At 50.3% G+C, this 130,609-nt stretch overlaps 5 protein-coding genes and 2 long non-coding RNA genes across 29 annotated transcripts; 4 read left to right on the plus strand and 3 right to left on the minus strand.

Moving 5' to 3' along the window:
- Nucleotides 1-1,163: 1,163 nt before the first annotated feature.
- Nucleotides 1,164-14,951, minus strand: MRPL14 (mitochondrial ribosomal protein L14). Of its 3 annotated transcripts, none has more exons than XM_002816932.4 (3): nucleotides 14,814-14,951; nucleotides 4,011-4,099; nucleotides 1,164-1,679 (listed from the first exon to the last, which is right to left on the minus strand). In XM_002816932.4, the coding sequence occupies exons 2-3, from the start codon at nucleotides 4,079-4,081 to the stop codon at nucleotides 1,313-1,315; spliced, it is 438 nt and encodes a 145-aa protein (XP_002816978.1). In that variant the 5' UTR covers nucleotides 4,082-4,099; nucleotides 14,814-14,951; the 3' UTR covers nucleotides 1,164-1,312. The 3 variants fall into 3 exon arrangements, with proteins under 3 accessions (XP_002816978.1, XP_009240197.1, XP_054413547.1); XM_009241922.4 differs by having other exon boundaries at nucleotides 14,853-14,923; XM_054557572.2 differs by lacking the exon at nucleotides 4,011-4,099 and having other exon boundaries at nucleotides 14,814-14,898.
- On the plus strand, nucleotides 14,376-42,712 carry TMEM63B (transmembrane protein 63B). 10 transcript variants are annotated; one of them, XM_063724811.1, is made up of 25 exons: nucleotides 14,444-14,580; nucleotides 15,193-15,336; nucleotides 21,594-21,776; nucleotides 22,044-22,123; nucleotides 22,355-22,393; nucleotides 23,377-23,467; nucleotides 25,528-25,565; nucleotides 26,539-26,681; nucleotides 26,780-26,831; nucleotides 27,324-27,432; nucleotides 28,103-28,173; nucleotides 33,949-34,029; nucleotides 34,486-34,609; nucleotides 35,434-35,567; nucleotides 35,700-35,837; nucleotides 35,979-36,132; nucleotides 37,050-37,156; nucleotides 37,414-37,500; nucleotides 37,754-37,819; nucleotides 39,033-39,195; nucleotides 39,780-39,885; nucleotides 40,863-41,030; nucleotides 41,271-41,386; nucleotides 41,563-41,643; nucleotides 41,890-42,712. In XM_063724811.1, exons 3-25 carry the CDS (start codon nucleotides 21,618-21,620, stop codon nucleotides 42,079-42,081), a joined length of 2,499 nt encoding a protein of 832 aa, XP_063580881.1. In that variant the 5' UTR covers nucleotides 14,444-14,580; nucleotides 15,193-15,336; nucleotides 21,594-21,617; the 3' UTR covers nucleotides 42,082-42,712. The 10 variants fall into 10 exon arrangements, with proteins under 10 accessions (XP_024104362.3, XP_063580881.1, XP_054413543.2 ...); XM_024248594.3 differs by lacking the exon at nucleotides 15,193-15,336 and having other exon boundaries at nucleotides 14,376-14,580; XM_054557568.2 differs by lacking the exons at nucleotides 14,444-14,580; nucleotides 15,193-15,336 and adding an exon at nucleotides 14,631-14,649.
- LOC134761516 (uncharacterized) lies at nucleotides 26,675-36,115 on the minus strand. The gene is made up of 3 exons (XR_010140215.1): nucleotides 35,971-36,115; nucleotides 28,262-28,656; nucleotides 26,675-26,961 (listed from the first exon to the last, which is right to left on the minus strand). It is a non-coding gene; the product is annotated as an uncharacterized LOC134761516 (long non-coding RNA).
- On the minus strand, nucleotides 39,880-45,963 carry LOC129059945 (uncharacterized). Of its 2 annotated transcripts, none has more exons than XR_008526190.2 (4): nucleotides 45,779-45,963; nucleotides 43,186-43,305; nucleotides 40,922-41,164; nucleotides 39,880-40,794 (listed from the first exon to the last, which is right to left on the minus strand). It is a non-coding gene; the product is annotated as an uncharacterized LOC129059945 (long non-coding RNA). The 2 variants fall into 2 exon arrangements; XR_008526189.2 differs by having other exon boundaries at nucleotides 43,157-43,305.
- Nucleotides 45,964-45,996: 33 nt separating this feature from the next.
- Nucleotides 45,997-70,620, plus strand: CAPN11 (calpain 11). Its single transcript, XM_024248485.3, has 23 exons — nucleotides 45,997-46,058; nucleotides 53,906-53,977; nucleotides 56,419-56,669; nucleotides 57,022-57,091; nucleotides 59,421-59,539; nucleotides 60,057-60,190; nucleotides 60,335-60,503; nucleotides 63,142-63,225; nucleotides 63,327-63,412; nucleotides 63,650-63,724; nucleotides 63,907-64,067; nucleotides 64,310-64,488; nucleotides 66,677-66,688; nucleotides 67,010-67,221; nucleotides 67,518-67,557; nucleotides 67,655-67,720; nucleotides 67,806-67,863; nucleotides 67,991-68,055; nucleotides 68,311-68,379; nucleotides 69,162-69,240; nucleotides 69,336-69,452; nucleotides 69,922-69,980; nucleotides 70,123-70,620. The coding sequence occupies exons 1-23, from the start codon at nucleotides 46,043-46,045 to the stop codon at nucleotides 70,147-70,149; spliced, it is 2,220 nt and encodes a 739-aa protein (XP_024104253.3). The 5' UTR covers nucleotides 45,997-46,042; the 3' UTR covers nucleotides 70,150-70,620.
- Nucleotides 70,621-80,338: 9,718 nt separating this feature from the next.
- On the plus strand, nucleotides 80,339-105,466 carry MYMX (myomixer, myoblast fusion factor). Of its 3 annotated transcripts, none has more exons than XM_054557574.2 (2): nucleotides 80,339-80,586; nucleotides 103,788-105,466. In XM_054557574.2, the coding sequence occupies exon 2, from the start codon at nucleotides 103,810-103,812 to the stop codon at nucleotides 104,062-104,064; it is 255 nt and encodes an 84-aa protein (XP_054413549.1). In that variant the 5' UTR covers nucleotides 80,339-80,586; nucleotides 103,788-103,809; the 3' UTR covers nucleotides 104,065-105,466. The 3 variants fall into 3 exon arrangements, with proteins under 3 accessions (XP_054413549.1, XP_024104614.1, XP_054413548.1); XM_024248846.3 differs by lacking the exon at nucleotides 80,339-80,586 and adding an exon at nucleotides 103,211-103,307; XM_054557573.2 differs by lacking the exon at nucleotides 80,339-80,586 and adding an exon at nucleotides 103,314-103,672.
- A 233-nt stretch (nucleotides 105,467-105,699) lies between these two features.
- On the plus strand, nucleotides 105,700-120,412 carry SLC29A1 (solute carrier family 29 member 1 (Augustine blood group)). Of its 9 annotated transcripts, none has more exons than XM_024248013.3 (14): nucleotides 105,900-106,127; nucleotides 107,932-108,031; nucleotides 113,535-113,614; nucleotides 115,660-115,741; nucleotides 115,859-116,061; nucleotides 116,177-116,316; nucleotides 116,617-116,751; nucleotides 116,838-116,935; nucleotides 117,081-117,159; nucleotides 117,635-117,732; nucleotides 118,264-118,372; nucleotides 118,609-118,694; nucleotides 119,072-119,271; nucleotides 119,683-120,408. In XM_024248013.3, exons 1-14 carry the CDS (start codon nucleotides 106,042-106,044, stop codon nucleotides 119,792-119,794), a joined length of 1,608 nt encoding a protein of 535 aa, XP_024103781.1. In that variant the 5' UTR covers nucleotides 105,900-106,041; the 3' UTR covers nucleotides 119,795-120,408.
- The last annotated feature ends 10,197 nt before the right edge of the window (nucleotides 120,413-130,609 follow it).

Here is a 130,609-nt window from a genome sequence, read left to right on the forward strand (position 1 = left end):
CCCCTTTTACAGATACGGAAACCGAGCCACAGAAAAGTAAAATAATTTGCCTACAGTCATTAAGTGGTAGAGTCAGGATTCAAACACTTACAGTCTGGCTACAAGAGCCTGTATTCCTAATTATTATCCTACTCTGACTCTCAGAAGCCACTGTGATTAGTTACTCATTTAATGAGTTAACTGCCTAAGGTATTCTAAATGAATAAATAAAAAAGGGCCGGGCACAGTGGGTCACACCTGTAATCCCAGCACTTTGGGAAGCCCAGGCAGGCGGATCACAAGGTCAGGAGTTCAAGAACAGCCTGACCAACATGGTGAAACCCCGTCTCTACTAAAAATACAAAAATTAGCCAGGTGTGGTGGTGCGTGCCTGTAATCCCAGCTACTCAGGAGGCTGAGACAGGAGAATCGCTTGAACCCGGGAGGCGGAGGTTGCAGTGAGCCAAGATCGTGCCACTGCACTCCAGTCTGGGTGACAGAGCGAGACTCCATCTCAAAAACGAAAAAAAAAAAAAAAAAAAGAATTTACAAATAAGTTGATGAGGTTCCACTAAAGAAACTAAGGCAGCCTCTAAATCTTCCCATGCAGACCAACAGAACGAAAGATAACTGTCACTGAATCACCTGCACAGGCCCAAGATTACGTCATCTGCAAAATGTAAGAATGTATCCATTTCTCCAGCAGTCCAGGAAGGAAGCTCTGCTACTGGGCCCAGAGGAGTGTTCTGGCAGACCATCCAGAATAAAGAAAGGATTACTGTCTCGGCTTTACTGCTGCCTAAAAGAAATGTTCACTAGATTAAATCAGCCTCTCTGCTCTTATTCCATGCTAACCCGGTCATCTTTATAACCATTTAAAGCCTCAAGCCTACACTAATACAGGAAGAGGATATTTTGGATGAGAAAAATAAAAACAAATATCTTTTGGTTAGAGCCACGGTACATTTATAAGTTGGCAGTTGGTGTACCTCAGTTTTCCAGGGCCTGACAGTCCTGGATGAACTCATAGGGTCCAAACCAGAAAAGCAAGGGCTCAGACCCTAGCACCAAGGCTGCTCCATGTAAAGAATGCTACCCCGTGTGGCCAGACTTGGGTAAGCCACCTTTCAACTGCTTCAGTGTCATTTATTTTCCCACATCCCAGAAAGCTCCAGAAAAACACATAAATGAATACATTTATTCTCTCACAGGACACTACACTGTTACCCAGTGTGAAGGGAGCAGCCATGTGGCTCCCAAGCTCCCTCAGCAAAAGTGTGGTTCTCAGAACCGCTCCATTCACGAGTCCTGCAACCAGAGGCCTGGGCTCAACTCACACAAAGTTCTGAGCAATGGCCAGCACCTTGGAATACTCGCCTTCCCGCTTGCGCAGGCTGGTGGGGATGGGTGTCTTAATTCGGGTCCCCACAGGGTTCCCGTTGTCCTCAATGAGGACCACGTTGTTGGAGTCGAATCTGGGGGTCATTTGGGGGCCAGGCATGCAATGCCCCACAATGAGCGCCTTTTTCTTCTGTCCCTTGATGGCCAGTAGTATCTGGTCGCCCACCTTGCCCACTCCATTCTTCTTGTAGACATGGATGCAGCGAGGAGCCCGATGGTATGGGCTGTTCCCCAGGGCACTGTTGTCCACCACTCGTACCCGCGTCATCTTCTGAATTGCACTCAGGCTCCCAGTGGTGCTGGTGGGAGGAAAAAAAAAGTCTGCAGTCTGCATCTCTCATGGTCAGGGTGCACAGGCCTCTGAGAGGTCAAGGCTAGGGAGAATATACATGTCAGCAACACACACAGAGCAGAGTGCTGTCCAGGAGCAGCAACAGAAAGTGAGGACTTTGGGAAGACTTATCTGCACCCACAACAGTTTCCTCACAATTGAGAGCTTCTCCTGTTGTGTCAAGATCTCAATTTGGATGGGTTTTAAAGAGAATCCAATTTTTCTGTGACAACGAACGTCACAGCAGCCATAACTTAAAGTCTTTGCTTTCCAAAAGGACTCTGAGGACTTAAAGGAATCCCTTATGGGCTAGGCCTCACCCACTGCCTATCCTGTAAAACCTGCTTCCCCAGAATGCACCATTCCCTAATTTTCTTTTTTTTTGAGACGGAGTCTCGCTCTGTCGCCCAGGCTAGAGTGCGGTGGTGCCATCTCGGCTCACTGCAAGCTCCGCCTCCCGGGTTCACACCATTCTCCTGCCTCAGCCTCCCAAGTAGCTAGGAATACATGCGCCTGCTGCCATGCCCAGCTAATTTTTTGTATTTTTTAGTAGAGACGGGGTTTCACCGTGTTAGCCAGGATGGTCTCGATCTCCTGACCTCGTGATCCGCCCGCCTCGGCCTCCCAAAGTGCTGAGATTACAGGTGTGAGCCACCACGCCCGGTCCCCTAATTTTCTTATTTACATGTTGCTGGGAACTAGAAGATATGGGTAAGTTTGCTAAGGGAATTCTCTGACACAACATACCAGAAACTGGTAATAAGTCAAGGTAACAATCTTTTAATACATTTTTCCTCATCAGAAAAAAAAAATTTTAGAGAGTACTTATTGGAGGCAGACAAGGTATTATTAAGCAAGCCGATTACAGTGGGATTCCTATTTTCCTGATGCTAGCACCTGATGCTGGTGTTTCCGCAGGGTAATCCTAGGACCTCTTCTCTTGTTTTTTATGCCTACTCTGGGCAATCTTACCCATTAGCATTGCTGCCAACTAGTAAATTCCATCTCCAGCCCCGCCGCTCTTCTATATTCTAGTTCTACATATTTCCACTCTCTTCAACTCCCTACAACATGCTCTATACATACTGCAAACTCAGTAGGTCCCAAACTGACCTCACTGCCTCCCCTTGCAAACCTCCTCCTGCTGCTACACTTCTTATCCAGATAATGGCTTCTCCAGCAGCACCAGAACCCAAGCCATAAACCTCTCTCCACCAACATGAACTGGCCACCAAGTCCTGTTAATATCACCCCCTAAGCACCTATGTCCTTTCTCTCCAATCCTGCTAACAACTTCCTTCATTTAGCAGCTCACTCTCCTACACCAAGACTGTGACATTAGTGTCCTAGTTGCTTCCCATTGCACTTCACTTTGCCAACAAAGAGCTCTCTTTAGAATATAAAAGTGATGCTACTCCCCACCATCTACACTGTCAACAACCTTGTCCCAATTTACCTACCTTCTAAGGCTACACATCCTACCACTCTGGGCAGGAGAATCAGGAACCACTTCCCCAAGCACACCCTGCCTCCCAATTCTCCCTGGAGGCCTAGACAGGATCTGCCCCCACCTCCCTTTTGAGAAGACTGCCTCCACTCTTTCTCCTCCTCTTCCTCCACTAGCAGCTCCTATATGAAGCCTTCCAAAGCACTGTACAATCCTCTATTATAATATTCTATCACATTTTCTTAGAGTTACTTATTTTCAAGTTTGCTCCTGTGGCTGACAGTGAGAATTCTTTCAGGACAGAAAGCAACTCTCATTCATCTCTGTATGGCCAACCCCAGGCGCGGTGCTCAGGAAACGCCTGTGGGATGAGGGCATGACGGGGCCAGGAGGCATGTCTGCCAACCAGCGTGCCTCCTGTGCTCTCCTGGCTTAGCATCTACAAGGAGGGGAGGGTGTCACACTTCTATCATGCTCAAGTTCTTGGTAATAAGCATGTATTATTTTTATAATTTAAAAAATTTCATTTTTAAAAGAGAATTTTAATGCTCTAGGGGAATGATAGGGTTGAGAGATGTCAGATTCACTGTAAGAGTCTTGCAAGGACTGAAGAGTAAAAGCTTCCACCATATGCCATTCCCCGTCGCACTTCTAACAGCAACATCACCTCTTTACCTATCCCCCATCCTGTGACCAGACCAACCAAGCCAGCCCAGCCTGATCACTTTAGCTTTCCCCAGCCCCATGCCTACCTCCCTGAGTTTTTACTCCTGTTCTAGTCACCACAATACCCAGCCCTGATAGGAAGCTTACACAAAGACACAGTTTTAAGAACTTAATGGGAAAAGTTACCTGAAACAGCGATGGCTCAGCGCTCTGCTTACACAGGTGAAGGGGCCCCAGAGCCCAGTAAAGAAAGCCATGGGATCCTAAGATAGATCCTGCAGGAAAAACGAGAGGGGGAAAAATTGGTTTCTAAGTCAGAGCCCTTAGAGCCAGTTTTCTTTGGGGACTTCTGTGAGAGATGGCACTTCCAGGATAAAAATCATTAGTCACAAAATATAAATCCTAGCAGTTAAAGGATACACAGATGATTAGACAGAGCTGTAGCTCCGATTTTGCTGATTCACATTCTAACTCTGGGGTTGGAGAGGTAGAATAGCCCACGACAGCTTCTGCTATAAAAAAATACAACAGCACAGAGAATGCCTTCCTTACTATATCACTTCCACAGGCAGGAGGAAAATATGAACGCTTGGTTATAAACCCAGCCAGGGACTTCTTCTCGAGTCCTCCATAGAGGAAAAACTAAACACTATTGCCCTTTTTGATATTCATATGCCTTCTGAAACCAGCACTTTAACTCCCTAAAAGAAAGTAAAGTATCTAAGCAGCCACCCAAGTTGTCTATCACTACATCACCTTTCCCCCAAATGTAAAGGCCAGAACACCTGTACAGCTCAAGGCCAGCAAAGCAAAGCCAAAGGCTGCACTTGCCAAGTCAAAGACCAAAGTATTTATTTGGGTCAGTCTCCCAAACAACACTGTAACATGGAAAACTGACCTACACCATACTACAGCTGAAAGTGGGCTTTGGGAAACCAAGTTGAAGAGTTAGTTAAAAGAGCAAACACCAACCCAAGACTTGTGGCTCCAGTTTTCAGAATCTCAACCCTGTTGCTCCCTAGCACTAACAAATATGGAGGCTGCCAGTGCCCTGAAACACCTGAACATCACTTCAGAGCATGCTTCAGAAAGGCCTGTAGCCAGCTGCAAAACACACCTGTTTTTCCACCCAAACGTTTGGCAGCAGAGGTGCCCATTCAAGAGGTCTGCCGAGAAAAGCCTCTACACTGTAGTATTTACACACAGCTTTGCTATGCACAAGTTCAAACCACCTCAGATAAGGTTTTATTTAATAAGAATGTTAGGGCGGGGCAGGGGAATCCACTCTTCCCCAGGAATACCTAGACACTCCATAAATACTTTTTTTTCTTTCCTTGAGACAAGTCTTGCTCTGTCACCCATGCTGGAATGTAGTGGTGCAACTTCAGCTCACTGCAGTCCTGAACTCCCCAAGCTCAGGTGATCCTCCCACCTCAGCCTCCCAAATAGTCAGGACCACAGACACGCACCAGGATGCCAGGCTAATTTTTTGTTTTTTTTTTTTTTTTTTTTGTAGAGATGATGGTCTCACTATGTTGCCCAGGCTGGCCTTGAACTCCTGAGTTCATGCAATCCTCCCGCCTCAGCCCTGCAAAGTGCTGGGATTATGGGTGTGAGCCACCCACCACACCTGGCCTTTAAATGCTTATTAACTACAATTTAGCCTCAAATCCCAAACTTACTCCCAAATGTTTTCCTTAAGCCAACCCATGAAGCATCAGCCAAAATGTAATTATGATTAGAAAAATCAAATGCAAAAGAAGGCAGCTAATGTATGCAACTACTAACATCTGACACACAGAATCACAGACTACCAAATGAGACTAGCTTTACTTTTACTGGTGAGGTGACCCTGGACAAGTAACCAAACTGCTGAGCTTTGGTTTACCATCTGTAACACAGGGATACTAATAGTATCTGCCCCCAAGGTAGTTATGAGGATTCAATTAGATAAGCCATGCAAAGCACTTAGCACAGTGCCTGGCACTCATTACCTATTAGCTATCATCATCATCATGTCATATATCATTTTAAAGATTAGAAAATTGATATACAGGCAGATTAAGTGACTTGTGTAGAGTCCCACAATTAGTCAAGGGCAGAACCAGAACTGGATCCAGGTTCAGTCCAAGAGTGTTCCAACCGCACTCTGCAGCCTTGCTCTGCTATACCAAAGCTCATTTCACACGAGAGCCCTGGGTGTCAAGCAGCTTTAAGGGTCATTTGGCCTCTTTCTGTGTTGTTTATGAACACTTATCAAATGGTTACAATGTGTCACACAGCAGGCTAAGTGTCTTACATTACTATCTCATTTAAACCTCATGGCCGGGCACGGTGGCTCACGCCTGTAATCCCAGCACTTTGGGAGGCCGAGGTGGGCAGATCACCTGAGGTTGGGAGTTTGAGGTCAGTCTGACTAACATGGAGAAACCCTGTCTCTACTAAAAATACAAAATTAGCCAGGCGTGGTGGCACGTGTCTGTAATCCCAGCTACTCAGGAAGCTGAGGCTGGAGAATCGCTTGAATCCGGGAGGTGGAAGTTGCGGTGAGCCAAGATCGCATCACTGCACTCCAGCCTGGGCAACAAGGGCAAAACTCCATCTCAAAAATAAATAAAATAAACCTCAAAAAACCGTATGAAATGGGTACAATTATTATTAGCCTCATTGTTATACACAAGGAAATAAAGCCCAGAGAGGTTAAATAACTTGCCCAAGGTCACATGGCTAGGAGTGACCAGGCTGAAATATGAACCCCAGTTGTGGGCTTCCTAAACCCATGCTCTTACTCAACAGAGTAAACATGGCAACTTTAATTTAAATATTAATATTTTACAACTACTAAATCATTCTTGTTCCATCAAGAATACTGACGTCAGGTGGGTGCGGTGGCTCATGCCTGTAATCCCAGCACTTTGGGAGGCCAAGGCAGGCAGATCACTTGAGGTCAGGAGTTTGAGACCAGCCTGGCCAACATGGTGAAACCCCTTCTCTACTAAAAATACAAAAATAAGCCGGGCATAGCGGCGGCCACCTGTAGTCCCAGGTACTCAGGAGGCTGAGACAGGAGAATCGCTTGAACCCAGGAGGCAAAGGTTGCAGTGAGCCAAGGTTGGACCACTGTACTCCAGCCTGGGCAATACAGTGAGACTAGGTATCAAAAAAAAAAAAAAAAAAAGAATACTGACGTCACATGCACATTTTACTCACAGCCAATTCAGTGCTTGCTGAATCAACTGAAATGTAGACACATACCAGGTGAAAATTATTCACTTTAATCTAAGTTTTGAAGACAATTTGTAGTGTAGGAGGCAAGAAGAGATTCATACTCAGAGCAATAACTAAAAACTGGCAAAAAACAACAAAACAAAACTTCTGAAAAGCAGAGTCCTTTTGGTCCAGGCTGCAGTTAACTCAAATCCCTATCAAGCTGTTCCCATCTGATGCTGGCAGGCCCTTGGCTCCCTGAGAGAGAAGAGTGTCCTGAATGACTCCACAGAACCCTCAAGATTAACCCAGCACCACCCACATTCCCTCTCCCGAGAAGTGCAACACCGTGCCTCTCAACACCACACTGCTTCCTCAAGAACACTGACATTAGTCCAGGAACTGCAGAAGCACTTAAGGGCTTCCCAGAACTTTCCTGACTCAGGTATCATCACAAAGCACCTCCCTACACTCTGTAAGGCTGTCAGTGCACAAACACAAACTCAAGCCTCCTCTCTGCACCTTGCTCACAAGCCATCTCCACAACCAACACTCATCTCTGCCCAGACAAATGTGACCCAGCTCCACAAGCATCTCCTCCACAAAGTCTTGTGTCAAACGGCAGCATCAATTGCTAACCCTTCTGAACGCTGGGACATCCTTGTGCCAGTGCAACTCTCACTGAACCAATATTCACTATCCAAACACCCACAATGAGTAAATTTGTATACTTTGAGATAAGGCTGATGTCCTTTAACATTCTATTTCTTCCCACTCACTATCCAAAATTCAGAAACCAGATATTCTGACAACATGGCATCTGAACGTGCTACAGGAATTCAGGAGCCACACAGACTCTGATGGTAAGGATTACCTGTACTGCTCTCAAACACAAGAGTGATATATTCATGTCTCTAGGAAGCACTTCTCAATTCAGTGACTTTTCACTAGCTTTTTAGTGGATCTGATATTGACCTCTAGACCTAAACCCAAAGGATTCAGACATCAAATGGCCAGCAGTTAGCATTCCTATGAACTTGAAAGCACAAAAGAATGAAATATTCACTTATTGTATATATGTCCCTTATCCCTCCAAAAAAACAAACTGTTGTACCCTCCTCTTCCACCCTAGCAAAAGACCCCAGCCAGTCCTGATAACAGCAAGAGTGTAATAAATACTTGTTGAATAAAATAAATGAGGTAGCCAGGAGAAAGACAGATCCCCCTTGGCTCTGACAGAGGGAAATCCAGAAACGGCAGAGCTCTTATCTGTATTTTTGGAATCAGGACATGTCAGGCAAACACGCTGTCATGTCAGGCAAACACGCTGTAAGAGAATGATGGTGCTAATCATGGAGGATTAGCCCGTGCTTTGTTTCCAGGCCCCCTGGACTCACCTCCTGGGCCTGATGCCTACACTGCCCACTATGGAAAATGCCTCATCCCACCACTAAAATAACTGTTTCAGATCAGGGAAGAGCAACGGAGGCAGCAATTTACTTCAAAGCAACTTTGATGGACCCTGATATTATTTCCTAGCATAAATCCACCCTATGGACACAGACCCTGAATCACTTCAGACCTAGTCTATATACAATGGTTGTTTCACAAGCAATGTCACTCTGGATCTTGTGCACAGGAGACTGACTTCAATGACAGTTCCTTCTCTACAACACTCTCACTTAGAGGCCAGGTATTTGGAAAACTTTGGCGCCAGAGATGGCATTTCATGCCACTTCCTGGTCAGCACTAAGTATTACCCTCCTGTTTTAGAATGTGAATCACAACTTCTCCTTAAAAAGAGCTGGGGTGGGGGGTGGAAAGAGAGGGTGGGTGGAAGGAAAAGAAAAAAGAAATTCATACAATCTATGCCATGCTAATTTTCCATCTTGCTTTAAGATCTCCCTTCAGTTGTAGAGGCAAGGGAGGACTACGGATTTCAATGGAATACGGGGGAATTGCCATCGTCCTACAGATCCCATTGGAATGTATGCTTTGTGAGAGCAGGGACCAGCCCTTGCTCTGCTCAGTGCCAGACACTCAGTGCCCAGAACTGTGCCTAGCACACCTACAGCTTAGTGACTCTCTGTTAGGTGGACAGAACTGATTTATGGCTGGGCACAGTGGCTCACGCCTATAATCCCAACACTTTGGGAGGCCAAGGCGGGCGGATCACCTGAGGTCAGGAGTTTGAGACCAGCCTGACCAACATAGTGAAACCCCGTCTCTACCAAAAATACAAAAATTAGTGGGGCGTGGTGGCACATGACTGTAGTCCCAGCTACAGCCAGTCCCCGGCTAAGGCAAGAGAATCTCTTGAACCTGGGAGGTGGAGATTGCAGTAAGCCGAGATCACACCACTGCACTCCAGCCTAGGCGACAGAGTAAGACTCCGTCTCAAAAAAATAAAAAAGAACTGATTTATAATTCAACCTCCAGCTCCAGAGAGGCTCCATTTCAGTGGGGTTGGTGGTTTTTCTTGTGCCCTTTACCCAGGCTCCCAGTGACCTGGGAGAGCCTCATAGACACAGAGAGCTCTTTTTCCCCCCTCCACCCCCTTTTTTTCGGAGACGGAGTCTCGCTCTGTCGCCCTGGCTGGAGTGCAGTGGCGCCATCTCAGCTCACTGCAAGCTCCGCCTCCCGGGTTCACACCATTCTCCTGCCTCAGCCTCCCAAGTAGCTGGGACTACAGGCGCCCGCCACCAAGCCCGGCTAATTTTTTGTATTTTTAGTAGAGACGGGGGTTTCACTGTGTTAGCCAGGATGGTCTCGATCTCCTGACCTCGTGATCCGCCTGCCTCGGCCTCCCAAAGTGCTGGGATTACAGGTGTGAGCCACCGCGCCCTGCCAGAGAGCTCATTTTTAGTTACTCTGAGTTGGAAGGGCAGACACAAAGAGCCTCTACCTCTGATGCTTCGTGGAAAGCTGGAAAGTACCATTACTTTAAGTTTTGAGGATCAGCAAAATACAATTAGTATCACAGATCTATATATAATTACACATTGTTTCTACTTAAACAATTTCAATCTTTAGGTGCCTGGCCGGTTACATTTTAAAGACCTTTCAAGGAAAATGGCCTCCAAGTAGTACTTAGATAGATATGACAGAAAAAGGAGAAAACAAAAAGTTCAGCACAATCACAAATGAGCCTTTAAAGGAGGTTCTGCTAGTATGTAACGGATGGGAAAAGAGACACTGAGAAATCAAATGGAAAGCCCAGACACAAAAAGGACAAACTCTGCCAGTGTGAGGATATAAATGTCGTTCTTAATCAAAGTAGGAAAAGCAAAGGCCTGGCAGCTCTGATAAATCAAAAACAAAAAGGAATTCTTGGGACCCTCTGTCCTGTCATGCAAACACAACCCCTCCCATCTCAGGTTTCTCCTCAATCATTCTGGACCAATAAGTACTTTCATTTGTTGCTTACAGACTCATTACTGTTTTTGCTGCCCAACTATTTCCTTTTAGGAAGTTTGGTGTGTGTGTGGTTTTGTAACCTCACAAAATAGCCACAATAGCATGTTATAATTCTCAAAGTACTTTCACACAGATTACTTTCTTTGAAGATTTCAGTCCTAGCACCCAGTGGAAACAAAGACAAACAGTAAAGACCAACAGGTCTGCAAGGGGGCTGAATCTGCTAATGATTTTAAATAGTCCTGCTGGCTCCACAGAGTTGGAGAAATGAAGACAGAAATGCTAAGATTTGTTGGTTGACTCGTCCAAGGCTACAAGGCAACAAGGCCCAGACCAGAGCCCAAGGCTGTTTTTATTAAACACTGCACAATACTTGCACAGTGAAGATACTGCTTTAGCCACTAATAAGCTTCATGGATACAAATAAATGTTCCACATGCAGGGCAAGTACACCTTCTCCTTTGGCAAGGCTGCCACATAATCTTTAAAAAACTCAGGAAACAAAAAGCCATCTCTTCATTAAATATCTGCACTACACTCAGGACAGCCTCGGACCAAAGCTAAAGCTGATTTTGAGTGGTCTGCCAAGGTGTGAGTTTTCACAGCAGCACTATCAATAAGTAAAGTATCCCTCAATAGCATGATCGGCTGTTTCCACCACAGCTACCACTTAGAAAACCCCATTTCTCAACCCCATTTCACAAAGGGAAAACATGTCTAGGGTTCTTGTCCTATATTTGTTTATGTAACTTATGCCCCACCTTGTTGCAAAAGTATTTAAATTAGGGCGTGGTGGTTCACACCTGTAATTATACCACTTTGGGAGGCTAAGGGAGGAGGAACACTGGAGCTCAGGGGTTGGGGGTTGCAGTAAGCCATAATTTCAGCACAACACTCCAGCCTGGGTGACAGAGCGAGACCCTGCCTCAAAAAAAAAGTAAGCAGTAGTACTTAGATAGATCTGACAATTCTCAATTATTCAAGATGGTTTTTCAATATGTAGATCTGTATATTTTATCTACTCCAGTTTTGCTCCCCCTCCCATCCCTACCTCACAAGTGTACAGACATCTATAATCCAAATATAAATTTGTAATATTCTTCATCTGGTCAAACTCAGGAAAAACTGCACAAGTCAAAGTAAAATTCTACTGAATCATATACATAATTCCCTTCCTATTAGTACCTACATTGGGCCAGGTTTAGGTGGGCTCCAGGTTTATTAAAATGTCAGATAGGCAGGAGAGTCGTGTGAAAAAGTTAAAGAATGGGGGTGGGAGGGTGCTGCTGATGGAAAGCATATATCCCTTTCACTCCATCCTCCCCTTCTCTCACACCAAGTCTGTGGCCCTGGAATCACTTGTCCGGGTCTCAACGACTCTCTGTCAAGCACAGATCATATTGGGAAAAGCAAAGAGGTCTGGAAATGGAAGTGCTTTAGCTTCACTCATGTAAGGGATCATTTTAATGTGGACAATCTTTCTCTGAATTATCCAGTACAGACTAGATCTGCAGGATAAATAGTTTGTTTACCAGATCCTGGCCAGGAAGAGCAAGCTCGTTCCCTGATTCTCAGGGTAGCACCATAGGTGCCTCTTTAAGATCACAGCCCTGAAAGTGTTTTCAGTTTAGAGTGGACATGGTAAAGTGCTTCCTCTCTTTTCTAAGACATAAAAGATTTTTTGAGTTTTTAACAGAGGGCTCTCCTACTCTGAGTTGTGCTTCACTGGTGAATGGTAAGCTACTTTACTATGACCTTCTTAAATATTCAGCATATTACCTGACCCAGAACAACATTTCTGAGATCTGAACTGCAGTCTTCTCTTGCATACTAGTTGTCACTGTAAATACACATGTAAAATCATACCAGGGTAAGCTACAACCCAGACAAACCATGAGCCTATAAAATAGAAGGCTAAACCATAACCTGCTTTTCGAGACCCCCCCCCCACAGCCCTAAGAACTATCCAAGTAATCTGACAGTAGGAAAACCCACCTTAGGTGGGCCCAGGTATGATAATCCCAAAGACATGAGTGGAGCAAAATAGGTTTTAAAGGATTCTTGCAACACTGAAGACTAGGAGCTAAAGAGAGTCTAAATAACCATGCTCAGTGCCCAACCACCTGAAAAGTGGACTCCAAGGAAATTTTGTTGTTGTTATCCACCCCGCCCCAAGGGAAACATTTTATCTTTAATATTCAGGAGCAGTAATAAAATATTTTGGCCACCGTTCCTTCAAGGATTCCACAAGGCACTTAATTCTCATGTCAGGCTTCTGAAATGCTTGCCCTGGAAAGTGTCGCTTGATGGCTCACACACTCCTTGAGGATTAGGTGCTGACCCTAATTGGGCACAGGCAGAAATAGCTCAGGAATCCACATGCTCAGATTCATAACTATACTTTTTGTAAAAAATAAAAACATATAAAAAATGCCTTCTGGCTGGGCAAGGTGGCTCACGCCTGTAATCTCAGCACTTTGAGAGGCTGAGTTGCGTAGATCGATTGAGGTCAGGGGTTGGAGATCAGCCTGGGCAACATGGTGAAACCCCATCTCTACTAAAAATACAAAAATTAGCCAGGAGTGGTGGTGTGCGCCTGCAGTCCCAGCTACTCGGGAGGCTGAGACATAAGAATTGCTAGATCCCAGGAGAAGCCGCAGTGAGCTGAGATCGCACTGCTGCACCCAGATCTCCCCAGTCTGGGCAAGAGAGACTGCCTCAAAAAAAAAAAAAAAAAAAAAAAAGCCTTCTAGTGATCCTCAGAAATCCAAAAACTAGACAACTATGGCTTCCACTTCCATTTTTCAGATATCCATTATAATGCTATTTGACCTCAAAGTGAATTTTATTGTTCCACACAAGCAATAGATTACACCAATTTCACAACTCCCAGAATCCAAACCTACAAAGACCCTTCCCACCAGGCACTTTACCAAAAACGGGCTTCATCTCCATCTTCCTTTCGGTCACAGTTGAAAAACTGCCCTTCCTAATTAAGCCAACCAACTTCTTACCTCAATAAAATCCTTGTTTTTCAATGGCACGTACAGTATTTCCAGTGATGAATAGTGAACTGTCTTTCGTCTCACACAGTAACATCCGTGAAGAAGATCCACCTTGTTCTTTACTATACAGTATATTCCTGGCATGCTAACTGCATCCTCACAGACAATTTTAAATAACTGAAAACTCAGGCAAAGAAAGGCAAGAGGGCAAACAGAAGGGCACAGGAGACAATGCTTTTCAAATTTTTCTCACTGCGACCTACAGAAACACACTGTAGAACACCTCCTAATACACTCACACGTGTGTGTACACCTGAAGTGTCAAGAAACAATACCCTAAGTGCAACACCCTCTGATATTTTCTATTTCATTTTTTTAAGTGGCCGTGACCTACTAAACTGATTTCCAACTCACCAATAGGATTGTTTGAAAAACACTGCAATAAATCAAACCTTACAGTTGCATTCCACAAGCTACTAATGAACTCTTGAAAATCCAACATACAAGACCAACTACAAGATCCAAACCCCCCAGGTGGGCAGTGGCCTTCTGTTCAGCAGTGGCAGTTCCCCACCACCACCAGCCCTGGGAGTTAATTATCTCCCAAACTCCCAGAGTTTCCCAAGTAGCCCGAGGTGTCTGTCATATGCCCTTTTAACCTCTTTATAAATTCAGTCCCGTCCATCTCTTACGGTGGCAAAGTTCATTTATCGTCCGCTGTGGAAAGCAATACTTCCTTTTTGTCCCCTCCAGGAACCAGAAATTAAATGACCAGGTTGGTACCCGTTGTGCCTTTATGATCTATTTGTGTGGGTGATATATAGAAAGAGTCTCAGTCTCTCCCTTCATCTTTCCAGTCTTAATCACTGGTAGATGCAGTCTCTGGTGAAATAAGAAACCAGGGAACCCCCTGGCCTGGGGGAGGGCGCACTCATCAGCGTGACAGAGTGAAAGCAAAAACTCAATCCTCACACCACAGATGCGTCTGGCTAACTCATCTCCAGACCCAAGTTGGGAAGGGAAGGAGAGCGCGGAAAGCGGAAAAGCCGGAGACGATCCGGAGTGACCAGCGACGGCTGAACGCAGCCCGCCCTCCCCAAGTCGGCTCCGCAACCCGGGGAAAGCAGGTGAGCGCCGGCCACGGACTTCGGGGTCGCAGAAGCCGCCCACGGAGAGCGGGAGGGAGGAGGATCCGGGTAAGGGGCCTCCCCTCCCCGTCCGGACCCCTCCCACTGACGCTCTGCCTCCCACTCTGGCCTCTCCTCACTCACTCCGGGGAGTAGGCCTCCCTTACTGGAGAGAAAGGAAGAGGAGAAGGAGGGAATGAGGACTTAACGCCCACCCCCGCCCCCCACCATACCGCTCTCGCCGCCCGGGAATATCCCGCCGCGGTCCCCACCAGCCAAGCGCCGCCTTCGCCCCACGCGGCCTCTCCCCAGCGCCTGCGCGCCAGGCCCAGCCGGGCAGACGCGATCTGAGAGTGCGCGCGCGCCTTGCGTGCGCCGGCGTGGGGGGCGGGACCTGCGGGGCTCCGCCCCCTCCCCCTCCCTCCTCCCGCTCCCCCTCCCCCATACACTGCCGCGGCCGCCGCAGGAGCCCGGAGCTCGAGCCGCCCAGCGACTCCCCCTCCCCCTCCCCCAGCCCCGCCCCGCCCCAACCCGGGGCTCCGAGCCGGAGCCGAGTCTGCGCCTGGGGGTGAGTACGCGACCCCTACCCAGCCCTCGCTCTTTTCTTCGAAGATCCCACCATCACCCAAAGAAAAAACCTGGACTCAGCTGCGCGTCCCCTCCCTTCAACCTCCTGCGGGACCCAGAGGTGCCCGGGCCCGCGGGACCCAGCGGTGGCGCGCGCTGCCCCTAACCCCGCACCATCCCGAGCCAAATGTGAGTCCTCCAACCCCTGCCGGAGGTCCAGATACGCGCCGCCGGCTCTCCCCAGCCCCGGGGAGATCCCAAAGGGTGGGACCCCCGCCCCCGGCCCCCGAATGCCACTCTTCTCCCACCTGCCCGGTGCAGGTGCGCGTCCCCTGCGCGCCCCTCGGGTGTGCCAGCTGCGCCCTGCCTGTCCGCCGCCGCTGTGGGGAACTAGCCGCCCCCGCCCCCGAGTTTTGGACCCCGGGGTCGCCAAGTCCGATGCCTTCGGTCCCTTTTATTTTTTGTGCTGCTCCCGGGGGCGAGTACACCCGAAGCCGGCCCGGGGTAAGGGCTCGGGCTCGGGCAAGGGCAGGGTTCGCAGGTGCTGGCACGAGGCTGGCCGCTGCCCCCGGCCCTTCTGGGGACTGACTGGTCGGCGGGCTGGGGAGGCGGCCGGCCCCGGGAGCGTGTCCTCTCCTTGCGCCCCACACAGTGCAGTTCATTCATGAGCCGCCCGGGCCTGCGTCGGAGGGTGCGGTGGGGAAAAGATTCAGACGCGAAACCGAGAGTGGGGCAAAGGCCCTGTTGCGGGGAGGGGGCGCCGCTTTGTCCCTCCTGGCTGTCTTGACCGCCTAAGGCGGACAGTCCCAAAGCTTGGCACCTTGTTCCCCAGAAAAGGAAAGGACGCTTGGGAAGTGGGGAGGAGAGGTCAGAGGGGCTGGCTGCCCTTGGGGCTCTGTGCTGCCACCTGCCTGGGTCCCCTGGGCAGAGGTCTGGCCGCTCGGGGCAAGCCTGAGCACTCCACTGCCCTGGGGGGCTGGGGCTTGCCTACCCAATACCAGTCTGCAGCAGCCCGGGAGCAATGAGGCTGTGCCCAACACCTGCTGAAGTGGGGCCCATCCTGCCTCCCAGGCCAGGGTGAGGTGGGGAGTCGAGTGTCAGCCAGGCTTCAAGTAGGGGTGTGCTGGCAGCATGATTATCCTCCAGGGTACCAGAGGGTCCAGGCCTTGGCATGCCCCAGGTGGCACATGCTGGGGCTTGCTGTTGGCTCACTCAGTGCAGTCTTGGCCTGTGGGTGGGTGGGGACATGGCAAGGCAGAAGGCAGGCAGTGGGTAACTAAGAACCCCCTTGGACATCATTCATGTTCCCTCGAAGTATAGCAGAGTCTTAGAGACCTGGGTTCAAATTCTAGCTCTACCATTCTTCAGCTGTGTGACCTTGAAAAGTTACTTAACCTGTCTGAACCTCAGTTTTCCTTAAAAAGTGTTTATGCCTATAATTCCAGCACTTTGGGAGACTGAGGCGGACAGATCACTTGAGGTCAGGAGTTCGAGACCAGCCTGGCCAACATGGTGAAACCCCCTCGCTACTAAAAATACAAAAATTAGCCGGGCGTGGTGGCACACACCTGTAATCCCAGCCACTCAGGAGGCTGAGGCAGGAGAATGGCTTAAACCTGGGAGGCGGAGGTTGCAGTGAGCCGAGATTGTGGCACTTCATTCCAGCCTGGGTGACAGAGCAAGACTGTCTCATAAGTCATCTTGTTTAATCCCTAGAACAACAACACAACTGGATTATTGTCCCATTTTACAAATGAAGAAACTGAGGCCCAGGGTGACTTGTCCGGTTTTACAAATGAAGAAACTGAGGCCCAGGGTGACTAAGTAATTTTCCCAGGTTAGAAGCCTGGTCTGTCACATCCTAGAGTCTGTGCTTTTAACCACCAGACTGTGGTGCCTGTCCCCTGTGCCTGCCTCAGAACCTGAAATCACAAACCCAAGGCCTGAGTGGAGGGAAGCTACAAGCAAGAGGAAAGGCAAGCAGGTAGAAATAGGGTATGGCATTTCTCCAGAGTGGTAACTGACTGCCTCCGGCTGCCTGGTGGAAGTGGCTCTTGTTTGCAGATATCTCTGCAAAGTGCAGTGGTTAAGAGCATACACTCGAGCCAGGCAGCCTGGGTCCTTATCTGGGTCACACAGACTGGCTGTGTGACCTTGAGCAGCTCATATACTCTCTCTGTACCTCAGTGTCCTCCTAGGTTGTGATGGGGAGCAAATTAGTTATATTTGTAAAGTGGTTAGAACAGTGCTTGAAACAAAAGAAGAGTTAAATAAACATTTAATACATGTATTATTTTACTACTTCTTTTTCAGTTTTTCTTTTTTCTTTCCTTTTTTTTTAGACAGAGTCTCTGTCGCCCAGGATGGAGTGCAGTGGCATGATCTCGGCTCACTGCAGCCTGGAACTCCCTGGGCTCAGGTGATCCTCCCACCTCATCTTCTGGAGTAGCTGGGACTACAGACATGCACCAGCACGCCCAGCTAAATTTTGGTGTGGGGGGGTATCTTTTGTAGAGACAGGGTTTTGCTATGTTGCCCAAGCTGGTCTCGAACTCCTGGGCTCAAGTGATTCTCCCACCACAGCCTCCCAAAGTGCTGGGATTACAGGTGTGAGCCACCATGCCTGGCTTTTTTTTTCCCCCCCTCAAGACAAAGTTTTGCTCTGTTGCCCAGGCTGGAGTGCAGTGGCATGATCATGGCTGACTGCAGCCTCCAACTCCTAGGCTCAAGGTATCTTCCCCACTTGGCCTTCAAAAGTGCTGAGATTACAGGGGTGAGCCATCCCACCCTGCCTACTACTACTTTTTTTTTGGAGATGGAGTCTCACTCTGTCGCCCAGGCTGGAGTGCAGTGGCGTGATCTAGGGTCACTGCAACCTCTGCCTCCTGGGTTCAAGTGATTCTCCTGCCTCAGCCTCCCGAGTAGCTGGGACTACAGACGCATGCCACCACACCCAGCTAATTTTTGTATTTTTTTAGTAGAGACGGGGTTTCACCGTATTGGCCAGGCTGGTCTCGAACTCCTGACCTTGTGATCTGCCCATCTCAGCCTCCCAAAATGCTGGGATTACAGGTGTGAGCCACCGTGCCTGGCACCTACTACTACTTTTATGGTCACTTGTGGATATATTCTTGACTTTCTCTCTGAAGTGTGTAGGGGGTAGAGTAAGGATATTCATATCTCTTTGTTACAGATTGGAAGACTGAGACTCAGGTTTCGTAGTAACAGAGCTAGCTTCCATCTTCCCCTCCTCCCCTCAGACCACATGGCCTTGCTTTGATCCCAAGCCCTAACTTAAATCTTGCCCAGTAACTCCATTGAAAAAGCTTATATCACTCCTGTAATCCCAGCACTTTGGGAGGCCGAGGTGGGCAGATCATGAGGTCAAAAGATCAAGACCATCCTGGCCAACGTGGTGAAACCCTGTCTCTACTGAAAATACAGAAATTAGCTGGGCGTGGTGGCATGTGCCTGTAGTCCCAGCTATTCAGGAGGCTAAGGCAGGAGAATCCCTTGAATCCAGGAGGCGGAGGTTGCAGTGAGCCAAGATCGTGCCACTGCACTCCAGCCTGGTGACAGAGCGAGACTCCGTCTCAAAAAAATACACAACAACCACCAAAAAAAAAAGCTTATAAGTTATAGCTCTCCAACCCTCACCACGCACACACTCCTTAATGGTAAAATTAAAAAGTTAGCTAGAAATAAAATCCTCCATCACTCTCTGGACACACCTCAACCAAAACCTCAATATCAGACTAGAGAAACTGGGATATAGCTGGTACAGGCACCTCGTGGAGTGGAAGAACTGCCACCTCCCGTCCCCGAGGTATTCTGCCTCAGTGTCTTCCCTCTTCTCAGTTGCTCAGCCCAGCACTGGCTTTGAGAGCAGCTGCCCTTGATGAAACTCAGCCCAGCAACCCCGCCCCCACAATAAAAAGCTTGGAGCAGCCCTGTCAACTGGCAGAGCTGCCAGCCCAGGCTCCACCCCTTACCTGTCCTGTCACTGTGCAAGTTGCTTCCCCTACTGGGTTCCTGCTTCCTCCCTGTAAAATGGGGATAGTGATCTGAGTACGCCCTGCCTTCCTCCCACGCAGGTGGGAGGATTAATGCTGTTGTGGAGGGGAGAGTACTTTGTGGCCCTAAGGAGACGGACAGCAGAATAGCATGGTGATTTCAGTTACTAAGCATCTAGCTAGATCCTGTCCACCCTGCTGGGGCCACTTCATGTAGAAGCTTCCAAAATGCTCTACCTTTCTTTGGTGTGGAGAAGACAGGAGGTGATAGGAATGGTACTCTGGGGTTTGTTCTCATTTCATTCTGATCTGATGGAGCCTTGGAATTCAGAGAGAGAAACAGGCAAGGGGTGGTAATAGAGTATTGAGATTGCTGGAGTACGTTGGAGTTGAGAATTGAGAAAGGGGGACTAGTTAGACCCCCCCCCACCCCAAGATACCTATACCTACCTTTAACCTCCCATAGTGCCCCAGGGTTCTGTGCATCTTATGTTTACATACCCAGGCTCCCAGACACACCCATGCTCACACCCCCACTTCGAAGCCAACAACTCCCTTCATTTCCGTGGACTGCCATGCAGTCACCTAGCTCCTCCTGGACACAGGTCCACACATCAACACACATTTACATACCTGGACACACACATTTCCACAGCACCCACAAGTTCTCTGGCCTGAGAACATTTAATGAGCATTTATACTTCCATGGTCTGCTGAGTCCTGTTCTAGGTACATCAGAAAAGCACCGTGGTGCCCTGAAAATCATTCTAGCTTTAGAAAGAAGGTGAGCTAGGTTTGAGTCCTAGGTCTCTCATTTTATTAGCAGTGTGACCTTGAGAAAGTTACTTAACCTCTGAGTCCCTGTGCCCCCACCCTAAAATGTCAGTGACACTCAATTCAGGATTGTCGAGGATTAAATGAAATCATGTAATATATTATTCTTGAAACTGAGGGCACTGGACACATGGTACCTGATACAATTACTAAATTAGTGTGTTTTTAAAGGCAGCTTGGACTGGAAAAGGGGGAGGCATAACACACCAGCACAGGCTCCTTTAGTCTTCCTAATCCAGGCTCTGCAGAGACTCCCTGGGACCAAGTGAAACACACAAACAACTCCATCCTCCTCTCCATCTGAGGGCTTCTGCCTCTTGCCCTGTGGTTGAAGTGTTAGGAAGAGGCAGGAGAAGCCCTCTGAGTCCCCCTGGGGGCTAAGGGATGCCGCTCCCGAAGTTGCAGTCACTGTTTCTAGTTTTGTTGTTCTGTTTGGTTTTCCTTTTTCTTCCCTGAGGACTTCCCCCCACCCCCACCGCGCTCCACAGCCCGCCCCAGAGGCAGAGCTTCAGTGTTGTCAGCAGAAGGGTCCCCCAGGGACCCCCCAGTAAAATGGGTGGGGCAGTGCTGCATCTGCTGAGGCCACACTTCTCCGCCATCCTGGGATCCTCCCCAGGGCCCCACTCTGCTCTGTCCCCAAGCACTTTGAGAACCCAGGCACTCAGGCTGGCTGTCCCTTTTCTCCTCCTGCCCACCCCATCCACTCTGAGCATCAATGCAGCCAGCCAGTTGCAGGGAACCAGGCAACACCCTGGCTGCCCGGGCAGGCTAAGAGGCCCCCACCCACTCTCCCCTCCTTTGCCAGTGGAAAAGCTCGCCGTAGGGCATAGCTTTCCCAGCCTTCCCTGCTTCAGAGGCAGGAGCATGGCACTCTGGGAGTTGTAGTGCTCATAACACTCAGGTGATCCCTGTGCAAATAACTGGAGAGAGGAGAACGGTATAGGGAAGAGAAATGAGAATAAGCAGGAGTGCCTGGGGCCAGGCAGGTAACTCAAACCCAGAAGTCCTACTATTTACTTGACTTTCTACTCTGACCCATCATCGAACCTAAGCCAGTTATATTGAGTTCAAAACTCTCACCAAATGAAATCATGCCATTTTTTCTAATAGGCATAGAAAGAAAAGATCAGGATGAGGCAGCTGGCTCCTGACCCATTCTCCCCTGACGTGGAGACCCCTCATCTTACCCTCGAGTCCTCAGGCCTAAGACCCCTCCCTGTCTTCCCAGGCTCAGCTCCACCCCCTGCCCTAAGACAGAGAGAATGAGAGTGTGGGGGTGGCGGCGGCAGGGGGGGATTTAGATAGATGTTAGAAAGTCACAGATACCTTCCAGCTTAATGAAACCAGCCTCCCCAGTCCAGGCCTGGCATCTAGACTGAGTTCCCCAGACCCAGGGTGGGGTCATAGCCAGAAAGCCAGTGAAGGTAAATCCGTGTGACTCAACTCTCCCCTCCCTAGGCCCTTATCTCCAGAGGCCAGAGCTTCCATCCACCCAGGCAGCCTAGTGATCTGTCCTCACTGCCCCCTCCCCACGCCCACCCTACTGGGCCATGAAGGGGATGGGGGCAAGCCCACCTGACTGCTCCACCCTCTGCCCAGGAGGACCATGCGGCAGTAGCAGCCATGCTGCCCTTTCTGCTGGCCACACTGGGCACCACGGCCCTCAACAACAGCAACCCCAAGGACTACTGCTACAGCGCCCGCATCCGCAGCACTGTCCTGCAGGGCCTGCCCTTTGGGGGCGTCCCCACCGTGCTGGCTCTTGACTTCATGTGCTTCCTTGTGAGTGCCTGCTGCCACCCCCTACCTTGGCATCCATGCCCTGTACACACCTGGCAAACACCTCCAGCTCTAACCACTCTCCCACCTGCCCCTGGTTTCCCAGGCTTAAGCAGGAGTCCCCATCATCCAGCCCAAGCCTCGCCTTGGACCATTCACCCAAGCCAGGGTCATCCCCTTCTAAGACAAGATTTTGGACCCTCTGCTTCTGCCCCCTAGTCCAGCAGGTGGACAGCCTCTGCACTTGCCAACTGCCCCCTCTTCCCTCAGGCACTGCTGTTCTTATTCTCTATCCTCCGGAAGGTGGCCTGGGACTATGGGCGGCTGGCCTTGGTGACAGATGCAGACAGGTAAGGGTCTGGGACCCTCCCTCTAGCTCTCCACACACACATCTTGTTCCACACTCCTCAGGAATAGGAAGGAGCCAGCCCTCTCTCATTCCCCTTTGCTGGGGGGATGAAAAGGGACTAGCCCCAATGTGGGCATGGGGGCATGAGGGCCCTAAGTTGGGCCCCTGTTCCTCACCTGTCCCCAGGGACTCTCCCCCGCCCCTGCTAACCCTGTCTGTTCTCTGTCCCCAGGCTTCGGCGGCAGGAGAGGGACCGAGTGGAACAGGAATAGTATGTGGGGCACCAGCCCCCTCATTCCCACTAAACCAGCTTTCCCTTTTCTTCTCTCACGCTTCTCTTCTCTTCCTGCCAAGTTGCTGGTTTCTTTTTGCAGTTTTCTCCTCTGCAGGCTCATGTTTCGGATTAACGCAGGCGGTGTGCTTTGCAGAGCAAGGGGCTCCCCAGCTTGTCTCTGCCTCACTTCCCCTTCATCTCTCCCTCTGGCTCCCTGCCTGGGAGAAGTCCCTCCCTGTGTGCCCCTGCCTATGCAGCCCTTGTTGGCTGGAGGGGAGGGGCTGTCCTCCAGGAAATCGTCAGCACAATCACGTAGAGACAAGATTGGGTGTCACCAGCAGCTTCTTGTCCGCTAACAGCTAGTTCTTCATATTCCAGGGTTCTCTGCTCACCTCTTCTGGAGACCTGGGAGGAGGGCTGCCCAAGGAGCCCCCCAGTCTGGGCTTTTTTGTCACTTTGTCATCTGTGTCTATAGGATTGGAGTTGGAGTTGTTAACAGCTGTTGGAGTCAGGGAAGAGGGAGGGGAGCGGAGGGTAGGGTCCCACCCAGGAGACCTTCCAGTCTCCCCAGCCCTTCCAGGTTCTCCTGGTCCATCCTTTCCTCCACCTCCTCATTGCTCTTTGCATAATGTTGGCTCCGTTGCCCGCCCCCGGCCCCTGCCAGTCAACTCTGGAACTGCAGGGCCCTCTGGCATTCTCGCTTCAGCCTCCTTAGGGAGATGATGAAGATTACCTCCTCCCTCAAGTCCCCACTGCCCAGCATCAGTGCCCACCTCCGCTCCCACCCTGAGTCCCCCTGAAAGGAAGAGGCATATTTGAGGGAAGCAGGGTAGAGGGCAGTCATTCCTCTCTGCTTCAGCCTCTGCGCTTCCTGTGCCTTCTGTGCCTTCTATAGCCCTGGAGCTCTGGAGCACTCAGCCCAGCTCCCCAGGGGCTCAGACTCACCAGGCTCTCTGATCTCTCATCTCCCTCACCCCCAGTGTGGCTTCAGCTATGCACGGGGACAGCCATGACCGGTATGAGCGTCTCACCTCTGTCTCCAGCTCCGTTGACTTCGACCAAAGGGACAATGTGAGTGCCCTCTCCCAAATTTCTTAGTCCCCCACCCCACCCCCAGGGCACATGGGCTGAGAAGTCCTTCACTTTCAGTGATGTGGAGTCAGGGATGCTGGTTTGGCCTCCTCCTCAGCAAAGAAAGTGATTCATCCAGGGAACCACAGGATGACCCCCCAGGCCCTGAACTCCTGGCTACTGTCCTCTATGTCACAGTCTCCAAACTAGCACAGCCCTAACATTCATGAATTCCCAACTTCGTTTGCCATAAAGAGTTTTGTGCCCACTTCTGCTGATTAATCCTAAGGCCACCTTTTTTTCCATAGTCATGGTTTTAGAAATAATAATAAGCCCTTGGCTCACGCCCGTAATCCCAGCACTTTGGGAGGCCGAGGCGGGAGGATCACGAGGTCAGCAGATGAGACCATCCTGGCTAACACGGTGAAACCCCGTCTCTACTAAAAATACAAAAAATTAGCCAGGCGTGGTGGTGGGCGCCTGTAGTCCCAGCTACTTGGAAGGCTGAGGCAGGAGAATGGCGTGAACCCAGGAGGCGGAGCTTGCAGTGAGCCGAGATGGCGCCACTACACTCTAGCCTGGGCGACAGAGCGAGACTCCATCTCAAAACAAACAAAAAAAAGAAATAATAAGCCCTCCAGCCCTGCCTAGAAAAACAGAATCTGTCATGTTGCTCGGAGGCTGCAGGTGGGTGGCCCCTGGCCATGTGGGGCCGGTTGACCTGCTTGTGGATTGGAGCTGAATGGCAGTGGTCCCTTTCAACAAGGCATATGAATGGCAGTTCATAACAGACTCCAGACCCCTTTCATATCAGACCTAACACACAGGTGTTACCTGCCTGGCTCTCCATCATTAATTCCATGAGGGTGAGGAGCCTAGTCAGAACTCTAATCCTTAGACATGGGGTGGCCCTGGTCAGTCCCTCTTGGGCTGCAAGTCTTAGGGGTGGCAGCTCTTCCAGCATGCCCAGCAGAAGATGGCCTTCAGCTTCCTGAGTTGGACTCACACTGGTAGGTGGCAAAGTTGTCACATCTGCTAGCCAGAGGTGTCCAGATGGTCCCCAGACTCAGGTGATATTGGCAACAGGTAGCATGGTCCTGAATCACGGCTGAAAGGGACCTTTCTACCCCATCCTGTGTTATGTCTGGACCTTCTGCTGGATGGAGTTTGGGGCAGGGTGCCCTCTGCGCAGCCCTCCCCTGAATATCCCCATTCTCTGCCTTTACATGCCTGGAGGGTGGAGGGGAGAGATATCTTTTTTTTTTTTTTTTTTTTTTTTTTTTTAATTTTTCCCTGAGACAGAGTCTTGCTCTGTCGCCCAGGCTAGGGTGCAGTGGTATGATCTCGGCTCGCTGCAACCTCCGCCTCCTGGGTTCAAGCAATTTTCCAGTCTCAGCCTCCCAAGTAACTGGGATTACAGGCGCACACCACCACACCCAGCTAATTTTTGTATTTTTAGTAAGAGATGGGGTGTCACCATGTTGGCCAGGCTGATCTCGAACTCCTGACCTCAAGTGATCCGCCCGCCTTGGCCTCCGAAAGTGCTGGGATTACAGGCGTGAGCCACCGCACCTGGCCGGAGGTGGGGAGATACCTTGCAGCTCACAGTGACCCTGGGCTTTAGTCCTTCTAGGATAGGCTAGAGGATAAATAGCTGGAATTCAGGCAGCAAGGCCCTCTTCTCTACTTTTGGCAGCCATGTTGCAAACTGTTATTAGCCGGAGGTCTGGAGGTGCTGCTAACCTTAGAACCCCAAGCCCCACCCATCCCACCCTGGCCCACACAGCCACAGGGTGTTTGCAGAAATCTGTAGATCTGGACGTGAGGATTCACAGATAACCCTGTTTAGTGTTGGTCTTTTTTCTTTGAGGGCTGAGACCTTCCCTCTCTCTCTCCCTTTTTGGGGATAAGCTAGTTCTGAGGGTATAAGGATTTTTTTTTAGTGAGGGGTGTGGAAGCTGTGCCTGGAGGTAATTATGAGAATGGGTGGGACTTGAGGGAGAAGAGAGGTTTGGGTTGGTGGGCTGGGGACTCCTGCTGACAGCCCTCTGTTCCCCCAGGGTTTCTGTTCCTGGCTGACAGCCATCTTCAGAATAAAGTAAGTGGACCATCTTCAAGTTGTAAAGAAAGAGAGAAACTTCAGAACCTGGCATCTCCCTACAAAATTCAGAAGCCAGCAGCTTTCAGGACCTTAGCACTCCTCGCCAGCCCAGCACCCTCCTCCCTGCTCTCGAAAGCCAAGCCCCGGGGGCCTGAGCCTCTGCTGTCCCCTGAACACTCACTTGACAGAGGAGGTCACTGACTCCTCTGTGACCCCCTGCCTGGCCCCCCGCTTCTCTCCCTGCCCCGCCCCACCTTGAGGGAAGGGGTGGAGCCCCTGCCTCAGCCTCTGTGCAGCCAGTGGGTGGGGGCAGCAGTAGGCTGGGAGCAGCCAGCCAGCTGCAGGCAGAGCCTGTGTCCAGCAGGCAGAACTCAGGAGATCCAGCCAGAGTCCAGCAGGCAGGCAGTGAGCACTGAGAAAGGCAGGAAGCCGGGACAGGTCAGCACTGCCACCACCCACTCCCCCAGGCCTCCCCCAAGGGTACCCGGGCTTCACTACGCCAGGCTCAGCCACACCCATGAGGTGCTGCTGCCCCTCCTCCCATCCTTCCTTCACTTCTGCCTCTTTCACCACTCCTCTTCCTGCTGGTCCTCCTCCTCTCTCCTCTTCCTCCCTCCTCAGATATTTCTCTTTTTTCTTCCCTTTTCTCTGCATTCCTCATTTTTCTTCTTCCCCTTCCTATCTCTGCAGTCTCTTCTTTTTAACTATTTTTTCCTTCTAGCCCTCTGCCTTCATCCCTCCCCTTCTCCATGCATTTCTCCTTTTTCTCCCTCCCCCTCTCTTCTCCCTTGTTCCCCTCTCCCTTCACAGAAAATAGGGGACCAAGAAGTCCCATTTCAGCCCTACACTACTGCCAGATCAGCTGGAGCTAGGGTGGGTTTGGGGTGGAGTGGGTGAGGTCAGGCAAGTTGCAGCCCCCTTCTTGCCCTGGTCCTAACCTAATTTCTCTGTCCACCCCGTACGGCTGCAGGGATGATGAGATCCGGGACAAATGTGGGGGCGATGCCGTGCACTACCTGTCCTTTCAGCGGCACATCATCGGGCTGCTGGTGGTTGTGGGCGTCCTCTCCGTAGGCATCGTGCTGCCTGTCAACTTCTCAGGGGACCTGCTGGGTCAGTGAGGGCCAGGACGGCTAGGGTGGAGAGAGGATGGGGCTGGAGGGGATGTGCCCTGACCCCACCATCATCCTCTCCCTCTTCCCACCCCCCAGAGAACAATGCCTACAGCTTTGGGAGAACCACCATTGCCAACCTGAAATCAGGGTAAGATGCAAAGCTGGTCGGCCAGGCCAAGGTCTATGACCAGAGTCTGGGCCATGACGTGGGACAGGGAGGAAAGGCAGCCGCGTTGATGGGAGCAGAGGCTACAGGGATGGCTGTGGATCCCTGAGGGCTTGGGTTGGAGACAGAAGAGGGAGATGCCTGCTGAGGATCACCCAAGGATGAAGAGGAAACAGAAGAGGAGGGTGAAATCTCAGGAACCAGGGAGGGCCACCTGGGGCAGTTGGAGACACTGTAGCCAGTGGGCAGGGCGTAGAAAGGTGACCTATCAGGGATATTTTCATTGGAATGGAAGAATCTTGGTGTCTAGGGGATGTGGGATGTGGGCCTCCCTTGCGAGGAGTCAGTGCCAGAAGGCTGGTAGCAGTAGAGGTCCCTGTCTGTATCAAGGGTTTAACACTGACAGGCTGAGGTGTCTTGTCTGAGTGTGTCCTAGCCCCAGTGGCTCCCATGTATCCTCTCTGCTCCTCTCAGGAACAACCTGCTATGGCTGCACACCTCCTTCGCCTTCCTGTATCTGCTGCTCACCGTCTACAGCATGCGTAGACACACCTCCAAGATGCGCTACAAGGAGGATGATCTGGTGCGTGGAGCAGAGCCCAGGTCCTGCCCCGCCCCCAGCCTCTTCCCTTCCCTTCCCTTCAGGCCTCTTTTGTCTCAGCCCCAAAAGGTGTCAGCTAGGTTTGAATGCTGGCACAGCAGCTCAGGAGCTCAGGAGCTCCCATCTTGCAAGTTACATAACCTCCCAAGCCATGATTTTCTCATCTGTAAAATGGGATAACAGTACCTCCCGCAAGGTTGTGGGGAATACGCAGAAACGGCCGTGCTGTGCCCAGCACTTGGGGAAATAGCTGTGGCTGATACTAGGATAGTAATATTCCTTCCCCTTCTACATGCACTCACCAAGCCAGAACTGGACACTTACTCCATGCCAGCCACTGTGCTGGGTCCTCGGGGTCTAAGGAGCTGAAAGTAGTACCCCCTTCTGCCTCTATAACCCCTCAAGAGCATGGGACAGCGTGGCTCTTGTTAGGCTCACTGCCTGATTTCTGTTAGAAACACTCCCCTGCTTTCCCTGGGACCTGGCTTATCCATAACTAAGGCCTCCTCCCACCCCATCTGCTCCCCTCTGCTTACCTACTTCTCTACCCACTCAAAACAAAGCCTCCTTCTCTAGTGCCCTCCACCCCTCACATCCCCTGGCTCTGCTGGGGTCAAGCCTCAGAAGGCAAACCCACTCCCCTGTCACCCAGGTGAAGCGGACCCTCTTCATCAATGGAATCTCCAAATATGCAGAGTCAGAAAAGATCAAGAAGCATTTTGAGTGAGTAAGCCACGCTTCCCTCTACCCTCAAGCCCTGCTGCAGAGCCTTCTCTGCCTTTGAACTCCAAGAACATCCTTATACCCTAACCTGGAGCTCTGCCGTGGGTGGGATAGAGATTAGATCCAGGAAGAAATGTCCGATTGCAGGGTGGTTTAGCACTTGGGTCGGGTGATAGGCCCCTTTAAGAACAGGAAAAATAAGACAAAAACTTGAAGAGTGAGTCATTCAAACCCCCTACCCCCAAACCTCCTCCTGGCTCAGACTGGGTCATAGGTTGTTGACCCAGGGTCCATTGGAGTACATAGCTTCTTCAAAATTAAAAGCAGCATTCTGGAGTTTGTGTGCAGACGTGACAGGGAGAAGCTCCTTGGTTTCTAGTGGATTCCAAGGAGTCCAGGAGAACTTGAACTGTGTATTCTCTGAGGCTTTTTCAGCTCTAGAATTATGTCTTGGGGTGGGTAGAGCAGACCGGTGGCCAGAAACTAGAAAAAAGGGAGGTGGTGTAATGAGGCAAAGAGGGAACTCACCTGGTCACCCCATGACTAGGGATGCACTTTGGGGTGCAGCTCATAGGGTGGGGAATCAGAGTGAAGGGCCACTCCATGGGGGTGTGTAGGGACAGTCTCTATATCACAGGATTAAGGCTTCTCTCACACAGGCATCTGTTCACTCAGCAAACTTTCTTGAGTGCTGTTAGTCATAGGTTACTGTGGTGGGCTTTGGGACTGTAAAAAATGAATGAGACCAGGCATGGTGGCTCATGGCTGTAATCCCAGCACTTTGGGAGGCCAAAGTGGGCAGATCACTTGAGCCCATGAGTTGAAGACCAGCCTGGGCAACATAGCAAGACCCCATCTCTACCAAAAAAAACAAACTTAGCCAGGTGTGTTGGTGTGCGCCTGTAGTCCCAGCTACTTGGGAGGCTGAGGTGGGAGGATCGCTTGAACCCAGGAGGTCAAGGCTGCAGTGAGCCGTGTGTGCCACTGCACTCCAGCCTGGGTGACAGAGCAAGACCCTGTTTCAAATGTTTCAAAAAATAAAAAATAGAAGAGGCCAGGCACGGTGGCTCACGCCTGTAATCCCAACACTTTGGGAGGCCAAGATGGGAGGATTACTTGAGGCCAAGAGTTCAAGACCAGCCTGGTCAGTATAGTGAGACCCCATGTCTTAAAAAAAAAAAAAAAAAAAAAAGAAAAGATCATTGAGGGCCGGGAGTTTGAGACCAGCCTGGCCAATATGGTGAAACCCCGTCTCTACTGGTGAAACCTCGTCTCTACTGGTGAAACCTCGTCTCTACTGAAAATATAAAAATTAGCCGGGCGTGGTGGCATGTACCAGTAGTCCCAGCTACTCAGGAGGCTGAGGCAGAAGAATCGCTTGAACCCAGGAAGCAGAGGTTGCAGTGAGCCGAGATCATGACACTGCACTTCAGCCTGGGTGACAGAGTGAGACTCTGTCCCAAAAAAAGAAAAAAAAATCATTGAGTTCTCAGGGGGTTCATAGTATGGCGATCGGCTTTAGGAGCTAGTCCAGGGTCTGATCAGAGATTGCTCTGAGGTCAGTCTGTGGTCAGAATCAGGAGCTGGCCAGTGGTCATGATAAAGGACGTTGGTGGTCTGGATCATGGCCCAGACTGAGGTTGAGATTTGGGCTCAGTCTACCATCAGAATCAGGGTTTAGGCCAGGTGTGGTGGCTCATGCCTGTAATCCCCTTGAGAAGATTGCTTGAGCCCGGGAGTTCAAGACCAGCCTGGATAACATGTCGAAACTCCATCTCTACAAAAAATATAAAAATTAGCCAGACATGGTAGCATGCACCAATAGTCCCAACTACTCAGGTGACTGAGGTGGGAGGATGGCTTGAGCCCAAGAGGCTAATGCTGTAGTGAACTGTGATTGTGCCACTGTACTCCAGCCTGGGTAATAGGGCAAGACCCTGTCTCAAAAAAGAAAGAAAGTAAAGAATCAAGGTTTAATCTGAGGTCCAGACCTGTCAGTTGGCCAGAATCAGAGTTCACTCATTGTCCTGGGTCAGGCCAGTGTGTGATCCAATCAGAGATAGTGTTTGGGCAGGATTGAGAGTGAACATCTATCTGGTCAGGGTCAGATTCCAGAGCCTGTGTTAGAAGATTAAGGACTGGTGTGTGATCAGCATTAGTAGATGGATACTCTTTCATACTACATGCAATTGTTGACAACCTTCTATGTGCCAGGCACAAATAAATTAGAAACAAGCCCAGCCCTTATACAGGCTATAAAACAGCAATCAAAATTAGATCATTCTTGTCAGTATGAGAGAACTATTTGGGGTCCTATCTGAGGTTCAAGCTGTCATCAGCATTAAAGGGCACTCTGGGTCAGGATTAAGGACTATGTGTACTCAGAATTAGGTGACATCTTTTTTTTTTTTTTCTCATACCATCTTTTGTAGCAATGAATTAGGTGACATCTTAATATTACCATCCAGTTGGAATCAGTTGTCAGCTTGTATTGAAATCTGGTGTTTGTTTTTGTTTTTGTTTTTTTTTTTGATACAAATATCTATGAGCACCTGCTGTGTGCCTTCATGGGGAGGAGCTGGGGGTATAGCAGTAAACAACAAAAGACCTGCCCTCATTTGCTTTCGTTTTAGTGGGGAGGGGTGGACAGGGAACAGATGAACTAGTAATAGAGACTGTGTCAAGAAGGGGTAGGTGCTAAGAAGACCACAGCAGGGAAGCAGGCAGGGTAAGGGGTTGGGAAGGGTTGCTATTTCTAATGGGGTAGACAGGGAGGGACTCTGACAAGGTAGCATTTGAACAGAGACCTGAGTGAACCCTACTAGTCAACTGTCTATTCATTCAGCCCACATTTATTGTATACCTACTGTGTGCTTCATGCCTGGGAGACAGAGTATAACCAGACCTGATCAGTGCCCTTGGGAAGCTGAAGATCCTAGTTGTGTTTCAGGGGTTGGTCTCTAGTTTTGTTTAGGAGAGGTCAGCCTATAAGCAGGGGTAAGGGAGGCTCTAGTTCTAATTGGAGTTTTTTGGATCACTGGGATGAGCATTATGGAGTAGCCATTTCATTGATCCACTCATTTACCACATGTGTATTGAACGCCTACTATATACAAGCTGTTGGGACAGGGCTGGGTATATGGTGAGGACTAAGAGACAGCCCTTGGGCTCATTGTCAGGATTAGGCAGGGCTTGTGGTCCAAGTCTGCGGTCTGTCTGGATTGGAAGACTGTCTCAGCACAATTAGGAAATATCTTGCATGCAAATCAAGGGGCCTGTGTGGTTGGATTTAGAGGATTAGAGATGAGTTTAGTGAGAATGAGAGCTCACCCTTCCAAAGGGGAAACCTCAAATGATTTGAGGAACAATATCAGAGGAAAGGTCTTTAGCCTCCTGGGAAGTACATTTCAAGGACCCTATCCCAGATTTAAGTTTCTAAATTCTCATGGGTTTATGAGGACTATCTTAATACTTCAGAACAGTAACTCATGCATTCGATACTTGGTGGTCCTTCATTAAAAAAAAAAAAAAAAATTTTTTTTGAGACAGAGTCTTACTCTGTCTCCCTGGCAGGAGTGCTGCAATACAGGGGTATGGTCACAGCTCACTGCAGCCTTGACCTCCTGGGCTGAATCGATGCTCCTGCCTCAGACTCCCGAGTAGCTGGGACTACAGGCACTCACCACCACACCTGGCTAAATTTTTTTTTTCTTTTTTTAGAGATGGGGTCTCACTATGTTGCCCAGGCTGGTCACGAACTCCTGGCCTCAAGCAATCCTCCGGTCTCAGCCTCTCAAAGTGTTGGGATTACAGGCACAAGCCACTGTATTCAACCTAAAAATTTTAATAAAATATAAAAAGATGGGGACTCAGTCTAGAGTAAGGATTAGGATCAAAGAACAGTGCGTGATCAGATTTAAAAACGAACTACTGGCCAGGCGCGGTGGCTCACACCTGTAATCCCAGCACTTTGGGGAGCTGAGGTGGGTGAATCACAAGGTCAGGAGTTCAGGATCAGCCTGGCCAAGATGGTGAAACACCATCTCTACTAAAAACATAAAAATTAGCCAGGCGTGGTGGCGCGTGCCTATAATCCCAGCTACTGGGGAGGATGAGACGGGAATCGCTTGAACCCAAGAGGTGGAGGTTACAGTGAGCTGAGATTGCACCACTGCACTCCAGCCTGGGCGACAGAGCAAGACTCCGCCTCAAAAAAAAAAAAAAAAATGCTATTAGGCTGGGGTATGGCGGCTCATGCCTATAATCTCACCACTTTGGGAGGCCAGGGCGGGCCAATCACCTGAGGTCAGGAGTTCGAGACCAGCCTGGCCAACATGTTGAAGCCCCATCTCTACTAAAAATACAAAAAAAAAAAATTAGCCAGGTGTGGTGGCACACACCTGTAATCCCAGCTACTCGGAAGGCTGAAGCACGAGAATCACTTGAACCTGGGAAGCGAAGGTTGCAGTGAGCCAAGATCACACCACTGCATTCTAGCCTGGGTGACAGAGTGAGACTCCATCTCAAAAACAAAACAAAACAAAAACAAAAACAAAACAAAAAACAAAAAGAAACTATTCCCACCAGCCATGGTGGCTCACTAGTGTAATGCCCGCACTTTGGGAAGCTGAGGCAGGAGGATCACTTGAACCCAGGAGTTCAAGACCAGCCTGGGCAATACAATAAGACCCCATCTCAAAATATTTGAAACAAACAAACAAAAAAATGAACTATTCCTTCACTCAGCAAGCATTCTTCAAGCCCTGCCCGGTACCAGGTACTAGTGAGTCAGTGCCAGTTTCTCTCTGGTCAGTCTTAAGTCAAGGTAGGGATGAGTCTGGGGTCAGGGTTAGGAGGTCAGTCTTGGGTCTGGGTAACAGGTCTGGGGTCAGTCTTTGGCCAGGGTGGGCTTAAGGGTCAGTCTTTGGCCAGGGTTACAGGTCAGTCTCACCCTGGTCAGGGGTCAGGATCAATCTCTTGTCTGTCTTGGACCAAAGTTAGAGATCATTTTGTAGACTGGGTTATGTGTTGGTTGAGGTTGGTCTGTTGTCAAGTCTAAGTGCTGGGCTGTGACCAGGTCTTCTGGGAACAGGCTTAAGGAAGTATATAGCCTATGACTAGATGCAGTTTCTTTCAACCTAAAGGTCACAGCCCTGGACAGGAATCAGCCCATAGCCCTGGCTTCCCTACCCGCATGCAGTATGTCCCTACACATCCTGGTTCGTTAGCCCAGTCTGCACTCACACAGTGCTCAGGCCTTCTGCTCCCACTTCCCCACTCAGATAAGCATGAGGAGGAACTCCAAAGCTTTACTCTTGGGGAACTCTCAGTTTTGTAGACTAAGAAAAAGGCAGCTTGAATTGGAGATGTGGGTTTTTTTGTCTTTTTTTTTTTTTTGAGATGGAGTCTCGCTCTGTCGCCCAGTCTGGAGGGCAGCGGCACGATCTTGGCTCACTGCAACCTCCGCCTCCTGGGTTCAAGCAATTCTCCTGCCTCAGCCTCCTGAGCAGCTGGGACTACAGGCATGTGCCACCACGCCCAGCTAATTTTTGTATTTTTAGTAGAGACAGGGTTTCACTATGTTGGCCAGGCTGGTTTCGAACTCCTGACCTCAGGTGATCCTCCCGCCTCGGCCCCCCAAAGTGCTGGGATTACAGATGTGAGCTACCACGTCCAGCCGGAGATGTGTTTCTCGAAGGTGATGGGGTCATGGATGAAAGTCAGGGGCAGGTGGGTGGAGTCCCTGCACAAGATGATACATGGACTGTGTTACAGGGAAGCCTACCCCAACTGCACAGTTCTTGAAGCCCGCCCATGTTACAACGTGGCTCGCCTAATGTTCCTCGATGCAGAGAGGTAAGGGACTGGGGGCAGAGGAGGGTGACACCAAGGGCCCCCTGCCATGGTGGAGGACATCTTGGCTACCACACAGGCTCCCCTTCTAGATTTTTTCTTAGGGCATTTGATTTTAATTCAACTCGTTGGAGTGCCTGTTATTTCAGCTCTGGAAAGAGAAAGGCCTGGAGGTTAGAGTTTGTTGTGAAGGGAGAGGGGGGCCCATGGTCCCCACTGCATCTGAGGACATGCCCTTCTTTGGCTACAGTATGAGAAATTTAGGTCAGCCTGCAGGAAGAACTTCTGGCCCTCTAGGGATGGGTGGGGAGACCTTGGGATGCAGCCACATCTGAAGCATGTATGCTAAACAAATTCAAGAACAAGACAGCTCCTGTCCTTGGGGAGTGAGCTAGATGACCCCCAGGCTGAGCCAGCCCCAGCCCCAGATGTAGGTGACCAGGCATCTGGGTCCCACAGGAAGAAGGCCGAGCGGGGAAAGCTGTACTTCACAAACCTCCAGAGCAAGGAGAACGTGCCCACCATGATCAACCCCAAGCCCTGTGGCCACCTCTGCTGCTGCGTGGTGCGAGGTTGTGAGCAGGTATGACGCAGGCTGGCTGTTGAATCGGGAGAAGCGGGCTGGCTGTTGAGTCGGGAGAAGCGGGCTGGCTGTTGAGTCTGGAGAAGCGGGCTGGCTGTTGAGTCGGGAGAAGTTGGACAGGTCCTGGACAGGCAAGGCTGGGGCCCTGCCCTCAGTGAGTCCCCACCTGTCCCCGGAATCCTTGAACCCTCAGTTCTCACTGTTGGGTTTGTCTAATGTCCCTACAGTGACCAGGTTTTCAAACCTCAAATTAGAAAATGTCAGCCAAAAGGACAATGTTGTGCTGTACCCACTGACTCTGGGGACTTGAGCAAGTTGCCTACTGCTCAGTGCCTCAGTTTCCTCATGGGGTTAATGTACCCACCTTATGAGAGTGTTGTGAGGATAAAGTGAGTAATACATATAAAAAAGCTTAGAGGTGCTGGGTGCGGTGGCATATGCCTGTATTCCCAGCACTTTGTGAGGCTGAAGCAGGTGGATCACTTGAGCCAGGAGTTTGAGATCAGCCTGGGAAACATGGCAAAACCTGATCTCTACAAAAAATACAAAAATTAGCCAGGCATGGTACTGCACACATGTAGTCCCAGCCACTTGGGAGGCTGAGGTGGGAGGGTCACTTTAGCCTGGGAGGTTGAGGCTCCAGTGAGCTGAGATTCCACCACTACACTCCAGCCTGGGCATCAGAGCGAGACCCTGTCTCCAAAAAAAATGCTTAGAGGAGCAGTGCCTGGCTTGTAGGAAGCCCCAAGTCAGTGTGGGCTGGATGCTGCAGGCCCCAGCCTGGCTATCCAACTAGAGGCCCTGTCCCTAACCCTCCCACAAAGGTGGAGGCCATTGAGTACTACACAAAGCTGGAGCAGAAGCTGAAGGAAGACTACAAGCGGGAGAAGGAGAAGGTGAATGAGAAGCCTCTTGGCATGGCCTTCGTCACCTTCCACAATGAGACCATCACCGCCATGTGAGTCCCCAACTCGGCCCTCAGCCCTGAGCAGCCCTCCAGGGCTCCCTGACCCCTGTCCTGTGCTCATGGCCTTCTGCCAGCAGTGTGGCCTCCGGGTGGGCCTGTGGTAACCAGTGCCCATCTTTCTAGCATCCTGAAGGACTTCAACGTGTGTAAATGCCAGGGCTGCACCTGCCGCGGGGAGCCACGCCCCTCATCCTGCAGCGAGTCCCTACACATCTCCAACTGGACCGTGTCCTATGCCCCTGACCCCCAGAACATCTACTGGTGAGCAAACAGGTGTCAGGGCGGGCTTTCCAGGGCCTGGGGTGGGCTCAGTAGGTAGGCAGAGGAGAGGGAGTGTCTTGGTGTCACTGGGGGCCAATCCTGCCCTTGGTTCCTGGAGTGACCGGTTCCCCACCTTTCCAGGGAGCACCTCTCCATCCGAGGCTTCATCTGGTGGCTGCGCTGCCTGGTCATCAATGTCGTCCTCTTCATCCTCCTCTTCTTCCTCACCACTCCAGCCATCATCATCACCACCATGGACAAGTTCAATGTCACCAAGCCTGTGGAGTACCTCAACGTGAGGCCCCATGCCCCTGTCACTTTCCACGCTGGGTCACAACACACAGATACCAGGCCCTGATCCCTCTTCCACCTGCCCAGCCCAGCCCGTTCTGCTTGTTCCAACCCCGTGCCACCAACCAGCTCCCAAAAACCCCTGTGTGCACTTCCCTTGGGCTCCCTGCCACCTTCCCCCTCAGAGAGGCCACCCTTAGGTGTGCAGCACCTGGAGAAACACCCAGGGAAGAGAGAGAGCCTGCATTTAGTCCTGATCTCAGAGAAGTCCCCTTCCCTCACCCCTCAGTCTTTCTAACTGAAAAAATGGAAAGGTTCGACTAGATCAGTGGCTTTTGGACTTGGATTCTGATCTCTTTATCGGTGTGAAACCCAATGTGGAAAAGCAGGGCTGCTCTGATGACAGTAGGGTGGCATGCATGTCTGCCTAGCCTCCCCTCACCCCTCCTCCGACACATAGAGCATACCTCTTTAGAACCTCAGAGTTTGAAGAAGGACAGTTTGCAAATCACTAGGAGTGATAATACCATAATAGATAAGACCCAGACTGCATGGATTCAAATCCCTACCTCATGGCTTGCTAGCTAGGGAAACTATTGAATGTTTTTTTGCCTCAGTTTACTCACCTGTCAAATGGGGTAACAGCATTATTGTGAGGATTAAGACATGGAAAGTACATCAACAGTGCTTAGAACATAGTAGATGTTCAGCAAATGCCGACTATCAGTATTATTCACCCTGGGGTTATACATATGGCCCTGGCCCCCACCCTCACCCCAGCCCTCCGGATGTTCTGGACTTCCAACATGGGAGCCCTGAGAGTTGTGAGGCCCAGGGCCAAGCTGGGGAGAAGGCACATAAGCAAAGCCACCTGGGCCCCCTAGACTGCCCTGCCTGACACCTCCCTGTGCCCTGCTGCAGAACCCCATCATCACCCAGTTCTTCCCCACCCTGCTGCTGTGGTGCTTCTCGGCCCTGCTTCCCACCATCGTCTACTACTCAGCCTTCTTTGAAGCCCACTGGACACGGTAAGGTGCCTCCACTCATACCACACCTCGCTGTGGCCTGCCCTCAATGATCCGTCCTCACTGGGCAGCACTTTGCCCTTCAGGCTCCTGGCCCTGGGCAGTCCCACAGCTGGCAGGGAAGGGGTAGTGCCCAGCACCCTCACCTTGGGAGGTCTACCCTTCCCAGGGGACACTCTTGGACATTGTCCTTGTTGGGGGAGCAAGTCTGGGGCCTGGGCTCACTTGACCTGTACCGTTCCCTGCTCCCCTCCCTCCAGCTCTGGGGAGAACAGGACCACCATGCACAAGTGCTACACTTTCCTCATCTTCATGGTGCTGCTCCTACCCTCGCTGGGACTGAGCAGGTGAGTTGAGGAGGATGGGGCAGGAGCCAGGGTAGGGGGACTGCAGGATAGGGAGAGGAGAGCAGTTCAGGCTCCCTACCTCCCCTACAAAGCAAGGGGCCCAAGATGGGAAGCCTGGCCACACCCAGGCCTCCTGAGCTACCCACCCCATGTCTGGGAGTCCCCCCAGTGGCTCACAGAGGAGGGACTTCCCCTCCCGTGATGTTCTGCACCACTCCAGCTCCCACCCCATCTCTCTTCTGCTTCCCTCCAGCCTGGACCTCTTCTTCCGCTGGCTCTTTGATAAGAAATTCTTGGCTGAGGCAGCTATTCGGTTTGAGTGAGTGACTGGGGCCCCTGGGGAAAGAGACCAGGCAACAGGGGTGGGTATGCTTGAGAGACATTGCCAGCCCCATGGGAGGGTGCAACAAAGCTTCCAACCCCTGGAGGGGGAAGAAGAGAGAGGATCTGGCGGGGTTACCCCAAAGGCACCCACAAGGTGTCTTGGGTGTGTATACATGGTAGAAGTCCCTGGGGTCTGTGTTGGTGTTCACTCTCTGGTAACCTGTTTGGATGCTAAGATCACCCTCAAGGTATATTTGGGGCTTGGGGGTCCACATTCTGGTAGTTTCTATGGGGGTCTTGTGCCCATATTCTGGGGCTAACTATGGGCGTCTCTGGAGTTCCACTTGGGAGGTTTGGGGAACCATCTCTAGGGAGGTCTTGGTCATACTTAGGGAGTGTCTTGGAGGCTACTAGGGGTATCCCTGAAGGTCTCTAGAGCCCATATTTTTGGGTATGTGTGGGAGGCTCTTGAACTTATAACTCTGGGGGTGTCTGTCGGTGGGGAGGCTAAAGGACTCACACTTTGGGATGTTTAGCGGTACAAGTTCTGGGAACATCTCTAAAATTTCAGGCTTTTATTCAGAGATGTGACTGTGGAGTTCTGTATGGGCATCTTCTCTGGGAATCATGTGAGGATATACTGAAGGTCATGCACCATGGCTGTGGGCACAAACTCTAGGGGTTTTGCTCTAGGCCATCTGTGGTGATCTTTGAGTCACACTTGGGGCATCTCAGGCACTGATAAAGGTTCCTGGGCTCCCCCAGAGATGTCGGGGGGAGGGTCTCAAAGCTTGTTTGTGGAGGTATCTGAGACTCATGTCACACTCTGGGGGTAACTTGAGTTATGGTCTAAGTAGGGGAATCTTCTGGGTGTTCCTGGGGCTGTCAGCCTTTGGGTTCTTTGAGGGTCTCACTGGGTTGTCTTTGGGGGTCCTGGACAGTTCTCCCCTGAACATTCTAGTAGCCTTAGGTGGTCTTGAGCACTCTCTCCATGGGTCTTTATGGGGCACAAGTTCTTGGAGCTGTCTGTTGCCACTCTGTATGTCTCTGGGGGGAACAGGGCACAGGTGCTTGGGGGGCTAAGCTGGGGGTGTCCACATGGAAGAAGCATGTTGGTGGTGGAAGTGTGGGTGCTGTAGTTCTGGCAGTGGGCAGGCGGCCACCGGGTCACCCCAAGGGTGCAGTGCTGGAGCACCTGGTGCCCGCAGGTGTGTGTTCCTGCCCGACAACGGCGCCTTCTTCGTGAACTACGTCATTGCCTCAGCCTTTATCGGCAACGCCATGGACCTGCTGCGCATCCCAGGCCTGCTCATGTACATGATCCGGCTCTGCCTGGCGCGCTCGGCCGCCGAGAGGCGCAACGTGAAGCGGGTACGGCCGCCTGGGGCAGCAGCGGCCCGCCCAGCGCCCCCTGGTGGCCCAACAAGAAACAGCAGCCATCGCGCTAGGGTTGAGGGGCACAGGAGGGCTGAGACTTGGGGAGTACAGTTGACTCACGGTGGCTCCGGGCCATCCCCTTCCCATATCTGGGGCCTTCGTATTCTGCCGTGGGTGGACATAGGTAACCCTGAAGGCCCCTGCCAGTTCTGACAGTAGCATTCTATGATGGGAGTTGGGGAGATCTGGGTCCCTAGCGCTAGGGTCCCTCTGTCTTAATAAGAGGGCTCTGGGCATCCCACCCTTAAGTCCACCCAACTCTTGCCCCCTACCTGCCAGGCCCCGACCCTTGAAGGCCCCTCTCCATGCCCCATCACTGCAACCGCCCTGACCCTCCTCTCGGCCATAGCCCCTGTCTGCATCTGCTCTGCCCTACCCTACCCTAGACATTAGGTCCTGTTCCCCGTGGCTTCTTTTCCCGCCCCAGAGGTCCTGGCTCCCTTCCCCCTCCCTCCTTCCCTGCCCCTCTGGTCAGTCCCTGCCTCCCTGAGCCATCCTCCTGCCCGTCTCCCCCCCAGCATCAGGCCTACGAGTTCCAGTTTGGCGCAGCCTACGCCTGGATGATGTGCGTCTTCACGGTGGTCATGACCTACAGTATCACCTGCCCCATCATCGTGCCCTTCGGTAGGCACCGCCGCGCCGGGACCTGGGCCCTGCTCGGGGGGACCCAGGACCTCACCCTCTCCACTCTAGGAATGCAGGCCACCCCGAGTGGACAGGGCCCGGCTGGGAGACCGGCCCCTCGGGGCTCCCGCCCGGTCCCTGGCTCAGTCTGGGGCCTGGCCTGTGGGGAGGAGGGGGAGAGCCATCAGCTCAGGCCAGACCCAGCTGGCATGTGGGCCCCAGGGCAAAGTCACCCCAACATGGCCATACTCACCCACACCTGTGCCTTCCCTCAGCGGGATGTGCTTGGACACAGATCACATACGTGCTGACACGTTCACACACACGCTCCCACACAGGCATCCATGTGCACACTTTTATACCACCCTGTAAACTCAGGAAAGACCTGGATTCCAGGGTGGGATGGGTCCTTGCCACTCATGGAGATAGTCTGCTGTATCTGAGCTATGTGACTTGGCCAGGTCTCTGTTCCTTTTTGAAGTTTAGCAAAGTTTCTCTTTAACCATCACCCCCACTGGTAGCCTCTACTTTCCTCCCCAATAACATCCTAACTCCTTAACCAACCCTTCCTGGTTATTGAAGGCTCCAAGTTCCCAAACTAACTTCCTTGTCCTCATTAGAAACTCCCTATCCCTCAGCCTCCGGGGAAATAGAACTTGTCCCTTAATTTATACTTATCTGTTTAGGGACAGGGTTAGAGAAAAATGATATGGGTTTTAAGAAGATGCTTGTTGATCCAAATGACTAGATCTCCAATAGTAGAATTCCTGATGAGGAGTGCAGAATGAAGGGTTGTAGCAGAGGAAGCTGAAGTTCTGTGATCATGCTGGGGCATGGGGCACTATGCCATCCTGGGGCCTGGGCAGGAGGAGGGGGCCAACCCTTCAGCACTCTCAGGACCAGAACAACCTGTGACAGACACACAAAAGGTTCGGCAGCACTGGTTCCGAGGTCAGGGCCCATGTGGCTTCCCTTAGGGCTCATGTACATGCTGCTGAAGCACCTGGTAGACAGGTACAATCTCTACTACGCCTACCTGCCGGCCAAGCTGGACAAGAAGATCCACTCAGGGGCTGTGAACCAGGTGGTGGCCGCGCCCATCCTCTGCCTCTTCTGGCTGCTCTTCTTTTCCACCATGCGCACGGGTGAGGGATCCCTACCCAGGGAACGGGGGGTGGCGAGCAGAGTGGATTCCAGCCAGAGCAGACCACAGGAGAAGCCGCATGGCTGGGGGTAGCAGGCAAGGGGCCTGGGAGAGGCTGGGGCCAGTCTGTAGCACCTGGGAGAGTGAGGACTGCATTCAGAGGGCATCAGAAGCTGGGGTGGGGAGGCCCTGGGGGGGCCCACAGGAGATAGCAACTCCATTCTTTGCCCCCCAACACCAGGGTTCCTAGCTCCCACGTCTATGTTCACATTCGTGGTCCTGGTCATCACCATCGTCATCTGTCTCTGCCACGTCTGCTTTGGACACTTCAAATACCTCAGTGCCCACAACTACAAGGTGTGGGGCGAGGGCGGCAGGCGGATGGCTGCGGGCAGGAGCTCAAGGGGAGGAATGCAGAGGGCCACAGGGCTGGCGAGGGTTGACGGCAGCACTAACAGGGCCAGGGGGGCATGGGGTCATGATTAGGGCTGAGGACATGCCCCCACTTCCTGACTCATTCTGGGCCCCTCAAGATTGAGCACACGGAGACAGATACTGTGGACCCCAGAAGCAATGGACGGCCCCCCACTGTTGCTGCTGTCCCCAAATCTGCGGTGAGTGCCCTCAAGGGTTGGGAGGGGCCTCTAACAGACTCAGCCTCAAAGCCCAGTGTTCCCTTAGTCCTGCAGAAAGGGGAACCTGTGCCAGACCCCATGGGGGCGGGGAGAGAGCTGGTCTCCCTGGAGGGCTGCCCCCGCCCCCCAGGGCCCTGCCCACTCTCCTGTCCTACATGCCCTGGTGTTCCCGCAATCCATGAGGGGCAGCTGTTCACCTTGTCCCCATTTCCTCTCCCCGTTCAGAAATATATCGCTCAGGTGCTGCAGGACTCAGAGGTGGACGGGGATGGGGATGGGGCTCCTGGGAGCTCAGGGGATGAGCCCCCATCATCCTCATCCCAAGATGAGGAGTTGCTGATGCCACCCGACGGCCTCACGGACACAGACTTCCAGTCTTGCGAGGACAGCCTCATAGAGAATGAGATTCACCAGTAAGGGGAGGGAGGGGCCCTGGAGGCCACATCCTGCCCCACCCCACCCCCACTCCCACGGACACTAAAACGCTAATAATTTATTAGATCTAAAGCCCCTTCCTCCCCAGCCCCTGCTTTCATTAAGGTATTTAAACTTGGGGATTTCACCGCTCTCCCCCATGATGGAGGGAGGGAGGGAGCCCCCCAACCTCAGTGAGGAGAGCCCCGAGCCGGCCCCGGGGCAAAGAGGGGTGCAGAGGGAGTTCCCCCAGATCAGTACCCCCCACCCCTCCCCAGCTAGTAGCATGACCAGGAAAGGGTTAATGAGAGCCAAGAGGAGTACCTGGTGCACCTGGTGCTGGTGGCTGGAGACCTGGGGGGCAGGTGGATCTGGGGCTGTCCCCCCCCTACCCCGGTTTTTTCCACCCCACAGTTCCTCCTGGGATCTGGCCCTCCAGGGAAGTGGAGCCTCCAGCCCTTAGGGGATGCATGAGAGGGGAGGGGGTACTGAGTGGGAGGAAGAGTCAGGCTCAGAGCTGGGGTGGCCTGGGGGTGGGGGTGGGCAAGGCTGACACTGGAAAATGGGTTTTTGCACTGTTTTTTGTTTGTTTGTTTTTTTGTTTTTTTCCTTTAAAATAAAAACAAAGAGAAAAGCTCTGAGGCAGGTGTCTGACTTGTGCTGCCCTGGGCACCTGGGCCAGGTCCCCACCCTCCTATCTGGAGGGCCTGTTTGAGGTCCCTGCATGATGCTGGGCAAGGGACTTGTTCAGAGTCTCATTTCTGTGTCACGGAGAGGAGAGGGTGGGGCTGGAGAGAGACTTAAGGGATATCTCAGAGGCAGGAAGGGCCCCTGTGCCCAGGTGGCCACCATACCAGCCCCGCCCACTCTGATCAGTCCCCTGAGTCCCTGAGCAACACACATGGGACAGAGATTCAGGGAGAAAAGGTCGTGCAAAGCCACAGGGTCCATGCTGGGCCAGGACGAAGGCCCTTCTGAGCACCTCAAAGTAAGCCTGGCGCCAGCCCATCTGTCCCTTCCCCAGGAGGGCCTGATCTCCTCAATGAGAAGCCCCCCCGACCCTCCAGTCAAATCTTACCCATTCTCCAAGACCCAGCTCAAATTCACCTTCTCGCCAGGCGCGGTGGCTCACGCCTGTAATCCCAGTACTTTCGGAGGCCAAGATGGGTGGATCACCTGAGTTCAGGAGTTCGAGACCAGCCTGGCCAACATGATGAAACCTCATTTCTACAAAAAATACAGAAATTAGCTGGGCATGGTGGTGCACCCCTGTAATCCCAGCTACTTGGGAGGCTGAGGCATGAGAATCACTTGAATCTGGGAGGTGGAGGCTGCAGTGAGCTGAGATCATGCCACTGCACTCCAGCCTGGGCGACAGGGCAAGACCCTGTCTCAAAAAAAAAAAAAAAAATTCACCTTCTTGAAAAAAGGTCCTGTGACTGCTGTAGCCCACCCTGCAAAGGCCCACAGAGCCATGTGGGCACACCCACACACATGCACACACAGCATGTACTGCATGTACTGTAGGAGGCCTGCAATCCAGTCCTTATTCTGTCACTAAATCACTTTGCAACCCTGAAGAAAAGGAAGAAAAAGGAACTCTTAGAGGGAAGAAAAGAGACCTCAGAGGAGGAGGAGAACCAGGTTCCACAAAAATCAACAGGAACCACCAACAGCAGGAACAGCAAACACAGCAACCCTGATAAAGATTGCCCAGGCACCAGCAAGGAGCAGGAGCAAAGAGCGCCCAAGGTCCAGCCCCAGGCTGCAGGGAGCTGCAGCAAACACAGCTTGGAGGGCCAGTGTTTATGGGCAGGCTGTGGGTGGAGGATGGGCCGGTGACAGTGGAGGTGAAAGTTGAGGCCTTGGTCCTGGCCTCAGCCTCCATATATATGTCAGATCTGCAGTGTTGTGAAACATGAGCTCCCAGGTAGTCCCCAAAGTCTTGGGGCCAAGGGAGTGCCTACTGGTGGTTGGGCAAAAATTGGCATGGCTTTGAAAGGAGCACCTTGGTTGTGTGAAGGCTTCCCAGTGCTCCCGAAGCCTGTTTTCTGTATGGATGGGCAGGCACGCCACTGCCATTTGCCTGGCAAGCCCCGTTGTCTGCAAAGCGTGGCCTGGACAGACCTCAGCCCCCACCTCTGGTTAGCCGAGACCCTCTCATTCCTCATCTGCCCGGCATGCCTTCCCTTTCCTACAGGGCCTGAAGTTCAAAACCAGGTTCCAGCATTTCCAAATGTGAAACTCCAGATAATGCCCAAGCAGCACACTGAGCAAGAGTCCTGAGGACAGCCCTTCCCCAGGGTGGGAGGCTGTAATAGAGAGGAACACCCGTGCCCGCCTGCACCCTGCCCCTGGCACCTCGTCACAGAGTTCACGTCCAGGCAGATCACATTAGAGTCATCCAAGAGGTGCAATAGTGGAAACAGGAGTGGGCGGGGGAGACCACAGGATCCCCAAAGTCCACTTCCTCCTTTCACAGCTGAGGCAGCAGAAGATACAGATAAGAGCTGAAGTTATGGCCGGGTGTGGTGGCTCATGCCTGTAATCCTAGCGCTTTGGGAGGCCGAAGCGAGTGATCACCTGAGGTCAGGAGTTCGAGACCAGCCTGCCCAACATGGCGAAACCCCGTCTCTACTAAAAATACAAAAATTAGCCGGGCATGGTGGTGGGCACCTGTAATCCCAGGTACTTGAGAGCCTGAGGCAGGAGAATCACTTGAACCCGGGGGGCAGAGGTTGCAGTGAGCCGAGATTGCACCACTCACTCCAGCCTGGGCAAAAGAGCGAGACTCCATCTCAAAAAAAAAAAAAAAAAAAAAAGCTGAAGTTACTGGTTTAAATCCTGGTTCGACCGCTTAACAGCTGTGTGACCCTGGGCAAGTTGCGTCATACCTCTGGACCTCACTTTCCTCATCTATAAAATGGGAATAGCAATGTCATGGCCTCTAGCTGTTTTAAGGATTAAATACGTAGGAAGTTCTTAGCCCAGTGTTTGGCACATAATAACAAACCATAATTAATATTCTCGTAGATGAGGAGATTGAGTCCCAGAAAGGAGAAAGGGGGAGGGCTCGCCCAAGGTCAGCTCCTGTATCAGAGCTTGGAACAAGGTTCTCTGATCCCATTGGGTGCTCTCACACCTGTTCTGTGCCTGATTAGCACCAGGCAGGGCTGAGGGGCACTGGGATGACCTTGACAGTCCCTGTCCTCAGCCATCATACACTCCAGAGAAGACTGCACTCTGGAGCAGAGTTCTTAGCTCAAAGCATTCCCCCTTTCCGGTGCAGAGGCAGAACATGTGATCAGACCAGTGGCCTAACCATGCCAGACTGGGGCCAGGCAAGGAGAGTGTTGCAGGTGGAATCGTGTTCCCCAAAAGGGCATGTTGAAGTCCTGGCCCCCAGTACTTCAGAATGTGACCTCATTTGGAAACAGGGTGGTTGCAGATGTAATTTGTTCAATTAAGATGAGGTCATACTGAAATGCATGGGACCCTAGCCCCATATGACTGGTGTCCTTATAAGAAGAGACACAGAGGAGGGTGCCATGTGTAGACAGTAGCACAGGAAAAATGCCATGTCAGTGAGAAAGGGGGTTTTGGGAATGAGAAGGCTTTCTGGATGTAAAGGTCAGGTTGGTGTGTCAGGGACAACCCCTTCCTGGAAACCTTGGGCTGAAAGAAAGGGACTGGGACCTACCCTGATGGGATGACCGTGATACAGTGAGGACAGCCAGGCTGGTGGAGGCTGTGCAAGGCAGGGGTGCTGGGTCATCTGTCCCTGAAGTGGGTAGCCCTCAGCTGGGTAAGAGGCTGGGTTACTGAGAAGGAGAAAAGGGAAGGCAGCTGTTAAACGGGCTGCTGACCTAGGAATCCCACTGCAATGAGAGAGTTCTGGGGGGAGGGTCTCTTCTCCCCCTCCCACCAGAACCTTCAACTGTCAAGCACCGAGTTAGCCACAAGCATGCTGTCCTCCCCAGGTAGGCACTCATGGGGCCTTGCCCCACTCCTGTACCTCCTGCAGGCTAGAGCCTCCCCCCAGGGGAGGAGCTGTGTCCCGCATCAGACTGGGTGCCCCTTAAGGGTACAGACAGTGACTCTTCCATCAGACTGGATGCTCCCTAAGGACAGGACCTGGGCCTCTTTCTCAGACTGTTTGGGGAAGGATAGGCCACTGGTGGTCAGACTGGGTGGTAGGCCGGGCAGGAACTCTTTCTCCTCTCCACTGACAGTTGGAGTTGGGGAGAGGAGAGGGGCCGGCCATCCCGCTGTCATGGCTGCTGGGGAAAAGGGTTTGTGTGAAAAAGCCCACGTAGAGAAGAAGACTTTAGGGAACAGAGAGAACCTCTCCTAAGCCTAGAAAAGCAGGTCCCTCAGCCCAGGAAGATGAGATCCTCAGGGTGGCAGGGGCAGGACTACCTGAGGCAAGCCTGGGACCAGACTCCAGGAGATGGGGGAGAGTGGGCTGGGGGGAAGGGGAGGGCTGGGCAGAACTGAGTTGTTCCTATGGGGCTGGGGTGCACAGAGGGCAGCCAGCCTTGGCCAGCAGAAGGTCAGCCCTGTACCTCACCCTCAGCCTGAGACGCCGTGAGACCACGGGCCCCTAGACCCAGCCTCCCAGCTTCTCAGGCCCTCCCTGTTTACCTGACTCTAGGAAGTTTAGGCCTAGCAGATGACCCCAAACCCAGTCCTTGTTCTTCAGAAGTGCCCTGAGCCCAGGAGTTCAAGACCAGCCTGGTCAGCACAGCAAGACCTCATCTCAAAATATAGTTTATTTATTATTATTATTAATTATTAGTATTTATTATTTTAAAAGTTCCCTGAGACAACATCTTAGTTTTTTCCCAGTGCCAGAAATCAAACTGTCCTTAAATCTACAGTCCCGTAATAACAATGTATTGCATTTAGAAAATCACTGAGAGAGGCCAGGCACAGTGGTTCACACCTGTAATCCTAGCACTCTGGGAGGCCAAGGCAGGTGGATCATCTGAGGTCAGGAGTTTGAGACCAGCCTAGCCAACATAGTGAAACCCTGTCTCTACTAAAATACAAAAATTAGCCGTGTGTGGTGGCAGGTGCCTATAATCCCAGCTACTCGGGAGACTGAGGCAGAAGAATCTCTTGAACCCAGCAAATGGAGGTTGCAGTGAGCTGAGATCGTGCCACTGCATCCCAAGCCTGGGCGACAGAGCGAGGCTCCAACTCAAAAAAAAAGAAAATCACTTACATTAGATTTTAAGTGTTCTCACCACAAACAAATAACAAATATGTGCAGTAATGCAGATATTAATTAGCTCAACTGAGCCATTCCACAATGAATACATATTTCAAAATACCATGTCGTACACAACAGATATATACTTTTTTTGTCAATAAAATAAAATAGATTTAGTTAAAAATGATCTGGCCGGGCGCGGTGGCTCATGCCTGTAATCCCAGCACTTTGGGAGGCTGAGGCAGGCGGATCACAAGGTTAGGAGATCGAGACCATCTTGGCTAATGTGGCGAAACCCTGTCTCTACTAAAAATACAAAAAATAAGCCAGACATGGTGGTGGGCGCCTGTAGTCCCAGCTACTCGGGAGGCTGAGGCAGGAGAATAGCGTGAACCCAGAAGGTGGAGCTTGCAGTGAGCCAAGATCACTCCACTGCACTCCAGCCTGGGCGACAGAGTGAGACTCCGCCTCAAAAAAAAAAAAAAAAAAACAAAACAGTAATAACAACAACAAAAAACGATCTACAGGTTCTCAGTCTGATGGAGGAGACAGGATGTGCAGCTGCAGCAGAAAGCTTCCTGTCCATTCATGCCTTTGAACATGCAGCAGCCCCTGCTTTCCGCGCTTCGCGGTTTCAGTTACCCGCTGTCAACTGCAGTCTGAAAACATTAAGACATTTTGAGAGAGAGTGACCACATTCACATTACTGTTATTATATTATTACATTTGTTATACTTGTTATGGTTAACTGCTTACTGTGCCTAATTTATAAACTAAACTTTATCACAGGTATGTGCATAAAGGAAAGACATAGTATTGATATATACAGGGTTTGGTACGACCCACAGTTTCAGGTGTCCACTGGGGGTGTTGGAAGGTACCCCTAGGGATAAGGGGAGTTACTGCGTTGCTCTGGCCATCTGTCTGTGCTTCCCACAGGCAGCCTTGGTCTGTCTGTCTCAGCCTGCTCACGCTCCTAGCCCATGTGACAGCTTGGATCTTTCTCCCTCTCTAAAAAGATATTTTCTTTTGTTTGTTTTTTTTGGTGTTTTTTTTTTTTTTTTTTGAGATGGAGTCTCACTCTGTTGCCCAGGCTGGAGTGCAGTGGCCCAACCTTGGCTCACTGCAACCTCCACCTCCAGGGTTCAAGCGATTTTCCTGCCTCAGCCTCCTGAGTAGCTGGGACTACAGGCACGTGCCACCACACCCAACTGATTTTTGTGTTTTTAGTAGAGATGAGGTTTCACCATGTTGGCCAGGCTGGTCTTGAACTCCTGACTTCAGGTGATCCGCCCGCCTCAGCCTCTCAAATTGCTGGGATTACAGGCGTGAGCCACAGTGCCCAACCTAAAGACATTTTCCATGACAACTGTGGTGGTGTGGATAGGTGTGTCAGTCCTTCCTACAAATCAGAGCTGAGTAATGACCTCACACCCTGGGGACTGGGTATGCAGCTTCGAAGCAGGGTTTGGGGGCCAGCCAGTGAGAAATGGCTTGTTGGGCTGGGTGGTGACTAGGGGACAGAGGGCTCTGGGGAAATGAGACAAGGGAGGTAAGATGGAACCTGAATTGCCTTGGCCTGCCCTCTGATGTTCTTTCAGTCTTCTCCAACAACAGCATCTTCCCTGGTCCTTCCAGGCCCCCAGGAGAGCTCAACACCCTCAGTCCTCTGAGCAGCCAGGGTGGAGGCTGCCTGGAGTGACTGCACGGTGGAAGGGCATGGAGTGGTTTGCCTTATCGTGTGAATGGCCTTAGATGATTCATTCAACCCAGGTTTGTCAACCCCAGCTCTCTTGACATTTTGAACTGGAAAATTCTTTATTGTGGAGACTTTCCTCTACACTGAGGGGCGCCCAGCAGCATCCCTGGCCTCTACTTACTAGATGCCAGTAGCTCCCCTGAGACCTGCCCCAGTTATGACAACAAACACTGCCTCTAGACATTGCCACCTGTTCCCTGGGGGCCATAATCACCTCGGGTTGAGAACCTCTGACTCAGTCTCTCTGTGGAGGCCCTGGCTTCCACCCAGCTCAGATGGGAATAGTCATCCTGGTCTGCCAGCTTCACCGATAGGGATCAGGGGCTGAAACAGAAGTGTTCAGCTCTCCCCTCTCAGGACTGCTTTCCACCCTTCCCTCGGAACCCTCTTCATCTGAAGGGGGCCCCACTGTTTATCCCCCGCCCCCGCAGCCCCCCTCACAGTCTCTTTGAACAAAGACACACACACACACACACACACACACACACACACACACACACACACACCTGTAATCATAGCCTGAGAGGGTGAGGGAGCTTTCATTACCATTTCTAAGATAATCCCAGAGGGCTTGGGTTAGAAGAGACAGGGTTTGAGGAAAATGGAGGGAGAAAAGAGCGAGGAGAACTCCCAGACTCTGGCTCTACCCACCCTCTTCCCTGCTTCCCAGCCCTGATGCTTCCAGAACCAGGACGTCAAAGTGCACCCCACCCTAAGGGGAATGAGATGTGCTTAGAGTAGGGAAAGGGGGATAGTCATTCCCCCACAGAACCTCCCTGATGATCCCATCAACCTAGTGGCCCCTTTTCATGGCACTTTCTCCTGTCTTTGTGGGCCATGGAGCTGAACCTGGGGGAGGAATCGCATGGGAGGATCTTCTCCACGCTCCATGTTGGGGGCGCAGTCACCTTGACCCCTCAGTACCAGCCCAGAATAAATTCTCCATAAAACATGCCTAACACGAGTTAGGGTTTGCTCTCAGGAGCTCAAACCAGTGGCAAAGACAGACAAGCACACACATGACTCCAATATTGGAGTCATATCACTAGTATCATTAAATCCTATGATGGAGGGACGCATATGTGACACAGAGCACGGGCCACGTGATCCTAGAAGGAGCTCAACAAATACCAGTTGACCAACCAGGTCAGTGGGGAGAAGGTGACTAACATTTTCTGAGCACCTGCTAAACTCCAGTCTTTTTCACACGTTGCATTCTTTAATCCTGAAACACCCTCGCAGGTAGAATGCAGCAGCCTCTATACACAGGTGAGGAAACCAAGGCTCAGGGAGGTCAAACAACTCACGCAAGGTCACACAGCTAATTCTCTGGCTCCGGTGCAGCCCAGGGCATTAGCTCTGCTGAAAAGGGACAAGCCACCCCTTTTCCAACACCTTTATCCATCCTCAACACCCCCTGTCAGCTGCTCCACACAGGGGAAGTGACTTCACAAAGACCACACACAAGTTGCAGTACGGTGGATGAAGGGGCCGCACCGAGGCCAGTTGACTCACTCATCCCTCTCTAGCACAGCCATGGCTCCTCACCATGGCGACCTCCCAGCAAGGCAGCGAGCCTGATGACTAAGAGCATAGAACAGCCTGCCCTGACTCTAATGCCCACTGAGTCTGAGGAATTTCAGCCTCTCTCTGCCTCAGTTTCTCTGCCTATAGCAGGGAAGTTATAAGAGTAAGCCTAACCAGTGGGGTTGTTGTGATGATTCAATCAGTTAAAGCACATAGGGTGTTTAGAATAGTGCCAGGCATGTAGTGAGCCCTCAAACGCTGCTAACTATTATTATTTTTAGAAATGCTATATAAGGACTCACTACTCATAACTGAGGCAGGATTCCTAATATGTTCTCATCACAAGTTACAGGCTTTATGGAGAAGCAAAATTCAGGATCCTGAGTCTCCTCAACCTTGTTATTTTTTGTTTGTTTGTTTGTTTGTTTTTGAGATGGGGGATCTCACTTTGTCACCCAGGCTAGAGCGCAGTGGAAGGATTACGGCTCACTGCAGCTTCCAATTCCCAGCCTCAAGCGATCCTCCCACCTCAGCCTCCCGAGGAGCTGGAACCACAGGCACATGCTACCATGCCCAGTTAATTTTTTTTAATTTTTATTTTGTAGACACAAGCGTCTCACTATGTTCCCCTTGCTGGTCTTGTGAGGCTGAGGAGGGAGGATTGCTTGAGCTCAGGAGTTTGAGGTTGCAGTGAGCCATAACTGTGCCACTGCACTGCAGCCTGGGGAACAGGGTGAGACTCTGTCTCAAAAAAGTGTATCTATATTGAACACTTACTATGTACTCAATACAGCAGCAGGAATACAGCAGCAAACAAAACAGACAAAAATCCCTGCCTTCACAGGCTTTCACTCATGAGGGAGGTAAACAATAAACAAAATATATAGTATTTTGGGGTTGCTGCAGGATAGGGAGTAGGGGAGGGGTGGGAGACAGAAAACATCTATGAACAATTAACCACAATACCAAGCAAGGCATCCATTCATTCATTGCAAACATTTTTCAGCCAGCATTTTGAAACTCAGTAGTATACAAGGTGGCCTCGCTCTCTCCTCTTGAGAGCTCACAGCCTCACAGAGGAGGCAGACAGGTCAACTCAGGGAAGGCGGGTAGTGATGAGTGTCCTAACAAAAGTGTAGGATGCTAGTGCAGCCCCAAGTTCTGCGCGGACACCATACGGGAGGCTTCACAGAGGAGGCAGCATCAAGCAGGCACTGGGAGGCTGGACAGGACTTTTTCCCAGTGGACCCAGTGTGAGCATGGGATCAGGAATGATTGCAGGCAGAGGCACAAGGATGGGAAGAGGAATGAGGATAACCTATGCAGAAAGGCATGGGGCCAGATGGCAGGTGGCAGCCTGGTTTGGGTTTGTCATGCTAACAAGGGAGAGACATCTAAAGTATTGGGGAGGGGGAACAGTATCTATAATCAGGTTTGCATTTTATGTTATGTTATGTTATTTTTACTTACTTATTTATTTTTGAGACACAGTCTTACTCTGCCACCCAGGCTGGGGTGCAGTGGTGCTCTCTCAACTCACTGCAACCTCCACCTCCCAGGTTCAAGCCACCTCCTGCCTCAGTCACAGGAGTAGCTGTGACCACAGGTGTGCACCACCACACCCGACTAATTTTTGTATTTTTAGTAGACACGAGGTTTCACCATGTTGGCCAGGCTGGTCTTGAACTCCTAGCCTTAAGTGATCTACCTGCCTCAGCCTCCCAAAGTGCTGAGATTACAGAGGTGAGCCACCATGCTGCCCCAGGTTTGCATTTTCAAAATCTCAGCTAACACTGCGGAGAACTAGTGGGGGAGGAGGATGTTAGAAGAAAGGGGCCAGTTAGGGAATCATTCTTCTGGCCTAGATTTTTGCTATTTAAGGTTAATTTATTGAGCGAGTTTTGTGTCAGAAACAAATGCAAACACTTCAGAATATCACCCATCTCACAGGTGGAGAAGCCAAGGCACGGGGAGATAAAGTGATGTTTTGGGAGGCCTCCCTGTGAGGGGATGCTTGGCTTCCAGTCCTTGCTTACCGCACTGGATGTGGCTCTGCACAGGGGCAGCCCCTGTCGCGGGCTGTGTGGAAGAGGACAGGAGAGATGCTAAGAGGGTGCAGTAGACAATGCAAGGGACATAGTGACAGGGTCTGGGAAGATCCCCAGGTCTCTGGCTAGGTGGAGGGAAGGGGAGGATGAGGTTGAGGAGACTGCTGGAGGGACTGTCTCTCCTGGGGCGCAGAGCTCAGGAGAGCTGCTTGGACAGACAGGGTCTCCCCAAGTCTGGAACACTCAAGAGGGGTCAAAGGGATGGGTTTGTACTGGGAGTGGTGGGCCCAGGGCTGGAGGGGGCTCTGGGGGCTGGCCTTATCCTGCTGGCAAAGCGATGTCCTGAAAGTTTCTGGAAGCAGTAAAGGGTTCAAAAACTCACTCAAAGGGAGTTGGTGTGGTGTGTGGTGGGGGGAGCATATGTGATGAATTGAAGAGGGTCTTCAGGAGACGAGGCCATTTGAGGTCTGGGGGTTGTCTGAAGGCCCTGGCCTCGGAGAGTGATGGTAGCAATGAGAAATTAGGGTCCTAGCAGGGGATGCCCTTGTGAAGGACTCCATGAGTGTTTTGATGTGGGATGCGGTGTGTTGGGATCTTGGGGGACCAGGAGAACAGGGGGTCATTATAGGACCTGAGGAAATCCCAAGGAGGTACTCGTGTGGAACAGGAGAAGGGGTTTGCTTGGGGCAGTGGCAAGAGGAAGGAGGATAAGTTCAGCAACAAATCGTCTGTCGATGCCTTTGTTAACAGAGATGGGGCGGGTTCTGCCAGCCTTCAGGCTGAGGAGAAACACTTCCCTTCAGGAGGCCCAGCATAGAGTGAAGGTTGCTAGCTTGGTCCAGGGTCTGCAGTACGGACTGCACCCCGCGCCTAACCCTCACTCTGTGACCTTGGGCAAGCTGCTTAGCCTCTGGGCCTCTGCTCCCTTTTCCAGTAATCAGGGTATTGCAGGTACCCCCTTGTAGGGCTGGCGTGCCTGGCACAGAGACGGTGCTCAGTGCTGTCAGCTCTGCTGTTATAACTAGTCTCCTGATTCTGTCACTCAGGGGAGGAGGAATAACTGAGACCTCTTGCTTCTAGGGGACTCACCCTTCTGTGGGCTCAATCAGGGTCTCACCTCTAAACAACCCCAGACCCCTGCTGTCCTCCCTGTAGCTGCGCCCCAACCCAGTTCTTTTCCTCATTCTAAAATCTTCCTACACCCCAGCCCCAGCTGGGCTCTGTTTAACTTTAGACCACAGCCTTCCTCCCCTCCTCCCACTCTCTTTCTTATTCTAGGACCGAGTCTTCCGGAGTCAGCAGAAAGCCTGGACGGATCGCAGGAGGATAAGCCTCGGGGCTCATGTGCGGGTAGGACTGCAGACTCAGTCGTGGCTCTGTGGCCTCCCTTTTTCTTCCTCCTCCTTCACTCTCTTCTCTTCCCCTGGGCCTGCTGGTGGGGGAAGTCAGACGTGTTGTGTGGGGAGGGCAGCGGGGGGAGGGGAGGTTACCCTCAGGAAGGGATGTTGGCAGTTTGCAGTCCCCCTGGGGGCGGAGGTGTGGGCAGGGTGTCCAGAGTCCCAAGCCGCCTGGCAGGCCCGGGATACATCAGTCAGCCTGACTCGACTCTCACCCTGACACTCGCCCAGTGCCACCCGCTCAGCCATTACCTGACCCAACCCAACACCAGCAGCTCTTCTCTCTGCCCTCCGCTCTCTACACTCCATTATTTCCACTCTCCTTAAAAGAGCAGTGTCTAGGCCGGGCGTGGTGGCTCATGACTGTAATCCCAGCACTTTGGGAGGCTGAGGCAGGTGGATCACCTGAGTTCGGGAGTTCGAGACCAGCCTGGCTAACATGGTGAAACCCTATCTCTACTAAAAATACAAAATTAGCCAGATGTAGCAGTGGGCACCTGTAATCCCAGCTACTTGGGAGGCTGAGGCAGGAGAATCACTTGAACCTGGGAGGCAGAGGCTGCAGTGAGCCGAGATCGTGCCACTGCACTCCAGCCTGAGCAATAGAGTGAGACTCCATCTCAAAAAAAAAAATTGCAGCATCTGTTTAGATGGTCTGGAGGCCATTTAAAAAAAAAAACCACACAAAAAACAGCTTTATTGAGAGACAATTCAAATACCCTACAGTTCACCCATTTAAAGTGTACCATTTGGCTGGGTGCAGTGGCTCATGCCAGTAATCCCAGCACTTTGGGAGGCCAAGACTGGAGGATTGCTTGAGCCCAGAAGTCCAAGACCGGTCTGGGCAACATAGTGAGATCCTGTCTCTACAAAAATTAGAAGTTAAAAAATCAGACAGGCGTGGTGGCACACACCTGTGGTCCCAGCTACTCAGGAGGCTGAGATGAGAAGATAATTTGAGCCTAGGAGGTCAAGGCTGCAGTGAGCCATGATCAAGCCACTGTACTCCAGCCAGGGCAACAGAGTGAGACTCTGTTTCAAAAAAAAAAAAACCAAAGGATAATTCCAAAGTTCAATTCCAGCTGGGTGTGGTGGGAGTATAAGACCAGCCAACATGGCAAGACTCTGCCTCTTAAAAAAAAATGGAAAAAAACCCCCAAAAAACAGAGTGTATAATTCAGTGGCTTTTAGTATATTCACAGAGTTATGCATCCAACACCACAACCAGTTTTAGATTGTTTTCATTATCCTCCCAAAGAAACCCCATACCTTTTAGCCATCAACTTCTAATCTCCTATCTCCTTAAGCAACAGGCAACTCCTAATCTACGTTCTGTCTCTCTCTATAGACATTTTATATAAATAGAATCACACAATATGGGGTTCTTTTTTTTTTTTCTTTTTTGAGATGGAACTTCACTCTGTCGCCCATGTTGGAGTTCGGTGGCACCATCTTGGCTCACTGCAACCTCCGCCTCCTGGGTTCAAGCAATTCTCCTGCCTCAGCCTCCCGAGTAGCTGGGATTACAGGCGCCCACCACCACGCCCAGCTAATTTTTGTATTTTTAGTAGAGATGGGGTTTCACCACGTTGGCCAGGCTGGTCTCGAACTCCTGACCTCGTGATCCACCCACCTTGTTCTCCCAAAGTGCTGGGATTACAGACATGAGCCACTGCTCCAGGCCAATATGGGGTTCTTTGTGACTGTCTTTTTTCATTTAAAAAAATATTTATTTATTTATTTTTATTTATTTTTGAGACAGAGTTTCGCTCTTTTCGGCCAGTCTGGATTGCAGTGGCATGATCTCAGCTCTGCACCTCCGCCTCCTGGGTTCAAGCGATTCTCCTGCCCCAGCCTCCCAAGTAGCTGGATTACAGACACCTTGCCCCCACACCTGGCTAATTTTTTGTATTTTTAGTAGGGACAGGGTTTCGCCATGTTGGGCAGGCTGGTCTCGAACTCCTGACCTCAGGTGATCCACCCACCTTGGCCTCCCAAAGTGCTGGGATTACAGGTGTGAGCCACCATGCCCAGCCTATTTATTTATTTTTTTTAGAGACAAGGTCTTGCTCTGTCACCCAGACTGGAGTGCCATCACATCTCATTGCAGCCTCAAACTCCCACAGCCTCAAACTCCAGGGCTCAGGTGATCCTCCCATTTCAGCCTCCTGAGTAGCTGGGACTACAGCACACGTCACCATGCCCAGCTAATTAAAAAAATTTTTTTTGTCGAGATGAGATCTCACCATTTTGCCCAGGCTGGTCTTAAACTCCTGGGCTGAAGAGATCCTCCCACCTCAGCCTCCCAAAGTGCTGAGATTACAGGAGTGAACCACTGTGCCCAGCTTATTACATTTTTTAATTGCGTTATTTGTGTTTTTTTTTCTTAAGCAGAGCCCACTTTTACTGATACAGGAATGGTGGCTCACATAAACAACAGCCGGCTCAAGGCCAAGGGCGTGGGCCAGCACGACAACGCCCAGAACTTTGGTAACCAGAGCTTTGAGGAGCTGCGAGCAGCCTGTCTAAGAAAGGGGGAGCTCTTTGAGGACCCCTTATTCCCTGCTGAACCCAGCTCACTGGGCTTCAAGGACCTGGGCCCCAACTCCAAAAATGTGCAGAACATCTCCTGGCAGCGGCCCAAGGTGGGCACTGGACTCATGGATGGAAGGGAGCTTGTAGTGATCCCTCTATCACTTTTAGAATCTTAAACCCCCTACCACCCCATTCTGACCCTGGCACTAGGCCCCACCTTCATCAGAGCTGGGGACAGTTCTGAATATGCTTAAGCCAAACCTCCTAGGTAACCCTAAGAAAATCACCCACCAACCTCTGCTATCACAAGCTGCAGCTATGCCAAGTTGGTCCTGTACCCTCTCCCTGCCCCTCATATCTGTTCCCCTGGAACTTCAAGGTGGGCATATTCCCCAGCAAAAGTGGGAGAAAGGTGGGGAGGGGGTGTCCTGGGCCCCCGAAACCTTTATTCCTTTGCTGCAGGATATCATAAGCAACCCTCTATTCATCATGGATGGAATTTCTCCAACAGACATCTGCCAGGGGATCCTCGGTGAGTGGCGCACAGGAAGCTGGTCTCCACTTGGGCAAGAGGATTGGGGGAGGGGTGCCAGGGTGTCTTTTGAAGCTGGAAAACAGGGAGCCCTGAGGTCAGACAGCCTGCTTCTGTTCCCCTGTCCCTCCCCTTCTGAGGAGATGACAGTAAGAACACCGTGCATTCTTCCTGCCCCTCCCAAGTCTGGATGCCACTCCCTGCCTGCTGCAGTCTGGGTCTTGGGGGGGGAATATTAGTTATATTTGACTACATAATAAATTACCTAGGACTTAGCAACTTAAAAAAAAAACAAATTTTCTTATCTCATGGTTTCTGTGGGTCAGAAATTTAGAAGCAGAATCACTGGATGGGTCTGGTTCAGGGTTTATCAGGAGGTTACAGTCAAGACGTCTGCAACCTGTGATCATCTGAAGGCTCGCCTGGGGCTGGAGGGTCTGCTCCTAGGAGGGTGCACTTACATGGCAGGAGCTCTCAGGTCCTTGCTGGCTGTTGGCAGGAGGCCCCAGTTCCTCACCATATAGGCTTCTCCATAGGGCTGATGGAGCGTCCACACAACATGGTAGCTTGCTCTTCCAAAGCGAGTTATCTAAGAGAGAGGACAAGAAGGAAGCCATAATGCCTTTTCTGACCTCGTCTCAGGAGTTGCACATCATCACATCCACCATATTCTATTTGTTAGAAGCAAGCACTGAATCTGGTCCACACTCAAGAGGAGAGGAATTAGGCTTTACCTTTGGAAGGGAGGATGGTCGAAGAATTTGTGGAAACCACTACAGGTGCTAGAACCTGATCAATCTGGGGTATCAAACAGGAGGGCAACGGAGTCTACTCAGCCCACTCTCACAAGGCTCCCATAGAAAGCCCCAGGGTAGATCTTTCTCCCTAAGTCTGGTCCCGTTCAAGGGTTTCCTCCAGATCCCTCGTTGCCTCTTTAGGGATAAAGCCAGGGTGGGCTTTCTCTGAGACCGAATTCTGTCCCCTTGGGGCAGAAAAAAGGGCAAGGTGTGGGCAGAGCAGAGGTCAAGGAGACCTTGACCCCAGGGCCGCTGCTGTGGCTGCTGTGACTCAGCAGGCTGGAGGGACAATGGGCTGGAGGAGGAGGGAATTCACTTCTCCGAGGCACTCTAACAGTGAGGGGGATTGGAGCGCCCTTGATATTCCTCTCTCCAGGCAGCCAAGAGGCCATTGGTAATCATAGAAACTTTCTGCTCCCTCAACCTCAGCCTGGTCTAGGATGCCCAGCACCCTGCCCCTGGACCCCACCCAGCAAGGGCTGAGATGCCCAGGAGACAGGTGGCAATGGAGGTCTGTAGTGCTCATCTCCCATAGGATTCCCTTTAGCTGAACTTCAGGCCAGGGACACTGCCTCATACCCACTTCAATGCCTAGCTCCAGGGACCCTGCTGGGGTACATACTGAGCCCTGGGTCCCCAATATAACGTGGGTGACATGAAGGAGAGACCTCTTGGGACCTTTGTGGCCACACCAGTGTACTCACAGGGTGCAGGAAGGTGACTGGATCTGTTGGAAGAATGTGGAGAGTATTGGCTCTGTCTCAAAGAAAGCAGGTTACTGGTCAGGTGCAGTGGCTCATACCTGTAATCCCAGCACCTTGGGAGGCCAAGGCAGGAGGATTGCTTGAGCTCAGGAGTTCAAGACCAGCCTGGGCAGCATAGTGAGACTCTGTCTCTACTTATATATAAAAATTTACTTTAAAAAAAAAAATAGATACCTAGAGCCTGAGGCCAAAAGTACCTCTTTTCCAAACTCAAGAAAACAAAAGCTTGTGGCTCTCACATAATAGAAAATGTACAGCCAGGCACTGTGGCTCACACCTGTAATCCCAACACTTTGGGAGGCCAAGGCCGGCAGATCTTTCAAGGCCAGAAGTTCAAGACCAGCGTGGCCAACATGGTGAAACCCCATCTCTACTAAATATGCAAAAATTAGCCAGGTGTGGTGGCGCCTGTGGTCCCAACTACTCAGGAGGCTGAGACAGGAGAACTGCTCGAACCCGGGAGGCAGAGGTTGCAGTGAGCTGAGATCGTGCTATTGCACTCCAGCCTGGGTGACACAGCAAGACACTGACTCAAAAAAGAAAATGTACAGAAACTCACCTTACTAGAGTCTCTCTGCCTTCAGTTTCTCCCTGTTTACCTCCTTCCCGAACACTCTTTAGTGGGAGGGCTGAGGGAGGGTGCCTGTCTGCCCGGGGGTGAGAATGGGGTACAGGGTCAAGTTCCTGCTCCCCTAGGCCTTGGATTCTGAGGCCCACCCACACATATGGGGTTGCTCAGGGGTGGCAAAGCCCTGCCTGTCTTTCCAGGAGACTGCTGGCTGCTGGCTGCCATCGGCTCCCTTACCACCTGCCCCAAACTGCTGTACCGTGTGGTGCCCAGAGGACAGAGCTTCAAGAAAAACTATGCTGGCATCTTCCATTTTCAGGTGAAGAACAGTGTGAGAGCCACCGTGGCTGTGTGTGTGGGGGGGGGAAGAATCATACATGCTTTGAAGTTTACCTTCTTTCCTTTTGAAAAATAGCATTTATTAGGGTGGGTTTTGGGCTAATTATCAGAGAAATATCTGCCCACCAAAGAAACCATGTAAGCTAATTTTTTAAGTTCCAAAAGAAAATAGTTGTTAGCAATTTGTCGCTCTTTCTCCCTTCTCCTTCTCTTCCTCTCCACTGTGTGTGTGGGTGTGTGTGACACTGGTAGTCTTTGTCACATAATTTTTGTAATCTGCCCCTTTGACCTAGCAACATGTGGACAAATTCCCCTCCGGAGACTGTGGCAGAAGCTGGAGAGGAGGCGGGGCCGGGCTCAGGCTTTGGGTTGCCTTTCCCTCTCTATTCAGTGATTCTGGAGAGTGGAGCCTCTGACACTGGCATGTCATCAGGTCTGGCCACTAGGAGGCGCTTGATGATAGGGTTCCCACGCAAGGGGTGTGTGTTGCTACCCAGATTTGGCAGTTTGGACAGTGGGTGAACGTGGTGGTAGATGACCGGCTGCCCACAAAGAATGACAAGCTGGTGTTCGTGCACTCAACCGAACGCAGTGAGTTCTGGAGCGCCCTGCTGGAGAAGGCGTATGCCAAGTGAGTGCTGAGAGCTGAGGAAGGGGGCTTGCCTTGCCTCTGTCTGGGCAGCTGAAATCAGGGGGAGGGGAAGGGGTAGCAGGACATCCCTCCCTCCCCTCACCTCCATCCTAGAGCCCAACAGTGCCTTCTCTGTGCCTGCAGGTTGAGTGGGTCCTATGAAGCATTGTCAGGGGGCAGTACCATGGAGGGCCTTGAGGACTTCACAGGAGGCGTGGCCCAGAGCTTCCAACTCCAGAGGCCCCCTCAGAACCTGCTCAGGATCCTTAGGAAGGCCGTGGAGCGATCCTCCCTCATGGGTTGCTCCATTGAAGTAAGCAAAGCATGGTCCCACCTCAGGGCCTTTGCATCTGCTGTTGCTGTCACCCAAAAGGCTCTTCCCCCAGTATCTGCATGGCCAGCACCTTCTCATTCAGTTCAACTGCCCTTTCCCCAGACTAGCCTTCCCTACCTCCCCATCTAAAGTTGCTGTCCCCACCTTATTTACTTTCTTTTTCTTTTCTTTTCTTTCTTTTTTTTTTTTTTTTTTTTGAGACAGGGTCTCATTCTGTCTCCCAGGCTGGAGTGCAGTGGCAAGATCTCGGCTCATTGCAAGCTCCACCTCCTGGGTTCAAGTGATTCTCCTGCCTCAGCCTCCCAAGGAGCTGGGATTACAGCTGCGTGCCACCATGCCTGCCTAATTTTTTGTATTTTTAGTAGAGAAGGAGTTTCATCATGTTGGCCAGGCTGGTCTCGAACTCTTGACCTCAAGTGATCCACCCACCTCGGCCTCCCATAGTGCTGGGATTACAGGCATGAGCCACGGTGCCTGGCCAGCCCTGTTTACTTTCTATCTGGTTTTTACTTTCTCCCCAACATTTATTGTGACCTGAAATTATCTTGCTTATCTATGTTTTCACTCATAGCCCATCTTCTCCAGATAGTACTCACATTCCATGAGGGTAGTGGCCTTCTTTGTCTCATTCACTGCTGGACCCTGGAACTTAGGAATGAGCCCAGCATGCAATAGGCACCCAACTAACATTTGCTCGACGAAATACATGAACCCAGGGTGCTACATATGACCCTGCATTCTTGGCAATGAAGACATGTCTCCAAAAATGTTTGTACACAAATGTTTACAGCAACTTTATTCATTATAGCCCCAAAACAGGAAACAACCTAGATGTCCTTCAATGAGTAAATGGTTAAACAAACTGTGTTGATTACACACTGTGGAATACTACTCAGCAATAAAAAAGAACAAACTATTGATACTCAGAGAAACTAGGACAGATCTCAGGGGAATTATGCTGAATGAAAAAAGCCAACCCTAGCCAGGTGCAGTGGCTCATGCCTGTAATTCCAACACTTTGGGAGGCTGAGGTGGGAGAATTGCTTGAGCCCAGGTGTTCGAGACCAGCCTAAGAAATATAGTGAGACCTCATCTCTACCGAAAAAAAAAAATTAATTAGCTGAGAAAAAAGAAAAAAAAAAAGACAATGCCCCCCCCAAAGGTTACACACTGCATGATTCATGATATTCTTTTTTTTTTTTTTGAGACAGAGTCTCACTCTGTCACCCAGGCTGGAGTGCAGTGGTGCGATCTCGTTTCATTGCAACATCCACCTCCTGGGTTCAAGTGATTTTCCTCCCTTACCCTCCTGAGGAGCTGGGATTACAGGCGCCTGCCATCACGCATGGCTAATTTTTGTATTTTTAGTAGAGACGGGGTTTCACCATGTTGGCCAGACTGGTCTTGAACTCCCGACCTCAGATGATCCGCCCGCCTTGGCCTCCCAAAGTGCTGGGATTACAGGTGTGAGCCACTGTGCCTGACCTTAAATGACATTCTTGAAATGACAAAATAATAGAAATTAAGAACAGATGAGTGGTTGCCAGGGTTTAGGGAAGGGGAGTCGTGAGAAGAGATGGGTTTGGTTATAAAAGGGTGACTCAAGGGATGCTTGTGGTGATAGAAATGTTCTATATCTTGACTGTGGTGTTGGCTACACGAAACTACACGTAATGGAATTGCATAGAGCACACAAAAGTGAGCACTCATAAAACTGGGGAAATCTGTATAAGGTTTACGGATTGCATCCATATCAACATTCTGGGCCAGGCACGGTGGCTCACACCTGTAATCCCAGCACTTTGGGAGGCTGAGGTGGGCAGATTGCTTGAGCTCAGAAGTTTGAGACAAGCCTGGGCAACATGGCAAGACCCAATCTCTACTAAAAATACAAAAATTAGCCGGACATGGTGGCAAGAGCCTGTAGTCCCAGCTACTCAGGAGGCTGAGGTGAGAAGCTCATTTGAGCCTAGGAGGTTGAGGCTGCAGTGAACCGAGATCACACCACTGCACTCCAGCCTGGGTGACACAGTGAGACCCTGTCTCAAAAATAATAATAAAGCCAGGTACGGTGGCTCACGCTTGTAATCCCAGCACTTTGGGAAGCCGACGTGGGCAGATCACCTGAGGTCAGGAGTTTGAGACCAGCCTGGCCAACATGGTAAAACCCCATCTATACTAAAAATACAAAAAGTTAGCCAGGCGTGGTGGCGGGTACCTGTAAGCCCAGTTACTTGGGAGTCTGAGGCGGGAGAATCACTTGAACCTGTGAGGCAGAGGTTGCAGTGAGCCGAGATCTCACCACTGCACTCTAAGAGCAACAAGAGTGAAGCTCTGTCTCAAATAATAATAATAACAATTTTTAAAACGTTCTATTTTTGATATTTCACTGTAGTTTTGCCAGATGTTACCACTGGGGGAACCTGAGTATGGGATACATGGGATTTCTCTGTATTATTTGTTACAATTGCATGTGAATCTGCAATTATTTCAAAATATTATAATAATTTAAAAGTTTAGTTTAAAAAAATTAACCTGGAGAGCTCTCCCCTTCCTTTGGGTGCCCAGTCCAGGTCCTCCATGCCCTCCATGTCCTCCCTCCCTCTGTGTTCTGTAGGTCACCAGTGATAGTGAACTGGAATCCATGACTGACAAGATGCTGGTGAGAGGGCACGCTTACTCTGTGACTGGCCTTCAGGATGTGAGTCCTGAGAAATGCGCCCTACCCCGAGGACCCTGAGAAGGAGGAGAACGTCTCCCTGACCCCATAACTCTGACCTTTAACCATCCCCGCCCACCCAGGTCCACTACAGAGGCAAAATGGAAACACTGATTCGGGTCCGGAATCCCTGGGGCCGGATTGAGTGGAATGGAGCTTGGAGTGACAGGTAGGTCAACCCAGGTGAGGGGTGGTCGGAGGATACAGCAGGCGGTGCCAGGTGGACCTACTGGTGTCCCATCTGGGAGAACAACCTGTACCACAGGGCAAAGCTCCTCCCTCTAGATTCTCCATCTAGCTCCGCACCCCAGCAGGCAGACATTCAGGGAAGAGGCAGTCCCCTGGAGAGGAAGGAGGTGCCACGTGTCCTCCGCCCCTCTCCTTCCACCGCCCATCTCTGCTCCAGTGCCAGGGAGTGGGAAGAGGTGGCCTCAGACATCCAGATGCAGCTGCTGCACAAGACGGAGGACGGGGAGTTCTGGTCAGTGTGGTTTGGGGTGGGCTTCTTACCACCACCCCAGGGCCTGGTCCTTCATCTCCCTGCTCTGCTCCTCTCTGTGCCTTGGATGGGGAGGCTTGGGGTGGTTGTGGGGGGTTGTTCAGGGAGAGGGAACTGAGGATGCAAGTGTGCTGCTGACCGGCTCCACCCCCACCCCACCACAGGATGTCCTACCAAGATTTCCTGAACAACTTCACGCTCCTGGAGATCTGCAACCTCACGCCTGATGCACTCTCTGGGGACTACAAGAGCTACTGGCACACCACCTTCTACGAGGGCAGCTGGCGCAGAGGCAGCTCCGCAGGGGGCTGCAGGAACCACCCCGGTGGGTGAGGGGGTGAGAGGGGAGGGGATGTGCAGGGAGTGAAGGATGGGCCACGGCTCACCATGAAACCAGACCTGGGGCACAAGTCACCAGTCAGGGTCTATGAAGTCAAGGGTTAGTCAGATTTCACAGCCCCTGTGGAGGAGACAGCTCCAGTGTGGCTGGGGAAGCTCAGTCCACCCTGGGAAGGGCGTGGCCAAGGGAAGCCCCCACATAACCATGCTGACCCACTTCCACCACAGGCACATTCTGGACCAACCCCCAGTTTAAGATCTCTCTTCCTGAGGGGGATGACCCAGAGGATGACGCAGAGGGCAATGTTGTGGTTTGCACCTGCCTGGTGGCCCTAATGCAGAAGAACTGGCGGCATGCACGGCAGCAGGGAGCCCAGCTGCAGACCATTGGCTTTGTCCTCTACTCGGTGGGTGCCTGGCTGGTCCCCACCGCCACTCACTCTCTCCCTCACCTGGCCTCACTCCTTTCTTTCTTTTTTTTTTTTTTTCGAGACAGAGTCTCACTCTGTTGCCCAGGCTGGAGTGCAGTGGCACAATCTCCATTCACTGCAACCTCCGCCTCCCCAGTCCAAGTGATTCTCGTGCCTCAGCCTTCCCAGTAGCTGGATTACAGACATACACCACCATGCCCAGCTAATTTTTGTATTTTTAGTAGAGACGGGGTTTCACCATGTTGGCTAGGCTGGTCTGGAACTCATGACCTCAGGTAATCTGCCTGTCTCGGCCTCCCAAAGTGTTGGAATTACAGGTATGAGCCACCACGCCCGGCCGCCTGGCCTCACTCCTTTCTCCCCAGGGCCACTTCCTGCCTGGGAGAGGGACAGGCTCCAACAGGCTTCAAAGCCCTGATTTTTTTTTTTAAAGACAGGCTCTCAATCTGTTGCCCAGGTTGGAATGCAGTGGCGCGATTACGGCTCACAGCAGCCCTGACCTCCCAGGCTCAAGCAACCCTCCCACCTCAGCCTCCTGACTAGCTAGGACTACAGGCAATTGTCCTGCTAGTTTTTTTAATTTTTTGTAAGATAGGGTCTCACTATGTTGCCCAGGCGGAGCCCTGACTCTTGAATGGTGCTTTGTGCTTTTCAAGCCAGAGCTGGCAGTTTTCTCTTCACAGATTTTATCCTTTGTGCCAGGCATTGTTCCAAAGGTCTTAGGAATACTAACTACTAACGCCTTTAAGGAAGCGGAAGGAGCCTGCAGGCCAGAGACATGAAGTCACTTGCCCAAGCTCACACATCCAAGGGTCAGAGGCCAAGCCCATGTCCTGATTCCCAGGCGCTCTGAGACTTTTCCACAGGCCCCCCCCCAACAATCCATCCCCCTTGTCTGCCCCACCAGCAGTACTCACTCCAGGAGCCAAGAGAAAGCCCTGATAAGCATTTCCCAAGCCAAACCATGCTTTGCAAAATTCTCCAAATTCTCCAAAAGAATGTTGTTCATTCACTTGCATTCCCTTATATAAGCAAGTATTTATGGAGCATCTACTGTATGCCAGGTCCCTGCCCAGTCTCCAGGGGTTCAATAGTGAGCAAAACAGACATAAGCCTTGCCCTACTCTTAGGGCCATTAGTCCACCAGGCTAACAGACTGGTGCCTCAGGATAACATTTTTGCTGGGGGAGGTGGCTCATGCCTGTTATCCCAACACTTTGGGAGGATCACTTGGAGGATGCCCAAGGAATTTAACACCAGCCTGGGCAACACAGCAAGACCCTGTCTCAACAACAACAACAAAAAAATTAGCTGGGCATGGTGGCACACACCTGTGGTCCCAGCTACTCGAGAAGCTGAGGTGAGAGGATCACTTGAGCTCAGGAGGTCGAAGCTGTGGCGAGCCATGATTGCACCACTGCACTTCAGCCTGGGCGCAGAGTGAGACCCTGTCTCAAAGACATTTTCAAGGTTAAAAAAGCTCAGGAAAGACTGCTCCAGCCTGAGCTCTCTGGTGCACACAAGCACACTGAGGTGCTGATAAGCCACCTCTGCAATACAGCAGCAACCTGTTTAACTTGGTTTAACTCACATTTTACAAACTTATTTGTCCTCGATCTTCAATTTTAGTAATCTTCTATTCACTTCCTGCAGGATATGAGTGTTCCACGGAAAAGCAAAACACTGTCCTAGATTTTTATCCTAGCTCCTTCACTTTTCAGCCGTCTGAGGTTGGACAAATCACGTCACATCTTTGGGATTCTGTTTCCTTCCCTTAACCTGGAATGATAAAAATCTACCTTGTATAAATTGTACTTTCCTATCCAAAGCTGAAGGAATTTTTTTTTTTTTTTTGAGATGGGTTCTCACTCTGTTGCCCAGGCTGGAGGGCAGTGACATGCTCATGACTCACTGCAGCCTTGACCTCCAGCTCAAGCAATCCTCCCACCTCTGCAGCAGAGGGATTGTTAATGCCAGGACCTGTGAACTGTCAGAGCCCGTGCCCCACTCCACCACCAGTGTCCCAGTGCCCTTAATACCCCTCCAACAACACACACACAGACACAGACACAGACACACCCTATACACATCCCACTTGGCTTCTGAAGGCCTGAGGCCCTTCACCACCCTAGAGATCTGACTCTCCTCTTTCTTCCCTTCCCAGGTCCCAAAAGAGGTACAGAAGATAAAGATGTGGGGCTTGTTCCTGGACACATACCCACCCCACCCCTGGCTGCAAGTGGATTGGCAAAGGGTGGAATTTGGCGAGAGGCTCTGGGGGTCACTGGGTTAGGATTCCAGCCCTCTTCGGGGCTGGTAGGGGTCGGCAAAGGAAGAGACCCTATTGGAGTTGCGGGCCACTTAGGTGGTGTCCAGGCCAGGTCAGTTGGTGGTGGCACCTACCTCCAACCCTGCCCGGCCAGGCTGTTCACCCTGGGGGACCCTCCCTCCCTAACCTCCCATGCCAGTCTTGTACCCACTTCCAGGATGCATATAGTTTCAGAACATCCAGGATGTCCACTTGAAGAAGGAATTCTTCATGAAGTATCAGGACCATGGCTTCTCAGAGATCTTCGCCAACTCACGGGAGGTGAGCAGCCAACTCCGGCTGCCTCCGGGGGAATATATCATTATTCCCTCCACCTTTGAGCCACACAGAGATGCCGACTTCCTGCTTCGGGTCTTCACCGAGAAGCACAGTGAGTCATGGTAAGGGGCTGCAGCTCACTGCTCCAAGGCCCGCCACCCAAGAGCTGCAGGATATCAAGCTCAGGGAGCTGCTGTTGGGTCCTCCCTCACTTTGTCCCTATTTTATAGTCAGGGAAACAGAGGCATGAGAAGGTGAAGTCCCAGTTAGTGGCAGAACCAGAACTAGAACTAGAACCCAGATTCCATGGAGCTGCCCTATATTGCTTCAAAGACATGACATGACCCCCAGAGCACCCCACTGAAACCCCCACCTCCCTCCCCCTGGTAACTCTTGAGCTTTCAATCATTTTGCCCAGGGAATTGGATGAAGTCAACTATGCTGAGCAACTCCAAGAGGTGAGGGGAGGCTGTAGGGCTGGGGGTTGGAAGGAAGCTCCTGGGCCTGTGAAGGAAGTTTTCTGACCAGGTCCCTTTCCTGCTCCCTTACCCCCAGGAAAAGGTCTCCAAGGATGACATGGACCAGGACTTCCTACATTTGTTTAACATAGTGGCGGGAGAGGTGAGCAGGCCATGGGCGGAGGGCTGATGGGAGGGGGATGAGGGGCTGGAGGGGCCCGAGTGGGGTTCACAGTTCCCCTTCCTAGGGCAAGGAGATAGGGGTGTATGAGCTCCAGAGGCTGCTCAACAGGATGGCCATCAAATGTGAGTCTTCCGCTCCTGCTGCACATGACCCCTCCCCCATATTTTGTGCCCCTCTTGATCACTCCCAGTGCCCTCACGATACGTCATTTACCCTGTCTCTCCTTTCTACCCCTTCCCTTCCTCACAGTCAAAAGCTTCAAGACCAAGGGCTTTGGCCTGGATGCTTGCCGCTGCATGATCAACCTCATGGATGTATCCTCCTGTCCAGTGCTCTCTTGGCCCTGTCGCCTGCCTACAAGCCTGGCCCAGAGATGGCCACCCTGGGCCAGCCATGTCCTCCTCCCTGATGGGGATTAGGCTCTGGGGTAGCAGAAGATGCCAGTTCTTCTGGCTGCTACAGTACTGGAACCCCAGGGCTTGTGTGTCCCCTCAGGAAGCCCCGCTGCTTCCCTGTCCCCTGGGATGCCTTCTTCACTCCCTGCTCTGCTGTCCTTGACCACCTTCTAGAAAGATGCCTCTGGCAAGCTGGGGCTTCTAGAGTTCAAGATCCTGTGGAAAAAACTCAAGAAATGGACGGTAAAGGGCACGAAAGGGGCAGCCTCCAGGGGTGAGGAAAAGAGGGTCTTAGGAGAGATGGAACTAATGAGGGGAAGCTAGAACCCAAGCCCTAACCACACACACACACACCCAACCACACCACACTCACTCACACACACATACACACTCACACACAGACACAACCACACCACACACACACACACACACACACTAGAAAAGGGTCTGTTGGAGTGTGGCATATTACCCAGTCAAAATATTTTATAACAAGTATAGCTCAGGTATCATCTAGTCATGAAGGATGCACACAAAGAGCGCTGGGCAGGGCACCAGTGCCCCCGACAACCCATGCTTGGAATTAACCCTTAGGTCATCAGATGATAGGAATATCAGGAGTGGGCCAGGGTTGGAGGGGGGCATGGGGTCTTAGGCCACTGCTGTGAGCCAACTGTCCTAAAGTATTTCTTTTTTTTTTTTGAGACGGAATCTCATTCTGTCGCCCAGGGTGGAGTGCAGTGATACGATCTCTGCTTACTGTAACCTCCGCCTCCTGCCTCAGCCTCCGGACTAGCTGGGATTACAGGCATGCACCACCATGCCCAGCTAATTTTTGTATTTCTATTAGAGACGGGGTTTCGTCATGTTGGCCAGGCTGGTCTCAAACTCCTGACCTCAGATGATCCGCCTGCCTCGGCCTCTCAAAGTGCTGGGATTACAGGCATGAGCCACCGCGCCCAGCCTCAGTCATTATTTCAACCACCATGCCATGCACGTGGCCCTACCATATCTGTCTGTCTATTCAGGACATCTTCAGAGAGTGTGACCAGGACCATTCAGGCACCTTGAACTCCTATGAGATGCGCCTGGCTATTGAGAAAGCAGGTGGCCAAGGGTCAGGAGTGGGCCTTGGGGCAGGGAAGAGGATGGCAGTGTCCAGAGGCCCAGACTTTTCCCCTCCCCACTTCTCTCTCTCTCAGGCATCAAGCTGAACAACAAGGTAATGCAGGTCCTGGTGGCCAGGTATGCAGATGATGACCTGATCATAGACTTTGACAGCTTCATCAGCTGTTTCCTGAGGCTAAAGACCATGTTCAGTGAGTTAGGCATCTACCCACTCCCCAGCCTAGGCCAGGGGCCGCGGGCCCTTTCCCAAACACCCACCCTGATGGGTGCTGCTCCAGAGCCCCTCCCCCTTACAAGGCACACATGAAATGGGTTCAAAGCCCAGCTCCGCCACTTGCTGGCAGCGGTGACTTGAGCAAGTCACTTAATCTTTCTGTGCCTCCATTCCCTCCTCTTTAGAATGTGGATAATAATAGTACTGCCCTCAAAGGACTGAGGTGCAGGTTAAACCAGTTAGTCTATGGAAGGCACTCAGAACAGGGCCTGGCTTCTGGTGAGGCTATGTGAGTTGCTATCATTAATTCCCCACTGGGCTAGGGGATTTATGTGGGGAACAGCCAGGAACAGCTGGTGTCGCCCCTTCCTACCTAGTTGGGAGTGGTTCTTTTGGAACACTGACTTAGCACTCAGCCCCTCTCCCCCGCTTCCTCTGTAACACAGCATTCTTTCTAACCATGGACCCCAAGAATACTGGCCATATTTGCTTGAACCTGGAACAGGTACTTGGAGAGGGGTGGGAAGGAATCTGCAGGATTGCACCTGCCTGCCCCTCAACCCCACCCCCACCCAGCTCTGCTGTCCCCGGGCCAGCATCCTGCCCCCTTCTCTTCCCACCCTGGGATCTGCGTCGTGTCTCCGCAGTGGCTGCAGATGACCATGTGGGGATAGAGGCGCTGTAGGAGCCTGATCATCTCTACCAGCAGCAGCAGCAGCGAGGTTCTAGCCCGGGAGGGTGGGGTGCTTCTTGTAGCCCTCAGCTCTCCGGTCTCTGCTGATGAAATGGGCTCCAGGTGGCAGTGCCCGGGTCCCAGGTGCCGTGTTTACTGCAGCAGTGGGACTTCCATGCCCACTCCGCCAGCTCAGAGGCTTTCTCTTTTTTCCCCAACCAGGCTTCTGATGGCTGGCTTTCCCCCACCATCGCTCTCTCAGAGTATATTTTACTAAAGAGTAGCTGATGCTTCCCCAGGGTCCCCCTGGCTGGGGAGGCCAAGAATAGGGAAGGGACTTGTAGCCCGTTTCTTACCCTCCGTGCTGGCTGTCCTGCTCACACCTACCTGCTGACCACCCATCCTCGAACAGCCTCTCTCTTTTCCTCCCCATCTGTGGACACTATTCTAATAAATAGCACATGCCATTGGCTTCCATGTCTCTGTGTTTTTATGCCAAGAAAAGACTGGTGAGGGTGGAAGTCACTTCCCCAGGACCAAAGGATTGGGTAGCTCTCAGCCAAGGGTGACAGGGAGCAAAGAAATTTGCAGTTGTCACAATAACTAGAGGCCACAGTTGGCGTTTATGGGCAGTGCCGGATGCTAAGCACACAAGTCTCTCCCTGTGAAGAACTGTGTGGTGTGCCCTATGGTGGAGCGCCTCTAGGGGGGCTGAGCCAGGGCTGGCAGGACTCTCATCTGCTGCTTCAAACTGCAGTCCCCAAAGGTGGCACTGCAGGGGCCTCAAAGGTTAAAAATATGACACCTGCAGCCAGCAGGTCACATAAATGAACGAACCTGTCGGGCGCAGTGGCTCACGCCTGTAATCCCAGCACTCTGGGAGGCCAAGGCAGGTGGATCACCTGAGGTCAGGAGTTCGAGACCACCCTGGCCAACATGGCAAAACTCCGTCTCTGCTAAAAATACAAAAATTAGCTGGGCGTAGTGGCATGCGCCTATAATCCCAGCTACTTGGGAGGCTGAGGCAGGAGAACTGCTTGAACCTGGGGGGTGGAGGTTGCAGTGAGCCAAGATCATACCACTTCACTCCAGCCTGGGTGACAGAGCAAGACTCTGTCTCAAAAACAAATTAAATAAATAAATAAATGAACAAATCCTCCTGGTGTGGGACTGGGAGGGCTGAGGACTGTAGCAATAGGTGAACTCATTCCTGCCTTAAAGGTGTTCAGATTCAAATCATTATTATTATTGTTAGAAATTTGTTGCCTGTCCACTTACTAAAACCTCCCTTAACTATCCTCCACCTTATCCAGAGAAGCTTCTTCTTTTAGAAAATCAAGCAAAGCAACTAAGCCAAGACATGTTTAAAAAAAGTATGAAAAGAAAGCTGTAAGGAAATACAAGGGGAGGGATTGTTAGATATGAGTTCTAAATTTCTTTTCAAAGAATTAATATGTCAGTATGTTCAATTCTTTGCCTTCTATTTTTAAACTTAACTTCCTCGTAAAGCAACCTTTTCAATTACCTACTCCACCCTGACTTATTCTGATCACCTGCTCCACCCTAACTTATTCCAATTACCTGCTACCTGCTCTGCCCTGACTCCCACCAAAGCACTCACCCTGTCAGTCTCTTTAAATTAGTCAATCAGAATTAGTTTAGCCTGTGCAGTCTAACCCTAGCCAATAGGGGAACGACACAGCAGCAGGGGCCACGTGCGTCAGGGATAAGAACCCCTTCCCCTCCCTTGTCCAAATGTGCTCTCACCATTGTTGCATCTATAAGGGCACACCCTTCTATATAGAAGTAACTTGCCTTGCTGAGAATTAAAAAGAAAATTTTTTTAAAAAAAAAAAGAGAAATTTGTGGACTGTCAAGCTATTGTCCTTGCAGGAGGCATGGAAGAAACACTTATTTCTGGGTCCACCTGTTTTTGACCTCGGGGTCTCTGCCCCAGGTGCCCACACCCCAACCCCCTGCAGTAGTGAGAAGACCCAGGCTGCTCACAGCAGCCCCTAAACTGTACTTCTCCTCCTGTCCTTCGAGAGCCCTTCACAGCCTCCCCTTCTGGTTTCTGGCAGGGACACTGGAGCCCAAGCACATGCACTCCTCAGCCTCTCAGGTAGAGACAGCGCCCCCAACTTCCCCTAGATTAGAGATCTGTCATCCCCAATGAAGCTAAACCCTTCCTGTCTCTGTTTACGTGTGCAGCTTCCTGGGGTCGCTAGCTTCCTTCCTTCCACGTGCACTAAACCCAGCCCTTGTGTGCTTAGTGGGGCAGGTGGGATTCTGATCTTCCTTAATCTGGTGACAGATTGTCTGCACCAGCCCTGGCCCCTGCCTTCTTTGTGACTTCAAAGACTAAAGCTAGTCTGCCTGGATATAAAGCCACCTTCCCTCCATTTTCGCCACCCCACACCGCCTTCAGAGGAATCGTTTCCTGTCCTGCCAGCCCTCCCTGCTTCCTCTCCGTCTCCAGTCCTGCCTGAAAGAATAGGTCACACTCTCTTTGGAGCCTCTTGAAAGACTGTTCTCCCACTCGTCATCCTCCCTCTCTCTCTGAGATGGCAGCCACCACCTGCTCTCCACAGAGCTTCTCTGGGTGATGAGCAAAAGTCCCCAGAGAGAGCAGGGAGAGGTCAGTGAGAGCCTCAAGCTAACAGATCCATGCTGGGCATGGTGGCACATGCCTGTAATCCCAGCTACTCAGGAGGCTGAGGAGTTTGAGACCAGCCTGGGCAACACAGCGAGACTCCATCTTTTAAAAACAAAAACCTAGCAGGTCCTTTGAGACTCTGAGAGGTCCCGGGCAGTCCCGATTGGTTCTGGGAACCCTAGGAAGATGCTGACCCCACCTCTTGTTCCATGGCCTAAGGTGAGATGCTGCCAACTTCAAGCCAGGATAGAAACGAAGCAGAAAACTCTCAAATCAGGACTATCCCTTCTGGTTTTTAACAAAGCTGGTTACTCATGAATACTCTGTAAACACAAAACGAAGCAAACTTCATATGAGTAGAGTTTATTTGGGCCAAACTTAAGGATTGTAACCCTGGAGAATAGATTCAAATTATTATGAATATACATTCCAATTAGCAGCAGTTACAAGTGGATTTTTAGGCTGGGTACAGTGGCTCACACCTATAACCCCAGCACTTTGTGAGGCTGAGGTGGGCAGATCACTTGAGGCCAGAAATTCAAGACCAGCCTGGCCAACATGGTGAAACCCCATCTCTACTAAAAATACAAAAAATAGCCAGGCATGGTGGCACACGGCTGTAGTCTCAGCTACTCAGGAGGCTGAGGCATAAGAATCGCTTGAACCCGGGAGGCAGAGGTTGCAGTGAGCTGAGATTGTGCCACTGCACTCCAGCCTGGGTGACAGAGTGAGACTGTCTCAAAAAAAGAAAAGAAAAAGTTAGCCAGGACTGGTGGCTCACACCTGTGGTCCCAGCTGTGTGGGGAGCTGAAGTGGGAGGATCACTTGAGTCCAGGAGGTCGAGGCTGCAGTGAAATGTGATCACGCCACTGCACTCCTGCCTGGGTGATGGAGCGAGGCCTTGTCTCAAAAAACAAAAAGGTTTTTGTTTTGTTTTGTTTTGGGGTATGTGTGTGTGTCAGGGCCTCTCTTTGTCACCCAGCTGGAGTGCAGTGGCACAATTTTGGCTTACTATAACCCCTGCCTCCCGGACTCAGGTGATCCTCCTGCCTCAGCCTCCTGAGTAGCTGGGACTACAGGTGCACATCACCATGCATGGCTAATTTTTGTATTTTTAGTAGACACAGGGTTTCACCATGTTGGCCAGGCTGGCCTCAAACTACTGACCTCAAGCGATCTGCCCCACTGCCCACTCCCACCAGCCTCCCAAAGTGCTGAGATTAAAGTCATGAGCCACTGCGCCCGGCCCAAAATGCATTTTTAAAGGTAAAAAAGGGCTGGGCATAGTGGCTCACGCCTGTAATCCCAGCACCTTGGGAGGCCGAGGTAGGCGGATCACGAGGTCAGGAGTTCGAGCCTGCCCAACATGGGGAAACCCCATCTCTACTAAAAATACAAAAAATTAGCCAGCTGTGGTGGTGGGCACTTGTAATCCCAGCTACTTGGGAGGCTGAGGCAGGAGAATTGCTTGAACCCGGGAGGTGGAGGTTGCGGTGAGCCGAGATTGCGTCACTGCACTCCAGCCAGGGCAACAGTGTGAGACTCCGTCTCAAAAAAAAAAAAAAAAAAAGAAAAGAAAAGAAAGGTAAAAAAGGAGGACAGTGAGTGGAATGATACAAAGTTATTTGTCAGTAATTCTCACTGGTTTTCAGAAATAACATTGATTAGTTATTGGCTATAGTGTCTGGTGTCCCATTATTAGGATAATTTATAGCTACTTGTAGAAATAGCAAGCAGTTTCAAGAGATGAATACATAACTTAAAGGGGAGAGCAGGGTATAGGGCGCAATTGTGTGTCATGTTAATATCTCTCTGGGTCTGATAATTAAAAGGATTTGCATTCCTCAGATAAAAGTTATTTTTATTTTATTTTTTTGAGACAGAGTCTCTCTCTGTCGCCCAGGCTGGAGTTCAGTGGCATGATCTCAGCTCACTGCAACCTCCGCCTCCCGGGTTCAAGCGATTCCCAGGCCTCAGTCTCCCAAGAAGCTGGATTACAGGCACCTGCCACCTCGCCAAATAAAAGTTATTTTCTTTTCCCAACAATTTGCATAGTGGCTCAAGGTGAAGATTCACGAGCTGTGTGTCTTTGGGCAAATTATTTTACCTTTCTAACAGAGTGTCCTTTTGAATCTGTCAATTAGAGGTGACAATTCCTATCTCAGAGGGGTGTTGTATGGACAACTGCGATAATGAAAGTGAAGCACTTAGGCACATCATTCTTTTTAAAAAAAAGCTTTGATATTATCTATAATAGTAAAAAAATTTAAAAAAAACCAACAAATTTTCAATTGTGAACACGTTATAGCCAGGAGTGGTGGGTCATGCCTATAGTCCTAGTTACTTGGGAGGCTGAGGCAGGAAAATTGCTTGAGCCCAGGAGTTCAAGGCTGCAGAGAACTCTGATCAAACCACTGCATTCTAGCCTGGGCAACGGAGGGAGACTCTATCTCAAAAATAAATAAATAAATACACATTAGATGTTACACACGATAAAATACCAAGCCATTGAACGAAATAACACAAATGGCAAGAGGGTTATGACATAGAGTTGAATAAGCAAGATGCATATTAGATTTACAACAGTCCTTGACATTAGTGTTTACCATTTGCTTGCATTAAATATTATTAGCAATGGCTATATACAATATTATTTAAAAGTTGGAAAACGAGGCACACCATTCTTCTAGTCCCTTCAGGCTCCATTTCCATCCAACTTCACTGCAACTCCATCCCAGCTCAGTCTGAGTGCCCTGGGAAGCCATTCCCACTGTGTCCTTGCTGTCTCCGAGGGACCTGTAACCACAGGCAGGCAGCCCACACTTTCTAGTTCCTTTTAGTCCTCTGCTCATAAAACCAGGTGGCTGAGTTTTGCTGGGAATGGGCACTAAACCATGCTGCCTGCGTCCTCCCGATCCATGCTGGTTGACCTCGATGGAGGCCACGTGGCAAGCTAGATTTCTTCTCCTGATGACTGACTGCCATTCTCCACACCCACTGCCCCGATTTCCCCCAGACCTCTCACTACAGCCTCCATTTTTACTGCAAAGAATGAGGCTACATCAGAGAAACAGCCTCAACCCCACTTCTCTCCTCCCTCAGAATATCTTCGCAGCTTCATCCTCTGGTCTCTGAGAAAACTGGGTCCCAAATGTGCTTGAAAACCATGGAATGCCATGCAACAGAAGCAGCAGACTAGATGCCACCCAGCCACAGCTGTAGATCCTGAGAAGATGCTGAGTGAAGAAAAAGTAAAGCAGGACGAGCTCATTAGCTTCTTTTGTTTTTTGTGGTTGCTTTTTGTTTGTTTGTTTTGTTTTGTTTAGGCACAGGGTCTCCCTCTGTTGCCCAGGCTGCAGCACAGTGGTACAATCATGGCTCACTGCAGCCTTGAACTCCTGGGCTCGTGATCTTTCTGCCTCACTCTCCCATGTAGCTGGGACTATGGGTGCATGCCAACATGGCCACCTTTTTTTTTTTTTTAATTTTTTATAGAGACAGTCTCACTATGTTGCCCAGGCTGGTCTCGAACTCCTGGGCTCAAGTTATCTTCTTGCCTTGACCTCCCAAAGTATTGAGATTACAGGCATGAGCAACTGTGCCTAGCCCAATAGCTAGCTTATTTTTAAAAGCAATTTAAAAATATATATCTTCGAGATATTTTTCTATTAGTATATAGAGAGCTTCCTTTTTTTTTTTTTTTTTTTTTTTTTGAGCTGGAGTTTTGCTCTTGTTGCCCAGGCTGGAGTGCAACGGCGCCATCTCGGTTCACTGCAACCTCCACCTCCTGGGTTCAAGCGATTATCCCTGCCTCAGCCTCCCGAGTAGCTGGGATTACAGGCACCCGCCACCATGCACAAGCTAATTTTTTATATTTTTGGTAGAGACGGGGTTTCACCATGTTGGCCAGGAATGGTCTTGAACTCTTGACCTCCAGTGATCTGCTCGCCTCGGCCTCCCAAAGTGCTAGGATTACAGGCATAAGCCACCGTGCCTGGCCCAGAGCTTCCTTATTTTTTTTATAGCTGCATAGTATTGCACTGGATTAAAGTCTCATTATTTAGCAGTTCTTTGTTGACAGTTTTTTCCAATCTTTCATTATTATAAATAATGCTGCAATAAATAACACTATACGTTATTTTATCCCAGTAAAATATTTTTATACAATAAATTTCTAAAAGTAGGATTATTGGGCTAAAGAGTATGTATATCAGTAATTCTGAAAAAAAGGAAATTCCCCTCTATAAGGGTAATACTAATTTGTACTCCCACAAGCAAGATAAGAGACTGCCGTTTTTCCCTACAGACTCATAAACACCGTGTGTGGGCAAGTTTTTACATATTTCTAATCTGGTAGAAGAAAAATGGTATCTCAGCATAGCCATAATTTGCATTTCTCTTATGGCAAATGAGATTGAGCAAATCTTCATTTTTTGCTTTTGCTTGCATTTTATTTTCTATGAACTATCTCTTTATATTCTTTGGGAACATATATATGCTATATATATGAAATATATATTATATATAACATATGTTACATATGAAATATATATTATATATAACATATGCTATATATGAAATATATATTATATATAACATATGTTATATATGTTATATGTATGAAATATATTATATATAACATATGTTATATATGTTATATATTATATATAACATATGTTATATATGTTATATATTATATATAACATATGTTATATATGTTATATATTATATATAACATATGTTATATATGTTATATGTTATACTTGTTATATAACATATGTAACATATGTTATATGTTACATATGTTATATGTGTTATATAACATATGTAACATGTGTTATATAACATATGTAACATATGTTATATGTTATATGTGTTATATAACATATGTAACATATGTTATATGTTATATGTGTTATATAACATATGTAACATATGTTATATGTTATATGTGTTATATAACATATGTAACATATGTTATATGTGTTATGTAACATATGTTATATGTTATATGTGTTATGTAACATATGTTACATATGTTATATGTTATATGTGTTATATAACATATGTAACATATGTTATATATGAAATATATGTTATATATAACATGTTATACATGAAATATATATTATATATAACATATGCTATATATGAAATATATAATATATAACATATGTTATATATGAAATATATATTATATGTTATATATGTTATATATGAAACATATATTCCGTATAACATATGTTATATATGTTATATATGAAACATATATTCCGTATAACATGTTATATATGTTATATATGAAACATATATTCCGTATAACATATATGTGTTATATATGAAACATATATTCCGTATAACATATGTTATATGTGTTATATATATGAAACATATATTCCGTATAACATATGTTATATATGTTATATATATGAAACATATATTCCGTATAACATATGTTATATGTTATATATATGAAACATATATTCCGTATAACATATGTTATATATGTTATATATATGAAACATATATTCCGTATAACATATGTTATATGTTATATATATGAAACATATATTCCGTATAACATATGTTATATGTTATATATAGAAACATATATTCCATATAACATATGTTATATGAAATATATAATATATAACATATGTTATATGTTATATATGAAACATATATATAACATATGTTATATGTTATATATGAAACATATATATAACATATGTTATATGTTATATATGAAACATATATTATATATAACATATGTTATATATGTTATATATATGAAATATATAATATATAACATGTTATATATGAAATATATATTATATAACATATGCTATATATGTTACATATAATGTTATATGTGTATATATAACGCATGTTATGTATTAAATATATAATATGTAACATATATGTTATATATATGTTCCAAAAGCATATAAAGAGATAGTTACATATTTTTTATATATATATATATATTTTTTTTTTTTTTTTAAGGTCTCACTATGTTGCCAGGCTGGAGTGTGGCAGCTATTTACGGGGGGATCATCAGGCACTATAGCCTGGAATGCCTAGGCTCAAATGATCCTCCTACCTGAGCCTCTTGTCCTTGCCCATTTTTGTACTGGACATTTTTTTTCTTTTTCTTTTTCTTTTTTTTTCAAGACAAAGTTTTGCTCCTGTTGCCCAAGCTGGAGTGCAATAGTGTGATCTAGGCTCACTGCAACCTCTGCCTCCCATGTTCAAGCGATTCTCCTGCCTCAGCCTCCCAAGTAGCTGGGATTACAGGTGCCCACCACCATGCCTGGCTGGCTTTTATATTTGTAGTAGAGATGGGGTTTCACCACCTTGGCCAGCCTGGTCTCGAACTCCTGACCTCAGGTGATCGGCTCCCCCCGGCCTCCCAAAGTGCTGGGATTACAGGCGTGAGCCACTGCGCCCCGCCCATTTTTGTTTTTTCTTATTTTTTTTTTTTTTTTTTTTTTTTTTTTTTTTTTTTTTTGAGACAGAGTCTCACTCTGTCTCTTAGGCTGGAATGTAGTTGCGGGATCTTGGCTCACTGCAGCCTTCGTCTCCCGGGTTCAAGTGATTCTCCCATCTCAGCCTCCCGAGTAGCTGGTATTACAGGCACTTGCCACCAAGCCCGGCTAATTTTTGCATTTTTTAGTAGAAACGGGATTTCTCCATGTTGGCCAGGCTGGTCTTGAACTCCTGACCTCAGGTGATCCAGCCGCCTCAGCCTCTCAAAGTTCTGGGATTACAGGTGTGAGCCACCGCACCTGGCCTCTTCTTGCTCTTTATCAGTGCCTCTGTGTGTGTGTGCGCGCTTGCGTGCATGTGTGTGTGTGTGTGTGTGTGTGTTTCTTTACAAAGTAATTACAAAATAATTGTCTTAAACTGACTCCATCCCTGTGGGAGTCTGTAACTGCACTTTCCTACCTGTTGGACAGCTCTCTGAGCTTATTCTGTCTTCCAAGGAAGGTGAATGAGGTGCTGACGTGGGAATCTCCAAGTTCCCATCCTGCTCATCCCCACAGCGGCCTCATTCTCTCCTTGACTCCCCTTCCCCCACGCACTTTTCTCTTGCCTCCCATCCGCTCCCTCCAGAGACGTCAAACGCTAGGTTTCACAGGGCTTCAGAATCCTGTTGGGAACCTGGATCATCACCTCATCCCCCAAAAGGGTCCCGGTTTCCCTGTTTCTGTTAGTGACACAGCCAGGAGGGACGTCCGGGACTTGCCTGAGCATTGTTGCTGGCTGACGCCTCAGGTCCGCTAAGCATTTCCTGAATCCACCCCACTGTCTGGCTCCTGTCTGCTCCTATTCTTCCTCACCTGGACTCTAACGCCCTCCCTACAGCATGGATAGAGGGGCTGTCTGTCACATTCTACCCATCCTTCATTCCTAGGACACCCCCTCTTTTCCTCTTGGAAGCCCTCCTCTCTCTCTGGCCACTCCTCCAGGCCTCGGGTTAAAGCTCCACCCTCCAGGAAGCCAGCTCTCACTTTTCACACATTGGCCAAGTGTCCTGGACTCCTAAGGTGCAGGCCGTTTCTTTTTCTGCTTTGTAATTTCCTGCTTCCTCCTGTCTCTCCTACTGACCATATCTTGAGAGCAGGACTGTCTTGTTCTCTGATGTACTTCAAGAGCCTGCACAAGAGTGTGTTCACTAAAGCAATCAATGGCGGTTCCCTATTGTGAACCTTCAAAGCTCTCCATCCAGGATGCCTCTTAAGGGCCAAAGTGCCCCAGCTGGAATTGGAACCCTCCCAGGTCTGATGCACAAACTTTTTTACCTTGACTCTCTTTCTACCACCCTTTTCTGTCACCGAGGCCCTCTCTGAGCTTCAGTTTACTCATCTGCCAAGGAAGAGAACACTCGGGAAAATTATAAGGGCCAATTGAACCATATACTTGTAAATAATAATAAGATAAATGAATATGAGCTATGGGATATAACAAAGAGTGCTACTAGTCATTGAATATTTACACTGTCATGTTTTCTTTTTCTTTTTTTTTTTCCAGATAGAGTCTCGCTCTGTCACCCAGGCTGGGTATAATCCCAAAGTGCTGGGATTACAGGTGTGAGCCACTGCACCTGACATGTTTTCTATACCAGGTACCATTCTAACATTTAACCTGTATTATGCCCTTAATCCTAACAAATTGGCTCCATTTCACAGAAAAGTAAACTGAGGCACAGAATGGCTAATGACTTATTTGCCTAAGATTCCACACTGGCAGTAGAGGAGCTGGGATTTGCATGTGGGCAGCATAGCTCCAGAGTCCATTTGCTTAACTATCACCCCATATTGTCTTTCTATGAAATAATACTGTTACTATTATTTGGTCTCAGAGCTGCCCTCTCCACCTAAAATGAATCCAATCACACAGCTGCTCTCTTCCAGCATGATTCTAACTCTTAACAGTAATTTCTGGCCAGGCGTGGTGACTCATGCCTATAATCCCAGCACTTTGGGAGGCCAAGGCTGGTGGATCACCTGAGGTCAGGAGTTCGAGACCAGTCTGGCCAAAATATGGTGAAAACCTGTCTCTACTAAAAATACAAAATTAGCTGGGCGTGGTGGCGCACACCTGTAATCCCAGCTACTCGGGAGGCTGAGGCAAGAGAATCACTTGAACTCGGGAGGCAGAGATTGCCATGAACCAAGATCATGCCACTGCACTCCAGCCTGGGAGACAAGAGCAAAACTCCGTCTCCAAAAAACAAAAAGTAATTTCCATGGGTAGAGTTTTGTGCAGGTACCCACTTTCTTGGAGATATGTTCAAAATGTAGCAGCTCTTTAAAAAGAACTATTCCCTATTCCAATATTTTCTGTTCTTTGATATATATGTTATCAGATCCAAATAGAATATTCATCAGGTGAACTAAACACAGAGAAGTTTAACATCTGTTGTCATAATTCGTATGGACTTGCCTTTAGTGGTATTGAAAAATGTATTTTCCCCAAACCCACCATTCCAGGTCCTCATCACTCTTAGAATGGAGTCTCTAGTCCCTTCTCTCATATTTCCAGAACTCTCTTATTAAGAGGAAGATGGGGCAAGGGGGGAAGGAAATAGGCCAGCCTGGACAGGGGCATCCACTGGATTTTCAATGAGCAAGAGGAGAGTGATAAGCAGAGCTCTGCTGGGCACCTGCAGTCCTTCTGGGCCATGATGCAGGGAGCAGGCTGAGCTCCCAGGATTGCCATGGCGTGGCGTGGCAAGGTCACCCCCAGCCTCCCTCTTTGCCCATCCTGTTCCACTCCCTTGATGGCAGCCTCACCTCCAGCAGGATCCCTCATCCCTGGCACAAAGAGCCAACTCCTGCCTATGGGGGCTGGAGAGGAAAGGCAGGGTGGAAAGGGGTCAGCTCTAGACACCCAAGGAGACATTGAGGACAGAAAGGAGGATGCTTGGAGACAGCTGGAAGCAAGAGGCCTGCCTGCCAGCACCGCACTCCCTAACTGCCAGGCCACACTGCCTCGACTTCTGGGGAGCCAGAAACTTGTGGGAGGTCGGGAAGGAAAGGGAGGGAAAAAGATGGAAGAGAGTTTGGGAGATCTAGAGAAAGACTGCAGTGGTTAGGGAGACCGGTACATGTTTCACACCATGTTAAATAGATGGTGTGCAGAATAATAATAAAATACAGAGGATAGCAAATAATATACAGAATACTGCCATATATTCGCCACCAAGATTAAAGTGTTAATAGTTTGTCTTATTTCTTTCCATTTTCTTTTTATTATTTATTTATTTATTTATTTATTTTTATTTATTTTTTTTTTTGAGACAGAATTTTGCTCTATCGCCCAGGCTGGAGTGCAGTGGCACAAGCTCAGCTCACTGCAACCTCCTCCGCCTCTTGGGTTCAAGCAATTCTCCTGCCTCAGCCTCCCAAGTAGCTGGGATTACTGGTGCGCACCACCAAACCCAGCTAATTTTTGCAATTTTAGTAGAGATGGGGTTTTGCCATGTTGGCCAGGCTGGTCTCCAACTCTTGACCTCAAGTGATCTGCCCACCTCTGCCTCCCAAAGTGCTGGGATTACAGGCACAAGCTACCACGCCCGGCCACTTTCTTTATTTTTTAAAGGAATAACACATTACTGAAACAGCTATAGTCTCCTCCTGTCCCTGTGGAACATCACCGTCTCTGCCCCTTCTCCCTGAGAGGGAACCACTGTCCTGAAATTCTGTCTTTTCCATCTATGCTGTAATTTTTTTTATGTGTGTGAGAGACAGGGTCTCACTCTGTCACCCAGACTGAAGTGCAATGGCATGATTGTGGCACACTGCAGCCTCAACTTTCTGGGCTCAAGTGATCCTCCCACCTCAGCCTCTCAAAATGTTGGGATTACTGGCGTGAGCCACTATACCTGGCTATGTTTCTACTTTTACTACATGGATATGCACCCGCAAAAATATATATTTTGCTCATGTATCATAAATTCTTACAAATATGATGTAATTTGGCCCATATCCTTTTGCCATTTGGTTTTATTTTACTCACATTATGTATCATGTTTTTGATACTTATCCCTTTTGATACATGAGATAGTATTTTCATTTTATCCGCTGTATTGTTTTATGAATAAATCTAAATTTACTTTTCTATTATCCTATTCATGGACATTTAAGTTGTTTCTAATTTTTTTTGTTATTATAAAGAACATGAATGGACAATTTTGGTTTTTTTTTTCTTTTTTTTTTGAGACAGTCTCACTCTGTTGCCCAGGCTGGGAGTGCAGTGGCATGATCTCAGCTCACTACAACTTCTGCCTCCCAGGTTCAAGCGATTACCCTGCCTCAGCCTCCTGAGTAGCTGGAATTACGGGCACCTGCCACCACATCCAACTAATTTTAGTATTTTTAGTAGAGACAGGGTTTCACTATGTTGGCCAGGCTAGTCTCAAACTTCTGCCTCGGCCTCCCAAAGTGCTAGGATTATAGACGAGAGCCGTCACTCCCAGCCTGGACATTCTTGTACATGTCTCCGCATCACATCTATGGGAGCTTCTCTAGCGCCACCCCTACAGTTTAGAATTGCTGGGTTCCAGGGAAATAATAAACATGCAATTCCAGGTTTATCAGGTATTGCCAAATTGCCCTCTGAAATCATTGTGTTATAAACTCTTTCTCCAGGCTGGGAGAGTGGCTCACACCTGTAATGCCAGCACTTTGGGAGGCTGAGGCTGGCGGATCACCTGAGATCAGGAGTTTGAGACCAGCCTGGCCAACAGGGTGAAAGCCCATCTCTATTAAAATTACAAAAATTAGCTGGGCATGGTGGTGCACACCTGTAATCCCAGCTACTCAGAAGGCTGAGGCACGAGAATCACTTGCACCCGGGAGGCGGAGTTTGCGTCACTGCACTCCAGCCTGGGCTACAGAGTAAGACTCGGTCTCCAAACAAACAAACAGGATGGGCGCAGTGGTTCATGCCTGTAATCCCAACACTTTGGGAGGCTGAGGTGGGCGGATCATTTGAGGTCGGGAGTTCAGAGACCAGCCTGACCAACATGGAGAAACCCTGTCTCTACTAAAAATACAAAATTAGCCGGATGTGGCGGCACATGCCTGTAATCCCAGCTGCTCAGGAGGCTGAGGCAGGAAAATTGCTTGAACCTGGGAGGCGGAGGTTGCAGTGAGCTGAGATGGCGCCATTGCACTCCAACCTGGGCAACAAAAGCGAAACTCCGTGTCAAAACAAACAAACAGGTTGGGCATGGTGGCTCATGCCTGTAACCCCAGCATGTTGGGAGGCTGAGGCGGGCAAATCACCTGAGGTCAGGAGTTCAAGACCAGCCTGACCAACATGGCAAAACCCCATCTCTACTAAAAATACAAAAATTAGCCAGTAATCCCAGCTACACCAGAGGATGAGGCAGGAGAATAACTTGAACCCAGGAAGCAGAGGCTGCAGTGAGCCGAGATCGAGCCACTGTACTCCAGCCTGGGGGAGAGCGAGACTTCATCTCAAAAACAAACGAACAGGCTGGGCACAGTGGCTCATGCCGGTAATTCTAGCACTTTGGGAGGCCGAGGCAGGCGGATCATTTGAGGTCAGGAGTTTGAGACCAGCCTGACTAACATGGTGAAACCCCATCTCTACTAAAAATACAAAAATTAGCTGGGTGTGGTGGCAGACGCCTGTAATGCCAGCTCCTCCGGAGGCTGAGGCAGAAGAATCGTTTGAACCCAGGAGGCGGAGGTTGTAGTGAGCTGATATCATGCCACTGCACTCCAGCCTGGGGGACAGAGTGAGACTCCGTCTCAAAAAAACAAACAACAAAAAAGCACCACCTCTCCTTCCAGTACCCTATGACTTGCTACTTCTCAGGAGTATGATGTGGTAACTCTTTCTGGGTATAGTTTGCAGTTCTCCATTGTCAGGGATAACTAGCTTTTCACATTTATGGATTACTTACTCATGTTTCAGGAAATTGTCACCTCTGATCCTTTGTTTCTTTTTCTGTCATTTTCTTACTGATTATATTATATTATGTTTTAATAAAGACAGGGCCTCACTATGTTGCCCAAGGTGGCCTTGAACTCCTGGGATCACGTGATCCTCCTGCGTCAGCCTCCCAAAATGCTGGGATTACAGGGGTGAACTATCACTCCTGGCCCTATTGATTATAAAAGTATGTTACTTGTAATCGATACTAAATCTTTTTCAATTATATGGACTGCAAGTATCTCCTTCCAGCCTGTGGGGGATTGTCTTTTCACTTTGTAGTATCTTTTGTAGTATCAAAAGATTTCAACTTACTATTGAAGCTAGGTGGCTCATGCATAGGAGTTTATCATACTATTCTCATAATTTAAAAAATTACCATAACAAAAAGTTTGTAAAAATCTATACAACACATAATTCTCTACTATCCCAAATTCCTTTTTTTTTTTTTTTTTGAGACAGAGTCTTGCTCTGTCACCCAGGCTCGAGTGCAGTGGCGTGATCTCAGCTCACTGAAACCTCCGCCTCCCGGGTTCATGCCATTCTCCTGCCTCAGCCTCCCGAGTAGCTGGGACTACAGGCGCCCGCCACTACCACGCCCGGCTAATTTTTTATATTTTTAGTAGAGATGGGGTTTCACTGTGTTAGCCAGGATGGTCTCGATCTCCTGACCTCGTGATCTACCCGCCTCGGCCTCCCAAAGTGCTGGGATTACAGGCGTGAGCCACCGTGCCCGGCCTATCCCAAATTCCTAAAGATCTGTGCCTATATTTAATTTAATTTATTTACTTACTTATTTTTTTGAGTCTTGCTCTGTCGCCCAGACTGGAGTGCAGTGGTGCAATCTCAGCTCACTGCAACCTCCACCTTCCAGGTTCAAGCAATTCTCCTACCTCAGCCTCCCCAGTAGCGGGGATTACAGGCACCAGTGCCTGTATTTTATAGTTTGACTTTATACATTTAGATCTCTAATGCCACTAGAATTTTTTTTTTTTTTTTTTTTTTAGTTTTGGTCTGTCGCCCAGGCTGGATTACAGGCGTGCACCACCATGCTGAGCTAATTTTTGTATTTTTAGGAGAGACAGGGTTTTTCCATGTTGGTCAGGCTGGTCTCAAACTCCTGACCTCAAGTGATCTGTCCTCCTTGGCCTCCAGACGTACTGGGATTACAGGCGTGAGTAACCACGCCCAGCCCAGAATTTATTTTTGTAATTGATGTGCCAGAGGATCAAATCTTATTTTTCCTTTAGGGGATGGCCAACTGTTCCAGCCCTATTTCTGACCATTTTTGTCCCTTCACTGACCAGCAATTCCCCCTCTCCCCCACATGTTCTTGGATCTGTTTCTAATCTCTCTATTCTGTTCCTTAGTCACTGTGTCTATTGCGTTTTGCCACACAAGTTTTCACTCCCATATTACCAGATTGGCCAGATTGGTATCTGTAGGGCTAGTGCCCTCTTATTTTTCTTATCTTTCTTTCATTATTTATTTTAGAGACAGGATCTCACTCCAGTCGCCCAGGCTGGAGTACAGTGGTGCTATCATGGTTCACTGTAGTCTAGACTTCCCAGGCTCAGGTGATCCTCCCACCTCAGCCTCCCGAGTAGCTGGGACTACAGGTGTGTGCCACTGTGCCCCCTAATTTTCTTTTGTATTTTTGCACTTTTAGTAGAGATGGTGTTTTACCTTATTGGTCAGGCTGGTCTCAAATTCCTGACCTCAGGTGATCCACCTGCCTCGGCCTCCCAAAGTGCTGGGATTACAGGCGTGAGCCATCGCGCCTGGCTGCCAGGTTTTTATTACATTTTTTTCCCCGTGGCTTTGTGGTTTTTGCTGCTCTCCCTCCCCATATCAGATATGCTAGGCACGTCCTTCCTTACCATCTCCTCAAGCTCCTCTGTCCACCCTCATCCCTCTCACTGTCCAGGAAACAGCTGTCTCCTGCCCCAACAGCTGACTGTTCCCTCTGAGGCATTGCCAGAGAGGGTAGGGCCCCCACCTCCCACCCTCGGGGTCCTGTCAGCTGAGTGGGGGGTGGGGGGCAGTGGGCAACAGCTGTTGCAGTGGGGACAATGGCTGTATTCTATACAAGCTCCTTTCCTGGGCCACCTCCTCCTCCCTGGCCAGAACAACTGTTCTTGTGGATTGGGGAGCCCCATCTGTCTGTGCTAGCTACTCTTTCAGGCAACCTCCAACTCCCTGGCCCATTTTGCTCATGTCTTACAGGCATATCCATCGTGTGTCCCACTGCCCGGTCACCTGTGCATGGGTCTATCATTGCCTGGAACTGGTGGGCAGAGGAATGATGGTCATGGATAAGGGACCATCTCTCCAAAGCGCATCACCTCTTCTTTCCGTGGTCACATTCAGGCCCTAGCTCCTCACTCAGGTAGATGGTTTCTGGTCTGTTGTCCCAGGCAGAAAGGCACTGTGATAATGACAGGGCTGAGCTCCCAGTTCCTGGGCTAGAACTCTGCCCATTCCCCACCCACACTGCCTATACCTGGCTGGCTCTGGTTCCTAGCCCCAAGGTCTCCCCACCTGCTCCTTGGCAACATCACCCCTTGACACTCCCTGCCCTTGATGAGGCCTCCCTGGCTCCTTGTCCAAACTCCCTGTTTAGGGGGTCAGAGCTGTCCTCAACCTCCCACAAACAGGAAGGGCCCCACACCAGTGCTGATTTCCCAGAGGACAACAGGCCAGTGAAACATGACAGAGTGAGGGGCCACAGCCTCCGCAGGCCTCCCTTGATTCTTCAAGCATTAACAGAGTCCCAGCCTCTGATCTAAGTGCTGCCCATGAGCAGCAGGGCGCCTTGCATCAGGCCTCCAAGGAGCAGCAAGTTCTCTGCTGGCCTCTGACATAAGGGTGGAAGGAAGGAAACTAGTATTTATGAGACACCTACCTAGTAGCCAAACTCTGAGACTCACATTTTCCTCATCTCTTTATCTGGTCAGCTGTAGGTATTATTATAATTCCCATTTTAGGGAGGAGGACCACCCCATAGCACAGCTCCGGAAGGTGCCACTCTCAACCCCCGCTGTGCAATATACAGCCTGCTCTGGCATCCAGAGGGGCCCTGAGAGAGGGTCCCAGAGACAGCATGTGGTTCTAGAGTGACCAACTCAGAAGCACCTCCAGCCAACTTCACAAGCTGGAACCCAGACACGTGTTTTTAATGCAAGTCACGCGGAGGCAGTGGCCTGTCGCAGCATGCTCTTGAGCGCCTGGGTGGAGACATGCAGAAGGGGTGGGAAGAGCAGGACTCTTGGTGCCGGCGGGTCTGGCAAGAACCCATTAGCTTTAGTGCAACTCTTGCTGTCATTCCTGCTTTCCCCATCTGCTGTCTGTCACTCTGGTGGCTCTTGGTGTGTCTGTCCTCTTCACCACTGACCCAGAACCTTGCACGGGCCTTCACACAGTCGGCACGCAATGTATGTTGTCATGTCTGGCCCGATTAACTGATGCCTGTGTATGGGCATCATCCAGAATGTTTCTGGATGGCCCTGGGCATCTGGGGAGTGGACCACAAAGGCAGATCCCAGGGGCCACTTAGTGCCAGCCCACTGTCCTCACTTCACAGGTTGGTATCCAGATACTCTTTTTTTTTTTAATTGACCTTAAGAAAACAGGAGATTTGGTCAGTTTCCTCAAAGTTGCCTGCAGAGCATGGGAGGCAGAGGTCAGTGAAGTACAGGAAGGATCCATGACACAAGGCTAAACTGGGAACTGGAAGAAACCGCTCCCTGGCAGCTTTGTTGCTGACGAGGATGGTTATTTTTCCAGGAATGCTGAGGAAATCCACAGCAGCTTTAGTGTTCCTGCCTTGGAGAAAATGTCTGCGGCAGGCCAAGGGAGGTGGGGTGGAGCTAATGGAGGTGAGGATGGGAAGGTGGTGGAGAGGGCAGTTAATCCCAGGAAGGGTCAGGGGTTAGAGAGTAAACTACGACTAGATCCATTCCTTGGAGCCAGCCACTCCCCCTCCCCCACCTCCCTGCCCAAACCCCTCAGGAGTTCCCCATTGTTCCCAGAGACAATAGCTAGTTTCCTTTACCTGCCTCATCATCCCAGGCCCCAGGAACCTCTCACTGTGTTTACAAGAGGCAGCGGTGGGGTAGGAGTATCTGGCTTTGCCCCAGGGTCCAAGGATCTCACCGCTGGAAGATCCCACAGCTATGGAAACTGAGGCTGGGAGGAGGGGGATGTGACTTAGCCAAGGTCACAGCAACCACAGATGTGGGCCAGTGCTTGGTGGGGCCTCCACGGTTCCCTGTGGAGTACGCACTTTGGTAGTTCTCAGAGGGAGCCATCAGGGTCTGCCGTTCCTCCCCTCGAGACTCTCTCCAGCTGTCTGTGCAGCCCAGGGGTTCTCACACACATCCTGGGAGTGTGTTTAGATCAGTGGAGCCCTGGAACCCAGCTGCACAGACTCTGGGGCAAGCAAACCTGGGTTTGGATCCTGCCACAGAACCTTCATTTATTTGTTCCGTAAACCAAAAAAAAGTGTGTGAGACAGATCTCCGTCAACTTAGCTGTTTATTTTGCCAAGGTTGACGATGAGCCTGGGAAAAAGAGACAAAAGTTACAGAAGGCTCTGTGGCCTGTCCTTTTTCCAAAGAGAGTTTCAGGATTTCCATACTTAAAGGGGAAAGAGCGGCAGGAGGGAAAAGAGGAACAGTCCATTACTGGTGAGATTCAACAGAACTTGGCCTTAGGATGAGGACTTTGGAGCCCACAAGGAATTCCTCCTGAGCAATTTGTGAGAAAGGTCACCTGGGGAAATATGCGGCCTTCCATTGCTGCAGCTGTCTGCTTAGGAACCAAAGTAAGGCAGTTTTTGTGTGACTCAGTTCCCAAGCTTAATTTTTCCCTTTGTGAGTTTGGGGTCTCTTTTCCTTTCACATTTCTTACAACATTTTTTACTAGTATTTATTGCCAAGCACTGGGCCACAACAAAATAGTTCCTACTCTCAAGTCCCTTCTCTCATGGAACTTATGTTTTATTTATTTATTTATTTATTTATTTTTGAGACAGAGTCTTGCTCTGTCGCCCAGGCTGGAGTGCAGTGGCATGATCTCGGCATGCTGCAACCTCTGCCTCCCGGGTTCAAGAGATTCTTCTGCCTCAGCCTCCTGAGTAACTGGGATTACAGGAGGGCACCGCCACACCTGGCTAATTTTTTGTATTTTTAGTAGAGACTGGGTTTCCATGTTGGCCCAGCTGGTGTCTCAAACTCCTGACCTCAGGTGATCCACCCGCCTCGGTCTCCCAAAGTGCTGGGATTACAGGAGTGAGTCACTGTGCCTGGTGGAACTTACGTTTTAGTAAGGGAGGCAGATAACCAACAAGTTAAGGAAGTAAAATATATAGCATGTCTGACAATGATTTAGCAGAGAGGTAAAGAAGGTAGAGGAAAGGATGGCAGGGCAGCTGGAGGTGGGGTGGAAGGACTGTACATTTAAATAGGATGGTTGGGTAATATTTGAGCAAAGATTTAAAGGAGGTCACAGATGAAGCCACGTAGTTTTCTGGATAAAGACCCTTTTAGTAGGTGCTTGAGCCTGAGTGGGGGCTCAGGACACACCACTCCAAAACAGAACTGCCAGTGACTAGACTATGCCACCCCAAAATATACCTCTTTTGGGATATTGATTATTTCAAGCTGGTTATTTTGAGAAACTGCAGACATGGGAGTTGCTCTGAAAAGCTGTTCTTTTATAAAGGAAATCTACATTTAACAAGGAAATTTTCATTAGAGAGGGTATCTATATCAGGAAGAGATTTACTCCAGACAATTTTTATCACCTGAAAGACTTGTATCTGCATAACAAGGCACCCTTTATTCACCACCCATTTCCTCCCCTCACCCTCCTATGTCTCCATCACCCCTAGAGGCCCCAAACCCCTATTGTGTAGCTCAGGATAGTACATAAGCCTTAATTTTCGGGCTGTTTCTTGGGGTCTTATATTTTTGTGGGACTCCTGTGCATATATATGAAATTAAAAATGTTTTTCTCCTGTAAATCTGTCTATGTCAATTTAATTCATAGACCTGCCAAAGAACTTAGAAGGGTACCAAGAAGCAATATTTTTTTCTCTTCTATAGTTGTAGAACCCCAAAATTCAGTTTGAGTACCTGATGTGCAGGAAGCCAAACAGTGACACATCAGTGCTTCAGAAGAGAGAATGGTTTATTTGATTTGGCCAATGTGTGCGCATGGGAGAGACAAACTTTCAAGTCTGACCTGTCTTTGAACATAACTGGGGGCTTTTATGAGTAAGGTAGGTTGTGGGAGGTGATATTCCCCAGTGATCAAAGCTGCTAACAGCCCCAGGTCGATCAAACTTTCTGGATGCCTTCAAGGAGGTCTGCATGACCTAGAGATCATTGTTCTTTGAAAAAAAAAAAAAAAAAAAACAGTTCATTAGTCTTGCGGGCAACCCCCCAGGGTCAGGGTATGAAGTTAATCAATTATTAGTGACTAACCTCTACCAAAATGACTATGTATAAGCAATTATCCATTGGAAGAGGAAAAGGACAAAGAAAAAGGAAAATACCAGTGGTTCACATCTATAATCCCAGCACTTTGGGAGGCTGAGGCTGGTGGATCGCTTGAACCTAAGAGTTTGAGACCAGCCTGGGCAACATGGAAAAACCCTATCTCTACCAAATAAATAAATAAATAAATAATAAATAAATACAAAAATTAGCAGCTGGGGGCAGTGGCTCATGCCTGTAATCCTAGCACTTTGAGAGGCCGAGGTGGGTGGATCACAAGGTCAGGAGTTCAAGACCAGCCTGACCAACATGGTGAAACCCCATCTGTACTAAAAATACAGAAATTAGTAGGGCATGGTGGCGGGCGCCTGTAATCCCAGCTACTCGGGAGGCTGAGGCAGGAGAATTGCTTAAACCCGGGAGGTGGAGGTTGCAGTGAGCCGAGATCGCTCCACTTCACTCCAGCCGGGGCAACAGAGCAAGACTTCTTCTCAAAAAAAAAGAAAAGAAAAAATTTAGCCAGGCATACTGGTGCATGCCTGTAGTCTCAGCTACTTGGGAGGCTGAGATGGGAGGATCACTTGAGCCTGGGAGGCAGAGGTTGCAATGAGCTAAAATCACACCACTGCACTCCAGCCTGAGAGACAGAGCCAGACCCTTTCTCAAAAAAAAAAAAAAAAAAAGAATACCTCATTTTTGTTGTTGTTGTTGTTTCTTTTTTAGTAATATAGGCTCTGTTACAAAGGGACCTTACTGTCTGGGACCTGCTAGCTCCAGTACTGCCACAATGCAGGATTCCAGGTAAGATTCTTACCATATTAGGCTCCTAGATCTCTGCCTGCAGGTTATAGTCAAAGTGAGATTGGTAAATGTCTCCTTGGTTTTGCTTCTTCTCTTTATTTACTTATTTTTTATTTTATTTTATTTTTTGAGATAGAGTCTCACTCTGTCGCCCAGGCTAGAGTGCAGTGGCGCAATCTTGGCTCACTGCAACCGCTGCCTCCTGGGTTCAGGTGATTCTTGTGTCTCAGCCTCGGGTAGCTAGGATTACAGGCGCCCACCACAATGTCCAGCTAATTTTTGTATTTTTTTAGTAGAGATGAGGTTTTGCCATGTTGGCCAGGCTGGTCTAAAACTCCTGGCCTCAAATGATCCACTTGCCTCGGCCTCCCAAAATGTTGGGGTTACAGGTGTGAGCCACTGTGCCTGGCCTGTTTTTCCCCTTTCTGAATTTAGATTAGCAAGATAAAATATTTGTGTGTTCTTGTGTAGCATACTAGGGTTTGGGGTTTTTTCTTTTGTTTTTTGGTCTAGTACTTGTTTCTGATCCCTTGCCTCCTGGGGATAGTCATTTTTGTTTGTTTTTTGCATCTATCTTTTGTGTCCTTTGTCATAAGGAGGAGAATCATGGAATGAGGGTCTCCTTTTGTCTTGTTTTATGTCTTGATGGCTTGGCTTTGTGACCAGTCAGGGTATTCTCTGTGGTCTCTGCCAGCCAGGGGTGCAAGTGTTGGCTTGCATCAGGCAGCCAGTCTAACAGGCTGGGAGCCCAAGACATGAAGTGACAAGAGCATTCTCTCCGTGTGGCCTTGCCAGCTCTCGAGGTGTTTGTCCTAATAAGAGGTCCCAGTCTATAAGGGGCCTATGACCTCTCAACCTCCATTGCTTGGTTAGTGCTGGGAAAGTCCCCTCCAATTAATGCCTGCCCAGAGAGAGGACAACTGCTGTCATAGATGAGCAGATTAGCAGGTTTATGACTACAGTCATCCCACATTCCTTGGCAAACCAAGATTTCATTTTCACAAACACTATCCTTAACTGCCTGTGACAGGGAAAGTCTTTACTTTTTTTTTTTTTTTTTTTTGAGACGGAGTCTCGCTGTCTCCCAGGCTGGAGTGCAGTGGCGCGCGCGATCTCTGCTCGCTGCAAGCTCCACCTCCCAGGTTCACGCCATTCTCCTGCCTCAGCCTCCCGAGTAGCTGGGACTACAGGCACCCACCAACATGCCTGGCTAATTTTTTTGTATTTTTAGTAGAGATGGGGTTTCACCGTGTTAGCCAGGATGGTCTCGATCTCCTGACCTCGTGATCCCCCCGCCTCGGCCTCCCAAAGTGCTGGGATTACAGGCATGAGCCACCGTGCCTGGCGGTCTTTGCTTTCTTCGGCTGTCTCTGGGAGTGAACTTTTTGGATCATAGGGCTGCAACTTCTGCATCCACATCGGGAATGCCGTTTGTACCCACAGGAAAGTTTTTTTTTTTTTTTTGGGAGTTTCGCTCTTGTTGCCCAGGCTGGAGTGCAATGGCATGATCTTGGTTCACTGTAACCTCCACCTCCCGGGTTCAAGCGATTCTCCTGCCTCAGCCCCCTGAGTAGCTGGGATTACAGGCATGCACCACCACGCCCAGCTAATTTTGTATTTTTAGTACAGTGAGGTTTCTCCATGTTGGTCAGGCTGGTCTCGAACTCCCGACCTCGGGTGATCGGCCCACCTCAGCCTCCCAAAGTGTTGGGATTACAGGCGTGAACCACTGTGTCCGGTCAGTAAAGATTTATTCTAAGCCTGAAACGTTTCCTCCGAGGCTTTAAATGAAAAAGCTTATTGGTTTGAGCACTCCTGGAATAAACAAATTGGCACTATTTGAGAAAAAAAAATTGATCGAGTGCAGTGGCTTACACCTGTAACCCCAGCACTTTGGGAGAGCGAGGCAGGTGGATCGCTTGAGCCCAGGAATTCAAGACCAGCCTGGGCAACATGGCAAAACCTTGTCTCTACAAAAAATACAAAAATTAGCCAGGCATGGTGGAGTACGCCTGTGGTCCCAGCTACTTTGGAGGCAGAGGCAGGAGGATCGCTTAAACCTGGGAGGATCACTGGAGCCCAGGAGGTCGAGGCTCCAGTGAGCTTTGATCACACCACTGCATGCCAGCTTGGGCAACAGAATGAGACCTTGTCTAAAAAAAAAAAGAAAGAAAGAAAGAAAGAAAAAAACATTTACAGCTCTCCTCCTAAACAACTGTCTTATTAATACCCATGGGAAGATCAAATTGAAAAGAGGTATAAAGGCTAACCTTGGGAACTCCCTTAATGAGATCAAAAAACAAGAACACAGAAATCAGTTAGAACTAAGTTGAAATCCAAATCCACCATAAATCCCCTTCTCCACCTTCTTATACTCCTGTTTACTCCCAAATCCCTGGCCCTGGCCCTCCAGAAGATCTCTCAGATCTCTAGACCCCCTAAACTGCCCTCCTCAAAATCTGGCCTCACTTCCTCAGCAAATTCCGTAAACTCCCCAAACTCCTCCAGCTTCCCCAGAAAATCCCTTAAACACTAGATGCCTGTTTTAACTTCCCTTTCCCTGAAAGAATTACAGAGAGCACTGGTCTCCAGGCCTGGGACATATAGGTTGAGTTACTTTGGCAGAAGCACCTAGGATAGGTGGCAAGGATCACTTTGCTGTTCCTTAAGGCTCCCATTGCCAGAACTCTGCAGTCAAGCTCTGCCCATTTCAGGGGGCTCCCCACTCACCTTTATGCTCCCCATGCTGTGTCTGCCCTTTCATAAGTTCAGAAGACACAGCACCTCTCTACACAGTGGCAGATCACCTAGGAATAGGCCCTATGAATTAATCCCTCTTCCCACTCAGTCACTAAACTTTAGGCTCTCCTGCTCTCTCTCACTCTCTTTTTTTGAGACAGGGTCTTGCTCTGTCGCCCAGGCAGGAGTGCAATGGCATGATCTCAGCTCACTGCAACCTCCGCCTCCAGGGCTCAGGTGATCCTCCTGCCTCAGCCTCCTGAGTAGCTGGGACTACAGGCGCACGCTGCCACAACCAGCTAATTTTTGTATTTTTGGTAGAGAGAGGGTTTGGTTATGTTGCCCAGGCTGGTCTTGAACTCCTAAGCTCAAGTCATCTTCCTGCCTCAGCCTCCCAAAGTACTGGGATTACAGGTGTGAGCCACCGTGCCTGGCTTCCTGCTCTTAAGGGACTCAGGGACCCCCCAAAAGATTGATCTCTGATAACAGGCAAATAGTCCCCAAATTCATTCTCGGAGCCATGGATAGCTATTGATCCACCGGCCTCAGCCTCCCAAAGTGCTGGGATTACAGGCACCACACCCGGCCAAAATCCCATGTATTTAACTTGTAGGTTTTTGCTTTCATGATATTTGCTCAACATTCATGTGCTGTAAAACAGTTAGCAGGGAAATAACTTGATGATGGCTAGCTTTGTCTAATGTTTCATAAGATTTTCATGCATAATTGTTGCCCAAGCATAATTGTTAAGAACAAGTGACTTAAATATATGTAAGTAGGATAAAAGTTTTAAAATATACCTTTTGGCAGGCCGAGGTGGCTTATGCCTGTAATCCCATCACTTTGGGAGGCCAAGGCAGGGGGATCACAAGGTCAAGAGATTGAGACCATCTTGGCCAACATGGTGAAACCCGGTCTCAACTAAAAATACAAAAATTAGCTGGGCGTGGTGGCAGGTGCCTGTAATCCCAGCTACTCAGGAGGCTGAGGCAGGAGAATCGCTTGAACCTGGGAGGTGGAGGTTGCAGTGAGCCAAGATCACGCCATTGCACTCCAGCCTGGGTGACAGAGCAAGACTCCGTGTCAAAAAAAAAAAAAAAGTGTATATATATATTTATTATTATTATTTATTTATTTATTTATTTATTTGAGAAGGAGTGTCGCTCTGAAGCCCAGGCTGGAGTGCAGTGGCGTGATCTCGGCTCACTGGAACCTCCGCCTCCTGGTTCATGCCATTCTCCTGCCTCAGCCTCCCGAGTAGCTGGGACTACAGGCACCTGCCATCACGCCCAGCTAATTTTTTGTATTTTTAGTAGAGACTGGGTTTCACCATGTTAGCCAGGATGGTCTCAATCTCCTGACCTCGTGATCCGCCCGCCTCGGCCTCCCAAAGTGCTGTGATTACAGGTGTGAGCCACTGCACCCGGCCAATATATATACCTTTTAACAGTAATCATGTTTTGTTTTGTTTTGTTTTTGTCATTTTGGAGACAGGATCTCCTCTATCACCCAGGCTGGAGTGCTGTGGCTTGATTATAGCTCACTGCAGTCTCGAACTTCCAAGCTGAAGTGATCCTCCTGTCTCAGCCTCCTGAGTAACAGATGTGGACCACCACTCCTAGCTGATGGTTTTATTTTCATTTTTGTAGAGACAGGGTCTCCCTATGTTGCCCAGGGTGGTCTCCAAGGCCTGGGGGCCTCAAGCGATCTTCCTACCTCGGCCTCCCAAAATGCTGGAATTACAGGTGAGCCACCATGCCTGGCCAATAATATGTCTGTTTAAAAATAGTTTCCCAAATCTCTTCAGTAACTTACTCTCTTAAAGTTATACTAGGTTAAATTAAGTGATGGCTATTCATTGTATATCTAGATCATTTCCCAACAAGATAAAATACTGAAACATTAATTGCTGAACATAAGTTTATCTACTTTTGTCTTCTTATTATAAAGGAACTAGAGATAGTTGGGTCTGTTAGTAAATACATCCTTTGCCACTTCAAAATTGTACTATGGGGCAGGGTACAGTGGCTCATGCCTGTAATCCCAGCACTTTGGGAGGCTGAAGCAGGACAATCACTTGAGGCCAGGAGTTTGAGGCTCCAGTAAGCTATAATCATGTCACTGCATTCCAGCCTGGGTGACAGAGCAAGACCCCGTAGTAGTACTAGTTACTCATGAGGTCAAAGTGGGAGGATCACTTGGGCCCAGGAGTTTGAGGTTGCAGTGAGCTATGATGGCTCCACTGGGCAATACAGCAAGACCCTGTCTAAATAAATAAATTAACAAACAAATAAATAAAATTATACTATGAGAAAGCACATACTTCTAGAAATTATAAAATGATGTATTTATAGATTTGTCATTCTACAGAATGCTGCTGTAACAGTTCGTAACTGCTTACTTCCTAGTTTTCACTAGAAATTAAGGTTACTAAGGGTTAAGAATTTTAATTAATATGTGTAGTTAAAACTAGAAATAATAAGGGAAACAACTTTGTATGCAAAATATACAAGAAAACTAATGCATACTTTTGGTTAGGAAACTTATAAGGTATAAGAATTTTGGGGGGTTAAAGGAAAATATTAATTTTGTCTAGTTTGGAGGTTATTTAAGGTTGTTTCAGAATGAAAGAAGGAAATGGGGAGGTGCATGGGGAAAGGGAAGGCCTTGCTCAATGAGAGCAAAGCTATACCTAGATAGGAGAAATAAGTTCTGGTGTTCTGCTGCACAGCAAGGTGACTATAGTTAGTACAATGTATTACATATTTCAAGATAACTAAAATACATTATTTCTTTTCTTTTTTTTTTTTTTTTTTTGACACGAAGTCTCTGTCGCCCAGGCTAGAGTGCAGTGGTGTGATCTCTGCTTACTGCAACTTCTGCCTCCCAGGTTCAAGCAATTTTTGTGTCTGAGCCTCCTGCGTAGCTGGGATTACAGGCACACGCCACCATGTCCAGCTAGGTAGGGGTGTGTGTGTGTGTGTGTGTGTGTGTGTGTGTGTGTGTGTGTGTGTGTGTGTGTGTGTGTGTGTGTGTGTGTGTGTGTGTGTGTGTGTGTGTGTGTGTGTGTGTGTGTGTGTGTGTGTGTGTGTGTGTGTGTGTGTGTGTGTGTGTGTGTTTAGTAGAGAAAGGGTTTCGCCATGTTGGCCAGGCTGGTCTCGAACCCCTGACCTCAAGTGATCTGCCGCCTCCTCCTCCCAAAGTACTGGGATTACCCGTGCGAGCCATCGTGCCTAGTCTAGAATTTCTTTTTAGAGACAGGATTTTGCTATGTTGGCTGGGCTAGATTTGAACACCTGGGTTTAGGCAATCCTCCTGCCTCAGTTTCCCAAGTAGCTGAGACTATAGGCATGTAGCACTATGCCTGGCTAAAAGAGAGGATTTAAAATGTTGTCTACTTGGTATGGTGGATCATGCCTGTAATTCCAGCACTTTGAGAGGCTGAGGTGGGAGGGTCACTTGAGCTCAGGAGTTCAAGACCAGCCTGGGCAACATGGCCAAACATGTCTCTACTAAAAATACAAAAATTAGCTGGGCGTGGTAGCATGTGCCTGTAGTCCTGGCTACTGGGAAGGCTGAGGTGGAAGGATCAGCTGAACCCAGGGGGCTGAGGCTGTAGTGAGCCATGATCATGCCACTGCGCTCCAGCCTGGGTGACAGAGTGAGACCCTGTCTCAAAAAATAAATAAATAAATAAATAAATAAAAATTTTAAAAAATAAATAAAGTACTGTCACCACGAAGAAATAATAAATATTTGAGGTGATATATAAGCCAATTATTCTGATCTGATTATTCCATAATGTATACATGTATTGAAATATTGCTTTGTATCCCATAAATATAAACAATTATTTATCAATTAAAATAAAATGAAACAAAAAAACCTGAATGGATATAGAACATTGGGAGAAAGAGAATTTTGTATAGTCAAACTGACTAAAATTTAATGAATTTATTTAAAAGGTTTTACAAATTAGCCTTAATATAAAAAAATACACTTATGCAAAACTAGAATTTGGGCTTGGTGGCTCATGCCCGTAATCTCATCCATTTGGGAAGCTGAGGCAGGAGGATCACCTGAGGCCAGGAGTTCAAGACCAGCCTAAGCAACATAGTGGGAACTTGTCTCTCCAAAAAAAAAAAAAAAAACTTGACTGGGCACGCATGCACCTGTAGTTCCAGCTACTGCGGAGACTGAGGTGGGAGGATGGCTTGGGCCCAGAAGGTCAAGGCTGCAGTGAGCTGTGATTGTACTCCAGCCTAGGAAACAGGGCAAGACCCTGTTTCTAAATAAAAATAAAAATAAATGAATAAATCAATAAATAACAAGGTTTTCTAGAAGCTTTTGTCAGCTCTTGAAAAGAGATTGCTGGCTGGGTGCCGTGGCTCACGCCTATAATCCCAGCACTTTGGGAGGTGGAGGTGAGTGGATCACGAGGCCAAGAGATTAAGACCATTCTGGCCAACATGATGAAACCCCCTCTACTAAAAAACAATACAAAAATTAGCTGGGCGTGGTGGTGCATGCCTGTAGTCCCAGCTACTCGGGAGGCTGAGGCAGGAGAATTGCTTGAACCCGGGAAGCAGAGGTTGTAGTGAGCTGAGATCACGCCATTGCACTCCAGTGTGGGCAACAAAAAAAGAAAAGAAAAGAATAAAATAAAATAAAAGAGATTGCAAAAGGTTTTTCTTTACCTTTTTTTTTTTTTTAGACAGAGTCTCGCTCTGTCACCCAGGCTGGAGCGCAATGGCACGATATCTACTCACTGCAACCTCTGCCTCCCGGGCTCAAGCGATTCTCCTGTCTCAGCCTCCCGAGTAGCTGGGATTACAGGCACATGCCACCATGCCCAGCTAATTTTTGTATTTTTAGTAGAGACAGGGTTTCATCATATTGGTCAGGCTGCTCGAACTTCTGACCTCAGGTGATCTGCCCGCCTTGGCCTCCCAAAGTGCTGGGATTAGAGGCGTGAGCCACTGCGCCCGGTCTCTAGTATTGTTTCATTTATTTTTATTTTTTGTAGAGACAGAGTCTCGCTATGTTGCCCTGGCTGGTCTTGAAATCCTGGGCTGAAAAGTCAGAACCTTTGGCTTTAACTCTGAGTGAGATGTGAGCCATTGGATAATTTGAGCAGGGAAAGGATCAGATTCCGTTCATGTTTTATAAGCGTCATTCAGGCCACTGTGTAGAAAAGAGAAACAGGAACATCAGTTAGGTGGATACTTCAATGATTCTGGCAAGAGATGATGGATGTTCAGATGAGGGAAATCACAATAGTATCAGTGACAAGTGGTGAGATTCTGAAGATTTTGAAATTAGAGCCACCAGGATTGGCTAATATGGGTAGTGATCTATAATAGGAAGAGAGGAATCAAGAATAACTTCTAAGATTTTAGCCAGAGTAACTAGAAAGATATAAATTGCCACTTAGAGATGGGAAAGACTAGGGAAGGAGAAGGAGCAGGTGTAGAGGAAGATCAGGCTGTTTATCCGCTGTGAGGCTTTAGGTGAGTTGCTTAACCACCCTGATCCCCAGTTTCTTCGTTCGTACAATGGTTATAATAATTGCTCCCCTGCAGAGTGGTGGTGAGAATTTTGTTTGTTCGTTTTTTGAGATGGAGTCTCACTCTGTTGCCCAGACTAGAGTGCAGTGGCATGATCTCGGCTCACGGCCACCTCTGTCTCCTGGGTTCAAGCAATTCTTCTGCCTCAGTCTCCTGAGTAGCTGGGACTATAGGCACATGCCAGCACCCCTGGTTAATTTTTGTATTTTTAGTAGAGATGGGGTTTCACCGTGTTGGCCAGGCTGGTCTTGAACTCCTGACCTCAAATGATCCGCTCACCTTAGCCTCCCAAAATGCTGGGATTACAAGTGTGAGCCACCATGTCTGGCTAGTGGTGAGAACTGAGCAAGATCCTGAACTCAGAAGCTTGGCATATGTGTGTACCCAATGCACCTGTCACCCACAACCCTACGATAGCACATGGTCATCATACCTCCTCAGGAAGCAACTGGAAGGAGAGGAAGACTCTGCCTATGAGTCTATACTCTCTAGCTCCTCTCTTCTGCTTCCTTTAGGTGGAAGTGGGACAGGCCTTTTTGACCTTGTAAGTTTTCTTTCTTTAGGGTCTTACATGCTGATGGAGATGATGATGCTAGTGGTGGCTGGTGGATGATGACAAATGCTCATATTCCCAAGGCCTTGAGGTTTACAAAACACTTCATGGACAGTATCTCATCTGATCCAGCAAGGCAGGAATTATACTTATTTTATGAAGTAGAAGAATGAAGTATTTATAAAACCAAATAGGTTGAGTGCAGTGGCTCACGCCTGTAATCCCAACACTTTGGGAGGTGAAGGTGGGAGGATCTCTTCAGCCCAGGAGTTAGAGACCAGCCTGGGCAACACAGTGAGACTCCTGTCTCTACAAAATAAATTTTAAAAAGTAACCGGGTTTGGTGGCGCCTGCCTGTGGTCCCAGCAACTCAGGAGACTAAGGTGGATCACTTGATCCTGTGAGGTTGAGGCTACAGTGAGACATGATCATGCCATGGCACTCCAGCCTGGGTGACAGAGTGAGACCTTGCCTCAAAAAAATAATATAAATAAAATAAAATAAATAAAAATAAAAAACAGGCTGGGCGTGGTGGCTCACGCCTGTAATCCCAACACTTTGGGAGGCCAAGACGGGTGGAGCACCTGAGGTCAGGAGTTCAAGACCAGCCTGGCCAACATGGTGAAACCCCATCTCTACTAAAAATACAAAAATTAGCTGGGCGTGGTGGCGGGTACCTGTAATCCCAGCTACTCAGGAGGCTGAGGCAGGAGAATCACTTGAACCTGGGAGGCAGAGGTTGCAGTGAGCCAAGATCATGCCACTGCACTCCAGCCTGGGTGACAGAGCGAGACTCCGTCTCAAATAATAATAATAATAAATAAATAAAAATAAAAAACAACATAAAACCCAGGCTATAAACCCAAAGAGATATACCCAGCTATCTCATAGAATCTCATTTAATCTGAGGGAGGAAAGCAGGTGGAGGAGAAGGTCTTGAAGTAAGCATCCAAGGGGGAATGCCACCCAGCTGTGTCCAGCTGTGCCCAGCTAGGAGACAGACTGTGCCTCTACTTTTCTTCCCCCAGGAGAGGGCCCAGAGGGGCCTGCTTGGGTCCTAGTCTCCCTGTCCCAGCCACTCTGAGCATGCCTGGTGTTCAGGTGTGTGTGCGGTCTGCAGACTCACTGCTTCTGAGGTTTAGGCAAGCGGGTCTCATATATTGTCCTGTTCCAGTTACTCCTTCCAGTTACTCCCACTTACTGAGGCTACAGCGGAGAGGACTGGAGCCCAGAAGAGTCAACATTCTTAAGGAAACACAATTAGAAAGTGCAGTCTGGGCCGGGTACGGTGGCTCAGGCCTATAATCTCAGCACTTTGAGAGGTCGAGGCGGGTGGATCACTTGAGCTCAGGAGTTTGAGACCAGCCTGACCAACATGGTGAAACCCCGTCTCTACTACAAATACAAAAAAATTAGCCTGGCATGATGGCACACTCCTATAATCCCAGCTACTTGGGAGGCTGAGGTAGGAGAATCGCTTGAACCCAGGAGGCAGAGGTTGCAGTGAGCCGAGATCCTGCCATTACACTCTAGCCTGGGCAAAAAAGAGCAAAACTCTGTTTCAAAAAAAAAGAAGAAGAAGAGAAAGAAAAAAGAAAGTGCAGTCTAGGTTCCAACTCAGAGGGAAATCCTGCATATGTTCCCTTCCCTCTCCTCCCCCTAGACTGGGAAGTGGGGGCCAGCCCAGCTGCCCACTCCCCTCAATATACCAGGTGCCAGAACACAGCTGTTTCTCCATTGTTCCCCAACTCAGGCGGGCTGTAATTGGTGGGGCAGAGCAGGGTGGAGCTACCCCCGTGTTGAATCCAGTGGGGCTATCTCCACTCCCGGCAAATCCAGCCAGAGACTGATTCTGAGCAGCAGTTCTGCCCGGTGAGAGCTGCCACCGATTGGTGGGGGTAGGGGACTGAGAGGTCAGGGAGTGTCAGGTCAGGGTGGATCAGGAGCCCCAAAAGAAAAATTAGAATTGCCTGGAGAAGAACTCCTGCTAGACTGAGGGAGAAGGGTTAGGGAACTCCAGGGGCATGGAGGCTGTGCAAGAGGAGGGGGTGACTAGAGGAAGAGAGGGGCCAGGGAGCAGTAGGAATGCCTAGAGCTGGGAATGGCAAGCTGTAGGTCTTGGTTTACTCTTGCCTTGGTTCAGTCTCCCCATCTATGCTATGGTGAGAACCTTCCTGCCTCAGCTGCCTTAAGAAGAGAAAGCGCTTCATGAAAGCAAAAATGACCTACAAATTGAGGTCAGGAGCAGGAAGGTGTAAACTGAAGGGAGGGGGAACTCCTGCCCACCCCATGTCCTTGCCAGGTGAGGCAGAACCAGGACATGCAAGCCTAAAGTCTGTGTTGTCTTCCCAGGCACTGACTCACTGGCCCTGCCATGCCCGCGCCACTGCTCCCGCTGCTGCTTCGATTGCTGCTGTCCCGCCTGCTGCTGCCTGCTGCCCGCTTGGCCCGCCAATACATCCTGCCCCTGCTGCGCCGATTGGCCCGCCGCCTGGGCTCCCAGGACATGCGAGAGGCTTTGCTGGGCTGTCTGCTGTTCATTCTCAGCCAGCGACACTCGCCAGACGCTGGGGAGGCCTCAAGAGTGGACCGCCTGGAGAGGAGGGAGAGGTTAGGCCCCCAAAAGTGAGGCCACAAGTCCTGGCAGCAGCTGTATCCACAAAATGCTTTCTTTTGGAGTAGAATAATCCTAGCACCAGCACTGACCGAAGCCTGCCCGGTGGACAGAAGATATAGTGAGGGTTGTGCATGAGAGGGATCTGCCACAGACATGCCTCTCCACTCCCAACAGAAATGTCTTTCTGGAAGAATGCCTTGCATCTAGCACAAAACTGATTATTGCCCCTCTGTCCTCCAGCAGTTCCTCCCAAAGACCACTCCTAATCACCTCTGGCCTCAGGTGGGAGGGGAACTAACACCCACCCACCTCTGCCCTCCCTGCAAATGGGAACATCAAGGTTCCCAATGCTTAACTGAGGGACAAGTGACAATTTAGCAGAGAGGGAAGATTTGAATCCAGACTGTCTTCCGGACTCAGGACCTACCTTAAAATAATATCTGAGTTGCCTATGGAGGCAGACCTGCCTGCAAAGCCCAGCACTCAGCAAGTGCTCAATAAATATTTGATTTGAATTCTTTCCATGGCTTTGAAAGTCTAATCACCCAGACTGTTGCTCTGCAAAACAGTTTAACCTGGCCTGGCAGTTGGTGGGGGTGGGGGAGAGGAGAGATGGACAATTGTATAAGAGTTTATTTTGCTACCTATTCCATTATGGTTTCAGTCCTCACAGCCTGGAAGTTGTTTCCCCCTGCTTAGTTTCGGTCAGTATGTCACACTGTGACCCAGAAATGGCTTGAGTCCATCTAGGAGGAAGTTTGCCTGGCTAGCTCACAGTAGGGAGGAAAATAGCCTCCAGCGAGTTTGAGGACTTCTCAGCTAGTGGTGGTGGGAAGAGGGGTGATACGTTTGCTAAGAGACTGGGTGGGAGGCCACCCAGGGAGGCAGTGCAGAAATGCATCCCCTTGAGGGTCATCCCACCCTAGAAGAGGCTAGGGGTGGGTGAATGGCCTTAAGAACTGACTTCATCATTTCCTCCTCCCTAGTGGGAGGCCCCTCAGGGGTCAAATAAGAGCCTCAGAAGAGTCAACATGCTTAAGGAAACACAGAAAGTGCAGTCTGGGCTGGGCGCGGTGGCTCACGCCTGTAATCTCAGCACTTTGGGAGGCTGAGGCAGGCGGATCACCTGAGGTCGGGAGTTCGAGACCAGCCTGAACAACATGGAGAAACCCCGTCTCTACTAAAAATGCAAAATTAGCCGGGCGTGGTGGCGTATGCCTGTAATTCCAGCTCCTCCGGAGGCTGAGGCAGGAGAATCGCTTGAATCCGGGAGGCGGAGGTTGCAGTGAACCGAGATCGCGCCATTGCTCTCCAAGCCGGACAACAAGAGCGAAACTCCGTCTTAAAAAAAAAAAAAAAAAAAAAAGAGTTAGACACATTTGCATCCCAGCCTCCGGATAATTTGCTTATTGCTCCCAGGTAATAATCCTCTCTCTCTGGGTGAATGTTGGGCTCTATCTAGGTTCAGAGGAGGACAGTGAGGAGTACCGGACCCAGTTGGGATTCCCGTCCCCTCCCCACACCCGTCAGAAGGCTAGGTTGGGGAAGAAGTGAGCCCCGAGCTATGCGCCCCACCCCCAGCCCTGCGGGGCTTTCTGCCTGCCGCACGCCGTCCCTCCCCACTACCCCATCGGCTTCCTTCGGGAATCTTCAAAGCCAGTGTACGTGCTCCCAGGTCTCAGGGAGGCGACCCAGGGGGAGGGGCAGAGAGAAGGGAGTCCGAGCCCCTGGGCCCCTAACCGCGTCGCTTTCCGAAGTCTCGGGTGCCCAAAGGCGCCCGCCGCCAGTCCCAGACCCGAAGGGCCCCTCCCACTGAGTCGGCTCTGGTCTCCCCGCCCCTGAGCCGCGAGGACTGGACGCAGCCGGCTGCGGAGCTCTGGGCGGGCGCTGGGGTCGCCTGTTGCAGCCTCTCTTCCGCCCGGCGGCCCACACCGGTCAGGCCCGGCGCGGGCTGCGCTCTCCAGCCGTGGCTATGGCCCCAGCCCCGAGATGAGGAGGGAGAGAACTAGGGGCCCGCAGGCCTGGGAATTTCCGTCCCCCGCCAAATCCGGATGCTCACTCCAAAGTCTCAGCAGGTGCGCGGGGCGGGGCCGGGGGGCCTGGCGGGGTGGGGTGGGGGCGAGGTCTGCGCCGTTCTCACGCTGCCGGGCGGGACAGGGGGCCAGTAGGGGGACCTGCTGGGCTACAGTGTCTTAGGGGAGTCAGAATCTTTGGTTTCTGGATGCGGGGCCACTTTTCTGGGCCTTCGAAGGCCATTATTAGATGACTGCCTCCCCAAACTCCCCAGCCATTTACAGTTGCCCCAGGAACATAGGGTAGGGGGAAGAGGTCTCGAAAATTAGACTAGAAGACCAGCCCAGACCTAGCTGAACAAAGAATTTAGTCTTCTCGAACCCCGAGCCAGTACCCACCCTGTGAACACACCTGTCTTTACTTTAAAAATCTTGATGTTTTATTCATCATGGAGTCTTTTAAAAAAAAAAACAAAAACCGAGTCTCGCTCTGTTGCTCAGGCTGGAGGGCAGTGGTGCGATCACAGCTTACTGCAGCCTCGACCTCATGGACTCAAGCCATCCTCCCAGCCATCCTCCCACCTCAGCCTCCCAAAATGCCAGGACCACAAGCATGCATCAACATGCTCAGCTAATTTTTTTTTTTTTTTTTTTTTTTTTTTTTTTTTTTTAAAGAGATAGAGTCTCCCTGTGTTGCCCAGGCTGGTCTTGAACTCCTAAGCTCAAGTGATTCTTCTACCTTGGCCTCTCAAAGTGCTGGGATGACAGATGTGAGCCACTGCACTTGGCATCATGGAGTCTTGATTTGTAGACATTGCATTAAAACTTATTTTGGTAAGGGCTGGGTGCGGTGGCTCACGCCTGTCATCCCAGTACTTTGGGAGGCCAAGGCGGGCGGATCACAAGGTCAGGAGTTCGAGACCAGCCTGACCAACGTGGTGAAACCCCATCTCTACTAAAAAAAAAAAAAATACAAAAATTAGCTGGGCGTGGTGGCACGTGCCTGTAATCCCAGCTACTCAGGAGGCTAAGGCAGGAGACTCGCTTGAACCCAGGAGGTGGAGGTTGCAGTGAGCACGCCACTGCACTCCAGCCTGGGTGACAGAGTGAGACTCCATCTCAAAGAAAAAAAAAACGACTTATTTTGATTACATTAAAATGTATCTTTTTTTGTTTGTTTGTTTGTTTTTTCAGACAAGGTCTTGCTCTGTTGCCCAGGCTGGAGTGCAATGGCAGGATGATGGCTCACTGCAGCCTCCACCTCCCGGGCTCTAGTGAACCTCCCACCTCAGCCTCTGGAGTAGCTGGAACCACAGGCTCGAGCCACCATGCCTGGATAATTTATTTTAATTTTTTTTGTAGAGATGGGGTCTCACTATGTTGCCCAGGCTAGTCTTGAACTCCTGGGCTCAAGTGATCCTCCCACCTCGGCCTCCAAAAGTGCTGAGATTTCAGGCATGAGCCACCACTCCTGGCCTAAAATTTATCTTAATGAGTTTTTTGGCTCCCCCTTACATTTTACACCCCTGGCAAGTGCCTCACTGGCCTCTCCCTAGTCCCAGCCCTGTCACAAGGCCGTGGAGATACAAACACAACAGAACACAGACAGTCATGAGACATGTGCTGGTTACCAACCCCCAGGCCAAGCAAACACACTTCCAGCAAACACACATGACTTGTTGGTGACAGCTGAGAGGACACACGCCTGGGGAGAGAGAGGGCTGTGTGTGAGGTGGTGAGGCATGCCTGGGGCCTGCCAAGTTGGGGAGGGAGTCTGGGGCAAGCCATGGTCCCATATAGGGTGGTGAATAAGGTGTAGAGTAGAGGTGCAGCAGGACCAACCCTTCCCACCCCACCCCTTCGACAGGGACCTGAGGGAGCTCAGGGAGGGAGAGAGGCCAGAAGACCAGGCAGACACTGAACAGAGCTGGCAAGGCCTGGCTAGAAAAACTCCAGGCAAGGCCTGTGTAAGTTGGGGCTCCCCAGGCTGTCCAGCAGGGGGCCCTGGCACCCAGCAACCTCCTCTGCTTGGCTAGGGGCCCAGCAGGATGGATGCCAGATGGACTTCTCTCCAACAATAACAGCCCTGGCTGTTGCCATCCGCCGAGCTGGCAGGCCCCCAGTGCGGGTGGGGAGAGGAACCAGCTTTTCCCAGTCTGGCCTGAGACCCTCACCACTTCCCTCCAGTTTTCTTCCACCTCCAGCCCCCTTTGTACACAACTGCAGCCACTGGCCACCAGCCTTGCCATGCCTGGCAGATCTTCTGACCACTAGCCCTGCCACCCCCACAGACCCAGAGACCAGGAAAGGAGGGTGGGGAGCGAGGAAGGGGGCCAAGGCAGAGGGGAGAGGAGGGCTACGAGAGGAAGAGAGAGAGACTGGACAAACATGAGGGCAGGAATTAGGGGGCTGTGGACAGACATGAAGCCACTCTCAAGTCATGGGGCTGTGCCTAGAAAAATACCACCCAAACCCATCTTCCTGCCCTCTGGTTAGGGCTGGCGGGGCTGTGGGGGATGGGGGGGTGGGGAGGGTTGGGAAGGAATATGTGTGTCATCTCTGTGGGGCATGGAAACAGAAGGCTGGGGACACCCATTCTGGAGTAGCTTGGGGAGAGCCACTGACCCTAATTAGAAAAGCCACCTCTCTCCTTAGGGCCCTGTCTGTTTCTCTGGGGACAGGGTAGGACTACCTTATCCCTATGATGTGAGGTACTGCCAATTGTTAATCAGTGTCTGTGGCTTCTCTAGGGGACAAGCCCTTCGGGTCAGTGGGCATGGGGTGGGCAGCGTGGGTTGGATTTTCTCTTAGGACCTTTCCAGCCTTAGGATCATCCTCTAGCACTGAGTGCTGCTGGAAGGGCAGGGAGTGCCCCCCACCCCACCCCATTTATTGCCCGACCAAAGAGAGGGCCTCCCTCCCCCTCCCCTGAAGGGACTTGGTGGACCACCCCTCAGCACGCCCACACCTTCCTCCTTAGCTAGTGGAGGACGTGCTTAGCAAGGCTTCCGCCTCTCAGGACGGCTGGGACAATAGGATTCACTCAGGATGTAAGGGTGTTCCTGGCTTTTTCTCTTCCCATTCCCACCTGTGCCTCAGTTTTCCAAAGTGCTGGATTTAGAAAGGGTGAATTATGAGGGAGCTGGAGGGCTTTGCCCCGTCCCCCTCCGCGCGCACACACAAGCACAGGCAGAGGCACACACCCCTTCCAAGTCAAAATTGTGGGTGGTGTGGTGTTTGCGCGTCTGTGGCTGGGACTGGATGTGTCAGGGATGGGAAAACCCATCATGCTGGTCACAGAAAATGGGAGGTGCGGACAGAAGCAGTTTTGAAAGGAAAGAAGAGGAAGGGGACTGAAAGAAAGAAGGGGCATTGAAAGGGAGGGCGCTGGGAGGAAAAAGGTGCAGTGTGGAGGAAGCGCGGCGTGGGCAGGGCTTGGGAAGAGATAACGGAATATCTGAGGTGGAGTGGGCCGTGGGCGTCGGGGCCGGTCTGAGTAGCGGGTGTGTAAATGGAACAGTCCCGAGATGGATTTTATGGGAGTCTGCGCAGGTCCTTAATGTGTGGCTGTACCCTCCAGCCCCATGTACCCCACACGATGGACAGCCTTGGTGTGGCAGGGCCCAAAGAGGTCCTATCTACCGAAATAACACGACCAGGCGGCCCTGGGGGCGCAGGGGCTCGGGATGGGAGTGGCGGAGCGCGCAAAGTCGCCGCGGGGTGGCAGGGGTGGGCCGGTGGCGGGGCCGCGGGCGTGGGGGAGGTGGCAGTGGGCGTAGGGCGGGGCGGGCTCAGCGGAGGGCGGGTTTGAATGTGCCCCGGCGGGAGCGGGAAGCTGCAGGGAGAGCGCGCGGATCTCAGCGCGGGAGCAGTGCTTCTGCGGCAGGTGCTGCCCGGGGCCGGGGACTGGGGACTGCCAGGGCGGAAGACGCCGCTGCCCGCCTGCCACGGAGGGCAGGGAGGCCGCGCCTGACGGCTCCGCAGCCCGGAGAAGGGACGCCGGGTGGGGCCCCAGTGCGGAGCGTGCGGAGCCGCGCAGCACGTGGCGCGCACGGGCCAGGGAGCCGGAGGACCCTGCGGGGACCGGGACCCGAGCTGGGCTGGGCGGCCTGGCTCCCGGGCCTAAAACAGGCTGCGGTCACGTTGACCTCCCCAAGGGGCAGGCGAGTGGACGGGTGATCCCGATCACTCTGGTCGGTATCAGGGAGGGGCCGTGCCGCTAACTGCGCTAGCGGAGGGGTATGCGGATGGGGATGGAGGCTCGCGAGCGGAGGTGCAGGGCTATCTCTTTAACTCCGGTCTTTTACTGGCTAAACTCGTATCCCTGGCGTCTCCTTCCTGCGCACGTCCTCATTTACTGATTTACTGTGAGGGTATATGAGAGGGCGAAGACACACAGTCCTCGGCTTTGCTTACCAGGAGAGAGCAGTGGTAGGTCAAGGCTGGCTCCAACCCTGCCCTCACACCTCTAGGGGTCTCTCACCAGCCCTGTGGTAGTCCCTTTGCCTACTCCTCTCGGTGGCCTCCAGACCCTCCAACTTTCCTCCTGCTTGTGTAAGCTCCCCATGCCAGGATGTGTGTGATGGGGCGGGGCTGAGGTGCCTGACACTCAAGTCAGGCTGGGAATGATCTTGGTCTCCACCTCATTTTTCCCTTTAGTTGAATCAGAGTTCCCCCCACCTCCCAGTCTACAGGGCTAGTTGAGAAGCAGCTTTTATACCTCTCTCCATTCCAAAAGGAGCTTGAACATTTAATATGGATTCTAGCTCCTCCACTCACCAGCTCTGTGACTTCAGGCAAGTGACTCAACCCCTCTGAACCTCAGCTGGCCCCATCTATTCAGTGCTAGTACTAGCTTATGGGTGGTTGTGAAGAAAAAACAAGAGATCTGCAGGTAGTGGCTGGCCCCATGTGAGATCCTGGGAGTGGAGAATTGCAGGAGAGGTGTTGGGAGTCTGGAGGCAGGGATGTACTCAATTTGGTGGCTGCTTTCAGGGGCCCACCTCAGCAGGCCAAGGCATAGTTGAAGGGACACCAGATGCTCTGAGCTGGTATCAGATCCCTGTTTGCCGCTGGGCAAAGGCAGACAAGAGCAAAACACGAAGGCTGGCCAGCTGAATGTTAGGATATGGGCAGGAGGAGAGGGCTGGAGTTGAATTGTGCCCAAGACTGGTATGGGGACTCCTGAGAACACAGAGAGCAGGGGTGTAGCAGGGGGACAGGGAAGAAATAAATACTTCTTCTCTAAGCCTAAGCCAGTTTTACCCAGGAGAACAGGAGCTATTCTCCCCACCCCAGGCCCCTATCTGCTTTGAAGCTACACCTGCTCTTAACTGTCAGGAATCTTGCCTGTGGGGTGGAGTACAGGGTATGCGGGTATGAAATAAGAACCTAGAGGAAGAGTCCCTACTACTTAATAGAAAACCTGAGACCTAGGCAGGCTCGGTGGCTCATGCCTGTAATCCCAGCACTTTGGGAAGCCAAGGTGGGTGGATCACCTGAGGTTGGGAGTTCGAAACCAGCCTGGTCAACATGGTGAAACCCCGTCTCTACTAAAAATACAGAAAGCCGGGGGTGGTGGCAGGAGTCTGTATTCCCAGCTACTTGGGAGGCTGAGGCAGGAGAATCACTTGAACCTGGGAGGCAGAATTTGCAGTGAGCCGAGATCATGCCATTGCACCTCAGCCTGGGCAACAGGAGCAAAAACTCCGTCTCAAAAAAAAAAAAAAGAAAAAACCTGAGACCTGAGGGTTTCCCCCACCCCCACCCCAGTAATGCCCTCTTGCCTTCATCTCTCTAGAAAATGTAAATATGATTAGTCACCCCCTGGTGCCTAGGACAGTGCCTGGCTAGCATGCAGAGGTCCTCAGTAAATATTTGTCGAAGGCGTGATTGGAGGAATCCTTCTGCCTCCATCTGGAGGTGTGGGGCTGAAGGGGTGAGGATGACCTCTGAGAGCTTGGAGTTTCCCTGGGGAGGGTTGAGAGGAACTACAGGGAGGTTGGAGAGCCCATGGAAGGTCTCATGGTGCCCAGCTGCTTCTGTTTGTCGAGTGGGGCCAGAAGCAATGCTGCACCTGCGAGAGCTCCCCTGCTGAGACTCCCTGTTCTCTTATCTCCCGAGCGACTAGGGGTGGCTTTTTATCTCCTGGGTGTGCTTCTGCTTCTTTGCTTGCAAGGCTTCTCAGAATGGGGCCCCATGAAGCCTGAGAGACTCTCTCCTGATACGCCCTGTGCCACCTTTTTCATTCTGGATGCGCACCCAGGAGCCTGTGGACAAGGCCCGCTGCCTGAGTCTGAACTAGGAGCACCTTGTAGGGACTACCCAGGCTTGCTCTGCTCTGACCCTTCTGCTGGCCAGTCTGGGCACCTGGTGAGTGCCCAGAAAGGGAGAGAGGGGAAGCTGTCCTTTCACCCCAAACAGCAAGGCCTGGGCCCAGCTAGGCCTGAGTGTGGGGGATGTGTCAGTGCACATCTGCCTGGCTTCCCATGCCATCCAATGGGAAAGCTGTTTAATCTGCTGGTGCCAGGGGGTCTCCCCCTACACAAATGGGGAGCAGGAGAGGGACGCTGAGGGAGAAGGATAGGAGCTTTGGGATCCACCCCTCCAATCTTCTTTTCAAGGTCACTCTTAGAAAGGGGAAGCGGACAGGAGCCTGTGACTGAGAGAGGAACTAAGGGAGGGCTAGGTGACCCTGGGGTTGGGAGGGGGGGAGGGAGAAGGGCGGTGCCCCCACATCCATTATGAAATATTTTCCTGGAAAACCGGCCAGCAACTAGGAAGCCCCTGGGCAGTGGCTGGAAAGAAAGGTTAAGGTGTCAACAGCAGAGAGGCTGGAATCTGGGGTGCCTCCAGGAGAGGACAGCCCCACTCTAGCCATGAATCCAGGGGCTCCCCAGGGAGGGTGGAGAGACCAGACTTGCGGAGAGGGGCCTGAGGAGCTTCTCGTTTGGCCTCAGTCATCATCGATGTTGTCGCAGCTGCTGCAGATCTGCCTGTTCTGTGTCTTTCCTCCTCCTCCCCCGACCTCTTTGCTGTGTCTCCTCCATTTGTCTCCCTCCTTCCCTTGTCATCACTGTCCCTGACCCCTCTCGTCCTCTTGCCTGCCTTCTTTGACTGTCTTTCCCTCCCTCCCATCATCTTTCCTCCTCCTTCCCTCCTGCTCTCCACCCTCCTGTTTCCCAGCTTATAAACTGCTTCGGCTGCTGGATAAAAATAGCGGTGGCAGCGGCCAGGCCGGGAGCCAGGTAGAGTCTGAGCAGGCAGGGGGGCCGCGCGGGACTGGCCTGCTGGGCCAGGGGGCTGGGTGGGGGTCAAGTTGAGTGGTCCTGAGGGGCAGGGTACAGAGGGAGTCTTACTGGACTCCTCGACTGGCCTGTTCTGTCAGCCCTGCCGCCTCTCCCCCTAAGAGCCTGAGGAGGCCTGTGGCAGGGCCAAGACAGGGCCTTACACTGTTCCTGCCCCCAGCAGGCCCCTGAGGGAGGGAGCTGTCAGCCAGGGAAAACCGAGAACACCATCACCATGACAACCAGTCACCAGCCTCAGGACAGGTAAGGGGTAAGGGGTAAGGGGCTGGGCTGTGGATCCAGGGAATGGGTTTTCAGGGAGCTGGGTGCGGTGTCCTTTGGAATTGCCACTGCTGGCTGGCCTTCCAGCCAGGTAGCTATGAGTCAGGTCTGCATCAGGGGCGGGGACCCCCTGTGCCTTGGCTGGGTGCTGGCTGGGGTGTCTGCGGGAAGGGCAGGGTGCGTGGGCAGCAGTCCTTCCCTGGCCTGTCTGTGTTTCCACTGTTGCTCTCCAGCCAGTTAGCGGCTTCCGGCTCCTCCCGCCACCGCTGTGGGGAGATACTTGGCTGCACCCCTCCTTCCAATGCACATCTGGCAGAACTGCCCTGGGGCCTCTGCCTTAGATGACCTGGCCCACCCTGGTTCTTGATCTGATCTTCCTCTCAATTCCCCGCCTCTGGAGCCTGTGAACTCCCAATCAAGTTAGACTTGCATTTATGACTGTGAATATATATTTTGGAAGAAGAGGCTGTAGCTTAATTTAATTTCTCAAAGGGATCTGGGACCCAAGAAGGCTGAGGAAGTGATCCCTGAGATCCAAAGCTCCTTCAAAGCGTCAGGCTCTGTCCTTCCCTCCAACTCAGGCCCCAGAAACCCATCACGTCTGCCCTACCCACCCCATCTCCCTCCTGTACCAAAGGCTATGAAACTAGGCCACTTGTGCCTGTGGGGGCTTTGAGCATGTAGCTTAATCTCTCTGGGACTGTTTTTCCACCTGTAAAATAGAGCTAAAAGTATCTACTTCCCGGGAAGTGGATCTAGAAGTAAGGGACTTTAAGGAGGCATGGCAGTAAGTCCAGGCCCCAGGGTGCTTCCCTGCCTCCTGTGCTCCATTCCCAGGCTGCCTGCCCATTCTGTCCCCACCTCTGCTCTCCTGTGGGCAGTTCCCTGAAGGCCTCTCCGGCTCCATTTGCCTTATTGCACAGCTCAGTCATTTCCCAGCGCCCCCCCCGCCGCCCTGATCCTCTGTCCTATGTGACTTTGGGAGTTTTTCCTTCCGCTGTGGGCCTCTGAACCAAGCCTTTAGCTTCTCCAAGGGAAGCGTGTATGTGAGGGGGTTGGGGGGCTGCAGTTGCATTCACTCAGACCTGCTCACGTGGTGCGCTCACCACGCCATCCCTGTGTGAGGCCTGCCAGTGGTCCAGGCTCCTGCACTCTGGCCAGGCCTGTCTTCTCACTGCCTTGGGCTTTATCCCTGCCATCTCTGAAGAGAGCTGGTGTTGGCTCTGGGGAGGGTGTGCAAACCCAACTGGAGATCTACATGGGCCGGGTTGGGGTTACTCAGCTTTCAGGCAAGGCCTATCTGGGAGAAGTTGGCGTGACCCGGAAGGGCCTTGAGGTATAGGGCTTGGGGCATTGCCCTGGCCAAAAGTGGGCAGCCCTTATTTACACCCTGAGGCCCAGATGACCTCCGGTGGCCCCATACCTCCTGGCCTGCCCTGTGGTATGAACTACAAAGTTCTGTTTGGCCAGGAAGAAAACAGCTCTAAGGCCCTCTCTTCACAGCGGCCCTGAGGCACCCTGCCTGCCTGCCCCTGTAGGTCCAGAATAGTATGGGAGTTTCTCAACTTCAGAATCCTCTCTGGGGAGCAACACAGTCCCTGACCAGACAGCATAATTACTTCCAGCCTGCCTGGTGGGGGTGGAAGACACTTGCTGCTTGCTTTCTCACTCATCCACCCACCCCCTGCCCTTCGGCAGGATTTCCAAAACCATCTCCGGATGTGTGGGTCACACTGGTTCCCAGCCTGCAGAGTCCCCTGAGCCTTCCAGGGCTGATAACCATGGTCCTGTCAGCCATGCCATTCAGTCCTATGACCCTGACCCCATCCCCACCCCGAATTCCAACGAGCCATGTACCCTTTTCTCCCCCCACACCATAAGAGGACACATGCAAATGGACACAAACACAGACGCCCTGTGCCCTGGGACCTAGAGAGACTGACGATGGACAGGGGCTTCCCTGGGGCGCATCGTGGAGTGGGGCAGGATGGTGCGTCACTTGGCCCCTCTTTCCTCCTCCATTGCAGATACAAAGCTGTCTGGCTTATCTTCTTCATGCTGGGTCTGGGAACGCTGCTCCCATGGAATTTTTTCATGACGGCCACTCAGGTGAGGCTGGAGGGACTGGGCTCCATGGGGCAGTGCCCACTGTGCCTGCAGGATCTGACTCTGTGCTGGTAGGCACAGGGAGAGAGATTTCAACACTCCTCTCTGCAACCCCTGCAGTATTTCACAAACCGCCTGGACATGTCCCAGAATGTGTCCTTGGTCACTGCTGAACTGAGCAAGGACGCCCAGGCGTCAGCCGCCCCTGCAGCACCCTTGCCTGAGCGGAACCCTCTCAGTGCCATCTTCAACAATGTCATGACCCTATGTGCCATGCTGCCCCTGCTGTTATTCACCTACCTCAACTCCTTCCTGCATCAGAGGTGAGTGCCCACCCCCTCCCCAGCCCCCAGCCTGACCCTCACTGTGTCCTGCACCCCCTTGGCTGAGCCCCAGCTTTGCCCACTTGTCTCTGCCACCCTTGGCCTCTCCCGGCAGGATCCCCCAGTCCGTACGGATCCTGGGCAGCCTGGTGGCCATCCTGCTGGTGTTTCTGATCACTGCCATCCTGGTGAAGGTGCAGCTGGATGCTCTGCCCTTCTTTGTCATCACCATGATCAAGATCGTGCTCATTAATTGTAAGCTGGGCCAGGAGGGGGCCTGTGGGAGGAGGCGTGCCCAACTACCCCCACTCTTTTTTCAGACCCACTGTTAGCCAGAGAGAAGCCCAGCCTCCGCCTGGAGGGAGTGGATGCTGTGAGCAGTTGGGATTCAGAGGCCTGAGTGGGCCTGGACCAGGGCTGGGAGGGGGCAGAGAGAAGGGCAGCTCAGCCTCAAGGTTCACCGAGAGTAAAGTAGGAATGACAGGGACCTGTCTTCTTGGGCACCCCCAACGGCCAGCCCTAGCTCCCCTGCTCATGCCCACCCTGTTTCCCCAGCATTTGGTGCCATCCTGCAGGGCAGCCTGTTTGGTCTGGCTGGCCTTCTGCCTGCCAGCTACACGGCCCCCATCATGAGTGGCCAGGGCCTAGCAGGCTTCTTTGCCTCCGTGGCCATGATCTGCGCTATTGCCAGTAAGTCCGGCTGTCTACCGGCCCTGTGCCCTGGTGTGGTGGGGAGAGGGGATGGGGCTTGTTTCTGATCACTGACACCACCCCAGGTGGCTCGGAGCTATCAGAAAGTGCCTTCGGCTACTTTATCACAGCCTGTGCTGTTATTATTTTGACCATCATCTGTTACCTGGGCCTGCCCCGCCTGGTGAGTAAATGGAGGGAGCTGGGGTTTGGGGTATAGGGGTCTGGGGTTCCAGACCACGGGTGTTCTGAGGACAAAATCTGGAGGAGGCTGGGATTCTGGAGATTCTGCCTCTGAATCCACCTCCCCCGTCTCCCTTACTTGATAGGAATTCTACCGCTACTACCAGCAGCTCAAGCTCGAAGGACCCGGGGAGCAGGAGACCAAGTTGGACCTCATTACCAAAGGTCCGAAGAGCCTGAGGAAGCTGGGGTGGAGGATGGTATACCAGGCGGGGGATAGCATGAGCAAAGAGAACAAAGATGAGTGCACTGTGTTAGCTAGCAGCCCCGAGCCAGAGGAGGACTGAAGGACTAGAGTGGGGAGAGGGGGACAAGAGGAAATAAGGGCCGGCAATGATAAAATGGGGGCAGATCCTAGATGACCTTGAATGCCTGAGGTGTTTGGACTAAAGGCAGTGGGAAGCAATTTCAGATTCTTGAGTGAGGAATAACATGGCCTGAGGCTCCTGGGAGAGGCCAGGCCCCCCGGGACTTGAGCTGTAGGGATTTGGAGGCGAGGTCTGGGTTAGGGTTAGAGTACGGCTGGGACTGGTTAAGGAGGCGTCTACTTTCAAGTAATCCCAGCCATTCTGGGGAATGTTTATGTTGTCTTCTGTTGCTCTGTCCTCCCCACAACTTGGAGATTTCTTCCCCCCCGCAGGAGAGGAGCCAAGAGCAGGCAAAGAGGAGTCCGGAGTTTCAGTCTCCAACTCTCAGCCCACCAACGAAAGCCACTCTATCAAAGCCATCCTGAAAAATGTACTAGGGGAGGTTATCCTACCTTCCACCCCTTGTCCTCTTTCTCTCCTCCTTTTGCTCCCTGCCCCTGCCACCCATCTCCTCCCTTTCTGACCTGAGAGTGGTCACTCCTGGATTCTTTTGTGTGTGTGTGCGTGCATGCTGGGGGTGGGGATTCGTGGTTCCTTTTTTTTTTTTTTGAGACAGAGTTTCACTCTTGTTGCCCAGGCTGGAGTGCAATGGTGCAATCTCCACTCGCTGCAACCTCCATCTCCCGGGTTCAAGTGATTCTCCTGCCTCAGCCTCCCAAGTAGCTGAGACTACAGGCATATGCCACCATGCCCAGCTAATTTTTTGTATTTAGTAGAGACGGGGTTTCACCAGGTCAAACTGGTCTCAAACTCCTGACCTCAGGGGATCCACCCACCTTGGCCTCCCAAAGTGCTGAGATTACAGGCATGAGCCACCGCGCCTGGCCTCGATTCGTGATTCTTTAATGCACGGCCACCATGAAGACACAGGCACTTGGGTGACTCTACCCCTTCTATCTAGATCTCAGTCCTGGCTTTCTCTGTCTGCTTCATCTTCACTATCACCATTGGGATGTTTCCAGCCGTGACTGTTGAGGTCAAGTCAAGCATCGCAGGCAGCAGCACCTGGGGTGAGGATGCCATAGCTTCCCAGGATGGGAACAGACAGGATCTTGAGTTGGGCTGGAAGTGGGGAAGACAGGGAGCCTGGGTCACCTTCTCCCTGTTTCCTGGGTCCATTTGCCCTTCCCTGGGCTGGAAGCATCTTCTCCATTTTACTTTTGGGGAAGCTGAGGCCCAGTGAAGGTTAGGCTTGCTATACCTGCCTCTGTGAGCCTGATAACCACCCGTTCATCTCCTCTTCCAGAACGTTACTTCATTCCTGTGTCCTGTTTCTTGACTTTCAATATCTTTGACTGGTTGGGCCGGAGCCTCACAGCTGTATTTATGTGGGTAAGTGGAGGAAGAGGGCCCCAGGCCCCTGTGGGAAGTAAGAGTCCAGCCTGGATCCAGAGAGGGAACCCAAGAAAGTATGGTAGTAAGGGGACCATTTGTTTTAAAGTCGAGGCATAATTTATGTATAGTTAAGTACAAGTCTTAAGTGTACAACTTAATGAATATATATATATATACATACCTGCCCAGATTGAGATGTAGAATATTTCCAGCACTCAGAAGGCTCCACCATGCCCCTTTCAAGAGTAACCCCCTAAGGAGAACCAGGCTTTGAGGTTTCAGTTCAGGTCCTGAGGGGCCCCAGATGGATCCCTGGGGGCCTGGCTGTGCCCTGGGGTGGCGGCCTGGGCTGAGGCCCTGCCTGGTGCCCACAGCCTGGGAAGGACAGCCGCTGGCTGCCAAGCCTGGTGCTGGCCCGGCTGGTGTTTGTGCCACTGCTGCTGCTGTGCAACATCAAGCCCCGCCGCTACCTGACTGTGGTCTTCGAGCACGATGCCTGGTTCATCTTCTTCATGGCCGCCTTTGCCTTCTCCAACGGCTACCTCGCCAGCCTCTGCATGTGCTTTGGGCCCAAGTGAGTAGGGCTGGCAGGGAATTTGGTGGCATCAGACAGGATCTAGAGTTCCAGTGGGGGACACTCAGTAGAGGGAGGGCAAAAGGAGAGTCCCTGCTCCCAGAGCTGAGAGGAGAGATGGCTCAGGAGGGGCTCCTAGGCTGAGGGGATAGTGACTGTAGTGGAGGGGGGTGTCCAGGCTTACTTGGGTGGAGGTGGAGACGGGCTCGCAGGAAGGAGTGAAAGACAACCCCACCACACACATTCCCTCAAGGATGAGAAGCCAGGTTGGGGTTAGGCAGCTAGGATGGGTTGATCAGCAGAATGAGGTTCGACAGTCAAGTTGCCCCACCCCACCCCTCCTTCCACCCAGAGGCTCTGGGCTGGGGTACAGCCATTCTGAGGTAGCCTTGCCCTTCCTTCTCCACTTAGGAAAGTGAAGCCGGCTGAGGCAGAGACCGCAGGAGCCATCATGGCCTTCTTCCTGTGTCTGGGTCTGGCACTGGGGGCTGTTTTCTCCTTCCTGTTTCGGGCAATTGTGTGACAAAGGATGGACAGAAGGACTGCCTGCCTCCCTCCCTGTCTGCCTCCTGCCCCTTCCTTCTGCCAGGGGTGATCCTGAGTGGTCTGGCGGTTTTTTCTTCTAACTGACTTCTGCTTTCCACGGCGTGTGCTGGGTCCGGATCTCCAGGCCCTGGGGAGGGAGCCTTTGGACGGACAGTGGGGACATTGTGGGCTTGGGGCTCAGAGTCGAGGGACGGGGTGTAGCCTCGGCATCTGCTTGAGTTTCTCCACTCTTGGCTCTGACTGATCCCTGCTTGTGCAGGCCAGTGGAGGCTCCTGGGCTTGGAGAACACGTGTGTCTCTGTGTATGTGTCTGTGTGTCTGTGTCCGTGTCTGTCAGACTGTCTGCCTGTCCCAGGGTGGCTAGGAGCTGGGTCTGACCGTTGTATGGTTTGACCTGATATACCCCATTCTCCCCTGTGCCTCCTCCTCTATGTTCTCTCCATGTCCCCCTCCCAGCTCCCCATGCCCAGTTCCTACCCATCATGCACCCTGTACAGTTGCCACGTTACTGCCTTTTTAAAAAATATATTTGACAGAAACCAGGTGCCTTCAGAGGCTCTCTGATTTAAATAAACCTTTCTTGTTTTTTTCTCCATGGCTCCCTGTGTCCTCCAGCCGTGGCTTCATGCCCTGGAGTGGGTAGAGGGCTGGCAGCCTGAGTCTGGGAGATGAGCATGACCCAGCTGGGCCCTGGCCAGGACTGGACCGGGGTCCAAGGGGGAGGAGGGGGGAGTAGGCCTCTTGGCCTCAGAGGGGCTGCAGTGCCCCCTGCTGGGGCCACAGGGGAGGGACAGGCCTGGAACCAGAACACCAAGACTGTTAGCCAAGGCAGAAAGAACGGGTTTTTCTTTGCTGCTTCATTCTTTCTTTCGTAGGACGGAGAGGATGGAGATAGCTCCCCATCTTTCCTTTGTCTTCACTGCCAGCCCCTCCACTCTGTCCCCAGCCCCAGCAATGAACTCTACAAAACTGGCCAGCTCCTGGCCGCACTCCCACACCACCAGGCAGGAAGAGGCCGAGGCCTGAGGGTTCTCCCCTACCTGGCACCCAGCCCTGACACCAAAGCTTAACCTGCCAGACTTTCTGGGGAACAAGGGACCTGTGTGTCTGCACAGTGAAACCAACCCTTCTCTTCTCAACACAAACTCTGGCCTAGGGAGGGGTAGGTTGATATGGAACTATGAGAGTGTCTCAGTGGAGAGGGCCCTACCACTGGGACCCCCATCTCAAGAATGACCTGACTGGAAGTGAGACCAGAGCTCTGGCCACAGTGCAGCACCCCTGCAATCTGCACTCCCTACCCTCCCACAAGTCTCAGACTCCTCCCAGAAAGCAGAAGACATTCCTGAATTCTCAGCGCAGGCTGCTCACTCAGCCCTGGCCAGCAGATGGCTACAGAGTTGGCACCTTTGTCAGCGCTTCCTTTCTCACTGGAGTTTAATTTAATTGAGAACTTCAGGCCTCATTAAGGGCTGTTAGCGCATTTTTAAGGCTCTTTGATGAGCTCTGAAGCCCTAATGGGGTAGCTAAGTATACCAGGGCACTGGGAACTAAAGTTCATATGCTATTAATCATTTGTCAGACCAGAGTATTTATCTGCGGTGCTGGAAAACAAGGTATTCCTTTTGGATCAGGCTCAAAAGCTGAGGGGTTCCCTGAGTATCCTTCCCCCAGTCTGCAGTACTGTTTGGCAGTGAGTCAAGCTGAACATACAAACCTGAGCTCTTTCTCGTCCTCAGTCCTCCCGTTGTACCCAACCCCAAAGAACCCTATTGGTTTCCTTCCTCAGCACGAGCAGTGCCTCAGGATTCTGTATTTCTTCCTGAGATTGCTTTACCACCTCCTGCCTGGCCCACTGGGACTTCCAGGTCTCTTCCAGTCCATCCCACACATGGCCACAAGAATAATCTGAAAGCGAATCTAGCAGGTGTTGCTTGCTCGCTGCAGCATGCACCTGTGTCCTGAGTGTTTTCTGATCCTCCACCACCAACAGCCAGTTTGTGCAATTTCTTTGCACCTCAGAGCTTTCATAATTTTGTGACTTTTCTATCATGTTCTTATCTTACTCCAGCTACCACACGGTCATGTTTTTGAGGTTAAGGTGTACTTTTTACTCCTGTTTTGGCTTTTCAAGCTATGTCATACCTGCCTCCCAGAGGTACTTGGAAAATGTTGGCTTGACAGCACGTGCCTATCCCAAAGCGGAATTCATCTCCATAGTTTTCACATGCCCCACTCCAGCCGTGTGGTAGCATGCCTTGCTTGTGACCCTGGGGTAGAGATGGGGATGTTAAGTAGGTTCCTCTCAACCCCAGCACTGCTTTGAGAGGAAAAACTATTAAGGATACAGTTCCTTTCTCCCTTCCTGTACTTAAATTGATGTTGAAGGAAATTACTAGAATATTTTCTCCCCAAAATTTTAAAACACAAATGCTAAAAAATGTCAGTCTCTTCATTCTCCTGACCTCAGTGTTTTCACAGGTAAACCTGGAAGGGGTGAGGAGGTTAGGAAAAGCAGCTCCTAGGTCTGCTGCCCACCCAGCTGCAGGGATGGCTCCCGACCCCAAGGGGGCGCTCGCAGGCCCCTGCCCTTTGGGGAGCAGGGGCCTCCTCTGGGTCCTCCACTTTCCTGCTAGCACCTTGCTGCCTGTAAGGTAGAGAGGGCTGAGCATGAAAATCCTCCAGGTATCCCTGGCTGCCCTCACTTGCTGCTGGTCATCACCTTCCATGTCACATTTCTGCTCAAAACAGTCAATATTCAGCTGCTGTCCCTGGAGTGGCTGCCATTGCAACACAGGAATGTCCCTCTTGTTTAATCTTTTATGATGAAATGTTGGGGCTTTAAACAGTTGAAAAGCTAAGAGCCGTAGTAAATCAGCCATCCTGGAAAATAGAAATGAAGCCTCAGGTATAATCTATGAGTCAGAATGTATCTGTATATCTATTTGAGATGAATATGGAAAGACCATGGTGGAGGCAATGTAAAGCCAGGGCTGGGAGAGCATGTGACACGAGAACCCCAATTAGTTTTTTTTTTTTTTTTTTTTTTTTTGGCGGTTGGGGGCGGGATGGAGTTTTCGCTCTTGTTGCTCAGACTGGAGAGCAATGGCACGATCTCAGCTCACCGCAACCTCCGCCTCCTGGGTTCAAGCAAGTCTCCTGCCTCAGCCTCCCAAGTAGCTGGGATTACAGGCATGCGTGACCATGCCCAGCTAATTTTGTATTTTTAGTAGAGATGGGGTTTTACCATGTTGGTCAGGCTTGTCTCAAACTGCCGATCTCAGGTGATCCTCCTGCCTTGGCCTCCGAAAGTGCTGGGATTACAGGCGTGAGCCATCGTGCCTGGCCAAAGTTTTTTTTTTTTTTTTGAGATGGAGTATTGCTCTGTCATCCAGGCTGGAGTGCAGTGGCGTGATCTTGGCCCCACCAAGATCTACTGCAGCCTCCACCTCCTGAGTAGCTGGGATTACAGACGTGCACCACCACGCCTGGCTATTTTTTGTATTTTTAGTAGAGATGGGGTTTCACCATATTGGCCAGGCTGGTCTCGAACTCCTGACCTCATGATCCACCCGCCTCTGCCTCCCAAAGTGCTGGGATTACAGACATGACCGCGCCTGGCCTCCAATTAAAGTTTAACTAGAGTTAAACTATGACAGTGATTCAAAATGGATGTAAACAGAAAAATGCAGTCACCTTAAGGAAATAGGCCTGTTTGTCCAGCAAGCCCTGCCTGGAAGCCAAGTCTTCACACACAGGAAGAATGGCAGTCCCCAGGTCAGCCAGCAGATCTGACTCAGAGGCCAGGTTGACAGTGTCCCCCAAACCCTTGGGGACCAACTGTTTCCTGGGGCAGGTTGGCACTGAGGGTGGAAATGCGCAGAGCCCAACTCCCTCTGGCCCCAACCTCATCAATGGTCCTATGTCCGGGCTGGACCCCTCCAGCCCATCTCGGTATGACTTGGCTTCCTGTGTAGATGCTCTCAGGGAGAGGACGTGCCCCCTCGGAGCCCTCTGCAGCCTTGGCAGTCCTGGTGCTCGCTAGAAGTTAGCAAGCTGGCATTCTGGCAACAGACTGCAGGGTGACCGCTAAATGTGAGTCAGCAGGGCCCCACGAAGGCCTCTGTCCTCTCTCCTGGACTTGCCCCGTACCAGCTGTGATCCCAGATTAGTCACTCCTCCCCTAGGCCCCGCCTCCTCGTCCTTACAAGGGGATGACATACGTGTTGACTTGAGGAAATTAAGTGCGGGAGAGCATGGATGCAGGAGGTGAGGTCCCCAGAGCTACGTGGCGCCATCAGTTACCAGGATAAGCCTCAGGATGGCCCTCCCCGCACCCCACGTTCCCCCACCTAGCCTATTCCAGGCTCCTTCCCACCTGCGTTCATTCCCCTCCCCCGCATCTCCAGTCCCCGGAAGCTTCGAGACCCAAGCCTCATTTCCCCTACTCCAGATATTTCCAGGGTGAGGCACCACGCGGGTCCCTAAGCCCCGCGGACAGCCGAGAACAGTGGGGCTGGGGGGCAGCGAGAGGTGCGACGGGGACCAGGCCCCTGCCCCATCCCGCCGCGAGGAGCGGAGCGGGTGACGTCACCCGGCCCGCGCGCCCCCTGGCGGGCGTCCGGCCCCACTGCTCTGCGCTTCTGCGTCCTGGCGGGTGGGTGACCAGACTGCGTGTCAGACAGACCCACGCCACTGCCCCGTGTCCGGATGACCTTGAGCCAAGCTCGTTCCGTCGCGGCGCCACTCATCTGTAAGGCAGGGATAGTCACACTTGCCCTGACGACCGCGTGGGTCGTGAAACTTGTTATTCACTGAGATAGTGAATAACAACGCTACTTGGTCCAGCCACCCCTGTACTCACTGTCTTACATGGCCTTATCTGATTTCCCAATGACCCTGTAAAGTGATGACTATTGCTATGCTCATTTTACTCCTGAAAATTGAATCTGAAAGGTTAAAGGATCGAAAAACATTCTGTAAGCTGCAAAGCACTAGGTAAATATAATTATATTTCTCTCTCTTCTCGCTCTCCCTCCGCTCCCTGTGAGAGTTCCCAGTCAGTGAAGAGAATGGAAAAATACAAGGCATCATGTGGTGTGGCACCATAATGCAAATGTGGTCCACCTTCCTCCCCTATTTTGGACACAACTCTTGTCTTCTCTTTTCACATCCTCGGGGATCCCAAGCCTCCTGGGACATTGACCTCTCATGTAATCTTGCCCAGGTGAAACCAGCAAAGTCCTTCCTGATGTCTAACCTCAGCCCCTCCTGGGTTTGATCTCCTCTCCACCCAGCAGCACTATCACAGTCCCCCCATTCCATCATCTGGGTGGGGTGGAAGTGAGGCCAGTGAATGGCCCAGAAATCCAGCCCATTGAAACCTGCATGCTGAAAAGGAATGACTTCATCCTGGGACAGGCCAGGTGGCAGGCAAAACAGTTAAGTAGATCAGGGTTGTTTGTGGTGCCACCTGCCCCCTGCACTTTCCACTGGCTATAATCTGCTCTGGGATGAACTGATTTGGGGTTAAGTTTTACCTTCTTAGTCAAAAGGGGCCTGGAACACTGAACAATGCCCAAGAGAAAAAGGGATGCCTGGTGGGCATGATGACAGAAGGAGGACAGACATTTTGGACTAGGCTGACAATGGTAGCAAGGTAGGACTTAGTCATACCACTTAGGCCACTGATAAATCCTTAAAAAGGTGAGACATAGTCATGTGTATATTAATAGAGCAGTTACTAAATGTCTGATTTACAATTCAGGAGTGTCTTAGACCACAATTTCTGGCCCTTTTCTCACTGCACTCCCTTAAGTGATTTTTGTCCTTGCACATGACTTCAGCCATCAGCATGATGCGTAGATCTAAGACTGCAACCCAGGCCTCTCCTACATACCCCTCTGCCAACTAGATTTCTTTCCTTGGTGCCCTACAACATGCTTAAGGCAGATCTCCAACCTAGAGTGGTCCTCCATCCCTGCTTTCCCCCTAAGACCCTACGTTCTAGCATTCTTCCTCAGACAAGGCTTATACTCCTCCTCTTCCCCACCCCTGACTGGTCTCTCTGCCTTCAGCCTCTCTCTTCTCCAAGCTATGTCCTGTGCAGCCTTCAAGTAGGTTATATTTTTCTTGAAAAAAGGGCTGCACTCCAGCCTGGGTGACAGAGTGAGACACTGTCTCAAAAAAAGAGAGAGAAAAAAAAGTCTCAAATACAAAAGCATGCAAGTAGTTTTTTGTGTGTTTGTTTTGAACAACACAATTAACAGGTTTGATTTAATAGATTTAACCTGGCTGGGCACAGTGGCTCTTGCCTGTAATCCCAGCACTTTGGGAGGCCGAGGCGGACAGATCACCTGAGGTCAGGAGTTTGAGACCAGCCTGACCAACATGGAGAAACCCCGTCTCTACCAAAAATACAAAATTAGTCGGGCGTGGTGGTGCATGCCTGTAATCCCAGCTACTTGGGAGGATGAGGCAGGAGAATCACTTGAACCCGGGAGGTGGAGGTTGCGGTGAGCCGAGATTGCGCCATTGCACTCCAGCCTGGGCAACTAGAGTGAAACTCTTGTCTCGAAAAAAAAAAAAAAAATTAACCTAACAACTAGTTTTTTTTTTTTTTTTTTCTCAAGCACATATGGAGCATTTAGAGATATTAACCACCTTCTAAAGTTACAAACGAAGTCTCAAATACAGGCCCGGCACAGTGGCTCATGCCTGTCATCATAGCACTTTGGGAGGCTGACGCTGGCAGATCACTTGAGCCCAGGCATTTGAGACCAGTCTGGGTAACATGGCAAAACCCCATCTCTACAAAAAAATATTTAAAAATCAGCCAGGCCTAGTGGCACATGCCTGTAGTTCCAGCTACTTGGGAGGCTGAGGTGGGAGGATCACTTGAGCCCAGGAGGTTGAGGCTGCAGTGGGCCATCAGCATGCCACTGCACTCCAGCCTGGGCAACAGAGTGAGACTCTGTCTCAAAAAAAAGAGAAAAAAAAGTCTCAAATACAAAAGAGCCAGTAACATACACACCACATTGTATGTCTACAACATAATTAAAGGGTATATAAAAAATAATTGAAAATGTAAAACACTTTTAAATTGGTCAAAGAAGATACCATAAGAAATCAGAAAATCCTTAAAATTGAATTGTAATAAAAATATTGAATATTATTTGAAATTTGTAATATATGGAAATTTGTGGAATATAGCAAACATAGTACATAAGGAGAAATTTGTAGCCTTAAATCTTTATGTTGGAAAAACAGAAAGGCTGAAATTAATGTGTTAAGTACTAAAGTTAAGAAAATAGAACAATAACAACAGAACTAGGCAAGGTATGGTGGCTTACACTTATAATCCCAGCACTTTGGGAGGCTGAGACAGGCAGATCACTTGAGGTCAGGAGTTCCAGACCACCCTGGCCAACATGGTGAAACCCCGTCTCTACTAAAAATACAAAAAAATTGGCCGGGTGTGGTGGTGTGCACACGCACCTGTTGTCCCAGCTACTAGGGAGGCTGAGGCAGGAGAATCACTTGAACCCGGGAGGCGGAGGTTGCAGTGACCCGAGATCGCATCACTGCACTCCAGCCTGGGTGACAGAGCGAGACTCTGTCTCAAAAAAAAACCCAAAAAAACAGAAATTAAAGAAGTCGAAAACAAATATATAAATATAAATAAGATAAGCAAAACTTTGGTGAAATTGTACAAGAAAAAAGAGATAAGACATGAAAAACAATTTTAGAAATGAAGACATACTTTATTTTTAAATTTTGTTTATTTATTTATTTGAGACAGAGTCTCACTCTGTCACCCAGGCTGGAGTGCAGTGGCGTGATCTTGGCTCACTGCAACCTCCGCCTCCTGGGTTCAAGCGATTCTCCTGCCTCAGCCTCTCTAGTAGCTGGGATTACAGGTGCCTGCCACCACGCCTGGCTAATTTTTGTATTTTTAGTAGAGAAGGGGTTTCACCATTTTGGCCAGGCTGGTCTCAAACTCCTGGCCTCCGCTCACCTTGGCCTCCCAAAGTGGGGATTACAGGTGTTAGCCACCTTGCCTGGCAGAAGACGTACTTTAGATAGAAGAGAAATTGAAACGATAGTAAGAGTCTGGGCATGGTGTCTCACGCCTGTAATTCCAGCACTTTGGGAACCCAAGGCAGAAGGACTGCTTGAGCCCAGGAATTTGAGACCAGCCTGGGCAACAGCACAAGACTCTGTCTCTACAGATAATTTTAAAAATTAGCTGGACATGGTGGTGTTTTTTTTTTTTTAATTTATAGCAAGTTAGGAATAGAAAGAGTAAATATGTTCAGCTGGGTGCAGGTGGCTCATGCCTGTAATCCCAGAACTTTGGGAGGCCAAGGTGGGAGGATCACTTGAGCCCAGGAGTTTGAGACCAGCCTGGGCAACATAGGGAGACCCCGTCTCTACAAAATAAAAAAATTAGCCAGGCATGGTGGTCCCAGTTACTTCAGGGGTTGAAGTGGGAGGATCGCCTGAGTCTGGGATGTTGAGGCTGTAGTGAGCTATGTACCACTGTACTTCAGCCCCCGCAACAGAGCAAGACCCTGGACCCTGTCTCAAAAAAAAAAAAAAAAAAAGAAAAAAAGTTCAATGGTGAAATGTTAGAAGCTTTCATTTTCTGATTAGGAATCAGACAGGGATGCCCAGAATCATTATTTCCACTCATCATTGTTCTGCAGGTCCTAGCTGGTGCATTAAAACAAGAAATAAGAGATACAAGAATCAGAAAAGGAGAAACCAAACTGTCATTGTTTTCAGATGATATGGTTGTACCTATAAAACACCAAAACTTTTATAGACAAATTAAGAATTAATAAGCTAGCTTACCAACTCGCTGAATCAATAAACAAAAATTCAATTGTTCAATTGCTTTTTGAACTCTGGGAAACAGAAAATGAACAAAAATTTCCATTTTCTATGGCATAAAAAAATAACAATACTAACAATACAGTGAGCAAAAATTGTGCAAGAGACTTCTCTTGTGTTCTAGTGGAATGTGAAAATGGAGGCAAAGAGATGGAGTCCATGCTGGCTGTGCAGACCTGCCCAATTGTCCAATGCATCTGAATGTCAGGCTCACTAGTATTGGAGGGTGTCAGTTCAGGGTATTCCCTCAGGAATTCAGAGAGCTAAGCCTCATGGAACTGGGAAGGCCCAGAAAGTAACGGGACACACCTGGCAGGCACTGAGCTTAAGAGGCTGCTTGTTCTAGGAGTTCAGGGTCCACAGCTACTCTCCATGCTCATATCTCTGATGTCCTGTTGCCCTCAGTTGTTTTATTCGTCCACTGAGCTTTATTTAACTCCCCTCCGTGGCCTCCGTGAACCCCAGAGACTCTGTCCAGGCTGAGTCTCTGTGCTCCCTGCAAGACTTTGCTGAGTTTTATGTAGCTTAGGGGTCTGCAAACGTTTTCTGTAAAAGGCAAGAGAGTAAATGTCTTAGGGTTTGCCAGCGTTATGGTCTCTGTCACAACTATCGATTTTGACTTTATGTCACAGAAGCAGTCAAAGACAAGGGCTATGTTTCAACAAAACTTCATTAAAATTGGCCAGGCACGGTGGCTCATGACTGCAATCTCAGCACTTTGGGAGGCTAAGGCGGGCAGATCACCTGAGGTCAGGAGTTCAAAACCAGCCTGGCCGACATGGTGAAACCCGGTCTCTACTAAAAATACAAAAATTAGCCGGGCGTGGTGGCGGGCGCCTGTAATCCCAGCTACTTGGGATGCTCAGGCAGGAGAATCGCTTGAACCCGGGAAGTGGAGGTCGCAGTATGCTGAGATTCTGCCATTGCACCCCAGCCTGGGTGACAAGAGTCAGACTCCGTCTCAAAAAACAAACAAACAAACAAACAACAAAAAAAAACTTCATGAAAACAGAAATTCAAATTTCATATAATTTTCCCATGTCAAAATAATATCTTTCTTTTGATTTTTTTTCAACCATTATAAAGTGTAAAAACCCTTCTTGGCCCACGGGCCATTCAAAAAACAAGCAGCAGGCCCACCAGCTGCAGACCTTAGGTTGTTAATCCCTGCTTTAGCTGGCTACCTTCCAACAGCAGAAGGTTGGGCTGGGCCTAGGAGGTTTCATGGAGGAATAAAAGGGATCTTGGGAACATCAGTGGTTCCAAGGCTGGGAATAAGGCTTCGGAAGATGTAGTTGTTTGTTTGTTTGTTTTGTTTTTGTTTTTGTTTTCAAGACGGAGTCTTGCTCTTATTGCCCAGGTTGGAGTGCAATAGCGCAATCATGGCTCACCGCAACCTCCACCTCCTGGGTTCAAGCGATTCTCCTGCCTCAGCCTCCTCAGTAGCTGGAATTACAGGCATGTGCCACCACACCCAGCTAATTTTGTATTTTTAGTAGAGACGGGGTTTCTCCATGTTGGTCAGGCTGGTCTCAAAACTCCAGACCTCAGGTGATCCGCCCGCCTTGGCCTCCCAAAGGTGTGGGATTACAGGCGTGAGCCACCCGCACCCAGTCTGGAAGACATAGTTTTAAGCCTGTCTTTAATAACCTTCACTTCTCTCACTCTTAAGGTCACAACTTCTTACCAATGGCATTTGCAGCCCTCTGCGACCTAACCCCCATCTGCAGGGCTACTTTCAACTCCTTGTGCTTCCCTTTGGGGTTCCAGAGCTGTGGTTCCTCTAATGGGGCTCTGTTCCTTTCCATGCTTTCCATGTCATGGCCTGCCTAGGCATGGTCCTAAGACTGCTCCCTTTCCCAATCTGAGCTGAGGGCCTCTGCGGCTTCTCCCATCC

The sequence above is a fragment of the Pongo abelii genome, chromosome 5 (assembly GCF_028885655.2).
Source record: "Pongo abelii isolate AG06213 chromosome 5, NHGRI_mPonAbe1-v2.0_pri, whole genome shotgun sequence".
NCBI lineage: Eukaryota > Metazoa > Chordata > Mammalia > Primates > Hominidae > Pongo > Pongo abelii.

Bases quoted from the DNA above. Each gene is read 5' to 3' on its own strand.
- MRPL14 (XM_002816932.4), bottom strand. From the start codon at position 4,081: ATGGCTTTCTTTACTGGGCTCTGGGGCCCCTTCACCTGTGTAAGCAGA. The intron at 1,680-4,010 runs GTAACTTTTCCC...TCCTCCCACCAG, and splicing joins CTGAGCCATCGCTGTTTCAG to CACCACTGGGAGCCTGAGTG.
- TMEM63B (XM_024248594.3), top strand. From the start codon at position 21,618: ATGCTGCCCTTTCTGCTGGCCACACTGGGCACCACGGCCCTCAACAAC. The intron at 22,124-22,354 runs GTAAGGGTCTGG...CTCTGTCCCCAG, and splicing joins TTGGTGACAGATGCAGACAG to GCTTCGGCGGCAGGAGAGGG. The intron at 35,838-35,978 runs GTGAGCAAACAG...CCACCTTTCCAG, and splicing joins GACCCCCAGAACATCTACTG to GGAGCACCTCTCCATCCGAG.
- CAPN11 (XM_024248485.3), top strand. The intron at 56,670-57,021 runs GTGGGCACTGGA...CCTTTGCTGCAG, and splicing joins TCTCCTGGCAGCGGCCCAAG to GATATCATAAGCAACCCTCT. The intron at 60,504-63,141 runs GTAAGCAAAGCA...TGTGTTCTGTAG, and splicing joins TCATGGGTTGCTCCATTGAA to GTCACCAGTGATAGTGAACT.
- MYMX (XM_054557574.2), top strand. From the start codon at position 103,810: ATGCCCGCGCCACTGCTCCCGCTGCTGCTTCGATTGCTGCTGTCCCGC.
- SLC29A1 (XM_024248013.3), top strand. From the start codon at position 106,042: ATGAGGAGGGAGAGAACTAGGGGCCCGCAGGCCTGGGAATTTCCGTCC. The intron at 113,615-115,659 runs GTAAGGGGTAAG...CCTCCATTGCAG, and splicing joins AGTCACCAGCCTCAGGACAG to ATACAAAGCTGTCTGGCTTA. The intron at 118,373-118,608 runs GTGAGGATGCCA...CTCCTCTTCCAG, and splicing joins CGCAGGCAGCAGCACCTGGG to AACGTTACTTCATTCCTGTG.